This window comes from Salvelinus alpinus, chromosome 20 (assembly GCF_045679555.1).
Source record: "Salvelinus alpinus chromosome 20, SLU_Salpinus.1, whole genome shotgun sequence".
NCBI lineage: Eukaryota > Metazoa > Chordata > Actinopteri > Salmoniformes > Salmonidae > Salvelinus > Salvelinus alpinus.
In genome coordinates this window covers 43215607-43328439 of record NC_092105.1, presented here as the reverse complement: position 1 = coordinate 43328439, position 112833 = coordinate 43215607, and the positions used below count along the sequence as shown (strand labels likewise).

At 43.1% G+C, this 112833-nt stretch overlaps 1 protein-coding gene across 2 annotated transcripts; it reads left to right on the top strand.

The window, feature by feature from the left end:
- Window positions 1–12215: 12215 nt before the first annotated feature.
- On the top strand, window positions 12216–107438 carry LOC139546922 (myosin light chain kinase, smooth muscle-like). Of its 2 annotated transcripts, XM_071355879.1 has the most exons (33): window positions 12216–12398; window positions 27459–27592; window positions 29464–29617; window positions 41321–41528; window positions 42937–42982; window positions 54877–55042; window positions 55338–55503; window positions 55739–55760; window positions 55919–56490; window positions 57975–58178; window positions 59262–59396; window positions 63343–63495; window positions 73405–73551; window positions 74679–74876; window positions 75143–75389; window positions 79742–79822; window positions 80190–81022; window positions 83075–83191; window positions 83861–83929; window positions 93451–93498; window positions 94163–94290; window positions 95220–95376; window positions 96782–97087; window positions 97459–97485; window positions 97672–97756; window positions 98043–98246; window positions 100125–100342; window positions 100634–100757; window positions 102094–102246; window positions 102723–102846; window positions 104047–104137; window positions 104758–104886; window positions 105041–107438. In XM_071355879.1, the coding sequence occupies exons 3-33, from the start codon at window positions 29468–29470 to the stop codon at window positions 105271–105273; spliced, it is 5541 nt and encodes a 1846-aa protein (XP_071211980.1). In that variant the 5' UTR covers window positions 12216–12398; window positions 27459–27592; window positions 29464–29467; the 3' UTR covers window positions 105274–107438. The 2 variants fall into 2 exon arrangements, with proteins under 2 accessions (XP_071211980.1, XP_071211981.1); XM_071355880.1 differs by lacking the exons at window positions 12216–12398; window positions 27459–27592; window positions 29464–29617; ... (1 more) ...; window positions 42937–42982; window positions 54877–55042 and having other exon boundaries at window positions 55374–55503; window positions 55739–55764.
- Window positions 107439–112833: the final 5395 nt, after the last annotated feature.

Here is a 112833-nt window from a genome sequence, read left to right as displayed (position 1 = left end):
AGATCGTCACAATAAAGATAGGCTACTGCTCTGCAATGTGTGCTTGAAGCCTACACAATTCAATGTGATAACTCCATTTCTATATGTAGTGCGATAAACAACTAATGTTAGTCCATTGGCCTACCAGCTACCTCTCCCACCCCATGATTTGACAAAGCACGTCCCGTTATTCAAAGGCACTCTCCCGTTGTCCCCTTGATGCCCCCTATCGTAACATCTCATCATAGGCCTAATTAAGAGTCAATTATATATGGAAACACTTTTCCAAATCTCATTCTATTCATACTACCCCGTTTCTTGAGAGCAGTTTCGGATCAATTTTAATTAAACATGTGTGTAGCCTTCCCTCAACATGAAAGATAATGTTCGCTGTTATTTCATTAGGCTTATTAAAATCACAAAGACATTGAATTCAATGCGGCACTGTGGTCACGCTGTTGTCTGGCTGGTAGATAGAAAGCTAAATACTCCCCTCTAGTGATAGCCTAGTTTTTCAGTAGACCACCAACAAATGTAAGACAATAGTAGCGCAACGCTCCACGTCACAACGACTTAACGCTATGTTATGTGGCTACCTACCCAGAAGGTATTCATTACCAAAAGCGCAGAGAAGTAAAATGTGTTTTCTTTCTTGGGATAGAGCTAAAGGAGATCAGTAAATTGATACTTCTTCTTATGTTGGAATACCTGTGCTTGCTGGCAGAAAACAACTATTGAATGGCCATCTTAAAGTAGGTCTAAAATTAGTCGTGGAGCTTTCTTTTTCCATCAAGGCAGTCTTGAAGAACGAAAGGAGCAACTTCTTTGATTTAAATAAGACTTTATTTACTTGGCACTTCAATAGAAATATTTCAAATAGCGTGACAAATAAACGCCAACGCGTTTCTGCTTAGTAGACCTTTGAGTGGCACGTTAACCAATCTAAAAAATATGTAACATAATAATTCAATTAAATAACAGAATACAGAGATGATATAGGGGTGCGAACATAAAGTAAATAATAATAATAATAATAAGCAGTTAGAGCGTTGGGCCAGTAACCAAAAGGTCCTCAAGCCCATTAGGTGAAAAATCTGTCGATGTGCCCTTGAACAAGGCACATAAACCTAATTGCTCCTGTAAGTTGCTCTGGATAAGAGTGTCTGCTAAATGAATAAAATGTTTAAACTGAAAAAGTTATATAGCTAATAGACTATTATTAATCTGAGATTTAAAAAAAAAAACGTTGACAATTATTTCGCTCTCACAGCCATGCAATCTCCATAGACAAACATTGACTGTAGAATGGCCTTGTTGAAGAGCTCAGTGACTTTCAACGTGGTACTGTCATAGGACGCCACCTTTCCAACAAGTCAGTTCGTCAAAATTCTGCCCTGTTAGAGCTGCCCCGGTCAACTATAAGTGCTGTTATTGTGAAGTGGAAACGTCTAGAAGCAACAACGGCTCAGCCGTAAAGTGGTAGGCCACACAAGCTCACAGAACGGGACTGCCGAGTGCTGAAGCGCATTTGTGCGTTAAAATTGTCTGTCCTCAGTTGCATCACTCACTACCGAGTTCCAAACTGCCTCTGGAAGCAACGTCAGCACAATAACTGTTCGTCGGAAGCTTAATGAAATGGGTTTCCAGCAGCCACACACAAGCCTAAGAACACCTTGCGCAATGCCAAGCGTCAGCTGGAGTGGTGTAAAGCTCGCTGCTATTGGACTCTGGAGCAGTGGAAACGCGTTCTCTGGTGTGATTAATCACGCTTCACCATCTGGCAGTCCGACAGACAAATCTGGGTTTGGCGGATGCCAGGAGAACGCTACCTGTTCCAATGCATAGTGCCAACTGTAAAGTTTGATGGAGGAGGAATAATGGTCTTGGGATGTTTTTCATGGTTCGGGCTAGGCCCCTTAGTTCCAGTGAAGAGAAATCTTAATGCTATAGCATACAATTACATTCTAGACGATTCTGTGCTTCCAACTTTGTGGCAACAGTTTAGGGAAGGCCCTTTCCTGTTTCAGCATGACAATGCCCCCGTGCACAAAGTGAGGTCCATTCAGAAATGGTTTGTCGAGATCGGTGTGGAAGAAATTGATTGGCCTGCACAGAGCCCTGACCTCAACCCCATCAAACACTTTTGGGATGAATTGGAATGCTGACTGCGAGCCAGACCTAAATCGCCCAACATCAGTGCAGGACCTCACTAATGCTCTTGTGGCTGAATGGAAGCATGTTGGAAGTCTTTTGAGCTTCTAGTCATGAAATCTATGCAGCCTACTCAATCACTTTTTATAGCTACTGTTTACAGGCCTCCTGGGCCATATACAGCGTTCCTCTCTGAGTTTCCTGAATTCCTATCAGACCTTGTAGTCATAGCAGATCATATTCTAATTTTTGGTGATTTTAATATTCACATGGAGAAGTCCACAGACCCACTCCAAAAGTCTTTCGGAGCCATTATCGACTCAGTGGGTTTTGTCCAACATGTCTCTGGACCTACTCACTGCCACAGTCATACTCTGGACCTAGTTTTGTCCCATGGAATAAATGTTGTAGATCTTAATGTTTTTCCACATAATCCTGGACTATCGGACCACCATTTTATTACGTTTGCAATTGCAACAAATAATCTGCTCAGACCCCAACCAAGGAGCATCAAAAGTCGTGCTATAAATTCTCAGACAACACAAAAATTCCTAGATGCCCTTCCAGACTCCTTCTGCCTACCCAAGGACGTCAGAGGACAAAAATCAGTTAACCACCTAACTGAGGAACTCAATTTAACCTTGCGCAATACCCTAGATGCAGTTGCACCCCTAAAAACGAAAAACATTTGTCATAAGAAACTAGCTCCCTGGTATACAGAAAATACCCGAGCTTTGAAGCAAGCTTCCAGGAAATTGGAACGGAAATGGCGCCACACCAAACTGGAAGTCTTCCGACTAGCTTGGAAAGACAGTACCGTGCAGTACCGAAGAGCCCTCACTGCTGCTCGATCATCCTACTTTTCCAACTTAATCGAGGAAAATAAGAACAATCCAAAATTTCTTTTTGATACTGTTGCGAAACTAACTAAAAAGCAGCATTCCCCAAGAGAGGATGGCTTTCACTTCAGCAGTAATAAATTCATGAACTTCTTTGAGGAAAAGATCATGACCATTAGAAAGCAAATTACGGACTCCTCTTTGAATCTGCGTATTCCTCCAGGGCTTAGCTGTCCTGGATCTGCACAGCTCTGCGAGGGCCTGGGATCGGGAGAGACACTTAAGTGTTTTAGTACTATATCTCTTGACACAATGATGAAAATAATCATGGCCTCTAAACCTTCAAGCTGCATACTGGATCCTATTCCTACTAAACTGCTGAAGGAGCTGCTTCCTGTGCTTGGCCCTCCTATGTTGAACATAATAAACAGCTCTCTATCCACCGGATGTGTACCAAACTCACTAAAAGTGGCAGTGATAAAGCCTCTCTTGAAAAAGCCAAACCTTGACCCGGAAAATATAAAAAACTATCGGCCTATATCGAATCTTCCATTCCTCTCAAAGATTTTAGAAAAAGCTGTTGCGCAGCAACTCACTGCCTTTCTGAAGACAAATAATGTATACGAAATGCTTCAGTCTGGTTTTAGACCCCATCATAGCACTGAGACTGCACTTGTGAAGGTGGTAAATGACCTTTTAATGGCGTCAGACCGAGGCTCTGCATCTGTCCTCGTGCTACTAGACCTTAGTGCTGCCTTTGACACCATCGATCACCACATTCTTTTGGAGAGACTGGAAACCCAAATTGGTCTACACGGACAAGTTCTGGCCTGGTTTAGATCTTACCTGTCGGAAAGATATCAGTTTGTCTCTGTGAATGGTCTGTCCTCTGACAAATCAACTGTACATTTCGGTGTTCCTCAAGGTTCCGTTTTAGGACCACTATTGTTTTCACTATATATTTTACCTCTTGGGGATGTTATTCGAAAACATAATGTTAACTTTCACTGCTATGCGGATGACACACAGCTGTACATTTCAATGAAACATGGTGAAGCCCCAAAATTGCCCTCGCTAGAAGCCTGTGTTTCAGACATAAGGAAGTGGATGGCTGAAAACTTTCTACTTTTAAACTCGGACAAAACAGAGATGCTTGTTCTAGGTCCCAAGAAACAAAGAGATCTTCTGTTAAATCTGACAATTCATCTTGATGGTTGTAAAGTCGTCTCAAATAAAACTGTGAAGGACCTCGGCGTTACTCTTGACCCTGATCTCTCTTTTGACGAACATATCAAGACTGTTTCAAGGACAGCTTTTTTCCATCTACGTAACATTGCAAAAATCAGAAATTTTCTGTCCAAAAAAGATGCAGAAAAATTAATCCATGCATTTGTTACTTCTAGGTTAGACTACTGCAATGCTCTACTTTCCGGCTACCCGGATAAAGCACTAAATAAACTTCAGTTAGTGCTAAATACGGCTGCTAGAATCCTGACTAGAACCAAGAAATTTGATCATATTACTCCAGTGCTAGCTTCCCTACACTGGCTTCCTGTTAAGGCAAGGGCTGATTTCAAGGTTTTACTGTTAACCTATAAAGCGTTACATGGGCTTGCTCCTACCTATCTTTCCGAGTTGGTCCTGCCGTACATACCAATACGTACGCTACAGTCACAAGACGCAGGCCTCCTAATTGTCCCTAGAATTTCTAAGCAAACAGCGGGAGGCAGGGCTTTCTCCTATAGATCTCCATTTTTATGGAACAGTCTGCCTACCCATGTGAGAGACGCAGACTCGGTCTCAACCTTTAAGTCTTTACTGAAGACTTATCTCTTCAGTAGGTCATATGATTGAGTGTAGTCTGGCCCAGGAGTGTGAAGGTGAACGGAAAGGCTCTGGAGCAACGAACCGCCCTTGCTGTCTCTGCCAGGCCGGTTCCCCTCTCTCCACTGGGATTCTCTGCCTCTAACCCTGTTACAGGGGCTGAGTCACTGGCTTGCTGGTGCTCTTTCATGCCGTCCCTAGGAGGGGTGCGTCACTTGAGTGGGTTGAGTTACTGACGTGATCTTCCTGTCTGGGTTGGCGCCCCCCCTTGGTTTGTGCTGTGGTGGAGACCTTTGTGGGCTATACTCGGCCTTGTCTCAGGATTGTAAGTTGGTGGTTGAGGATTTCCCTCTAGTGGTGCGGGGGCTGTGCTTTGGCAAAGTGGGTGGGGTTATATCCTTCCTATTTGGCCCTGTCCGGGGGTTTCTTCGGATGGGGCCACAGTGTCTCCTGACCGCTCCTGTCTCAGCCTCCAGTATTTATGCTGCAGTAGTTTGTGTCGGGGGGCTAGGGTCAGTTGGTTACCTGGAGTACTTCTCCTGTCTTATCCAGTGTCCTGTGTGAATTTAAGTATGCTCTCTCTAATTCTCTCGTTCTCTCTTTCTCTCTGAGAACCTGAGCCCTAGGACCATACGTCAGGACTACCGGGCATGATGACACCTTGCTGTCCCCAGTCCGCCTGGCCTTGCTGCTATTCCAGTTTCAACTGTTCTGCCTGCGGTTACGGAACCCCTACCTGTCCCAGACCTGCTGTTTTCAACTCTTAATGATCGGCTATGAAAAGCCAACAGATTTATTCCTGATTATTATTTGACCATGCTTGTCATTTATGAACATTTTGAAAATCTTGGCTCTCTCTAATTTTCTCCTTCTCTCTTTCTTTCTCTCGGAGGACCTGAGCCCTAGGACCATACGTCGGGACTACCGGCCGTGGTGACTCCTTGCTGTCCCCAGTCCGCCTGGCCTTGCTGCTATTCCAGTTTCAACTGTTCTGCCTGCGGTTATGGAACCCCTACCTGTCCCAGACCTGCTGTTTTCAACTCTTAATGATCGGCTATGAAAAGCCAACTGAGATTTATTCCTGATTATTATTTGACCATGCTTGTCATTTATGGAAATTTTGAAAATCTTGGCTCTCTCTAATTTTCTCCTTCTCTCTTTCTTTCTCTCGGAGGACCTGGGCCCTAGGACCATGCGTCGGGACTGCCGCCCGTGGTGACTCCTTGCTGTCCCCAGTCCGCCTGGCCTTGCTGCTATTCCAGTTTCAGCTGTTCTGCCTGCGGTTATGGAACCGCCACCTGTCCCAGACCTGTTGTTTTTCAACTCTTGATGATCGGCTATGAAAAGCCAACTGAAAATTATTCATGATTATTATTTGACCATGCTTGTCACTTATGAACATTTTTGAACATCTTGGCATAGTTCTGTTATAATCTCCACCCGGCACAGCCAGAAGAGGACTGGCCACCCCTCATAGCCTGGTTCCTCTCTAGGTTTCTTCCTAGGTTTTGGCCTTTCTAGGGAGTTTTTCCTAGCCACCGTGCTTCTACACCTGCATTACTAGCTGTTTGGGGTTTTAGGCTGGGTGTCTGTACAGCACTTCGAGATATTAGCTGATGTACGAAGGGCTATATAAAATAAAATTGATTGATGTCCCCGCAGCAATGTTCCAACATCTAGTGGAAAGCCTTCCCAGAAGAGTGGAGGCTGTTATAGCTGCAAAGGGGGGACCAACTCCATATTAATGCCCATGATTTTGTAACGAGCATGTGTCCACATACTTTTGGTCAGGTAGTGTACCTCCCAGTTATCTGCAACATTAGGAAGCTGGCGATTGGGTATGAATGGAAAAGCTTGAATATGCCAGAGGATATCTTGAGCCACATCCTTTAAATAGGAGTTTGGTGAATAAATTGAATGGAATAAATTCCTTACTTCATGTTGCAGTTATCTTGGAAAGGTAAATATTAATGCATTGTAAATGCTAATTTTATGTCATTTCATTGTAGATCATTTCTATACATAGACTATATACTGTATCTCTCATATGACCAATAAAGTATGTGTCCCTTGAGGAAGAGGTCTTCTGACTCCAATGGGACTTCCTGGTTTATTTACCCTCTTATTCCATATCTTGCCAGACCCTTAAAGATGCCCTGAGTTACGCCTGCTACATACTGAACTGCGATCCCAACTGTAAGCCTCCAGATACATGTGTGTCCTTTGAAACCGTTTCTCTACACCTGCCTGCAGTTGGGAATGGGAACATCTCACAACTGCAGATTGACCGAGTTCTCTGATTACTGTATATATATATATATTTTTAAAAAAGAGAACGCGTGAGTGAAAGGCATTTATGACACCTCCATAGATAGGGTTGGAAGATGTATTCAAAGCAGTGTGTCAGTGTCAAGTCACATCACTGCTCAGAGTGAAATCGTTTTCTTGAATCATTTTGCATTCATTATAAATTCCTTACTTTCTCTGTATCCTGTTTTGTTCCTCACAGGAACAATGGTGGGGTGAAAGTGTCCGACTGCATCAACAATCGCAAATTGCATCTGGATCCAACTACATGATTCATCCATGCAAATCAGATCCCATTGTAGTGGAAATCAAAAAAAATCTATTTTAACTTAGACTCTAGACTAGTAATCCTCTTTTCTGCTTTACATTGACTGCTAAAAGAAAATGTGATCTTAGGCATCACAAAGAACATACGTATTACTTTCCAAAGAAGCCTTCAATGTGATGAGATAACAGCAATATTTTCAAATGGTGCAGACTTGTAGGCCTACAGCCAGTGTGTGTGTGTGTGTGTGTGTGTGTGTGTGTGTGTGTGTGTGTGTGTGTGTGTGTGTGTGTGTGTGTGTGTGTGTGTGTGTGCATATGTGTGTATGTACGTGTGTGTGTAGGTGTGTAGTTCTCCCCATAAGACCACCCCTAACACTGGGAATGTGTCGTCCCACAGATGGACCCGCTGGGCCACCAGGTGCCAGGAAGTGACAGCCTTCCTCAACCAACCAGGTCGGGCCCTGCCACCAAAAGACACACTTCTCTCTGGCTATTTTAAGCTTGCTCAGTTCTGAATGTGCGTGTGTGCTGTCTAATGCATTCACACTTTGTTTTCACCACATTGGCTTTTTATGATTATCTGAGTTCAGAAAAATCCGGTCTGATTTGCTTTGATATTGTGTTTGCCCTGTAGCTATATCTCCAATCACAATTAACTTGTGGTAATTGAAACCCTCCTTTGTGCATCTCGTCAGCAACAAAATGCTTCGTGGAGTTCAAAATGGTAATTTCTGAGACAGATTCCTTTGTTGGTTGTGTTCGTGATTGGAATATTCTGTGGCTGTTGGATGCTTTAACCATATGCTGTGCAATTGTCTCTGTCTGTGGGTCTGTGTTTGTGGGTAAACCATGAGGATCCTGGCAGAGGACCAGTGCTCTGTGACCTGTTAACAGGCCATAGTCTGATGGCCCCAGGCCGCCTGGCCCACAGATCAACTTAGACTGCAAAACATTCCGTGCTCAGGTGACTATGCAAACGGCAGGAGCTGGAACGAACCAAGTAATCAGAGGATGATTTGCAATATCATCTAATCTACCTGTATGTATCCTAGGCTCAGTAGACACAACCAGGAGGAAGTCCTAATATGGACACCGTAAGCCTAAATCAGGTATAAAGCGGGACGTAGCCTATGACTTGTCTTAGGAGAATGATCATGTCTATGTGGACATTACCCCCATGATTTAAATTGTTTGACCAAACTTTTCAAGAGATGAGCAGCTGTACTGCACATCAAAAACATCACAGAGCCATGAAAATCAAGAGACAGTAAAATACCTTAATAAATACATTGATTGCTTAATATGCACTGAGCATCTTCATTGCAAGTTCTATACAGTATATTACTGAACCCTGGTTATGGGGAAATGTGGCTAAGGCAGGCACTGCATGCACCCTAAAAGTTATTGTCCTTTGTAAAATAGATTTTGCATATCTGTAATACACAGGGAAAATAATCTGTAGGAAAAATGAATATTTCGAAAGAGATTGGCAAACTGACCACAGGATATTGTGGGAGAGTTGTTGCATGTATTGGGTGAACTATTCATATGAGACAGCTGGGGATAATTCAGTTGTACACTTTCTAACTTTAGCCAGTAGATGGTGCTATGCACCAGAAGGCCTGGGTTATATTGTAATACTGTATGGATTAACAATTGTTATGGATTTTGTAACATTTGAAACAGCCTCACTGTCCACAAACTTAAACAAATTGGACTTTGGCAATGGCAATAACTCCCCAAAAATATCCAAACACATATAAGTCTCAATAACTTACGCATTTCAGTTTACAAACCAAAAACCTCACCTCAAACAACGGAATGTCTTGCCACATGGCAGTACCACTCTCCAATTGGAAAAGTGCGTTGCCAAAACCAGGCCATAAAACATTCCTAGAAACCACACAGCGGGTTGACTGCTTTAATCAGTGGAGTGGGTTGGCCAATTACAGAGATACAGCCACAAACTGACAGGAAGAAAATAATTACTGCATTAACTACGGGAGATATGCAGATCAGGGGCGCCTGAGGTCATCTCCCTCTCATATTGACTTCTCTAAATGTCAAGGTCAACAAGGTTATACAGTAGCTATCTCTGGTCCAGGGTGTTAGCGCGGCTGCTAACTCTGAGCCCCTTAACAGCGTTAGCGGCCGTACTAACGCCCTGGACCAGAGTTATACACGTGTCATGGTAAGGTCAAGTGCATTCCATAAAATTTGCATTTATAGCATTTTATCCTAATGACATTTTCCATCCTTCCATCCAAATGGTGTAGTCGGTGTTAATAAGCCAGTGGAATACACTCGGAAGGTGGAGAAGTAAGAGAAGTGTGGAGTGTGAAAAACACCAGAACACTCCAATAAAGCATAGCAATGTTTTTCACTACATGACTTAAGATACACAACTAATGTGAATGGGGGGGGGGGGGATTATTTTTTGCTAACGCTCAGTGTTGAAAACCATTTTAAACGGCCTTCCCTAGAGCAGGGTTGATACTGTATGTGGAGGGAAGACCGGGGGGGGGGCTTCCTATACCTCTGTGTTTCAGACAGTCTAGGACTGTTTTGTCTGGAGTTTCGTTTGAGGCAGCACTCCCAGAGAATGTTTACTTTTACCTTTCCGGTGGGCTAGCTACTCTTGATCTGATTCCCATGATTCCCAAGTAGCCTACTGTAAGACCTGCCTCTTTCTGGAACGCGTAGGGGTGGGTGTCAACATTTTTACATGTAATATGAGATTGCCTAATAGAAGCTGAACACCTTTATTATAACAGTGTATATCATTGTTTTGTGAAGTGTGTTATAGTTCACCTATTAAGACGTTTATCATTTTGTAATACCTGAGACACAATAAGTACTCAGGAGAACTGCTTAGCCCGCCCAGAGAGGTACAAATCCTATTGCTCCTTTGCTTAACCAACACAGTTCATTAAAGGATAGGAAAGGACACTGAGTTACAGATAATACACTGATCTGCTGATGGACTGATAAACTGAAGTGCAGTAGTACGACATAGTACAATATCCACTAGAGAGCAATGATGTAACACTGATGCTGACCTCTCAATGCACAATTGGAAAATGAGTTATGATCTGTTCAAAAAGTTAAATGAGGTTTGGTAAGTATGCAGTTTGACTTCCAGTGTGTGTTATTTGATCAAGTTGTTGACAGAATACCATGCTAAATATCTCAAGTCTTCCTTTGCATGAACCTAAGAAACATATCTCATCGTTATCGTAATCGAATCACACGTTCCATTGACACTTTCTCTCAAGCGCTTGGTAGTTTGTTTCTAGCATATGGACCGTTTTTCCAACATCCAGTCCGCTGACTTCTTTTTGGTTTCTGTGTTTCCTATATAGCACTGCCATCACTGACAGTTGACAGGTTGTGAAATCAGCTGCAAGTCATGAAATGCATTTTACCGGGTGCTGTAACAGCCAGGAGACGTGGCAGGTATCCATTCAGCCTCTAACTTAAAACCCATACTGACTAAATGACCATTCCACATGTTACAACTGTCTGCCTCAACTCTTACCACTGCTCAGCTCCTAAAACATTTATTTTTCACGGTAATATTTCGTCAGTGGTGTAAAGTACTTAAGTAAAAATACTTGAAAGTACTACTTAAGTAGGTTTTTGGGGTGTCTGTACATTACTTTATTATTTATATTTTTGACAACTTTTACTTCACTACATTCCCGAAAAGAAAATAATGTACTTTTTACCCCATACATTTTCCTTGACACCCAAAAGTACTTGTTACATTTTGAATGGTTAGCAGGACAGGAAAATTGTCTAATTCACACACTTATCAAGAACATCCCAGGTCATCCCATATTGCCTCTGATCTTTTTTTAAATTTATTTAACCTTTATTTAACTAGGCAAGTCAGTTATGAACAAATTCTTATTTACAATGATGGCCTACCAAAAGGCAAAAGGCCTCCTGGGGGATGGGGGCTGGGATTTAAAAAAAATAATATATATATAAAAGACAAAACGCACATCATGACAAGAGAGACAACACAACACAACATAAAGAGAGACCTAAGACATACTTCGTTTGTAATTGATGTCTTGAGTGTTGGAGTGTGCCCCTGTCTATCAGTAAATAAAAAAATTATAAAATCCAAAGTATATTTAAAAGAAAATACTTTTAGACTTTTACTCAAGTAGTATTTTACTGGTTGACTTTCACTTTAACTTGGGTACTTTTTCCCCAATCGCACAAAACTACTTTAAATTGTGCTTTCAAAATCGGGAGTTAAAGCTAGTGGTTATTGGTGATAGTAGTCAACTATGGTGTCTGAACTTCTTGTGGCTTGAGTACAGTGAGAAATGCAGAGAATCAACACTAGCCTGCCTGTCCTTTTTGTTTTGAGTAATCACAACCTGTCCAGGTAATGATCCAAGTAAGCCTGATAAAATGGGCAATCGATGTTATCAATAGCTATCTATAAAGGATTAAAAGACGGTAACATTTCAGAATAATAGCTTTCTGATTGCTGGCTATGTGAACTAAGCACTGAAAAGCGTATTTAAGTTATCTATTTGAATGTACCAGCTGAAAATATTGTACTAATCATCAAATACGTGTAAGAAGTTGATGAACCATTGGTTCAAAACACCCTTGAGCTGAGAGCAATATACATCATGTAGTTCATACATAATTTACAGTTTACAAGTGCTGTGACCCAGACCAGACAGTACATTTTGGGGAGAGATTTGCACATTTCCAGACCTTCCCCTTTCCCATCTCACACGACCAATGAAACGTCTCGCAACGTATTTTAGAACTGACGCCAAAAAGTTTGATACTGGCAAACGAAAACCGCAAGATCTGAATAAAGTAGTCTCCACGGTCAGTCCGACGGGTGAGTGACTTACCTGTCTTTGAAAGCGCGATTCATTTTCTCGCTGAATTCTTTTAGGAAAAGGTTCTCTCTTCAGAGTGAAACGTTTGAGCAAAGGAGCAGCGCTTCATATTGGGGGGACACTACTTTGTAGCACTCTGCAACGTGCTGCTAAGGTAAATCCAACTGAAATATTGAAAATGTTTGTCACAGCCTAGGCTACCTGTGTTGCCTAGGCTTGTGTTTATAATAAAGGAACTAATTATGACAACTTGTATTATAGCCTAGTTCGTTTATTTCTTTAGGTTTCTCTTATTATTGCATGCGTTTCCATTTCTCAGCGCTTTTTAATTAAAAAAAAATGTATTTTTATTTAAATGTATGAAATTACTATTTACATTATTCTACTGAATTATTAGTAGCCTAATACTTTACCACAATATTTTTAAGCTAATGTTTTTTTGAGAGCCTTTCATTTATTGCCTTTGAGTTCTAAATTGCACGTAAACACTGCAGTAGATAAATAGATAATCATGCAGTAGATAAATAGATAATCATGTAGTGTATTTTAATTCAACGTGGTCGCAGGGCAATTCGTATTGTTCTGTATATACATGTGACGCTTCATTCAGGATGATATTTTACGTTACATTACATTATGAATGGAATCGCTGTTGTACAATATCATGCAAGTTATAGGATGTACAATAGCATACATCTTTGAAGATGTATTGTAATGACCGCGATAGATTATAAACACATTTACATTTTATTAATTTAGCAGATGCTCTTATCCAGAGCGGCTTACAGGCGGAATTAGTGTTAAGTCCTTTACTCAAGGACACATTGACAGTCGGTTCGGGGATTCGAACCAGAGACCTTTCGGTTACTGGGCCAACGCTCTTAACTGCTATTCTCACACGGATCACATGGCCTGTCCATGTGAACCCCTTATCCTTCGGCAGCAGGTGGTTTAGGTCAGTTGTTCCCAACCTGGGGCAATAGGACCCATGGGGGTACTTGGCCTATCCACAGGGGGTACTTGAGAAGACTCATGAGACCATAGGACTACTGGTAAAATGCATATGAAGGGGTACTTCCTGGGTACTCCGGGCAGTCAAAATTCAGTTGCTGGTACAGTAAATGAAATGGGTTAGGAACCACTGGTTTAGGTAAGCGTCGACGCTGGACAAGCCCCGTACAAACCTCCTGTAGTATGAGGTCAGGCCCAGGAAGCTCTGTCTGAGGGCTCAATCAAGTCAGCCCACTGCATCTCCAACACCGCCTTGTCTGCAGCCTCCTGGCGTGCCAGTGGGATACGGCGGAGATGCATCTTTATGGCCAGAGCATCGCCTTTGTCGATCTCATGCTGCACCTGGTGAGTCTGACACCTACTCACTCAGAGAAAAGCTTAGTTTGAACTCAAACAGCAACTGGAGCTGGAGGAATGTCACACACAGCCGTAGGGGCGGGGGCATAGCTATGATGTGCAGGTGACCGGGGGGCTGGGGGAAAGTCACACACTGATGTGGGGTGAGGGCAGCCATGGGTCTCTTTGACTGCCTGAGTAAGGGGGCCGTTGGACTGCATGAATGTGACATTTATATTTTATTTAACTAGGCAAGTCAGTTAAGCGCAGAATCTTATTTTCAATGACGGCCTAGGTTAACTGCCTTGTTCAGGGGCAGAACGACAGATTTTTACCTTGTCAGCTCGGGGATTCGATCTTGCAACCTTTCAGTTAGTACAAAGCTCTAACCACTAGGCTACCTGCCGCCTGTGTTGGTGACTGCAGGCACTCCCTGGAAGCTCAGTGTGCACCTGTCTAGATCTAGCTTCCTTCCCTTCCATCCCACACAGGATGATGCACTGTCCTGACCCCTACTGTCAAAGTAATTATCCCCTTCCTTTTCATGGGTGCCATCTCACCTGTAACTGTGCAGGGCTGCACAGTTGTGGCCTCAAACTGAGCCCAACCTGTTACAATTCCCAGGCTCACCATGGTTACTGTGGATCCAGTGTCCACCAGGGCAGAGCAGAGCACTCCCTCCACATTGACTGGGATGTGACAAAAGTCCCCAACACAGGTTCGGCCCACCATCCGCTTGCAGCTGTCTGCTTCTGGGGGAAGTGGAGCCTCGCTCCCCCGTCTGTGCTGTGGGGCTCCCCCTGGCGATGGTGGGGGTTGGGAAAGAGAGACAGGGGTCCGCCCCGTCTATGCGGACCCCGAGCCGCTTCTCTGGGCTCTGGGGAACTTTGGGCAATTCCTGAACAAATGGCCTGGCTGGCCACTCCCCCAGCAGACCATGGGGCCAGGGCGTGTGCTGTCTGTCGCGATACAGCACAAATTAGTTCAGTCATTTCAGTCACTCATGGAGGCTTTCCCAGCTCTGGGCTACTCTGCACCACAGCCCGCAAAGTGGGTGTATCTCCAAACGCCCCCACTGAAGACCCAGCCCACACAATCTCCCTCTCCAAAGCCATCTCCAAGGCTTTCTGTAATGACTCTGGATGAGCCAGCTGGGTCTGTGTGTGCAGCTCCGTAGGAGAGAGCGCCTGTATGAACTGGTCGTGTGCCAGCTTCCTCTGCACGGAGGAGGAGGGGGGGGGGGGCATGTGAGCGTATGCCCGCAAGTGAGGCTCTCAAAGTCATTAGCTACCACCCGTAGAGGCTCCCCAGGCTGCCTGCATCTATTACTCCGTTTGGAGCGCAGTAGCCCTCAGTGTTCTAACTAAGCCCTATAATCACGTCTCTCCTCCGGGCGAAGCAACAACGAACAGGACAGAGCATGGTTTGTGCAAGCAGGCTTTGTGCCCCGATGCCCTCACGACCACCTCAGCCAGATCCTTCGATGTCCATGTGGGTTCGTAGTGTCAACCCTGCAATGCACACACACTTACATACACCAACTGGTTGATGGACTGCTAAATGTTTTTTTTTTGTTCTCTTGCTTTGTTTGTTCTTTTCCATATTATTTCTATCTCTGGTAAGCTACCCAGAAAAGGGTTAAAATTGCCCATATTAATATTTGTAGCCTTAGAAATAAGGTTCATGAAATCATTAACTTGCTAACATCAGATAGCATTTAATATATTAGCCATTTCTGAGATTCACTTAGATAATTCCTTTGATGTTACAGCAGTAGCAATACAAGGATATAACATCTACAGAAGAGACAGGAATGCCTATAGGGGAGGTGTTGCTGTATATATTCAGTGCCATATCCCTGTAATGTTAAGAGATGATCTCATGGCAAGTGTTATTGAGGGGTGTTGTGGTTACAGGTTCACCTGGCTCATCTAAAGCCTATTATTTTAGGGTGTTGCTATAGGCCACCAAATGCTAACAGTCAGTATCTAAACTGAACAAAAATATAAACGCAACGTGCAACAATTTCAAAGATTTTACCGAGTTACAGTTCATAGAAGGAAATCAGTCAATTTAAATAAATTCATTAGGCCATAAGCTATGGATTTCACATGACTAGGCAGAGGCCCAGCCAATCGGAATGAGTTTTACCCCACAAAAGGGCTTTATTACAGACAGAAATACTCCTCAGCACTCCCCCGCCCCCTCCTCAGACAATCCCGCAGGTGAAGAAGCCGGATGTGGAGGTTCTAGGTTGGCGTGGTTATATTTGGCCTGCGTTTGTCAGGCCGGTTGGATGAACTGCCAAATTCTCTAAAACAACGTTGGAGGCAGCTTATCGTAGCGAAATTAACACTCAATTATGTGGCAACAATTCTGTTGGACATTCCTGCAGTCAGCATGCCAATTGCACACTGCCTCAGAACTTGAGACATCTGTGGCATTGTGTTGTGTGACAAGACTGCACATTTTAGAGTGGCCTTTTATTGTCCCCAGCACAAGGTGCACCTGTGTAATGATCATGCTGTTTAATCAGCTTCTTGATATTCTATGCCTGTCAGGTGGATGGATTATCTTGACAAAGGAGAAATGCTCACTAACAGGGTTGTAAACAAATTTGTACACAACATTTGAGAGAAATAAGTTGTGTGTATGAAACATTTCTGGGATCTTTTATTTCAGCTCATGAAACATGGGACTAACAATTTACATGTTGTGTTTATTTTTGTTCAGTGTATATAATGTTTGTGAAATGCTTGATAGTGTGTGTGTGATGAAAACAGAGAGGTCTATTTTCTAGCAACTAGCTGTCCTCTCAAGAGGAAGCTTCTAACTGTGACTAATGCCTGTAATATGACCCAGGTTATCACTCAGTCAACTAGAGGGCATACCAATAGTGTTTGATCTGTGACAACCACTTGTATTGATCATATCTTCACTAATGCTGCAGAGCTTTGCTCCAAAGCAATATCAGTTCCCATTGGCTGTAGTGACCATCACATTATGGCAATAACAAGGAAAGCCAAAGTGCCAAAGATCGGGCCTGAAGTAATTTATAAGAAATATATTTCTTAACCTTTTATTTAACTAGGCAAGTCAGTTAAGAACAAATTCTTATTTACAATGACGGCCAAACCCGGATGAATCTGGGCCAATTGTGCGCCGCCCTATGCGACTCCCAATCACGGCCGGATGCGATACAGCCTGGATTCAAACCAGGGACTGTAATGACACTTCTTGCACTGAGATGCAGTGCCTTAGACCGCTGTGCCACTTGGGAGCCTGAAAACAAAATGTTTTCTCAGGACTCTTTTGTTGAAGATGTGAAAAATGTATGTTGGTCTGATGTGTATGAGGCAGTGAATCCAGATGCAGCACTGGAAGTACTTGTAAAATGATTCATGCCATTTTTGACAAGCATGTTAAGAAATTAGTGGCGAGAACTGTTAGAGCCCTCTGAATTGAAAAATCGTATGATTCAAAGTAGAGGTCGACCGATTAATCGGCATGGCCGGTTAACTAGGGACGATTTTCAAGTTTTCACAACATTTTTGGATGCCGATTATGACCGATTACATTGCGTTCCACGAGGAAACTGCATGGCAGGCTGTGACCACCTGTTACACGAGTGCAGCAAGGAGCCAAGGTAAGTTGCTAGCTAGCATTAAACTTATCTTATAAAAAAACAATTAATCTTAACATAATCACTAGTTAACTACACATGGTTGATGATATTACTAGGTTAACTAGCTTGTCCTGCGTTGCATATAATTAATTTATTTTTGTCCTGCGTTGCCTGTTAATTTATTATCGAATCACAGCCTACTTCGCAAAAACGGGTGATGTTTTAACAAAAGCACATTCGCGAAAAAAGCACAATCGTTGCACGAATGTACCTAACCATAAACATCAATAGCTTTCTTTTAAAATCAATACACAAAGTATATATTTTTAAACCTGCATATTTAGTTAAAAGAAATGAATGTTAGCAGGCAATATTAACTAGGGAAATTGTGTCACTTCTCTTGCATTCATTGCACGCAGAGTCAGGGTATATGCAACAGTTTGGGCCGCCTGGCTCGTTGCGAACTAATTTGCCAGAATTGTACATAATTATGACATAAAATTGATGTGTTGTGGAATGTAACAGCAATATTTAGACTTAGGGTTGCCACCCGTTCGATAAATACGGAACGGTCCCGTATTTCACTTAGACTAAACGTTTTGTTTTCGAAATGATAGTTTCCGGATTTGACCATATTAATGACCTAAGGCTCGTATTTCTGTGTTTATTATAATTAAGTCTATGATTTGATAGAGCAGTCTGACAGAGCGGTGGTAGGCATCAGCAGGCTCGTAAGCATTCATTCAAACTTTATTGCGTTTGCCAGCAGCTCTTAGCAATGCTTGACTCACAGCGCTTTTTATGACTTCAAGCCTATCAACCCCTTGAGATTAGGCTGGCAATACTAAAGTGCCTATTAGAATATCCAATAGTCAAAGGTATATGAAATACAAATGGTATAGAGAGAAATAGTTGACGCGTCATAATTCCTATAACTACAACCTAAAACTTCTTAACTGGGAATATTGAACCACCAGCTTTCATGTGTTCTGAGCGAGGAACTTCAACGATAGATTTTTTACATGGCACATATTGCACTTTTACTTTCTTCTCCAACACTGTTTTTGAATTATTTAAACCAAATTGAGCATGTTTCATTATTTATTTGAGATTAAATAGATTTTATTTGTATTATATTAAGTTAAAATGTGTTCATTGTTCATTCAGTATTGTTGTAATTGTCATTATTACAAATATACATACATACATGCATACATACAGTTGAAGACGGACGTTTACGTACACCTTAGCCAAATACATTTAAACTCAGTTTTTCACAATTCCTGACATTTAATCCAAGTAAAGATTCCCTGTTTTAGGTCAGTAAGGATCACCACTTTATTTTAAGAATGTGAAATGTCAGAATAATAGTAGAGAGAATGATTATTTCAGATTTTATTTCTTTCATCACATTCTCAGTGGGTCAAAAGTTTACATACACTCAATTCGTATTTAGTAACATTGCCTTTAAATTGTTTAACTTGGGCCAGACGTTTTGGGTTGCCTTCCACAAGCTTCCCACAATAAGTTGGGTGAATCTTGGCCCATTCCTCCTGACAGAGCTGGTGTAACTGAGTCAGGTTTGTAGGCCTCCTTGCTCACACACGCTTTTTCAGTTCTGCCCACACATGTTCTATAGGCTTGAGGTCAGGGCTTTGTGATGGCCACTCTAATACCTTGACTTTGTTGTCCGTAAGCCATTTTGCCACAATTTTGGATGTATGCTTGGGGTCATTGTCCATTTGGAAGACGCATTTGTGACCAAGCTTTCACTTCCTGACTGATGTCTTGAGATGTTGCTTCAATATATCCACATAATTTTCCTTCCTCGTGATGCCATCTATTTTGTGACGTGCACCAGTCCCTCCTGCAGCAAAGTACCCCCACAACATGATGCTGCCACCCCCGTGCTTCACGGTTGGGATGGTGTTCTTCGGCTTGCAAGCATCCCCCTTTTTCCTCCAAACATGATTGTAAGATGATAGTTGGATCTGTATTGTGAGGATTTCAGTGCAGCCTTTTATGTTATTGATCATAAATTGTTATTGAAGACACTCAGTTGATATGGCTGTACATCACCTGCCATCACATGGTTGGACAGTTATTTATCCTATAGAACCCAGAGAGTGTTCTTTAATGGAAGCTTCTCTAACATCATATGTACAGTGCGGTGTCCCTCAGGGCAGTTGCCTTGGGCTGTTACTCTTCTCTATTTTTACAAATAATTTGCCACTGGTCTTACACAAAGCTAGAATGACTATGTATGCAGATCCTCACACACTCTACAAGTCAACACCCAAAGCCAGTGAGCTCACTGAAATTCTAAATAAGGAGTTACTCATCAGAATGGGTGATTTAATTAATAATAAACTGGTCTTAAATAAATCTAAAACAAAAGCATTGTATTTGGTTCAAAACATTCTCTTGACCTAAACCTCAACTGGAGTTGTGTATAAAGGTTGTGACCATTTGAAGTTGAAGTCAAAGATGTTGTGAAAATGGGGAGGGGTATGTCTGTTTATAAAAACATGTTATGTGTTTTTGACACACAAATCAACTGTACTAGTTGTTCAGTCTGGTCCTGTCTGGTAATACGGTCAAGTGCAGCAAAGAAAGACCTAGCAAAGCTGCAGCTGGCTCAAAGCAAAGCAGCACGCCTTTCCCTTTTCTGCACATACAGAGCTAACATCAACTACATGAATGCCAGTCTTTCCTGGTTGAGGGTTGACAAGAGATTAACTGCTTCTCTTCTAGTTTTTATGAGAAGTGTTACTGTACTGAAAATGTCAGATTGCTTGCATAGTCAAATAACATTCAGCTCAGATACCCATACATGCCACCAGGGGTCTCTTCACAGTCCCCAAGTCCAAAACAAATTCAGGGTAACAGTATTATACAGAGCCATGATCTCATGTAATTCCCTTTCATCTCCAATTTACTCAAGCAAACAGCAAAATTCCCTTTAAAAAAAAGTTTTTTATGGAATGGCGCACACTAACACACACCATTTTTTGATTGTTGTATTGTTTATATTATATATATATTTTAGTTGTATTGTTTGTATATTGTTGTATTTAAAATGTGTCCTTGTCTATCAGTGTTTTGTTAACGTAAACTCGTACATCGCCTTAGTCTGTACAATTGCCCTTATTTTAGCGCCCCATAAACGTAATACTTCCAGATCAACTGTAATGTCAAAACCATTGTAAAGCACAATGTCTCCCCTTTCCAACATTATCAATTACATGACCTAAACGCTGCCAGTTTCTGCATAATTCAAGCAGGCAATGAGTCTCGTCGGGTCTTTAAAAAAAATGGCTGGTGGGGAAGTGAAACTAATGCATGATAGTGAGAAGGAGAGATGTTGTGTGGGAAAATTGCTTTTTTTAACTCGATCTGTCCAACTTATCACCTTATCGCCTCTAAAATGTAAATAAAACACTATAAAGAGTTTATATAATGTGTCATTACATACCTATTTGAAGGTTTGTGTCGAATTTGAATCGGGTTTTTAGGGCGGTGCTAAAGTGATCTTAGAAGTAAACAGCGGCTTTGAGAATGATGAGCGCATGCAATGATGACGCAAAAAAATGACTAGGTATCCCCCCTTACCCCCGTCACTGTCCATTTCTTGTTTTTAAACGATGAGAGAAGTGCTACACCTGGTGGAGAGAGATTGTAAGACAGAAATAGTTGCTTTATGCGTGCTGTATGTTACGACATGACACGTCACGATGTAACGGAGGGTCCGTTTTTTTCAACTTTTCTCCAATACTATAGAGCCATTACCATGTCGATCAACGCATGAATAGAAACCTAGTTCACACCCCCGATTTTGAAGTCAACACAGTCGCTACAGTCCCATTAGTTTTCTTTGCAGCCTCGTTTGAATGTTGCGGTTGTGCACATTTGTACGGAATGGGGTGAGTTTACGTTACTTGTCGTGTTTTTTGCGGACCCCAGGAAGAATAGTTGCTAAATTGAAAATAGTTAATGGTGATCCGAATAAACCAAACCAAATCATGCACATGCACCTACATCACCGTATTTCTCCGCTGACTCTTCCTTCACTCTTGGACTACCATAAAGCATTTTCAGTCTCTCTACTAGGCTAATCCTCGTATCTAGCCACCGTGCTAATCCACGTATCAAACCACTGTAGTCAGCTAGCTAGCTAGCTTAATTTTTGTTTTTACTTCTGACACCAATGTAATGACCTCTAGATCACAAAGAAAAGAATGTCAACAACAGAGGATCCAGTTTTCAAATTGAGCGGTTTATTAACCAGAACTCACAGGTCGTAGTTTACACCAAATAAATCAGTAAACCACAACCATCCACAACTCTGTCAGGATGTAAAAAGAGACCGAACTATAGCAAGTTTAAACCTGAGGTGCCTTTTTGAGTTCCAAATGAAACTAAAAACACTGCAGTAGATGAACAGAAAAATAATGTGGTGTACTTTATTTAGCCTTTGGGTTAGGGGAACGTTCCCGCAAAACTGCTTACTTCCTCCAGGACTGCCTCGTAGAAGAAATGCCATGCGGCGCATAGACGCAAGATATTGAACTTCACTGTGTTCGCCTCATTAGTTGGCACTATATAAATCAACGTTTTTTTCTGTGATCGAATGAACATGATTTCAACCCCTTTTTCAATTGAACAAACCAAAATAAATATAACGTTGCAAGACTGAGTCTGTGATTTTGTTGTAGGCAGAGCCAGAGCGCAACGGAGTAGAATTTCATTGGCAGGGTAGCCCATGAGCAGTCTTTCAATCACCCGCAAGTGAATGCGCTTTTCAGATCTGTTCAGATCAGAGTGCAGAGCCGAACATGTCCACGTGTTGATTTTCTTTGCTATTTAGCGAGTTATTAGCCCAGTTATAGATAAGTATAGGTCAGCAATGGGGAGTTACTGCTTCCTACAAAAGCACACAACCGTGTAGGCTACATTTCACGGTGTATTTGAAAAGCCAGTCAGGTAAAATGCTTACAGTATGTCTTAAAGGGGCGTTGTTGTATTTTAAGAGGCGTGAATATGCAGATAAGCCAATAGGCAGAAGGGCAGCATAGATTGTCTAATTCTCTGTATGGCAATAATAGTAAATTGTATTTTGTAAAGTGGTTTCTTGCCTCATACAACACAATACAATGACATTTACAGTCAACTATTTGGCCCATGGTGTTGCAGACCAAGTAAAAAAATATAAATTTGTCAAGCCATTCATAATATAAAAAAGTTTTTAAAAGTTTAATGCAATGTAGGCCTGTATTGAACACCACACAGGCTACTGTAGGCTATATCATAGAAATCAAAAGCTATTTCCATGTGAAATGTTATGGGATTTGCTCCACTGGTTTTGTTGGTAGGCCTACATTATGATCAAATAGCCGCTTGGCTACTGTCTAAAACTATAAGGTTACAGCCTCAGTGTTCACTGTAAACACATGCCGGAAGTTGCACCAAAAATGTGTTCATGAGCTTATTCCATAATCAGTTGGACATGAGCAGTGCCGTAAGTAATGAAATGCAGGTAATTTGAACTGTAAGTCCAGTTAATAACACTGTAGTAGTAATCCTCTCTCACTAGCTGTGCTCTGGCAGTCGGCTACTTTGATGGCACCCAGAATCTAAAGACGGCCTTGAATAGGAGCAGAAGTCTTAAGTCAGCGCTTTCCCCTGTCCAGATATTGACTACAAGGGGACAAATGGAGCTGACTAGTGTTGCAGCAGAAGCTCATGTAATGTAGCTAGAGAAGGACACTTTTGAACTGTTCAACTGATGTTCTATGGTGGAATATGTCATAACTAGGGTTGCAAATTCCGGTACATTCGCAGTTTTTCCAGAAATCCCAGTTGGAAGATTCCGGAAATCAGGAGGGAATAAGCAAGAAATCCTGTATCGTCCAATTTTGGAAAGTTACTGGAATTTTGCAAACCTAGTAATAAGTTCATTATTATAGTTTGATATGACATGTCTCAACTACAGTCACATTTGACAAATGGAACTGTTATGGGGCATTGGTTAGGCCTATAGCTATACAAAACTGACAACAGCACCCCAGCATCATTGTGTGGTTAAGCGATTTACATTTAAGTCATTTCGCAGACGCTCTTATCTAGAATCAAACCCACAACCCTGGCGTTGCGAGCGCCATGCTCTATCAACTGAGCACCGCAATGCTGTACCAACTGAGCTGGTATCGGTGTGTCCCCCAAATGGCACCTTATTCCCTATATAGTGCCCTTCTTTTGACCAGTGCCCTATGGGCCCTGGTCAAAGGTAGTGCACTACATAGGGAATAGGGTGCCATTTGGGATGTACAGTGTGAGGAAGGTTACAGGGTTGTTACTAGCCTTGTCACAGTCCTGTCAGTGACTCTGAGCTTCCTGCTGCTATTGCCAAACAGTAGCATTGTCTCTGTACACCATGGACCCGTTATCTATCACTTATGTCTTCCCAGCTATCACGTGTGTCACGTTTTCCAAAAGCCCCAACAAGTGTGATTCTACTGTTGATAAGATTAGACAGTGTGTATACACATCATCCAGTTTCACCCAATCATTCTCCTTTCATTGTGTCCTTTGTACACTTAACAAAAATATAAACGCAACATGTGAAGTGTTGGTTCTATGTTTCATGAGCTGAAATAAAAGTTTCCAGAAATGTTCCAAATGCACAAAAGGTTATTTCTCTCAAATGTTGTGCGTCCCTGTTACTGAGCATTTCTCCTTTGCCAAAATAATCCATCCACCTGACAGGTGTGGTATATCAAGAAGCTGATTAAACAGCATGATCATTACACAAGTGCACCTTGTGCTGGTGACAAAAGGCCACTCAATGTGCAGTTTTGTCACACAACACAATGTCACAGATGTCTCAAGTTTTGAGGGAGCGTGCAATTGACATGCTGACTGCAGGAATGTCCACCAGAGCTGTTGCCAGGGAATTGAATGTTAATATCTCTACCATTAGCCGCCTCCAACGTCATCTTAGGGAATTTGGCAGTACGTCCAACCGGTCTCACAACCGCAGAGCAAATGTATGGCATCGTGTGGGTGAGTGGTTTGCCGAGGCAAACGGTGGTCACACCAGGTACTGACAGGTTTTCTGATCCACGCACCTACCTTTTTTTGAAGGTATCTGTGACCAACAGATGCATATCTGTATTCCCAGTCATGTGAAATCCATAGATTAGGGCCTAATGAATTTATTTCAATTGACTGATTTCCTTATAAACTGTAACTCAGTAAAATCTTTTAAAATGTTGCATTTATATTTTTGTTCAGTATATTTGACTGCAGGCCGCTGTTTATATCATCCTGGTGAGTCATGGGCTGTGTCAATTGTCCACTTATGGTAGTTGCTGAGTACAGTGTGTATTTATAGCAGAAATGTCCCATTCCCGACACACTTACGTGTTGCTTCTGATATTGTTACATTTGCTCTATGGGTCTGACCTTGAGTTCCCCCATGTTCTGTTGCGCAGTTGAATGTTCAATGTGATAAGCACTTCACTGCGTGGGCTGACATAAACACTGTGCAACACATAAAGTGATCCCCAGCCAATCTTGTCTATTAAAATAATATCTCTTTAACTGCTAGTTGGTTTCATTAACAGGTCCCAACATTTTTATTTACTGGTTATTTGACTGAGGTACAGTCATTTTTAGACGGCTATTTGTTGATAGTGGCCAAATACAGTAACTTTAACTGTGGGATTCCAGGTGTTTTATCAGTCCACAGGTTGTGTCTGAAATGGCACCTTATTTCCTAAGTGTACAAAACATTAGGAACACCTGCTCTTTCCATGACGTAGACTGACCAGGTGAAAGCTACGATCCCTTATTGATGTCACTTGTTAAATCCACTTCAATCAATGTAGATGAAGGGGAGGAGACGGGTTAAATAAGGATTTTTAACCCTTGAGACATGGATTGTGTATGTGTGCCATGCATAGGCAAGACAAAATACTGAAGTACCTTTGAACAGGGTATGGTAGTAGGTGCCAGGCGCACCGGTTTGTGTCAATAAGTGCTTTTTGAGGTTGGTTCAGTTTCGTTTAGATTATTTAAAAAGAATCACGCTTTTCGGTTTCAATATTTTTAACATTAATTCTGTAACGACACAGAATAAAACAAATTTGATTTGATTAATAAATGTACTATGATGGTACTGACTGTTTATTACTGCTTATCACTTAATAATCATTTATTTACATCACTTTACTTGAATAAAATATTTCAGTTGTGCCTTATACATTTGTTTTATAGGGTGACTTTGTTATTTAATTTCTATAGAAAATACTTCATTATTTCGTTTCTCATCTCTAGAGCTGCTGTCTGACAATCACTATTTCGGTAGTTCTTGAAAGTAAAAAGGCATCACTTAGATCATGTATTTTCAGGTAGAGATACCTCATGAAGGAACTGCTCTCTATCCCTCTTGATCGCGCATCTTCTGTCTCTTCTTTCCCTCCGTGTCTGCCCCACACAGACCGGACAAGTAGGCGTGCAATGGATTATGGTCATTGTAGTTAATTATGTTTTCTGCGCTAAACTATTAGGATATTAGCCTGTTGGAAGCTACAACTCCCTTACTATATCGCACAGTTCGGGCTTGATCTTATTTATCTCTAGAGAAACTGTGTATTCAACTCACAGAAAAAAAATGCACAAAATTTAAATTCAAATAACTGAACCGATGTCGATCTATTAGTTGTTTTAAAAACCGAAAAATAACCCACATTTCAGTTAATCACTGAGCACTACACCCTAATGGCCTCCGGTGAAGGTGAATGACCCCATGGCCATGTAAACATCTGAGGTGTTTGCTTATTGCTAACACCGGTGCAAAAGAGAGCCCCAAACGGTCAGAGAAAGAGTACATCTCTCCCAGCCAGGTGTTCCAGATATGCATCTCAGTGACTTAACCCTTAGATGTTAGGATCATTGGTATTGGAGTACTGTGGATAGAACCAATATTCCTGTGGGTTAGCACTAGCAGCGCCACCTTTTTAGTGGTGTTTCTTCTGTCAGCTATCGCAAGTATTTTCATTTGCCTTGCTAAACTATATTCCATGTTTATTTGTATTGATATTGGCTTTGAAAGGGTATGGAACCTTACATCGACCATGTCGAATGTGAGTTATGATTCATGTTTGTTTCGGGGCCATGCAAAACATTATTGGTCAAATAGACTGTGAAGCTCTGAATATACATTCTGCAATGTGTCAACTGATAAAGGATCAACATCCCTATCTTGTTGTTCTAAGAAATGATTAATGAAACACAGGCCTGGCTGTGGCTTTGCTGATAGTAACCCGTTATTTTTTAATATTTGGGAAGCAACATGGCATCCTGGTAATGGATTACAGAGGGTATGTCCCAAATGCCCCCATATTCCATATATAGTGCACTACTTCTGACCAGAGCCAATAGGGCGCAGGTCAAAAGTAGTGCACTATGTAGGGAGTAGGGTGCCATTTGGGATGTAGACAGAATATTAATGCATTCAGAAACACAACAGTTCTATAGTTACACACTGGTTGAATCAACGTTGTTTCCACGTCATTTCAATGATATTACGTTGAACCAACATGTAATAGACATTGAATTGTCTGTGCCCAACCTTTTTGTCCAAATGTGTGTGCATAGAATGTTTTGATGGTTTATACAGCAAATGGACTTCCACGCTTGTGGTTATTATAGGCCTTGCACATTCTGTCAATGAAGTGTTTTCTCAGACAGAGAGCATTTTATGTTAAAGCCCGTGGCTGCTGGGAAGTCAACACAAGCAACACCACTGTTTTCATGTTTAAGTCCTCACCAAGCACATGTTTAGATTCCACCTGAGGTTATGTTCTCTAATTTTGTCTCCATCAGTTTGTCCTCATTTTCCTTTTGATTGGGAACTGAACAGAAGCTAATGAATAAAACACACTCACTTTTAATCAAGACCATGTGTTCTTCCCTGATATACGTGTTTAATATGATGTCGTGTTAGTTGAACAAAGATGGGCTATAAAGTAACATAGTGTGGACCCTAAAGAACCACAATGGAAATCAGCCTTCTTTTGACTTCATTGTGTTTTAAATTCAATCAATAAACCAATCAGCAAATCAACCAATCAATCTCTTAGTCCATGTAAAGATGTGCAGCTCTGTTTGTCCTAACAGCTCTACTGTACCTTAATGTGTTCCTACCTTTTTATATACACATTTTCTCCATGAAAATAGGAGTTGGGACGCACACAAACCCAGCCCCAGGGCAGCCAACTAGCAAGCATCAGGCTTCCTGAACACTAAACAGAAGCAGGCCTTGATCCACCACTGCCCCTCCTACTGCGAAGCCAGCCCAACACGGGAATACAGTGAGTCGGTCGGCTTCTCTCTGATTGTTTCCCTTACATTTACATTTACATTTAAGTCATTTAGCAGACGCTCTTATCCAGAGCGACTTACAAATTGGATCCCTTCTCTCTTTCTGTTGCGCAAGCTTTCTTAATTGTCGAATGTTTTATTAACTGTTTTATAGTGTTGACTTGAAAGTGAGAATGCAACACGGCATATGGGGACGTCATCATGACATAAGCTAACGTGCAGGGCAAATATCATGCAGTGTCATCACATGGGTCACTGCTGAGCAAAGAATCTATTCGAATCCTTACGTTGCCGACATGGTATCGCAACATGATCTGATCAACTGTGAGACTTGACTTTGAAGACTTGAATGAGTTCCAGATACAAGTGAATAGGTTATAATGCATTAGTAAATGTTGCCGGTAGACTGCATTCACTTTGGGGCCCACCATGCTTCTTTTTGTTAGATCATTTCATATGTAATGTGACTAACAGTTGTGCTCTGAGCTCAAGCTAAATCCTTCATCTTCGTCCTTAATGGCTGTGAGGCTTTTGTTTCGGGGCAGAGCATGTCAATCTCATAGCCGAACTGTTCTGAATGTGTCATACTATTACTGGTCTCTGTGAGGTAATAACCCAATGGCTCCCTATTGTCTACAGTACACTATTTTTGCCCAGGGCCCCAACCAAAATCACTCTGCAGAGCCCCTCAGTGACCCTGAACTGGCACCTGTCTCACAACACCGAAAGAGCAAGAGGGCTTGACGACACGCCACATATTAAGCAGCTGTTTTGACGTTATTAATCCCATGTGATGTTGGGTGGCATTGTGTAGAGGTGGGAAATGAATTGTATTAAAATAAAGGCTAAACTCAAATGTGTTGTTTTTTACACATTACAGCCACTGCTGTTAAACCGCAGTGGCTTTTTTTTCCATTTTCACAATGGAACATTTAGTCATGAATTCTCAAATCCTTTCGCTTTTTCTACCCTTTTCTCCTCTCACATTCATTCTCAGGGGGCTCCAGCTGCGTCTCCGGCTGCAGCTTCATATGGCTTGCAGTCTGCAGTCTGAGGGCCCCGTGTTTATACCAGAATCAGACATCAAACCTCTCAAAACAGCCACGATTAAATCACTTCTACTTGTCCCTCCTTGGTGGTCCCAACTCCTCTACTGAGACAGTGCTGATTATAACACATCCCACAGATGGGATACACAATGACCAGGGCATATTTCCGACTGACCGTATGTTTGTATGTACAGTATGTGGGTGTTATGCTTATTTAGCTATTCTAATGTATTAGATTAGATGAGATTCACAGGGATGAGTGTTGGCCAGCTAGAGCGAGAGAGCGCACGTACTGTGATCCAGTGAACTTTGAGTAGTCAAATATTGTGGTTGTAGCCTACAGGGAGCGTTTTTGTTACTTATTTTGCTTTGTCGCTTATTTGACTGTTGATTATATGGTGGAGGCTGAAAAGGTGTCTGAGAATACCACTTCTGTGAACACTTCTGCAAAAAATAAACATGGGAGGTATTTCCCCCAAAACGTCAGGAAAGGGAAGTTGAAGTTATTTTCTAATATTTCCTTAACTACTTCTACAGCTAAGTTACGGCTTGCCAAAGCTAAGCAAGGGCGTCTAAGAATAACAAGCTCAAAACTGCTAAAGTAATGACTGTGAATCAATGGATGACACTTTTTTTTTTAAATCTATCGTTATTATGGTCGATACGGATTTGGCAAGAAACGAGATGGTTGATGGTGTATACAGAGACAGGAATCACTTCAAATAGGGAATAGGGTGCCATTTGGGACGCATCCTATAAAAATGAAGTGCATTATCAAAACAGTTTACAAAAAGTCATTATATCCTGTACAGAAATATGGGGGATGTGCAGCTTGTGACAACGCGGATCTCCAAGACCAGCCTGACACAAGGCCGAGGTTCCCCAAGTCAGGATCCTCCAGCCTTCACTCTCCCACCCCGCAATGCCCGGGTCAGTCCGGGAGGGACAGCGCGGCTGGATGGGAAGGTATGGATCTCTCTCTCTCCACTTCCCCCTCTCAAAATCCCTTTCTTTCCTCCTGACGCTGTACTGGTTATATCTGTTTCTTTTCTCAACCCGCCCCAGCATGTGTGAGTTCTGCATGTTGCATACTTTTCATTGTGTTAGGAGTGGAGGTGCTGAAGCGAACTTGTTGCTCTTGGGTCAAGGCCTGATGTTGAGCCCCACCTCCTGTTAGCAGACAGAGGCTGTGCCAAGACTCCTTACTGTGCTGTTCACTGAGCACTCCTTGGCATCCCTCTCTGGGCATCACCTGGGTTTAGGTGTTGATTTGGGTTTGGGCATCAGTCTCCGGTTATCAGCTGACTCAATGTGGCCATGGAAGAGCAAGCAGGCTTTGTACAAAAAAATTAGAGTCTGAGAATGCTTTTCCGAACATGTAACTGAGGTTGACAGACGGTACTGTCAGGTCATTACATTTACGTGATATTTTAGTCATTTAGACACTCTTGATTTATCCCAATGGTCCTTTTGGAGAAGACTGCTTGAATTTCCCATTTCCACATTTTCCATCTGATTCTTGCATGGTTCATAGTTATCCTATGAAAGGAAGAAATCTCTGCCCCAAAGTGTTTATAAAGTTTCCAAACCGATAAGTCGTAGGCTATACTTTTAAAAGGGTACTTTAAAAAATTGGGTGGAAGTTCCGTAGGTAGATTAAAGATCTATAATGGGTGAAATGCTAGCCAAGAAGAGAGAGATAATGTATGCCATTCAGCAGGCCTAAAGTTACTTAGTCGTGAGTGCCTACATGTTTGTATGGTTGGCCCCAGTGAGAATCGAACCCATACTCTACCTGCTGAGCCACACAGGACCACACAATGCATTTATAAAGAATACTTTATTATTTTCATGTCTATACCTCGAGAGTGTGGGTTTGTTGTCTATGTATTTGTTATCCCCATAAATGCATGATTTACACCGTCCACTGCACATCGCACTCAAGCTACACCAACTCTCCAGTGGCCTTGCTCCATGTTTGGAAACGCTCAATGTCCCCTTGTTATGTTTTGACACCCCTCCCAGAGGGTCGCCTCTTCTCTTCAGATGCCCCAGTCTCAGTTTTTGTCATGTCTCCCCACTGCTTTCCATGTTAAAGGGATAGTTCACCCAAATTACAAAATAACATGTTGGTTTCCTTACCATGTAATCAGGCTTTGGTTTTGTTTATCTGGCCACTGTCTCCAGATGCTAACGTTTTATAACATTTTGCATTTTGTGTGGACTATTGCTTTTACGACATGAAGGCAGTGTTATGGCAATGCATTGAGTGGGATCTCTCTTTTAGATTGAAAAGGATATGTGATTAACAAGACTGTATTGTTACAGAAAGCAGGCTCCTGTCAGTTTGTGTTCACCTCCACTCTACCCATCCAGCTGGTTTTCATTTGGCTTCTCTGTCTCTGATTTTGAGTCTGATGTGAAGCATTGAAGTAGTTTCTAGGACCCATGTTATGAATTTGAATTGCATCCGGTGAATGAAATGAAACAGTAAAGTCTTAAAGGAGAGATGTGATAATTCAGATGGAACTGTTATCAGGCATGTGCAGAGTAATATTGTCCATAACTATAATGCATATTGACCAATCAGCATCCAAGATCCAAACTAGGGCTGTCCCTAATAAAAAAGATATAATCGTAGTCGATCGAGAGTCGTCTGTTCTTTCGACCAATCGTTTGGTCAAAATGTTTAAACATGCAGTTTTACATATATAGACACACCCTTTGATTGAATAAAATCAACTTTATGTAAGCTACTGATCTTGTCTGATGCTTTAAGCACTGAAATAAAAAATGAAGACACACAAATTACTAAAGAGTGAGCCAGAGATCAATATAGTCTAACAAGAAGAAAAAAAACCTGTTCTGACTGTTTTTTTTTCGCTGCCCTCTGCTGCTGGCCTATGCAGATTATGCTATTAAGCTCCTGAAGTTGCCTGTAATAGGCTACACCAGCGGTCTGCAACCTTTTCCATTTGGAGTACCAAGTTCTCGTACCATTGCTACTGATCTGCGGGCCAGTTATGATTTTCATAAGCACATTTTCATGGAACAGTTTAATATAATTTCTAATAAAGTCTTCATATTTCAGAATCAATGTCAAATGATTAATCAAAATTATATCTAAATGTAAAATGAACTTCTAATAAAAACATAGCAGCCCGCAGGTAAGAAAATATCCGGATAAAAATAAATATCCCTTAAAATCACATTGGCTAGACATGGCCTGTCTGCAAAGAACTTGAAACATTGTATCAATTATTAACTTGCTAGCATAGCAACATTGTATAAAATATTCTGGGCCCTCAGTTTCCTGCGCCAGTGACCTCCTGACAGATCGACACAGCTGTAGGCTATAAGTAGTAATCAGGCTGTGTTGAGGAACTATTCTCATCCTCAATTGATGTAAAAACTTTTGTTTACTTGCTGTATGAGGTGAAGAAAAAATGACTTTGAGAAGCTAAAACAATCAGAAATAGTATTAGATCCCCAATGGGCACATTTATCAAATTTTATTTGTCACATGCACCGAATACAACAGGTGTGGACCTAACAGTGAAATGCTTACTTACAAGCCCTTAATCAACTGCAGTTTTAAGAAAATATCTTTAAAAAAGTAAGAGATGAAAGTAACAAATAATTAAAGAGCAGCAGTAAAATAACAATAGCGAGGCTTTATACAGGGGGTACCGGTGTCGAGGTAATATGTACATGTAGGTTGAGTTAAAGTGACTATGCATAGATAATAACAGAGTAGCAGCAGTGTAGAAGATGGGGGGACAATGCAAATAGTCTGGGTAGCCATTTGAAGGAATTGTTCAGGAGTCTTATGGCTTGGGGGTAGAAGCTGTTTAGAAGCCTCTTGGACCTAGACTTGGCGCTCCGGTACCGCTTGCAATGCGGGAGGCAGAGAGAACAGTATGACTAGGGTGGCTGGAGTCTTTGACAATTTTTAGTGACTTCCTTGGACACCGCCTGGTATAGAGGTTCTGGATGGCAGAAAGCTTGGCCTCAGTGATGTACTGGGCCATGATAGTTGGTGATGTGGACGCCAAGGCACTTGAAGTTCTCAACCTGCTCCACTGCAGCCCCATCAATGAGAATGGGGGCGTGCTCGGTCCTCCTTTTCCTGTAGTCCACAATCAGCTCCTTTGTCTTGATCACGTTGAGGTCTCTGACCACCTCCCTATAGGCTGTCTCATCGTTGTCGGTGATCAGGCCTACCGCTGTTGCGTCAACGGCAAACTTAATGATGGTGTTGGAGTTGTGCCTGGCCGTGCGGTCATGAGTGAACAGGGAGTACAGGAGGGGACTGAGCACGCACCCCTGAGGGGCCCACGTGTTGAGGATCAGCGTGGCAGATGTGTTGTTACCTACCCTTACCACCTGGGGCAGCCCGTCAGGAAGTCCAGGATCCAGTTGCAGAGGGAGGTGTTTAGTCCCAGGGTCCTTAGTTTAGTGATTAGAGCTTTGGGGGCACTATGGTGTTGAACGCTGAGCTGTAGTCAATGAACAGCATTCTCACAGGTGTTCCTTTTGTCCAGGTGTGAAAGGGCAGTGTGGAGTGCAATAGAGATTGCATGATCTGTTGGGGCGGTATGCAAATTGGAGTGGGTCTAGGGTTTCTGGGATGATGGTGTTGATGACCAGCCTTTTCAAAGCACTTCATGGCTGCAGACGTGAGTGCTACAGATCGGTAGTCATTTAGGCAGGTTACCTTAGTGTAACGCGCAGGCCTGGTAGCCTAGGCCTATTTCTATGGGTAATCAAGTTTGTGTCCTTACTCATGAGCGCTCCAAACAAGACAATGAATAACTTGACACCTCGTAAATGAAATGAAATAAACCAAAACGTTTTTCTCACAACTGTAGCCTAGGTTGTGCGCTCTGCATGAAGCTGTTTGAGAGAATTCCAAGAGTGTGCAAAGCTGTCTTCAAGGCAAAGGGTGGCTACTTTAAAGAATCTCAAATATAAAATATATTCAGATTTGTTTAACACTTTTTTTTCGTCACTACATTACTTCCATATGTGTTATTTTATAGTTTTGATCTCTTCACTATTATTCTACAATGTAGAAAATATTAAAAATAAAGAAAATTAGTAGGTGTGTCCAAACCTTTGGCTGGCACTGTACATAATATGTATCTCATACTCTCAGGCTACTGTATATTTGCCACTACTCGACAAAAAAAATCTTGGTCGACCAACATCCTATCGACCAAACAATCGACCTGTCGACTAAATGGGGTCAGCCCTAATCCAAACTATGTTTTAATTATTTATTTTTTTAAGGTTGTTCTGAAACCAGCTAGTGCTCTTAGCTAAGATGCAATGGGACTGTAAAAATCTCCCCTATCGTCAACTTTGTCCGGGTTCTCAAATTGACCATCTTTGTGTATGTGTAGCCGTCAATGAGCTTCCACATTCCGTAGATTTTGCCTCTCGAATGTCTCATGGTGCTCTGATTACTCTCACTGCCCGCAAACCCTTGTGGTCTGCTTCTAAAACACAGCGGGTAAGGCAGAGGAAATTGAAATGATAAATGCTGCTGCAGAACCTGCCACTGCTGTCTGGAGCCAGGGCTGGAGCCAGGGAAGCTGCAGGAGTATGAAGCTGAAAGCCTGGGACTGCTGAGTGAGTTGGAGAGGAGAACTGGACTGGCTTTATGTCCAGCCACTGTACCTCAGACGCTCTGTCAGAATCCATTTAGCTGTGGTCACAGATGCTTAACACCACAGAGCACCACACGTCCACCGAGTCCAGGTTAACAGTGGCCAAAATAGCTGCTTGCCTTGAGTTAGCCTTGCTTCTACAACAACACTAGGACCAGGCTGAAGGCCATAGCAGTGATGTCATGGTTTGAGTATTTGCTGAAAAAAAACATTGTTAAACCCACTGCAGGTTCTTGATTGTTAGATAAATATACTACCTTGTTTAGCTGTTATATACAGACTTGTTACATACATAGTTGATAACATGTGTGGACCACCACTGCTACCTGTAGTGCTCCACATGTCTAAATCACTCACACAGGAAACTTACCGCTCCTCTCTGCGTCACCCTAATCTCCGGGTTTATTTTCATTTGTCTAGAAATGTATTTAAGATCTTAACAGATTCCAGTTGTATTGGATGAAATGTGAATAGGGGGAAAATCATAAGGATTCTATTTATGGTTGCAAAATTCTGGTTACTTCCCCCCCAAATTCCCAGGTTTTCCAGAAATCCTGGTTGGAGGATTCCAGATTTCCTGCTTAGTTCTTTATCGCTTAGTTCTATATCGCTCCGATATTGGACGGTTATGATTAAATTTTTTGACTGTCTGTTTTGCCATTTATTCATGTTTTATTCAATGCGTTTCTATGGGCTATAGCAGTAAAGCAAATGGCTCAATTATACATTTATGACCATCTTAAAACAATTCCATAGTAGTATATATTGCGATTTAAGGGCTTAGGCCTACAGTGGTTAAGTCTGGAGCCGTTTCCTGAGAGCATAGAACCAACTGTTGCATTAGAAGGGGCTCCAGTTTGGGGGAACTATTCTTGTAGAACCCCATTATAGCACTCTGGTCTGAGATACTGTAGGTTCATACATAGAGATCCTAATATGTAATTCTATGGGTTCATTTTGGGTATAGTCACCCATTGTGATATTGAAACTACTTTAAGTACAGCTAACTTGAATATCGTTAATAAAGCTTTACTGTAAAACAGATAATGGAAATAATTTCCCCAGGCGGACTGCTCGTCTGGGTCACTTCTGTTCTGGCACATTAACAGTATGGATAAAACATGGTTATTTAAAGTTCCTAAACACAGACACCTGTGTCTGTTCCTCACTTGCATTCCTGTGCTGCACATTGGCCCAACAATAACAATACCTTCTAATTCTCTAGCTCTTTCCGTAACCTTTTACTGTTTTGGCGTTTTAACCTTCATACAGTAATATTTGTCTGATTCTAACACAATTTTGCATTTCCATTACCGCTAAATGTGAGACATTACTGTTGATATCAAACTAACAATAAATCCAACAATCAACTAATGTATTTTGAAGGATGTGTATTTTTGTTTTGAAGACAGTCTAGTCTCTCCTCCTTACACATCAGTTTGTAATCCTTTGTGAGTGATTGGTTGGTTGTGATGAGGGTGACATGCTTGTTAGGAGAGGAAGAGAGCCAGCAGTGCAGTGTCTGATTTAGTGCAGCCTGACTGTCCAGTGCTGAGCTGACCTGGGTTCAAATACTATTTGAAATCATTTCAAACGCTTGATCTGTGCTTGATTGAGATTGCATGGCTTAATGGACCAATAAAATAGTCCCAAAACTGTAAACTCCGCCCATCTGCAACTCCAGGCAGGCTAGAGCAAATGCTCAAAGTATCTGAAAGAATTCAAATAGTATTTGAATCCCGGTCAGGTGCTGAGACAGTAGATCTATGGAATGCGTCTTCATAGGGATTAAAATATCTTAGTCTTGTGACTTGCTTCCTGAGGAATAGTTTTTTTCAGAGCTGCTGGAACAGAACCCAGTCAGCTCCAGTTCTGCTTGGATGAGCTGAAACAATGCAGAATGTATCTCCAACTGTTACATTTTGGGGAGTTTTACAGTAGTACCTGAAAATGTGACGGTGCGAAAACATGTTTGTGTGCTGTGAGAGAATCTTGGCGAAGGAATTTTTTTTAATATTTTTTTTTTAAGGTTTGTGTGGGTACTGTATGTTCAACACCAACCCTAAGACGATAGGTTCTTTAGTATCGATGTGATGAAACACCTCCGACATCTGCCAGCCAAATGCTACAGGCACACACACACTTGAGGCGGCCTCCCACCACCTACGATTTACAGGCCTTCAAAACAAGGGTATCAAGTGCACAGATGTTTCCCGGCTCCCAGGAGGAGGTAATGTGTCAAGGAGTTTGTTACTTTGTTCTGTTGCTGTCCCAGGCAGCATCCATCACTACTGAAGGCAAGATTCATCACCTCTCCTTACGGCTGTGTCCCAAATGGCACCCCATTCCCTATATAGTGCACTACTGTTGACCAGGGCGTATAGGCAGTATAGTGTCGGGTGCCGTTCTTATGCTCGTCCAGATTGGAGACTTTTCAAATGTTCTGTGTCGCGTAGGGGAAACTTGATTTCTCTTGTCAGATTTGTGCATGTTCTACTCTAGTCGGTGTTTCAGCCCGATGCAGATGCCCATATAGTATCTGAACTGCTTCTGGAAGGAGTTAGGGTTGCAACGATTATTTGTCTCCGGTCTTGGCCCAGGGGAGCGACTGGCTCTGCTAGGTTTCATTGCAGAGGGATGTTTGTGCTGTCTCCTCTCTGTTGATGTTCAATGGACAAGAAAAACCAGAAGCTCTACCAGATCAGAGTTGGAGAACATTGATGTGTAAATCAGTGTCCTGTCTGGCTCAGTTGGTAGAGCATGGTGCTTGCAACGCCAGGGTTGTGGGTTTGATTCCTGCGGGGGGACCATTACGAAAATGTATGCACTCAATACTGTAAGTTACTCTGGTAAAGAGCGTCTTCTAAATGACTTAAATGTATGTCAAAGGCTGGTGCTTCAGGATTATTGTTGTGGCATAATTGCATCCTCTCCTGAAAATTATACAGGAAATACATTCGTAATGTTTTTCCTTTGACAGAATAGCAAGTGAACCAGCCTAGTGTCACCATTTGAGGTTATCTGGTCCTGCTGCCTGTCATTTACAGTACATGGCCTTTCCCTTCCCGGCAGGCGTGGTTTTTGTCATGCTCCAGAGCCATGTTTTCAATAAGAGGGGATGCTCCTGTGAAGACGAGGAATGTCCACCAGCATGGAGGCAGGCGTCTGACATGCCTCTCTCTCTCTCTCCCCCAGCCTCCTAGTCATTTATTGGCCTGCCAAGGGAAGAAGAATGCAATATTACATAATTACGAGCCAGTAGGAAAATATAGGGGGAACAGCATGCGAGGGAGGCTCCATGTTAACTCTGTGAAAGGTATGCTGCCAGAAACCTGATGGTGGTTGAAAGTGCTCGCCTATTGAAAGCAGATGTGGACCAGTGCTAGGCTATTCCTACACGGCTCCACCCTTTTTCACCGCTCAGCTCACTTCTCTAACCAGTGTTGGAGAAGAGGCCATCTTTCTTCTTCTGCTGGTTACATTCAAATGTTACATTGGTTAATGGTGTCCATTGGCTACATTTTGAAGGCCTTCTTCCTCGTCTCATCTATCCACTGGCCATTGTTAGGAACGGTAGTTAAACACTGGTGATTGTCTCTTGCATGTGTAATTCATAGCAGCTATTTGGCAGTGTGGCTTGACAGTGTCAGTGAAGCCAGGAAAAATAAAAGGTTGATGTGATGGAGACATCAGGTTGTTTCAATGTTGATACAATCAGTTAAATACTTCAGTATTTTCCTTCCAATGGAATGTTAGCTCAGGACTAAACATTAACTCCGTGTCCTTAAGTGATGTGGGATTCCTCACCATCATGTAGACAGTGGCTATTCACAGCACTGGGAGAGTCAACTTATTGATCACTCAACATCATCAAATGACCAGACAATGCTCGGTTGTGGTGTTATCAGTTTTTCTGTCTGGGAATAGTGTGCCAATTTGGGACGCAAACATACTGTATTCTGACCCCATCCAGTGGTAGAAATCACAACTTTGTGTGATGTATGCTACAATGCAGGTGGGAATACATGAATAGGTTCTGATGAATGTCTGTTGAGCAATAGCCAGTAGACAATTCTTCTCCTAGAGTCTCCGTCAGAGGCCAACGCCAGCAGTAATCCACTACAGGTGTCTTCCAGAATACGAAGTTGAAAAGTCATTCCGAGTACAAGGCATTTAGAGAACTACTGGGACAAATTAACCATAGGCCAATTTCTTGGGGAATGAAAAAGACCAGGGGTTCGTCCCAAATAGCACCCTATTCTCCATATACGGCACTACTTTTTGACCAAAGCCCTGGTCTGAAGTAGTGCACTAAATAGTGTATAGGGTGCAATTTGGGACGTTTTTGATTTGGAGCAGCGACTGGTCTGAAGACACGAGGGATCAAAATGTCCTTTCTGGTTTCTTCACATGGAAACGGTGGTAGTGGAAATCGCTGCTTACATGATTAAACGAACAAACTTTGCAGCTTCCCTTTAATCAGTTTCTCTCTTCATTACGAGGGGATTTCACTGTCAAGGCTGCTTTTATCCCGTAAGTATTAGCCTTGTTATAGCAAGTAGTACCCTTGTTGTGGTGATACATTGGGTACCAGTAGCATGACTCAACAAGAACTAGAGAGAATATTCCTTGCTTTGTTCCCTTTTTACTTGTCTTCTTCTTGCACTCTTGGGTATTTTGGTAGTCTTTAGAAGCTAGGTTTGTATGTTCTGGGTGGATCAGCAGTCAGGGCCCCTCTGCTACCAGTGCATTGGACCGTAGTCTTGTCACAACCTTTTGTTTTCAACCCGTTTTCTCTTGGTACTTGTGTCTGTTTTCTGGCATGTAGAAACTTGACTTGGTGTGTAAACAACCCAGTGTTTTTCCTATACTCAGCATGTCAACTTGCTCATTCAGGATGTTTGAGGCCCAGAGATGACCACAAGAAGCTTTAGGAATGAGAAGTCCGAAGTCTGCTCGAAATGTCTGTGGCACTGAGCCTCAAGCAGCTGAGTTTTCAAGGAAATGCCAGTGTCCGTTTGATTTAATAACGGCTTTTAATACTGCTGTTTTTGGGCAAGCCTTCGGAGAACTGGGTACAACAGAGGTAATATTTGATTGAAACTGAGAGAGGCCAGTTTGACAGGCTGGAATGTGAGTGGTCGATTAAAGAGCGAGGCTGGACCTGTGCTTTTTTTTAGCTCGCCTCAGAGTTTTGGGTGGCATACGGAGTCATTCTATTCTCTACGAGCAGTCGAGCCTTATTCATTTGTATGTTCAATCTGAAATCCGTTGCAGTGGTTAACAATTTCCATTTCTCGTTAGCTTTTCTGTTCATTCAAAACAAGTTGTCTTTGCGAGGGGCTTGTAATTGCAGAGTTTGGGTTTACCGTGGTTCTCCTCCGAGATACAATGTTTAAAGTCCCCAGGGTTCAAGACGAGGATTGTTGGCATGCCACCAGTGGAAACAGAGTGTGCCCATCCCCTGTCCTTATTAGCTGTGGCCTCTGCCTGCAGATTTGTGATGCTTCAAAGATTTCTGAGAAAACAAGCTGTAGTGAGATTAGGGAAGTCAACTAGAACTGAGATGAATCAGAGAAAGGTGGTTTAATAGATCTTCTGTACCTGTTTAATTTTTGCTAGTTAACTTCCTGTGCTGTTTCAGCACCAGTGTTGTACGCCACTCTTGACAAGTGGCGTGATGAGTGATGGCTACTGACCTGGGCCATGTCAGAAAAAGAGCATTGAGAGAATTGAAATGTCGGAAAGGACTAGGAACTTGAGTTATGCACTAAGAAAAAGGAATGAAGTTGAGGAAATTAGGTTTAGTTGGAAACCAGAACACAGAGATAATAAAACAATGTGTTTTTTTGTATTCCAGGAAGTAGGAACCGTTAAGGGTAATCAGTAGCTTTCCATTTCGCTTGCTAGTTACTGATATCAATGTTTATCATTTTGTGTTTTTGTAAATATCATAGTTTGCCGTGTCCATTTTGTTTCTACATCTAATTATTGATTTGTATCCGCTTTAATTAGGCTATGGGCCACAGATTGTCAGTTTCACACACCCAGTGAGTTCCTGTGCTCCGACTCCAATTGTATTGAGAAGATTATGTTAATGGAAAAGGGTGGAAGTGAACACACTATGCTTTTGTGCACACATAGAGATTGTCATGGAGCTGGTGTCAGTCCATGCCCTAATATTTTGACCTGCTCATTAAAAACCAGTCATTGCTTATGGAAACTGTTTATTGATTATGATAGAGTTATGTTCATGGGAATGTGATACATGCACTGTGGACAAAACATTAGGAACACCTTCCTAATATTGAGTTGCAGCCCTCCCTTTTGCCCTCAGAACAGCCTCAATTTGTCGTGGCATGGACTCTACAAGGTGTCAAATGTTCCACAGGGATGCTGGCCCATGTTGACTCCAGTGCTTCCCACTGTTGTCAAGTTGGCTGGATGTCCATTGGGTGGTGGGACATTATTGATGCACACGGGAGACTGTTGAGCGTGAAAAACTGGGCAGCTTTGCAGTTCTTGACACACTCAAATCGGTCTGCCTGGCACCTACTATCATACCCTCTTCAAAGGCACTTGAATCTTTTGTCTTGCTCATTCACCCTCTGAATGGCACACATACACAATCCATGTCTCAATTGTCTCAAACCTTCTAAATCCTTCTTTAACCAGTCTCCTCCCCTTCATCTACACTGAGTGGATTTAACAAGAGACATCAAAAAGGGATCATAGCTTTCACCTGGATTCACCTGGTCAGTCTATCACGGAAAGCGCGTATTGTACATACTGTCCTCACTGTAAATCCTCACTGTAAATAAACGCCTCTTCCTGGACATTGCAGCGCTACCAACTTCCTCACTGAGGAATCCACCGTGCCACTTCACAGGGATATTAGTGCTGATGTTAACCGTATCAACTGTTTTGTTTCAACCAGGACCATTAACCACTGATGCTCTGTGTTAAAATCCACTGAGGTACATCCATCTATCCCCAGGTGAGAGGATACCCTGAGCCCCAGGTCACGTGGTCCAGGAATGGGAAAGCGGTGATAGCTGGAGAGCGGTTCGTCATGGAACAGAGTAGCCGTGGAACCTTCAGCCTGGTGGTACACGGTGTCCAGGAGGAGGATGCAGGGCGTTACACATGTGAGGCTGTCAACGATGCTGGGAGCCGCCAGGTCACAGTGGAGATCACTATAGAAGGTACAGCCGCAGCTGTCCAATAAAACTGTGTCCCAAATGGCACTCATTCCCTATATAGTGCATTACTTTTGACCAGAGCCTGCCATAGACCTCTGTCCAAACGTTGTGTGCTATATAGGGAACAGGGTGCTATTTGGAAGGCAACCTAACACTCTCCATCAGCCAATCAGAAATAATAGAATGGTCTGTTGACAATTGGGCTCCCGAGTGGCACAGCGGTCTAAGGCACTGCATCTCGGTGCTAGAGGCGTCACTACAGACCCTGGTTCGATTCCAAGCTGTATCATAACCGACCGTGATTGGGAGTCCCATAGGGCGGCGCACAATTGGCCCAGCGTCATTAGGGTTTGGCCTGGGTAGGACGTCATTGTAAATAAGAACTTGTTCTTGATTGACTTGCCTATTTAAATAAAGGTTAAATACAAATAAATAATAATTGGGCGGGGTCCACAGCCTTTGTTTCTCCTTTGAAATGTAGCATAGACAGTAGACTGGGAAATGTGCACGGCCTCAATACCTCATGTGAAATTAAACCAAGACTGTGCCAAGTATTTTTAATGGCACCGCATTTATTTTACTTCATAAAATATAAGACGTCCTGTCATACGTATTGTACATAGGCTTTTGTGCTGTTCCCAAGTTATGTTTTTAACTCTATGTAATAGTAAGAATAAGGTTGAATACTAATTCTAATTCCCTGTTCAGAAGGAACTCATTAGAGTAACCGATGGCAAAGCCAGCAGAGGATTTGTCCCAAATGTCCCCCTATTCCCTATACTGTATAGTGCACTACTTTTGACCAGAGCCCTATAAGCCCTGGTCAAAAGTAGTGCACTAAATAAGGAATCTGGTGCCATTTGGGATGCTGCCATTATAATATCCACATGGAAGGCTTCAGGAACTTTTTCTTCCTGTTAGCATAAGTGTTATTGGCACACTTTGATTTCCAAATTCCTTTGTGTATACCATGCCAGCTGTGCCTTTTGCATTTCCAATGTTTACACTGTGGATACTTACGTTACATTGTGCATGAAAGAGGCGGGCTGGCACCTACTACTTTCCACGGAGAAGTATGTAAACATTCAGACGTCCTCCACGTTCGTTAAGCTTTACAAGATCATAAACAGCTATTTAGGCACCTCTGGCTCACTGAACACTAACAGATACATATGGAGCATGACCTCTGTAACAAGGGGCCATTGCACTGAGATCTGAAGCATTCTTCAACACTGCACAGTGCACATTCATTTACACTCGTGCTGCTGGACTTGAACCAGCAATCTATTCTCTGTCTCCCCAATGGCACCCTATTCCTTATATAGTGCACTACTTAGGGAATAGGATGCCATTTGGGATGCACATGGTGTTTCTTATTCCTTATCTGAGGCGTGTTTTCCATCTCTCATAGGGAACACAGGGAAGAAATCCAGCCTCCCCTCCTCCAGTAGAACAGGGTAAGGTATATGTGCCTGCGTCCCAAATGGCACCAAATTCCCTATATATAGTGCACTACTTTTGACCAGAGCCCTATGCACCCGTGTCAAACGTAATGCACTATATAGTGAATAGGTTGCCATTTGGGGAGTATCCTTTCTTTGCAAATGGTGGCATCATGGGGGTGTTTAAATCAACCTTACTGTCCTGTTTCATCGTTCTGGCCATTTTTTATTTTCAGAATATTGTTCATCAAAATGCTATCTTGGTGTTATAAATATGGCTGCGAATCCAACTTTTTCGGGATCTTTAGTCCGCTGCACTAAAAAGATCCGGAGCTTCCCGAAGCTTTTGCACGTGCGGATCACATTCTGCGCATGTGTAAATTCTCTATACGCAGAGAACCGTCTGCTCAGACGAACGGTAATGGTGCTTGTTTAATAAAGTTAGATCAAAGCGGAATCAATGTATGCAACAGTGGCGGTCTGTGTCATTTAAGATTAGGGAGGACATTTTTTTAATGAGATTGGCATTATTTCTATACAGCATATTGGATGACTGTCATTCATATTCCATTCACCCAGCTCAATGTAACATCGATAGGTTTGGGCTACTACATGATACTCAAATTTTCCCTATACCTATCGAGGTTGCTACAACCTAGCCTACAAATTAAAGTTAAACACACACAAATTAAACGGGTCAAAAGTTATGGAACACCTATTCAAGGGTTTTTCTTTATTTTTACTATTTTCTACATTGGAGAATAATAGTGAAGACAAACTATGAAATAACACATATGGAATCATGTAGTAACCAAAAAAGTGTTAAACAAATGAAAAATAAATGTTATTCTTCAAATAGCCACCCTGCTGCCTTCTGAGAATTCGTAGGCAATCGAATAAACCCCTACTTCCTTCTATTCTGCTAGCAAACGTGCATTCTTTGGAGAATAAAATAGATGACCTACAGTGAGGGAAAAAAGTATTTGATCCCCTGCTGATTTTGTACGTTTGCCCACTGACAAAGAAATGATCAGTCTATAATTTTAATGGTAGGTTTATTTGAACAGTGAGAGACAGAATATCAACAAAAAAATCCAGAAAACGCATGTCAAAAATTTTATGAATTGATTTGCATTTTAATGAGGGAAATAAGTATTTGACCCCTCTGCAAAACATGACTTAGTACTTGGTGGCAAAACCCTTGTTGGCAATCACAGAGGTCAGACGTTTCTTGTAGTTGGCCACCAGGTTTGCACACATCTCAGGAGGGATTTTGTCCCACTCCTCTTTGCAGATCTTCTTCAAGTCATTAAGGTTTTGAGGCTGACGTTTGGCAACTCGAACCTTCAGCTCCCTCCACAGATTTTCTATGGGATTAAGGTCTGGACACTGGCTAGGCCACTCCAGGACCTTAATGTGCTTCTTCTTGAGCCACTCCTTTGTTGCCTTGGCCATGTGTTTTGGGTCATTGTCATGCTGGAATACCCATCCACGACCCATTTTCAATACCCTGGCTGAGGGAAGGAGGTTTTCACCCAAGATTTGACGGTACATGGCCCCGTCCATCGTCCCTTTGATGCGGTGAAGTTGTCCTGTCCCTTTAGCAGAAAAACACCCCCAAAGCATAATGTTTCCACCTCCATGTTTGACGGTGGGGATGGTTTCTTGGGGTCATAGGCAGCATTCCTCCTCCTCCAAACACGGCAAGTTGGGTTGATGCCAAAGAACTCCATTTTGGTCTCATCTGACCACAACACGTTCACCCAGTTGTCCTCTGAATCATTCAGATGTTCATTGGCAAACTTCAGACGGGCATGTATATGTGCTTTCTTGAGCAGGGGGACCTTGCGGGCGCTGCAGGATTTCAGTCCTTCACGGCATAGTGTGTTACCAATTGTTTTCTTGATGACTATGGTCCCAGCTGCCTTGAGATCATTGACAAGATCCTCCTGTGTAGTTCTGGGCTGATTCCTCACCGTTCTCATGATCATTGCAACTTCACGAGGTGAGATCTTGCATGGAGCCCCAGGCTGAGGGAGATTGACAGGTCTTTTGTGTTTCTTCCATTTGCGAATAATCACAGAAACTGTTGTCACCTTCTCACCAAGCTGCTTGGCGATGGTCTTGTAGCCCATTCCAGCCTTGTGTAGGTCTACAATCTTGTCCCTGACATCCTTGGAGAGCTCTTTGGTCTTGGCCATGGTGGAGAGTTTGGAATCTGATTGATTGATTGCTTCTGTGGACAGGTATCTTTTATACAGGTAAGAAACTGAGATTAGGAGCACTCCCTTTAAGAGTGTGCTCCTAATCTCCGTTCGTTACCTGTATGAAAGACACCTGGGAGCCAGAAATCTTTTTGATTGAGAAGGGGTCAAATACTTATTTCCCTCATTAAAATGCAAATCAATTTATAACATTTTTGACATGCATTTTTCTGGATATTTTTGTTGTTATTCTGTCTCTCACTGTTCAAATAAACCTACCATTAAAATTATAGACTGATAATATCTTTGTCAGTGGGCAAACGTACAAAATCAGCAGGGGATCAAATACTTTTTTCCCTCACTGTACGCACAAGATTAAACTATCAATGGGACATTCAAAACTGTAATATCTTATGCTTCACGGAGTCATGGCTGAACAACGACACTATTAAATACAGCTGGCTGGTTATATGCTGTACCGGCAGGATAGAACAGTGGCGTCTGGTAAGACAAGGGGCGGCTGGCTATGTATTATTGTAAATAACAGCTGGTGCACGATATTTAAGGAAGTCTCGAGCTATTGCTCACCTGAGGTAGAGTATCTCATGATAAGCTGTAGACCACACCATCTACCTAGAGATTTGTATCTGTATTTTTCATAGCTTACATACCAACACAGAGGCTGGCATTAAGACAGCACTGAATGAGCTGTATTCCGCCATAAGCAAACAATAAAACGCTCACCTATAGGGAAAAGGGTAAGAGACCTGGCCATGTAGTGCCAGGACAACAACCTCTCCCTCAACGTGATCAAGACAAAGGAGATGATTGTGGACTACAGGAAAAAGATGACCCATTCTCATCGATGGGGCTGCAGTGGAGCAGATTTTGCGCTTCAAGTTCCTTGGTGTCCACATCACCAACAAGCTAACATGGTCCAAGCACACCAAGACAGTCGTGAAGACCTATTCCCCCTCAGGAGACTGAAAAGATTTGGCATGGGTCCTCAGATCCTCAAAAGGTTTTATAGCTGCACCATCGAGAGCATCTTGACTGGTTGCATCACTGCCTGGTATGGCAACTGCTCGGCCTCTGACCGCAAGGCACTACAGAAGGTAGTGCGAACAGCCCAGTACATCACTGGGGCCAAGCTCCCTGCCATCCAGGACCTATATACCATGCGGTGTCAGAGGAAGGCCCTAAAAATTGTCAAAGACTCCAGCCACCCTAGTCATAGACTGTACTCTCTGCTACCATACGGCAAGCGGTACCGGACCGCCAAGTCTAGGTACAAAAGGCTTCTAAACAGCTTCTACCCGCAAGCCATAAGACTCCTGAACACCTAATGAAATGGCTACCCGGACTATTTGCATTGCCCCCCCCCCCCCCCCCTCTTTTACACCACTGCTACTCTCTGTTGTTATCTATGCATAGACATTTTAATAACTCTACCTACATGTACATATTACCTCAACTAACTGTTGCCCCCGCACATTGATCCTGTACCAGTACCCCCCCCCCCCCCCGTATATAGTCTCGCTATTGTTGTTTTACTGCTGTTCTTCAATTACTTGTTACTTTTATTTCTTATTTTTACTGCATTGTTGGTTAGGGGCTCTTAAGTAAGCATTTCACTAAGGTCTACACCTGTTGTATTTGGCGCATGTGACTAATAAAATGTGTAAAAGTGTGAGTCTGCGTGTGTGAATGCATGTATGTTTGTGTCAGTGCGTATGTAGTGTTTGAATGTGAGGGATTTGTGTGGGTGTGTATATATCAAGTCTAGTGTGTGTGCATAGCGTCAAGTGCAAGATAGTCAGTCCAGATAGTTTGGGTACTATTAATTGACTATTTAGCAGTCTGGTTATTTAGCTTCTACCCCCAAGCCATAAGACTGCTGTCTCGGAGCCTGTTGGTCCAAGAGCCGATGCTCCGATATTGTTTTCTGGACTGTAGCAGAGTGAACAATCTATGGCTTGGGTGGTTGGAGTCTTTGTCAATTTTTCGGTCATTCCTTTGTCACTGCCTGATATAGAGGTACTGGATGGCAGGGAGCTCAGCCCCAGTGATGTCACTGGGTTGTCGGCACCACCCTTTGTAGTTATTTGCGGTGAAGGGCGGTGCAATTGCTATACGAAGTAGTGATGCAGCCTGTCAACATGGTGCAGCTTTTTGAGGATCTGAGGGCCCATGACAAATATTTTCTGCCTCCTGATGGGGAGAGGCACTGCCATGCCCTCTTCACAACTGTGCGGGTGTGTGTGGACCATGTTAAGTCGTTAGTGATGTGGATGCCAAGGATGATGGTGTTGGGGTCATGCGAGGCCACACAGTCGTGAGTGAACAGGAAGTACAGAAGGGAACTAAGCACACATCCCTGAGGGGCCCCCGTGTTGAGGGTCAGCGTCCCGGAGTTGTTGTTGCCTACCCTTACTGCCTGGGGCCGACCTGTCAGAAAGTCCAGGATCCAGTTGCAGAGAGAGTTGTTCAGTCCCAGGGTCCCTAGCTTGGAGGGGACTATGGTGTTGAATGCTGAGCTGTAGTCTATGAACAGCATTCTCACAGTTATTTCCCCTCTTGTCCAGGTGGGAGAGGGCAGTATGAAGTGCAATTGTGATTGCGTCATTTGTGGATCTGTTGAGGCTGTATGCAAATTTGCGTGGGTCTAGGTAAAATAGACAAGTAACAAATAATTAAAGAGCAGCACTAAAATAACAGTAGCGAGGCTATATACAGGGGATACTGGTGCAGGGGCACAGGTTCAGGTTAGTCATTACTGCACGGTAATGACTGCTCGGAACTAGAAGCACAAGCATTTTGCTACACTCGCATTAACACCTGCTAACCATGTGTATGTGACCAATAAAATTTGATTTGGTAATTGAGGTAATATGTACATGTATGTAGAGTTAAAGTGATTTTGCATAGATAAGACAGAGTAGCAGCAGTGTGAAAAAGGGTGGTGTGTCTTGGTGTGTTTGGACCGTGATAGTTTGTTGGTGATGTGGACACCAAGGAACTTGACGCTCTCAACCAGCTCCACTGCAGCCCCGTCGATGAGAACGAGCGTGCTCGGTGCTCATTTTCCTGTAGTCCACAATCATCTCCTTCGTCTTGATCACATTGAGGGAGAGGTTGTTGTCCTTGCACCAAACGGCCAGGTCTCTGACCTCCCCCCTATGGTCTGTCTCATCGTTGTTGTTGATCAGGCCTACCACTGTTGTGTCATCGGCAAACGTAATGATGGTGTTGGAGTCGTGCCTGGCCATGTAGTCATGAGTGAACAGGGAGTACAGGAGGGGACTGAGCACGCACCCCTGAGGGGCCCCTGTGTTGCGGATTAGCATGGCGGATGTGTTGTTGGCAGCCCGCCAGGAAGTCCAGGTTTCCAGTTGCAGAGGGAGGTGTTTAGTCCCAGGGTCCTTAGCTTAGTGATGAGCTTTGAGGGCACTATGGTGTTGAACGCTGAGCTGTAGTCAATGAATAGCATTCTCACATAGGTGTTCCTTTTGTCCAGGTGGGAAAGGGCAGTGTGGAGGGCAATAGAGATTGCATCATCTGTGGATCTGTTGGTGTGGTATGCAAATTGGAGTGGGTCTAGGGTTTCTGGGATAATGGTGTTGATGTGAGCTATGACCAGCCTTACAGACGTGAGTGCTACGGGTCGGTAGTCATTTAGGCAGGTTACTTTAGTCTTCTTGGGCACAGGGACTATGGTGGTCTGCTTGAAACGTGTTGGTATTACAGACTCAGACAGGGAGAGGTTGAAAATGTCAGTGAAGCCAGTTGGTCAGCGCATGCTTACATATCTTGGTAATCCATCTGGCCCTGCGGCCTTGTGAATGTTGACCTGTTTAAAGTTCTTACATCGGCTGTGACTTCACTTCAAGTTTATTTTATATAGCCCTTCGTACATCAGCTAATATCTCGAAGTGCTGTACAGAAACCCAGCCTAAAACCCCAAACAGCAAGCAATGCAGGTGTAGAAGCACGGTGGCTAGGAAAAACTCCCTAGAAAGGCCAAAACCTAGGAAGAAACCTAGAGAGGAACCAGGCTATGAGGGGTGGCCAGTCCTCTTCTGGCTGTGCCGGGTGGAGATTATAACAGAACTATGCCAAGATGTTCAAAATATTCATAAGTGACAAGCATGGTCAAATAATAATCATGAATAATTTTCAGTTGGCTTTTCATAGCCGATCATTAAGAGTTGAAAATAGCAGGTCTGGGACAGGTGGCGGTTCCATAACCGGAGGCAGAACAGTTGAAACTGGAATAGCAGCAAGGCCAGGTGGACTGGGGACAGCAAGGAGTCATCATGCCTGGTAGTCCTGACGTATGGTCCTAGGGCTCAGGTCCTCCGAGAGAGAGAAAGAAAGAGAGAATTAGAGAGAGCCAAGATTTTCAAAATGTTCATAAATGACAAGCATGGTCAAATAATAATCAGGAATAAATATCAGTTGGCTTTTCATAGCCGATCATTAAGAGTTGAAAACAGCAGGTCTGGGACAGGTAGGCGTTCCATAACCGCAGGCAGAACAGTTGAAACTGGAATAGCAGCAAGGCCAGGCGGACTGGGGACAGCAAGGAGTCATCATGCCCGGTTTGCCGTGACGTATGGTCCTAGGGCTCAGGTCCTCCGAGAGAGAGAAAGAAAGAGAGAACGAGAGAATTAGAGAGAGCATACTTAAATTCACACAGGACACTGGATAAGATAGGAGAAGTACTCCAGGTATAACCAACTGACCCTAGCCCCCCGACACATAAACTACTGCAGCATAAATACTGGAGGCTGAGACAGGAGGGGTCAGGAGACACTGTGGCCCCATCAGAAGAAACCCCCGGACAGGGCCAAACAGGAAGGATATAACCCCACCCACTTTGCCAAAGCACAGCCCCCACACCACTAGAGGGATATCTTCAACCACCAACTTACAATCCTGAGACAAGGCCGAGTATAGCCCACAAAGATCTCCACCACAGCACAAACCAAGGGGGGGCGCCAACCCAGACAGGAAGATCACGTCAGTAACTCAACCCACTCAAGTGACGCACCCCTCCCAGGGACGGCATGAAAGAGCACCAGTAAGCCAGTGACTCAGCCCCTGTAATAGGGTTAGAGGCAGAGAATCCCAGTGGAGAGAGGGGAACCGGCCAGGCAGAGACAGCAAGGGGGGTTCGTTGCTCCAGAGCCTTTCCGTTCACCTTCACACTCCTGGGCCAGACTACACTCAATCATATGACCTACTGAAGAGATGAGTCTTCAGTAAAGACTTAAAGGTTGAGACCGAGTCTGCGTCTCTCACATGGGTAGGCAGACAATTCCATAAAAATGGAGCTCTATAGGCGAAAGCCCTGCCTCCAGCTGTTTGCTTAGAAATTCTAGGGACAATTAGGAGGCCTGCGTCTTGTGACCGTAGCGTACGTGTAGGTATGTACGGCAGGACCAACTCGGAAAGATAGGTAGGAGCAAGCCCATGTAACGCTTTATAGGTTAACAGTAAAACCTTGAAATCAGCCCTTGCCTTAACAGGAAGCCAGTGTAGGGAAGCTAGCACTGGAGTAATATGATCAAATTTCTTGGTTCTAGTCAGGATTCTAGCAGCCGTATTTAGCACTAACTGAAGTTAGTATTTAGTGCTTTATCCGGGTAGCCGGAAAGTAGAGCATTGCAGTAGTCTAACCTAGAAGTAACAAATGCATGGATTAATTTTTCTGCATCATTTTTGGACAGAAGATTTCTGATTTTTGCAATGTTACGTAGATGGAAAAAAGCTGTCCTTGAAACAGTCTTGATATGTTCGTCAAAAGAGAGATCAGGGTCAAGAGTAACGCCGAGGTCCTTCACAGTTTTATTTGAGACGACTTTACAACCATCAAGATTAATTGTCAGATTTAACAGAAGATCTCTTTGTTTCTTGGGACCTAGAACAAGCATCTCTGTTTTGTCCGAGTTTAAAAGTAGAAAGTTTGCAGCCATCCACTTCCTTATGTCTGAAACACAGGCTTCTAGCGAGGGCAATTTTGGGGCTTCACCATGTTTCATTGAAATGTACAGCTGTGTGTCATCCGCATAGCAGTGAAAGTTAACATTATGTTTTCGAATAACATCCCCAAGAGGTAAAATATATAGTGAAAACAATAGTGGTCCTAAAACGGAACCTTGTGGAACACCGAAATGTACAGTTGATTTGTCAGAGGACAAACCATTCACAGAGACAAACTGATATCTTTCCGACAGGTAAGATCTAAACCAGGCCAGAACTTGTCCGTGTAGACCAATTTGGGTTTCCAGTCTCTCCAAAAGAATGTGGTGATCGATGGTGTCAAAGGCAGCACTAAGGTCTAGTAGCACGAGGACAGATGCAGAGCCTCGGTCTGACGCCATTAAAAAGTCATTTACCACCTTCACAAGTGCAGTCTCAGTGCTATGATGGGGTCTAAAACCAGACTGAAGCATTTCGTATACATTGTTTGTCTTCAGGAAGGCAGTGAGTTGCTGCGCAACAGCTTTTTCTAAAATTTTTGAGAGGAATGGAAGATTCGATATAGGCCGATTAGTTTTTTATATTTTCTGGGTCAAGGTTTGGCTTTTTCAAGAGAGGCTTTATTACTGCCACTTTTAGTGAGTTTGGTACACATCCGGTGGATAGAGAGCCGTTTATTATGTTCAACATAGGAGGGCCAAGCACAGGAAGCAGCTCTTTCAGTAGTTTAGTAGGAATAGGATCCAGTATGCAGCTTGAAGGTTTAGAGGCCATGATTATTTTCATCATTGTGTCGAGATATAGTACTAAAACACTTAAGTGTCTCTCCCGATCCCAGGCCCTGGCAGAGCTGTGCAGATCCAGGACAGCTAAGCCCTGGAGGAATATGCAGATTTAAAGAGGAGTCCGTAATTTGCTTTCTAATGATCATGATTTTTTCCTCAAAGAAGTTCATGAATGTATTACTGCTGAAGTGAAAGCCATCCTCTCTTGGGGAATGCTGCTTTTTAGTTAGCTTTGCAACAGTATCAAAAAGAAATTTTGGATTGTTCTTATTTTCCTCAATTAAGTTGGACGAGCGTGATCACACAGTCGTCCGGAACAGCTCATGCTCTCATGCATGTTTCCATGTTACTTGCCTCGAAGCGAGCATATAAGTAATTTAGCTCGCCTGGTAGGCTCGTGTCACTGAGCAGCTCTCGGCTTCCCTTTGTAGTCTATAGTATTTTGCAGGCCCTGCCAGAGGAGCCGGTGTTGTACGATTCAATCTTTTTTGACGCTTTACCTGTTTGATGGTTCATCGGAGGGCATAGCGGGATTTCTTATAAGCTTCCGGGTTAGTGTCCCGCTCCTTGAACGCGGCAGCTCTACCCTTTAGCTCAGTGCGAATGTTGCCTGTAATCCATGGCTTCAGGTTGGGGTATGTACGTACAGTCACTGTGGGCACGACATCCTCAATGCACTTATTGATAAAGCCAGTGACTGATGTGGTGTACTCCTCAATGCCATCGGAGGAATCCCGGAAGATATTCCAGTCTGTGCTAGCAAAACAGTTCTGTAGCTTAGCATCTGCTTCATCTGACCACTTTTTTATTGATCTAGTCACTGGTGCTTCCTGCTTTAATTTTTGCTTGTAAGCAGGAATCAGGAGGATATAATTATGGTCAGATTTACCAAACGGAGGGCGGGGGAGAGCTTTGTATGCATCTCTGTGTGTGGAGTAAAGATGGTCCAGAGTTTGTTTTTTTATTTTTTATTTTTTTCCTCTGGTTGCACATTTAACATGCTGATAGAAATTTGGTCAAACGGATTTAAGTTTCCCTGCATTGAAGTCCCCGGCCACTAGACCATCAGACTGTTAAACAGCCATCACTAACACAGAGAGGCTGCTGCCTACATACAGACTTGAAATCATTGGCCACTTTAATAAATGGATCACTAGTCACTTTAAATAATGCCACTTTAATAATGTTTGCATATCTTGCATTACTCATATCCTATCTATTTTATACCATCTATTGCATCTTGCCTATGCCTCCTGTCATTGCTCATCCATATATTTATATGTATATATTCTTAGTCTTTACTTTGTGTGCATTAGGTAGTTTGTGGAATTGTTAGATTACATATTGCAGCACTGTCGGAACTAGAAGCACAAGCATTTCGCTACACTCGCAATAACATCTGCTAACCATGGGTACTGTATGTGACCAATAAAATTTGATTTGATAATTATTCTGTCTCTTCCCAGCAAAATCTGCATAGCTGGGATGGTTGTATCCGTATAAATAAAGTATCACCATTTTCTTTAGACAATTTTGGTCTTTAAAGCAGGGCCAACAGACATGTTCCTTACTTTTTCCCCCTTCCACTTGCCGCCTCCATTTTTGCGGTAATGCTGAAATAGTTAGCATTTTGAGTAGAGCTGAAATGTCCATATATTTTCGTTTGCTGCATGTGTGACAATTTATGATGTCATTTACAAAGATTATAACCAAAGATATTGTTTTTTTAATCAATTAGTATATTTGAGTTTAACCATAATATTTGTTGTTTGTTCTATCTTTTCTGGTGGATTAAACTGAAATTGCAACCAACTTTCTATGGCTTGTTTTAAAAATAGCGATTATTTTCGAGATTTTTTCATTTTCAAATAACCTAAAGTGAGAGATTGTAAAGCCCATTCCTGAACATGGGGTGACACATTCTTGCTAGAGAACCAGTTCGGGTTTTAAGTATAGCTTTTGTATGACTGAAGCCTTTAGTGAGAAGTGTAATGCTTTAATATTTAATAATTTCTGCTCTCCGAATTCATGTTCATTATAGAAATAGGCCTGTTTAATGTTGTCTGGCTTGCTGTTCCAAAGAAAAGAAAATGTTTTGCTCATATGATTAAAAAATAAGTTAAACAGGCAGATGACTAAATAGTTAATCAGGGTGATTTTTCCACAAATAGAAAGGTATTTTCCTTTCCACTGTAGCAAGATCTGTTTTTGCTAACTTTCTATTAAAATGTATTGTAGTGAGATCATTTCTTTGAATACCGAGTATGTCCACTTGACCGTCAGACTATTTTATTGGTAAACTACACGGTAATGTAAAAGTTACATTTTTTGGTGATCCAATACATATTATAAACTGGGTGGTTCGAGCCCTGAATGCTGATTGGCTGACATCTGTGGTATATCAGACCTTATACCACGGGTATGACAAAACATTTATTTGTACTGCTCTAATTACGTTGGTCACCAGTTTATAATAGCAATAAGGCACCTCAGGGGTTTGTGGTATATGGCCAATATACCACACTCCCTCGTACCTTATTGCTTAAATGTAGTACACTTATCATAATTTGGTTGTAATGCAGAGAGGTTAGAAAAACTATCTAGATCATCTGAGGCTGTGGAGGGATCCAAGTTGTGGATTTAAAGTAAGGGGGAGGGGGGGTGTAACTCAATATTCGGAAGGTGTTCCTAAGGTTTGATAGACTCTGTCATTGCGCAGAAGCTTCGGGAAGCTCCGGATCTTTTGAGTGCTGCAGATGAAAAATCCCAGAAAAGTCGGATCCGCAGCCACTGCCTGTAAATATAGTCTGTCAGTCACTCATATTACTATATTAAGTCATTATTCAAATGGAATTTGTTTATTCAAGTGGTGTGATTAAGCAGACACATATTTGGATGCTGAGGTAGTGAGTGGTTGTGTTTTCTCTGACTCCAGCGGGCGGTTTGGAGTGTCAACCATGGAGAGCATGCCCAGTATCTGGGGGGAGAGCCCCCCTAAGTTTGTGACAAGGCCCTCACGCATCTTTGTCCGAATGGGACAGAGTGGCAAGTTCTCTGCCAAAATCACAGGACGCCCACAGCCCCTGGTTACCTGGCTTAAGGTGAGATGGAACAGAGAGAAGGTTTAGTAATCTCAGTAACTTTCCCAAAATTCCCAGGTTTTCCAGAATTTTCCAAATTCCAGTTTGAATATTGTTTTGAATTAGGAGGGAATAAGCATGACATTTGGGAAAGTTAACATCTACATTTTGCAACTCTGGTTAGAACAGAGATGGTGTATTGTCTTTCAAACATGTAGGATGGTGAGTCTTAATCTCTGACATCTCTCTCTCTCTCTCTCTCTCTCTCTCTCTCTCTCCCACTTTATCACTTTTTCTCTTTGATGGGTGTCCACAGGGAGATGAAGAGCTTCATACTTCTTCCCACTTCAACATGTTTGAGAAGTCGGGAATCCACTTCCTGGAGATCCGAGACGTATGTGTGGACGATGCAGGAATGTACACCTGCTCTGTGGCCAACAGTGCTGGGAAGGCCACGGCTACAGCAGAGCTGAATGTTCAGGGTAAGATACTGCAGCCATCAACACACAACCTGTGTCCCAAATAGCACCTTTCCCCTTTTGTAGTGCACTTCTTTTGACTAGGGTCCACTATATAGGGTGCCATTTGGGACACAGACATGAGTGCTATAACTTCACAGTAAATCATCAGCGTTGCCAGTTCTGAATATCAAGTTATATTTGGGACTTTTTTTGTTGTATTTGAGAGGAAATTCAGTGTGCATCCTTTCCTTTTTAGGTTCAGGCAGTGAGGCTGGCATGTGAGTATGTATCTCATACCATTCCCTGCATTGTAATATTACTGTGTGATTACATGAGCAATTATTTTCATGAGATGTATACATTTCCACCAAATAACTCCACAAGAATTTCTCTACAGTTAAATATTCAATCCTTTGACAATGTGTTACCTCTACAGCCTTGGTCCCTCTGCTCTGGTGGCCCCTGTCCCAAAGACAACTGACTCACCCGAAGTCAAGCACACAAGTAACGGCCTGCTCGCTGACCGGCGTTCACCTACCAAGACAGGAGACAGGACTGAGACCAGAGAGAGACTCACCACACTCACCAGGGAGACCAAAGACAGCACAGAGCTGACCAAAGCAACATGGAAGGCCACCATGGCGTCTCCCAAGCCCCCTGCAGACCTGCCGGATGAGGCCCCTAGAAAGCCTGGGATGGCAACCCCAAAGGCTGCCAGCTCCACCACTCTGCAACACCATCTAAGAGGCCAGGGGGCTGCTAGGACCAGCCCAGACCCACACAACATAGCCCCTGAGAGGGATACAAGGGATAGGGTGAAGACCCCCCCAGTGGGAGTCCTGAGCCCCCCACAGCCATCTCCAGAGCCCACTAGAGAGACTAGAAGGCAGGCCAGAGAGAGCAGGTCAGCGAGGGCAGCAGTGACTCCTGGAGCTCCACCAAAATTTGACTCTGTACCTCAGAGCCAGGACACTAAAGAGGGGACCAAAGTCGTATTCAAATGCCAAGGTGATTCAAAACGTCTTATGGTGTATTATATTGAACAAAAATATAAACACAACATGTAAAGTGTTGCTCCCATGTTTCATGACCTGAAATAAAAGGTCCCAGAAATGTTCCTTGTGCACAAACATCTTATTCCTCTAAAATGTGGTGCAGAAATATGTTTACATCCCTGTTAGTGAGCATTTAACCTTTGCCAAGATAATCCATCCACCTGACAGGTGTGGCATATAAAAAAGGTGATTATACAGCATGATCATTACACAGGTGCACCTTGTGCTTGGGACAAATAAAAGGCCACGCTAAAATGTGCAGTTTTGTCACTACACAATGCCACAGATGTCTCAAGTTTAGAGGGAGTGTGCAATTGGCATGCTGACTGTAGGAATGTCCACCAGAGCTGTTGCCAGAGAATTTAATGTTAATTTCTCTACCATGAGCCACCTCCAACTTTGTTTTTGAGAATTTGGCAGTACTGTACGTCCAACCGGCCTCACAACCATAGACCAAGTGTAACCACGCCAGCCCAGGACCTCCACATCCGGCTTCTTCACTTGCGGGATGGTCTGAGACCAGCCACCCGGACAGCTGATGAAACTGGGGTTTTGCACAACCGAAGAACTGTCAGAAACCGTCCCAGTGAAGCTCATCTGCATGCTCGTCGTCCTCATCAGGGTCTTGACCTTCAATGGTCACTGTCACACGGTTTCAACTGTACTGGGCAGGTGGCAGACGATTTTCTGATGTCAACGTTGTGAACAGAATGCCCTATGGTGGTGGTGGGGTTATGGTATGGGCAGGCATAAGCCACGAACAACGAAAACAATTGCATTTTATTGATGGCAATTTGAATGCACAGAGATACCGTGAAGTGATCCTGAGGCCCATTGTCATCCCATTCATCCGCCACCTCATGTTTCAGCATGATAATGCACGCCCCGTTGTTGCAAGGATCTGTACATAATTCCTGTAGGCTGAAAATGTCCCAGTTCTTCCATTGCCTGCATACTCACCAGACATGTCAACCGTTGAGCATGTTTGGGATGCTCTGGATCGACGTGTACGACAGCGTGTTCCAGTTCCGCCAATATCCAGCAACTTCACACAGCCATTGAACAGGAGTGGGAAAACATTCCAAAGCCACAATCAACAGCCTGATCAGCGCTATGTGAAGGAGATGTGTCGCTCTGCATGAGGCAAACGGTGGTCACACCAGATACTGACTGGTTTTCTGAACCATGCCCCTACCTTTTTTTGAAGGCATCTGTGACCAACAGATGCATATCTGTATTCCCAGTCATGTGAAATCCATAGATTAGGAATCAATTGATTTCAATTGACTGATTTCCTTATATGAACCGTAACTCTATAAAATACTGTATGTATTTGTCATGTTTAGATACACATTTTTGCCAATTCACTAACAGTTCTTAGCTACTTTATTATTGCATATTTAACCCATTAGATTGACTGTTAATGTGCTCTTCCAGTCTCAGGTTCTCCCGTGGCTGGCCTGAGCTGGGTTAAAGATGGCTTCCCTTTGAGACCCAGAGCAGGGCTGAGCTTCCAGCAGGATGGCAACACTCACATCCTCACTGTGGACAACGTCCAGAAAAGGGACAGTGGGACGTACGGATGCACCATGACTACTAGCACCGGGAAGGTGTCCTCGACTTGGGACCTCACGGTCAAGAGTAAGTACTTAGCTAGGGTCCCAAATGGCACCCGATTTTCCCCCCAGCATTTCCCAATCCTGGTTCTGGGGACCCCAAGAGGTGCACATTTTTATTTTTGCCCTTGCACCACACATCTGATTAAAATGATCAAAGCTTGATGAGCAGTTGATTATTTTAAATCAGCTGTGTAGTGCTAGGGAAGTAACTAAAATGTGCACCCCTTTGAGTCCCCAGGACCCGTAGGGCTCTGGTCAAAAGTGTTAGGACTTTTTACTATACACATTGTGGCAGGAAATAAAGGAAGAACGGGAGAGCAGCGTTGTTGGTTTTAATAGTGTGAACTAAGGCCCTTGTTGTGCAGAATATTTATCGCGTCATCCTTTTCATCTGACAGGTCTACGGTTGAAGGTACAATAGTTTAGACTTAATAGTCTCCGCAGTCTCCAGCTCTGCCTTTTGGGTAAATAAGCGTCTAGTTCATTTCCCCTGGCTGTCTTAATCAAAACACGATAATGATGAAGGCAGGCTAACTGAGGTGAGCACATTTGACTATTTAGTTTTTTGGGCTGAGTTCAACTAAAACGAGACACTGTTGCTATTGGACCTGTCCGAATAAGCTGTCTGCGGTCTTTAACCAAATAAAAGTTGGTTGTTTATTGAATGATAGTCAAAGTGAAACTGTTTTGATATCTGGTTGTCTAGTTGGTGTTTTTGTTTGGATATAATGTACTGGCACCAGTCTACAGTGATTTAATTTAGGGAGAGTCCAGAATTTGTTATCGCTTTTATTTTCAGTTTATTGTGCTTGAGATGAGCAGTCTTTTTGCTGGGAGTGTGTGTCCTCTAGACATGACTGCAACAATTCTTGTCTACCTACGCCCTCTACTGGAGAGAAGGAAAGATTGCATCTGGTCATACACATACACAGTCAGGGTAGGTATTGTTTGCGGCAGGTACTTTAGGCCAAACACTGGGGTAAAGTCTTATGGTGGAAATGGGCCGTTAGACTGACCAGTACCACGCATTTCAAATGTAAGGCTCCAATGTAATACATTTAGGATGTATTCTTAATACTCTGTCTGTGTACTCCATCCCCTGCAGACCCACGGCTGGAGGGCAAGCCCCCTGCGTTCAGCACTGTCCTGAAGGGATGTTCAGTGAGTGAGGGCCAGGACTTCCTTCTGCAGTGTTCAGTGGAGGGGGAGCCTCTACCTAACATCTTCTGGCTCCTAAACGGTGAGAGAGCCCATCCATTAAAACAATTTTACGTTTGACTTAGGAAATAGGTGCCTTGCTCAAGGGCACCACAGACAGATTTTTTTCACCTAATCGGCTCAGGGATTCAAACCAGCAATCTTTCGGTTACTGGCCCAACGCTCTTAAACCGCTAGGCTACCTGCCACCCTGCATCTCCCCCTGCAGTAACTAAGGATGCAAAATTCCAGTAACTTTCCCATAATTTCCAACTGGAATTTCTGGGAAACCTGGGAATTTGGCGAAAATGACCGTAAATGTGCAACCCTAGCAGTAACAGTCACCATTGTCTGGTAGTTAACGTGTATCCATTATACCCACTAGAGGGGGGTGATAATCCTGTTTTTCAATGCTTTGCACCTCATTGGACGGACTGACGAAAATCCCTTCCACTCCTATGAAAAGTGAAGGATGAAGGGAGAAGTGGTAGGAATAACAAAAAGTCCCTGTACTCAGAACCCTCTTGAATAGATCAGCTAGGTAGGGGGGTGTAATTTATTACATGCGTTCCCAAATGGCACCCTATTCCCTATATAGTGCACTATGGGCCCTGGTCAAAAGTAGTGCACTATAAAGGTAATAGGTTGCCCTTTGGGACACCGCCATATTAAGTCTGCTACTGCTTTCCCTCTCAGCATGAGGCCGGCCCATCACAGGACCACCATTTCACTGGTCTGGCTGCTCTGCTGCTGAAGGCTCATGTGTCTCTGTAATATGTCAGATCCCACACAGAGAATGTTTATCTTTTTCATCTTTAACTGCTCAACATATAGAACGTCGGGGGAACCCCCTTGAATGGGCCATTTTGAAGGTCATAACTCCAATGGATTAATGCTATACGGGAGCCTTGGGACGTCCATGTCTCATTGAAGTTAACATTTGAATTGGTTAGGGTTTAGCCTAGGGAGTATGGACGTCCTAAGGATACCGAATATCACTAACCAAAATGAAAGCTTGGCATGACAATTGATCTAGAAGAATTCCAACTGAACACAGTGAACACAATTTTTTTATTATTGTAGCTAGGTTATTTTTATCCTTTCATATTTAATGAAGATGGATCACAATTTGTTAAGTTTGGTTTTGTCTATCACCTGAGCCTAACTTGGCTCACAACATAAGGCTACAGTTCTAAACTCCGTAACTTTCATTTCTAGTCAAAAGTTCAGCTCCTGAACTTGTTTGTAAACTGAGGGTGGAGTGTCTTGGCCAATGTAATTGTTTTGTTTGAGTTGAATTATCCTCGTTAGAAAACATAGCTGAAAAGTTTTAAAGGTCCAATGCAGCCGTTTTTATCTAAATAGCTAATTATTTCTGGGTAACAATTAAGTACTTTACTGTACTTAATTGTAAAAAAGAAAAAGAAAAAAGAAACAAAATAGCTTCTTAGCAAAGAGCAATTTCTCAAGCAAGAAATTAGCTAGGACTGTCTGGGAGTGGGGAGGGGAAAATTGAAAACTAGCTGTTATTGGCAGAGAGGTTTGGCACTTTCTTTCTTATTGGTTTATTAACTAATTTACCATGTAGTGATGTCACCAGGCAGGCCAAAGCTCCAACTCAGCAAAACAAGATGTTACAGCTCTCGTTTGTGGTAGGAAGAGTGGACCAAGACGCAGCGTGGAAAGTGTTCATGATTTTTTTTTTTTTTTAAACACTCAAACAAAATAACCAAAGTCAAAAAACGAAAGCGAACAGTTCTGTCAGGCAAAAAAACACTAAACAGAAAACAAGATCCCACAAAACTCAAAAGGAAAATGACAACTATTATATGATCCCCAATCAGAGACAATGATAGACAGCTGCCTCTGATTGGGAACCATACTCAGCCAAAAACACAAAGAAATAGAAAACAGATTTTCCCACCCGAGTCACACCCTGACCTAACCAAACATAGAGAATAATAAGGATCTCTAAGGTCAGGGCGTGACACAAGATGACATTTCAGGCGGTCTTTTCAAACAGCTCTTTCAGTACACTAGAAAGGCATTATCATTATTTTCACAATTCCACCGTATTATTTCAACCTCATAGTGCTGAAATATAAAACATATTAAAATCACATTTTGTCTGCACTGGGCCTTTAAGAAGCATCTTTAAAATAGAGATTTAATCTTGAAACTCAAATAGAATTGACTTGTTGCCGATTTTAGAGAAGGATCTAACATAGTCTCTGTCCCAAATGGCACCCTATTCCCTTCATAGTATACTACTTTTTGACCAGACCCCTATGGGCCCTGGTCAAAAGTAGTGCACTATATAGAGAGTAGGGTGTCACTTGGGACCTAGCCATAGTTTCCACAAGGCCACTTCTCTTAGTGCTCCAGGTCTGAGCTGTACGGGAACTGTTGATGTTATACTCTGGTCTCTTGAAGACGGATGGACAGTTAATGGCATCACACTTATCTCAGGGAAGAGAAATAGTCCCCGCTCCCAGCAGGGATCCCAGCACCGACCGATTCAGAGCCCTCTGTTCTTTCCGCTGGAAAATACACCCACAGCCATTAAACAAATATGAGGCATAGGAACCATATAAAGGAAAAACAGGCATCGCTGCCTCCTGAAACCTCTTCTGAAATATTACACACAGCCAGACTTGGCAAGTGTTTGTGGTCCAAAAGCAGACATCTGAGACTCTCTCTTTCCAAGACTCTGACCTGTGCAGGCCGATTATGAAATGCCTACCACAAGGACAAAAAAAGTCTCCCCTGGATTTCAAAGTGAATGCCCTTCTTGGGATTGGGTGGTCCAGCACCGGGAGGGAGCAAGAGCCATTTATAATAGCGGTGGTGCATAAATATGGCGTATTGTACATTCCTCTCCGTTACTCTCTTTTTGTGTCGTCATTAGCACAGTATACATGATCTCAATTTGAGCTCCAAGACAATGGCAATTTGTAAAACTCCAAAATGTGATTGTGCCGATTTATTTACTGGTGCATTGAACCATGTTGTGCGCTGTCGTTGCAAAACTCTGTGGCTCGTGCTAAAACAATGACGTCATATCTGTATTCCGACATCTTTATACACCTTCGCCATTGTTGGTGGTAGAGCATCACAACTCATATATTATTTTACCCCTTTTTCTCCACAATTTTGTGGTATCCAATTGGTAGTTACAGTCCTGTCCCATCACTGCAACTCCCGTACGGACTCGGGAGAGGCGAAGGTCGAGAGCCGTGCGTCCTCCGAAACACAAGCCAGCCAAGCCTCACTGCTTCTTGACACGACGCCAGTTTAACCCGGAAGCCAGCCGCACCAATGTGTCAAAGGAAACGCCATACCGTGTCAGCATGCATTGCGCCCGGCCACAGGAGTCGCTAGTGCGCGATGGGACAGGAACATCCCTGCCGGCAAAACCCTCCCTTAACCCGGACGACGCTGGGCCAATTGTGTGCCTCCCAATTGGTCTCCCGGTCGCAGCCGGCTGCGACAGAGCCTGGACCCGAACCAGGTTCTCTAGTGGCACAACAAGCACTGCGATGCAGTGCCTTAGACCGCTGCGCCACTCGGGAGGCCCATCCAGGATCAATTTAACACAGAGCTAGCTAGCTGCCTGTCTGTGTAAACTCAGGCCTGCAGGGAAAGATCAATACGCATCTGATAAAGAAATATGTTGTGCCATTGTATCAATCAGTTCCAAGTTTTTTTTTTTACATTAGTGTAGTCTTTTTCTACCACCACACATTTATTTGTTTTATGAGCGATTCCACAGCAAACATTTTCTTTGTTTAATATGAATGAATGAATATTAGTCTCTTGCTCAATTTCTAATAATCTTTCTTCAATCATCTCTCTCCATGTAATACTGCTCTCCTTTACTTTTACACTCTTAGTGTAAGAAACTATTTTTTTTGCTGTGAGTTGATTGGGTTTAGGTGTTCCTCCTCGAGTGTGACGCATGTTCCTTCCCCCCCCCCCCCCCCCTCCAGACAAGCCAGTGCCGCATGCCCACTCTGCCTTTGAGAATGGCCTGACCCAACTCACAGTCCAGGGTGCACTGCCAGAGGACGAAGGCCAGTACGCGTGTGTCGCTGAGAACAGCCATGGGAGAGCAGTGTGCACTTCCAGAGTCATCGTCAAAGGTGGGCTTGGGAGCCTCTACAGAGGACGTATGTATCAAGCTTCTCAGAGTGGGTTCAGCCCCCCCCCCCCCCCCCCCGTCCATATACTGTTCATTAAGATCCAAAAGTTCTAACTGATCATAGATCATGACCCTTACTCTGAGACACTAGGTACATACAATACACATTACACTGAGAGTACAAAACATTAGGAACACCTTCCTAATATTGAGTTGCACCCCTTGTTACCCTGAGAACAGCCTCAATTCATCGGGGCATGGACTTTACAAGGTGTCAAAAGCGTTCCTTAGGAATGCTGGCCCATGTTGACTTCGATGCGTCCCACAGTTGTGTCAAGTTGACTGGATGTCCTTTGATTGGTGGACCATTCTTGATACACACGGGAAACTGTTGAGTATGAAAAGCAGCGTTGCAGTTCTTGACACACTCAAGAACTACCATATCCCGTTCAAAGACACTTAAAATCGTTTGTCTTGCTCATGCACCCTCTGAATGGCACATATACACAATCATGTCTCAAGGCTTAAAAATCCTTCTTTAACCTGTCTACTCCCCTTCATCTACAATGATTTGAAGTGGATTTAACAAGTGACATCAATAAGGGATCATAACTTTCACCTGGATTCACCTGGTCACTCTTTGTCATGGAAAGGGCAGGTGTTCCTAATGTTTTGTACACTCAGTGTACACCACAATGGCTTTGGAAATATTTTTTTTAGGACATGGAAAAAGTCTGCTTCACTAAAATGATGGTCATGTAGGGGAATGCCGACTGAATATTTCAAGTTATTAAAAGAAAATGTACATTTTTGAACATCTGAACACACATGCATGTCGAGCTGACAAATTCTTTAAACATGCTACATATAGAAACATATACTGTATATGTTTAAATATAAATCTATACAGTATCAGTCAAAAGTTTGGACACACCTACTCATTCAAGGGTTTATTTTTATTTTTACTTTTTTCTACATTGTAGAATAATAGTGAAAACTATGACATAACACATATGGAATCATGTAGTAACCAACAAAGTGTTAAACAAATCAAAATATATTTTATATTTGAGATTCTTCAAAGTCGCCACCGTTTGCCTTGATGACAGCTTTGCACACTCTTCGCATTCTCTCAACCAGCTTCATGAGGTAGTCATCTGGAATGCATTTCAATTAACCGGTGTGCCTTGTTAAAAGTACATTTGTGGCATTTCTTTCCTTTTTAGTGCGTTTGAGCCAATTAGTAGGGGTGGTATACAGAAGATAGCCCTATTTGGTAAAATTCCAAGTCCATATTATTGCAAGAACAGCTCAAATAAGCAAAGAGAAACGACAGTCCATCATTACTTTAATGCATGAAGGTCAGTCAATCCGGAAAATGTCAAGAACTTTGAAAGTTTATTCAAGTGCAGTCGCACAAATCATCAAGCGCTATGATGAATCTAGCTCGCATGAGGACCGCCACAGGAAAGGAATATCCAGAGTTACCTCTGCTGCAGAGGATAAGTTCATTAGAGTTACTAGCCTCAGAAATCAGCAATTAACTGCACCTCAGATTGCAGCCCAAATAAATGCTTCACAGATTTCAAGTAACAGACACACCTCAACTTAGAGGAGACTGCGTGAATCAGTCCTTCATGGTTGAACTGCTGAAAAGAAACCACTACTAAAGGACACCAATAAGAAGAATAGACTTGCTTGTGCCAAGAAACACGAGTAATGGACATTAGACTGGTGGAAATCTGTCCTTTGGTGATGAGTCCAAATTTGTTCCAACCGCCGTGTCTTTGTCAGATGCAGAGTAGGTTAATGGATGATATCTGCATGTGTAGTTCCCACCGTGTAGCATGGAGGAGGAGGTGTGATGGTGTAGGTGTGCTTTGCTGGTGACAATGTCGGTATTTTATTTAGAATTCAAGTCACACTTAACCAGCATGGCTACCACAGCATTCTGCAGCTATTCGCCATCCCATCTGGTTTGCGCTTAGTGGGACTATCAATTGTTTTTCAACAGGACAATGACACCAAACACACCTCCAGGATGTGTAAGGGCTATTTGACCAAGGAGAGTGATGGAGTGTTTCATCAGATGACCTGGCCTCCACAATCCCCCGACCTCAACCCAATTGAGATGGTTTGGGATGAGTTGGACTGCAGAGTGAAGGAAAGCAGCCAACAACTCCTCAGTATATGTGGGAACTCATTCAAGACAGTTTGAAAAACATTCCAGGTGAAGCTGGTTGAGAGAATGCCAAGAGTGTGCAAAGCTGTCAAGGCAAAGAATCTCAAATCTCAAATATATTTTGATTTGTTTAACCTTTTTTGGTTACTACATGATTCCATATGTGTTATTTCATATTTTGGATGTCTTCACTATTATTCTGCAATGTAGAAAATAGTAATAATAAAGAAAAACCCTTGAATGAGTAGGCGTGTCCAAACGTTTGACTGGTACTGTACATAAAATGTATCTCATACTATCAGGCTATTTTAAGTCTTAGCAATCTTTTGGCTGTATTGAGAATGTGCTCAATCCATGAGATAGGAAATATGCTTCTCTTCTCAGAAGAATGAGCATTTGACTGTTTACTAAAGCCCTGAAATGTCTATATTGAGAGTACTTTGAGCCCTTTGATAAGCAGCGCTGCTGCTCAAAGAGAATAGCTATTTTAGGGCTCTGATGTTGCATTTAAGGAAACATCTGCTCTCTCTGTTCCAGCATGCATCTTGTTTACATCCCAAACGGCACCACATTCCCTATATAGTGCACTACTTTTTATCCATGGCCCTGGTCCAAAAGTAGTGCACTGTATAGGGAATAGGGTGCCATTTGGGACATAAACCTTGTCTTTCAGCGCACACAGGGCTTCATGGCAGAGGTTCAGCTTTTTAAAATGAGAAATACCATCATTTTCCCACACATGCACCGTGAGTGCAGCATGAGAGAGAGAGAGAGAGAGGGAAATGCAGCTTGTTTGACTTGCTAGCACACCAACCATCTTGGTCATACATTAAGAACTAATGGTACTCATTCATTTTTAGTAGCAAAGAGTGCTAGAGCAGAGAGAGTATAACTTTAAGGACATCCACAATCAGTCTTTTTGGAACCTGTTTGGAAGCACTTTCTATTAAGTCCTTTATAATACACTTATGTTTAACAGTATGACACTGACTGTAAGATTCCATAGTGATCTCTATCTACAGGTTAACCTTCACTTCAATCTGATTAAGAGTCTCTTTCTAAGCCCTGATTTAAAGATGTAACGCTTCATGCAGATGGGCAAGCTGCAAGCCAAGTGGCCGTTGATTTGCATGGCAAGTTGGCATCACACTGAACCTGTGAGAACAAGTAGATGAGTGGATTGGTGCCAGTTTATATGATGCCAGTCTAAGAGGTAGGGTGAGTCTGCTATGTTCAACACAGCTAAGATATTGTAGAAGAACAGCCATGGCAGTGTTAGCTGTAAGTTAAGATCATCATACTGTACATGTACCTACAGTATATGACAGCGGAGGCTGCTGAGGGGAGGACGGCTCATAATAATGGCCGGAATGGAGTGAATGGAATGGTATGTGTTCTTGTGTTAGTTACCATTCCATACACTCCATCCCAGCCATTATTATGAGCCGTCCTCCCCTCAGCAGCCTCCAATGATATATGAATACTGTAAGGTGTAATGGTTTCTTTTTACTATTGAAATGCCTTTGGGAAATGCAAAATGTTTATATTGAGTATTGCATGCCTTAGGATTGGTAGAGGGGCTAGAGGATGTCCCACGCAGTTAGGCTCCCTGCATTATTATTAACTTTTGTTTAAAGTCGGGCCCTTGTGCCATGTGTAAACTGTTATGAGGGCTCCTCAGATTACTGTCGGTCCCAAATGGCACCATATTCCCACTGCTTTTGACCAGGGCTGACGAAAGCTCCCATAGGCTCAGGTCAAAAAGTAGTGTAGTATAAAGGGAATAGGGTGCCATTTGGGACGTAGCCTGAGGCAGCAGTGGAGCAGGGCTTTTTAAGCAGCAGCGCTGATGGAAACATGGTGTAGATGCCTTGGATCTCCCTCTGGCATGCTGGGTATGTATACAGACAGTGGGCTGTGTTTATGACAAGCCCTGTCTTGTAGGGTCCTGACGTCCACAAGGTTAGGGCCACTAGATTTATGAACCTGGGGGTGGGGGAGGGGGTTGACTCTACGTAGAACCAAACGCCATACATGGTGCGTATGAATCAAGGAGCGAGGGCCAAAAAGGTCCCCTTGCTCGCTCGCTCGCTCGCTCTCTCTCTCTCAGGAAGCCCTCCGCAATAGAGAAGTCCCTCGTGAAAATGTGCCTATTTGCTCAGAACAGCTTGTCCTCTTGCTCCCTCTGTCCCCTTTATGTTGATATATGATTTCTTTCTATATAACTGTGCTGTGATAATACATGTTTTTATCATTAGATTCAACTTAGCTTTTTACCCCATTATGACTAAAGTATAATGATGAGTCAAGTAATTTGATTTTGAACTCTCATGACTCTTAAAGACCTTGGCAAGAACATCGCCCTTATCCCTCATGTCCTATGGTCATTTTTAATGAGATTATCCAAGTGTTTGCTTTTTCAGGACATGTACCTCACAAGTTTGCCAATAACATCACATCATCAGTCATTTGAAATGTCCAGATCGTTGCTGTGATGTGGTGTTTAGAGCACGGGTCTAAAGGGTGATTGAGCTGTAATTGGAGTACTGTAACGCGTCCGATCAAAAGTAGTGCACTGTATAGGGATTAGGGTGCCTTTTGGGACGCACACCTGGTAACGTTCAGGACATATCTCGTATTCATAGGCCGCATCCCAAATGGCACCCTATTCCTTATTTAGTGTATTACTTTTGACCAGGGCTCTGTTCACAAAGAGTGCACTAAATAGGGAAGATGGTGCCATTTGGGACGCAGAAATGGCATTGCGTTGTGCTCTGGAAACTTCTCCAGATGACAAGTCTGTAGTTATGGATGAAATGCTACTCTGACTTCTGAGGATGACAAAATGTAATCAGAGTAGGAGGAATTCTATCGTAATAATTATTCAATCTGACTCCATAATCGTGTATGAAATGCATAAGGACCTGTGCGTCTCTGACGGGTCTAGCTAGATGGCTAATCGTTGCATCACCAGACTATAATGTGTCTATCTTGTACCGTAATGGAATTAGCAATGTATGGATACTTATGAGCTGTTTCTAGCGATCAAAGTTCTCACATTAATTGAGTGAAGTTTAGAGCAGGGATGTCAAGGTGGAACCCAAGTATACGATGTGTAGTATAATTACAGTAGTAGTCCAAAATTTGGACACCTACTCATTCCAGTTTTTTTAATATTTTTTTTACTAGTTTTTACATTGTAGAATAATAGTGAAGGCATCAAAACTATGAATTAACACATGGAATCATGTAGTAACCAAAAAATTGTTAAACAAATCCACATATATTTTAGATTCTTCAAAGTAGCCACCCTTTGCCTTGATGACGGCAGGGTAGCCTAGTGGTTAGAGCGTTGGGCTAGTAACCGAAAGGTTGCAAGTTCAAATCCCCGAGCTGACAAGGTCGTTCTGCCCCCCTGAATTTGTTCTTAACTGACTTGCCTAGTTAAATAAAGGTACAATTAAAAAATGACAGCTTTGCACACTTGTGGCATTCTCTCAACCAGCATCATGAGGATCACCTGGAATTCATTTCAATTAACAGGTGTGCCAGGTCATTTGTGGAATTTCTTTCCTTCTTAATACGTTTGATCCAATCAGTTTTCTTGTGACAAGGTAGGGGTGGTATATAGAAGATAGGTAAAATACCAAGTCCATATTATGGCAAGAACAGCTCAAATAAGCAAAGAGAAAAGACGTGACATTTTCCGGATTGACTGACCTTCAAGAACTTTGAAAGTTTCTTCAAGTGCAGTCACAGAAACCATCAAGCGCTATGATGAAACTGGCTCTCATAAGGACCGCCACAGGAAAGGAAGACCCAGAGTTACCTCTGCTGCAGAGGATTAGTTCATTAGAGTTACTAGCCTCAGAAGTCAGCAATTAACTGCACCTCAGATTGCAGCCCAAATAAATGCTTCACAGAGTTCAAGTAACGGACACATCTTAACATCAACTATTCAGAGGAGACTGCGAGAATCAGGCCAATGGGCATTAAACCTGTGGAAATCTGTCCTTTGGTCTGATGAGTCCAAATGTGAGATTTTGGGTTCTAATCCCTGTGTCTTTGTGAGACGCAGAGTAGGTGAACGGATGATCTCCGCATGTGTGGTTCCCACCGTGAAGCATGGAGGAGGAGGTGTGATGGTGTAAGGGTGTGTAAGGGATATTTGACCAAGGAGAGTGATGGAGTGCTGCATTAGATGACCTGGCATCCACAATCATCCGACCTCAACCCAAGTGAGATGGTTTGGGATGAATTGGACCGCAGAGTGAAGAAAAAGCAGCCAACAAGTGCTTAGCATATGTGGGAAGTCATTCAAGACTGTTGGAAAAGCAGTCTTCATGAAGCATGTTGAGAGAATGCCAATAGTGTGTAAAGCTGTCAAGGCAAAGGGTGGCTACTTTGAAGAATCTCAAATTTACTATATATTTAGATTTTTTGTAACACTTTTGTTTTTGGTTACTACATGATTCCATATGTGTTATTTCATAGTTTTGATGTCTTCACTGTTATTCTACAATGTAGAAAATAGTCAAAATAAAGAAAAACCCATGAATGAGTAGGTGCTGCCAAACTTCTGACTGGTACTGTATATTTATCATTAGTCCAGAACAACAAAACAAAGAATATTACTCTGAATTACAAGGACTACAGTATGAAGCCAATTTAAAAGTGATAAAGATGCATGACAAGTATGCAATAAGAATATAATTATCAAATGTGTACGTGCCATAAGTCTTCAAAGTAACAATGTAGAAAATTGTTTGTCTAACACAGCATACACACCACACTATGGCATAGGCCTACAAAGCATAGCCAGGAGATTTGCAATACAAGTTCTCAATGAATTTAGCAACCCATCAAACCTATATCCTACCTAGGGCGAAATCGATTTCAATTGCCTCCATCGATTAATTAGCATCACTGCTGGCCAGGAAACAATATAACGAAAGGCATAAAACTTCACAATCATTCTCTAAACCTAATCGACACACTCAATCTAAATGATAGGGGCACACATCTGTGCCGCTCCATCTTTGGACTGACCACCGTCCGGCGACCAGTTTAGTTCAGCAATTCTGTAGAGATAAATCCTTAACAGGTATAGTACATTGAGTCTTAGTCAAATTTGCAGCACTTTAGAGCTACTGAAAGGATCCAAACATGACAATTTAATTCATACAGTTAGATTCATTAGTCAACTCCAGTTTAATCAGTCGTCATGCCTCCGAGGAGTGTGCCAGTGTGGACCTCCGTGGCAATGTCCGGCCCCAGAGAAAGCCACTGACGAAGATTGTGCTTCACTCCTGTGATGCGTAAAAATATGGCCATCCATCCGGACAGTGCCATAAATCGTGATCAAATCATCCCGCTGTGCCTTGGCGCCGACGTGTCTTCATCACCTCCATCATCGGTCAACCTCTAATTTTTCAACTACAAGTCCATATGAGGATCAGCTGTACACTTGTAACGTTCTGCTCCAGAGCCTCTGAAAGTTTTCAGACTATACGCTTGGCTTTCAATGTCATTGAGAACACAGTTTTCCACATTCTTTGGCATGGTTTCTTCAGTACTGTAGGTTTCAGATATCCTGGCTGCAGTAGATTGCCAGACAGCTGAGTTATTGATGTAGGAGAGCTCTTGCTCTTGGCCCGGAGGTTTATCTTTATCTGAACGAGCGGAGACTCCCAAGCTATGCACAGGGCTCCCAAATCAAATCAAAATCAAATGTTATTGGTCACATACACATGGTTAGCAGATGTTATTGTGAGTGTAGCGAAATGCTTATGCTTCTAGATCCGACAGTGCAGCAATATCTAACAGGCAATATCTAACAATTCCACAACAAAACCTAATCTCTTACAAACTCCACAACCTAATACACCCAATCTAGTAAAGGAATGGGATGAGAATATATAAGTATAAAATATATGGATGAGCAGTGACAGAATGGCTAAGATGCAATAGATAGTACAGAATAGATAGTGAAGGATACAGTATATACATATGAGATGAGTAATGCGAGATATGTAAACATTCTTAAAGTATTACCCGATAGGGTTTAGGTCAGAAGTATTGCACTATATACAGGAAATAGTGTGCCATTTGGGAAGTACTATAAGAAATCTACTCCAGCCTTAATATACAGTGCATTCGGAAAGTATTCAGACCCTTTGACTTTTTCCACATTTTATGTTACAGCCTTATTCTAAAATGGATGAAATATTTTTTTCCCCCTCATCAAATCTACACACAATGCCTCAAAATGACAAAGAAAAAACAGGTTTCTATACATTTTTGCTAATTTCCTAAAATACAAAAACGACATAAGTATTCAGACCCTTTACGCAGTACTTTGTTGAAGCTCCTTTTGGCAGTGATTACAGCCTGGAGTCTTCTTGGATATGACGCTACAAGCTTGGCACAGCTGTCAGGTTGGATGGGGAGCGTCCGGGCTCTGGCTGGGCCACTCAAGGACATTCGGAGACGTGTCCCAAAGCCACTCCTGCGTTGTCTTGGCTGTGTGCTTAGTGTCATTGTCCTGTTGGAAGGTGAACCTTCGCCTCAGTCTGCGCTCCTGAGCACTCTGGAGCAGGTATTTATCAAGGATCTCTCTGTACTTTGCTCAGTTCATCTTTCCCTTGATCCTGACTAGTCTCCTAGTCCCTGCCGCTGAAAAACATCACCCACAGCATGATGTTGCCACCACCATGCTTCACCGTAGGGATGGTGCCATGTTTCCTCCAGATGGTATTCAGGCCATGGAGTTAAATCTTGGTTTCATCAGACCAGAGAATCTTGTTTCTCATGGTCTAAGAGTCCTTTAGGTGCCTTTAGTCAAACTCAAAGTGGGTTGTCATGTCTTTTACTGGGGAGTGGCTTCCGTCTGGCCACTCTACCATAAAGGCCTGATTGGTGGAGTGCTGGAGAGATGGTTGTCCTTCTGGAAGGTTCTCCCAAACCAAGGCTCTTCTCCCCCGATTGCTCTGTTTGCCCGGGCTGCCAGCTTTAGGAAGAGTCTTGGTGGTTCCAAACTACTTCCATTTAAGAATAATGGATGCCACGGTGTTCTTGGAGACCTTCAATGCTGCAGAAATGTTTTGGTACACTTCCCCAGATCTGTGCCTCAACACAATCCTTTCTCGGAGCTCTACGGACAATTCCTTCGACCTCATGGCTTGGTGTTTGCTCTAACATGCACTGTCAACTGTGGGATCTTATATAGACAGGTGTGTGCCTTTCCAAATCATGTCCAATCAATTGAAATTACCACAGGTTGACTCCAATCAAGTTGTAGAAACATCTCAAGGCTGATCAATGGAAATAGAATGCACCTGAGCTCAATTTCGAGTCTCATGGCAAAGCGTCTGAATACTTATGTAAATAAGGTCTGTTTTTATTTTTAATACATTTGCAAAAAATTCTCTAAACCTGTTTTTGCTTGTCATTCTGGGGTGCTGTGTGTAAATTGAAGAAAACATTTTATTTTATCCATTTTAGAATAAGGCTGTAATGTTACAAAATGTGGAAAAAGTGAAGGGGTCTGAATACATTCCGAATGCTCTGTATAGTATTCCAAGACTCCATCTAGAATAACTATTGATTTACATGACAGTCAATTGGGGGAATGCTGAATCTCAAGTTAGTTGTCTTGGCTTAGTGTGCTGCTTAGTAAATTACTCATGTACTTAAAGTAACCCTGCTAATGTTGTTGTTAAATTTCAGCTAAGAAAAATTTCAAGAGGACGGACCCTCCAAATGCAGTTGACACCAAGAAGCCATCGAAGCCGTCTGCCCCTGTATTCCTACGAGGTCTGAAGGATCTGAACGTCATGGACGGTAGCAAAGTCATCATGACCGTGGAGGTGATGGGTAAGAGAAGGCCTCGTCTCTCCTCCTACTAGGTCATATTCTTTAGGTAGCAAATGAAAGAAAACAGACTACCTAGACTAGTCCAATAAAAACGGCTTGTTTTTATATTCCGTTGAAAAGCATTTCGTGACAGTGTGCCACAATGAATACATACAACCCTGGTCGGTGTCTTGTGATGGCCCTTATTCCTATTAATCAGGCTGGAAAACTCATATCTTTGGTATTGTTTTCAGTGTTTTTAGCAACTCTGTTTGCTTTAGACACTGGTATTTCCTGCTCAGCCCCCCAGAGATAAGTTGTTTGGTTTTTGGTTGTTTTATGCATTTGCATTTCCTTCCAACATGTGACCTGAGGGGACGGGTAGCCTCTTGGAGTATTATCATTTATTATTATATCATCTTCCTCATCCCACTTCCTGTTTGTCTGAGAGGTTGTTCGCATGAGGCAGGAGTCACTAGTAGTATGGCGTATGATTTACGTTATTATTCTAGGCCTTTCATCATTTAATGTAAATAGTGATGGAGTGGGATGGTCTCTCACTATTTTCTTATGGTGATTTATGATAACAGTAATCCAAATGCAATTTATTCAATTAGATCATGCATCATACTTATGTGGAAAATGCATAATATTATGCAAGATAATTCTAAGTCACAGCATGTGTTATGTAACACAACCTGTCATAACAACATGTTACTATAGGGCACCATTCTAATGATTTAAATTACAAAATTGCATATTGGTTTCCTTACTCGGTAAGCAGTCTGACAGAAATCCATGTTTTGGTTTTGTTTACCTGGCCACTTTCTTCAAATGCTAACCTTTTAGCATGTTTGTCCAACAATCAACTTATTATCCCAGCAATTAGTATGTTTTGTGTTTCGTGTCCAAATTATCTTAAAGTAGCTTTATTGAGCTAAACGATACATTTTAGATACTTTAATATGATTGGGGCATGAAACAAGAAAAATGTTCATTTCTGGAATAATGACTTGCATTGGTCTTTGGACAGTAATGCAAAAAAGTAATTTGGAGACAGTGACCAGGTAGACAAAGCCAAACACAAGGTTGTCCAAACACAACCTTGTCCAAACACAAGGTTTTAATGTAAAATGTTGTGGTCGTAGGGAATCCTCATCCAGAGATTGTGTGGCTCCACAATGGAAAGGAGATCCAGGAGTCGGAGGACTTCCACTTTGAGCGGAAAGGGAGCCAATACAGTCTGTTCATCCAGGAAGTCTTCCCTGAGGACACTGGGAAGTACACCTGTGAGGTGTGGAACGAAGTGGGAGAGGTTCGCACCGAGGCCTCGCTCACTGTACAAGGTAGGCTAGTAGCCTAGATAACTCCACCTAAGCTAGCTCAGTATGTCTGGTTAAATATCTCTAGTAGGATGTAGTTTATGCCTAGGGTAAATTCCCCCAAATTCCCAGGTTTTCCAGATATCCCGATTTTGTAATATTCCTGGAATCAGAGAATCCGGAATAAGTTGGAAATCAGAGAATCTTCCAAGCAGGATTTGATGGAAAAAAAGTTACAGGAAAATCACAACCCTATTCATGCCATAATGTTGTCTCTGTCTGTGTTCCAGAGCCCCAGGACGGGGTGCAGCCCTGGTTCATCACTAAGCCCAAGTCCACCACTGCCTCCTTGGGGCAGAATGTCCTGCTGTCCTGTGCCATCGCTGGGGACCCCTTCCCCCAGTGGAGCTGGATGAAGCAGGGCCAGGTGGTGACCACTGGGCTGGACTATGAGATTCTGCAGAAAGAGGACGTGGTGTCGCTGCTCATCAGGCGAGTCCGGTCCCACCACGCCGGGGACTACGAGATCAGTCTGAGGTAGGCTTCTGTAGTGCCATTTGAGACGTGCTGGACTCCTTATACAGTAGATGACTCACTTCTGTAGTATCGGGAGAAGGGGCTGTCATTTACAGTATAACATACTATAAGGTAGTGTTTTTTAAGCTGGGAGGTCGAGAGAAGGTTTTGGGAAACTGAATGGGGAAAAATATTTAGTTTCCAAACATATTTTAATAAGCTACATATACTATTGGTATTTTATATTTAGACCTTTGCCTATTCAATCTGGTTAGCAACATAGGCCTACAATATTGGACCAAATTCTTCTTAAAAAACATCTCTGGGATTCAGAACCAAAAAGTTGCGCGTCTTAACTGTTCATCGTGACCAAAGACCAGTCATCTGCATTGGCACGCAAAGCTGGGCACACATATCCAGATTAGTGACCAGAAAGCACTTGTGTAAGTTACTGGCTGTATGTATATATATAGCTGTAACATCACACTGCCTTCAATACCTGTGGCTGAAGATGTAACATTCTGGCTAATTTAGTACGATATTTGTGACGAAGGCAAAAGCTACAGACAGACCATGCTATTCATCCGATCAAATCAAATTGTATTAGTCACATGCGCCAAATACAACAGGTGTAGACCTTACAGTGAAAAGCTTATAACAAGTAATTAAAGAGCAGCAGTAAAATAACAATAGCGAGACTATATACAGTGGGGTACTGGTACAGAGGCAATGTGCGGGGGGCACCGGTTAGTTGAGGTAATATCTACATGTAGGTGGAGTTTATTAAAGTGGCTATGCATAGATGACAACCACAGAGAGTAGCAGCAGTGTAAAAGGGGGGGTGGGGGTGGCAAATGCCAATAGTCTGGGTAGCCATTGGATGAGGTGTTCAGGAGTATTATGGCTTGGGGGTAGAAGCTGGTTAGAACCCTTTTGGACCTAGACTTGGCGTTCCGGTTCCGCTTGCCGTTCGGTAGCAGAGAGAACAGTCTGTAACTTGGGTGGCTGGTGACTTTGACAGTTTTTTAGGGCCTTCCTCCGATACCGCCTGGTATAGAGGTCCTGGATGGCGGGGAGCTTGGCCCCAGTGATGTACTGGGCTGTTCGCACTACCCTCTGTAGTGGTCAGAGGCCGAGCAGTTGCCATACCAGGTAGTGATGCAACCAGTCAAGATGCTCTCAATGGTGCAGCTGTAGAACCTTTTGAGGATCTGAGGACCCATGCCAAATCTTTTCAGTCTCCTGAGGGGGAATAGGCTTTGTTGTGCCCTCTTCATGACTGGCTTGGTGTGCTTGGACCATGTTAGTTTGTTGGTGATGTGGACACCAAGAAACTTGAAGATCTCAACCTGCTCCACTACAGCCCTGTCGATGAGAATGGGGTCGTGCTCTGTCCTCTTTTTCCTGTAGTCCACAATCATCTCCTTTATCTTGATATTGTTGCGGGAGAGGTTGTTGTCCTGGCACCACACGGCCAGGTCTCTGACCTCCCTATAGGCTGTCTCGTTGTTGTCAGTGATGTGTCATCAGGAAACTTAATGATGGCGTTGGAGTCGTGCCTGGCCGTGCAGTCATGAGTGTACAGGGAGTACAGGAGGGGACTGAGCAGGCACCCCTGAGGGGCCCCTGTGTTGCGGATTAGCATGACGGATGTGTTGTTGGCAGCCCGCCAGGAAGTCCAGGATCCAGTTGCAGAGGGAGGTGTTTAGTCCCAGGGTCCTTAGCTTAGTGATGAGCTTTGAGGGCACTATGGTGTTGAACGCTGAGCTGTAGTCAATGAATAGCATTCTCACATAGGTGTTCCTTTTGTCCAGGTGTGAAAGGGCAGTGGGGAGTGCAATAGAGATCGCATCATCTGTGAATCTGTTTGGGCGGCATGGAAATTGGAGTGGGTATAGGGTTTCTGGGATAATGGTGTTGATGTGAGCCATGACCAGCCTTTCAAAGCACTTCATGGCTATAGGCGTGAGTGCTATGGGTCGGTAGTCATTTAGGCAGGTTACCTTAGTGTTCTTGGGCACAGGCACTATGATGGTCTGCTTAAAACATGTTGGTATCACAGACTCGGACAGGGAGAGGTTGAAAATGTCAGTGAAAACACTTGCCAGTTGGTCAGTGCATGCTCGCAGTACACGTCCTGGTAATCCGTTTGGTCTTGTGAATGTTGACCTGTTTAAAGGTCTTACTCACATTGGCTGCGAAGAGTGTGATCACACAGTCTTCCAGAACAGCTGGTGCTCTCATGCATGTTTCAGTGTTATTTGTTATTATGCTCCCGTCACTGGGCAGCTCTCGGCTGTGCTTCCCTTTATAGTCTGTAATGGTTTGCAAGCCCTGCCACATCCGACGAGCGTCAGAGCCGGTGTAGTACGATTCTATCTTAATCCTGTATTGACGGTTCGTCGGAGGGCATAGCGGGATTTCTTATAAGCTTTCGGGTTAGAATCCCGCTCCTTGAAAGCGCCAGCTCTAGCCTTTAGGTCAGTGAGGATGTTGCCTGTAATCCATGGCTTCTGTTTGGGGTATATACGTACGGTCACTGTGGGGACGATGTCATCGATGCACTTATTGATGAACCCAATGACTGATGTGGTTTACTCCTCAATGCCATCGGAGGAATCCCGGAACATATTCCAGTCTGTGCTAGCAAAACAGTCCTGTAGCTTAGAATCTGCTTCATCTGACCACTTTTTTTTATTGATCTAGTCACTGGTGCTTCCTGCTTTAATTTTTGCTTGTAAGCAGGAATCAGGAGGATAGAATTATGGTCAGATTTGCCAAATGGAGGGCGAGTGAGAGATGTGTATGCATCTCTGTGTGTGGAGTAAAGGTGGTCTAGAATTTTTTTTTCTCTGGTTGCACATGTGACATGCTGGTAAAAATTTGGTAAAACTGATTTGTTAGCCTGCATTAAAGTCCCTGGCCACTAGGAGCGCCGCTTCTGGGTGAGCATTTTCTTCTTTGCTTATGGCCTTATGGAGTTGGTTGAGAGCGGTCTTGGTGCCAGCTTCGCTCTGTGGTGGTAAATAGACGGCTACGAATAATATAGATGAGAACTCTCTTGGTAGATGGTGTGGTCTACAGCTTATCATACCTCAGGCGAGCAATACCTAGAGACTTCTTTAATATTAGACATTGTGCACCAGCTGTTATTGACAAATAGACACACACCCCATTTTCTTATGGCGAAATACAGCTCATTCAATGCTGTCTTAGTGCCAGCCTCTGACTGTGGTGGTATGTAAACAGCTACATAAAATACAGATAAACTCTCTAGGTAGGTGGTGTACAGTTTAACATGAGATACTCACCTCAGGCGAGCCATAGCTCGAGACTTCCTTAGATATTGTGCACCAGCTGTTGTTCACAAAAATACATAGCCTGCCGCCCCTTGTCTTACTTGACGCCGCTGTTCTATCCTGCCGATGCAGCATATAACCAGCCAGCTGTATGTTGATAGTGTCGTCGTTCAGCCACGTCTACGTGAAGCATAAGATATTACAGTTTTGAATGTCCCGTTGATAGGTAATCTATTTTATTGTCCAAAGATTGCACTTTTGCTAGCAGAATGGAAGGAAGTGTTTTTTTTTCAGATAGGCTACGAATTCTCAGAAGGCAGCCCGCCCTCCAGCCAATTATTCTACGACTCTTCACACAAATCACGGGAATCTGGCCCTGTTCCCAAGAAAGCAGTATATCGCTTGCTTCGGCCTCGTCATAATCGTTTAAGGATAAAAAGGATTCTGCCAGTCCGTGGTGAATAATCGCAGTCCTGATATCCAGAAGTTAAATTTCGGTCATAAGAGACGATAGCGGCAACATTTATGTACAAAATAATTTTAAAAACAAGTTATAAGCGAACAAAATAACACAATTGGTTGGGGGCACGTAAAACGTCTGCTGCCTTCTCCTGCACCCTCCGCTGCATACAGATGGGCTGTATGATCACATCTGCTAGCTCTGGACTCCAGAGAAGTGACATGATATCCCTAGTTGATATTGGCTACTAACATGAATGACTTTCAGCTCAAAATGTTAAGTGTAAAATGTAGTTTATTTTATCTTGTGTCTTGAAAATGTGTGCTGGTCAAACAGTTTGAGAACCACTGCTATAAGGTGCTACTACCACATGTCTGCCTCTGCCAAAGTTGAATTTTAAATCAATGTTTTGATTGGTTATTACAATACATGGATTAGTGTGAGGGTTACGAATGTTGAAAAATTTTGTTTTTTAAGGCAATCCAAGACCGGCATCACTGAGACACATCACTGAGCCTCTTCTTGATTTGGTCTTAAAAACAAGGGCCAGTAGTTAAAACCTTCCCCCTCCCTAGTTTTCCATTCACCTTCTCATCCTCTCTCTTTTCTTCTAGGAACAAAGTGGGAGAATGCAGTTGTGTTGCCACTCTGTTGGTCAGTGAGGGTGCAGTGGTGTCCAGTGGAGAGCACCAAACGTATGTAGCTAGCTATCCTACTGCTTCACTGTCGCCTCCCCTCAGCCTGGACTATTTTTGCCTTCCCTGCTCCCCACTAACTCCCCCCTCCCCAGACCCTGGTTTTGAATCAGCTTAATCCCTGAATATAACCAAATACATTGTTTACAGTACCTTTTCCAGCTGTGCCATTGTTCAAAGTCAGGGGCTTGGCGGATGGTTGGGGGATGGGGCCCCGTTCAGAGTGCATGCCCTTATAAGGCTACTGAAGTCATCTCTGATGTAACATCAAGTTGAGTTGTGGTCCCCCCCCCAATTAACCAGTGGATGTCGGGGCTTTTAAACGACCACTGTTTTTTTCCTCCTCTGTCTCTCTGTGCTACTGCAGGCTTGAGCCTTGTCAGCGTGTGGGAGGAGTGGACGGGACAGTGCGAGGCAGAGGAGCACCGAGCAGCAGCCCTACCAGCAGCTCCATTCAGCAGCAGCAGGAGCCAGTGGAGTCAGAGGAGCCCAGCGCAGCCCGGGGACTCCTGAAGAGGCGCGTGGAGACCAAGGAGCACCGCGAGGACCAGATCCGCCTGCAGGAGGCCGAGCAGCGCGACTTCCGCACGGTGCTGGGCAGGAAAGTCACCACCAAGAGCGTCTCCGAGGAGGACCTGAAGGAGATCACGGCGGAACAGATGGACTTCAGGAGCCAGCTCCAACCCAGAGGGGTCAAGCCGAAGACCCTGTCTGAAGATGAGAGGAAGGTCAACGCTCCCGCGCAGGTGGACTTCAGAGCCGTCCTGGGGAAGAAGGGGGGAGCCGCGAAACCAGGCGCCGCTCCTGCCGAGAAAGGAGAGCCTGCAGATTTTAGATCGGTTCTGGCCAACAAGAAGAAGCAGACAAGCTTGGCGAACAACGGGGAGAGCCCTGCTCCAGCAGCAGCTCTGGCACCGGCAGCAGCAACACCCAAAGCTCCTGCTTCTTCCCCTGACAAGAAAGAGAAGGAGAAGGAGAAGAACGCTGTCAACTGTGTGGATGGTGGGATTATTGATAAGAAGAATAACAACATTGGAAAGGAGCCAGCGTTCAGTCAGAAGCTGAGTGATGTGAGAGTGGTGGACGGGGCTCGACTGCGGCTACAGTGCCAGGTGACCTGTGACCCCCCTGCTACTACTACCTGGACACTAGACGGGAAGGTCATCAAGCCCTCCAAGTTTATCAAGCTGTCCAACGAAGGTAAATGTGTGGCCTACTACTAAACCGACCATGTCTGCCTCCCAAATGGTACCCTATTCCCTTTTTATAGTCCAGAGCCCAAAAGTAGTGCCCTACATAGGGCAGGGGTATTCAGCTCTTACCCTACGAGGTCCGGAGCACGATGGTTTTCTGTTCTACCTGATGGTTAATTGCACCTATGTAAATCAGTCCCTGATTAGAGGGGAACAATGAAAAATCACTGTGGAACTAACTGGCTTCAAGGTCCAGAGTTGAGTTTTAGGGACATGAGGACTAGGCTACCATTTGGGACGCATTCCATTTCATTAATGCATTATTCATGTCTGTGGAGGCTTGGCTTCTAATATTAGAAAGTGGTGTGCATATGACAGACAGAAAGACAGTGATATGACTGAGTTTTCCCTCCTTCACCGAAGTATTACAGGCATTTGATATGGGATATGACGGGAACATATCCCTTTACATAGGGAAGTCGATCAAATCAAATTGTATTTGTCACACGCACCGAATACAAGTGTAGACCTTACCGTGAAATGCTTACTTACAAGCCCTTAACCAACAATGCAGTTTTTAGAAAAATACAATTTAAGAAAAATATTTACTAAATAAACTAAAGTAAAAAATAAGAGTAGCAATAAAATAATAACTAGGCTATATATAGGGGGTACCGGTACCGAGTCAATGTGCGGGGGTACAGGTTAGTCAAGGTAATTGAGGTAATGTGTACGTGTAGGTAGGGGTAAAGGGACTATGCCTAGATAATAAACAGCGAGTAGCAGCAGCGTTAAAAAAGGGGGGGGGGGGGGTCAATGCAAATAGTCCCGGTTGCCATTTGATTAGCTGTTCAGGAGTCTTATGGCTTGGGGGTAGAAGCTGTTAAGAAGCCTTTTGGACCTAGACTTGGCGCTCCGGTACCGCTTACCGTGCGGTAGTAGAGAGAACAGTCTATGACTAGGGTGGCTGGATCCTTTGACACTGCCTGGTATGTACTGGGCCGTACGCACTACCCGCGCCTTGTGGTCGGAGGCCGAGCAGTTGCCATGCCAGGCGGTGATGCAACCAGTCAGAATGCTCTCGATGGAGCAGCTGTAGAACTTTTTGTCATCGATGTCATCATAGCGCCGATATATTTTGTACTGGTTCCATGTAAAAACCCCTCTCATATACAACGTGGTATAAAGTGAGTAATAGAGTAATAATAGCTAATTCCCTTTTTCTGGGCTCTTGGGGGTCCCTCACACACACACACACACACACACACACATCATGTTCGTCCCAAATGGCACCCTGTTCCCTAAATAGTGCACTACTTTTGACCAAGGCCCATAGGAAATAGGGTGTCATTTTGGATGCAGACATCCATCATTTCAGCTCTTATTTCAGGCAGCTTGATGAGCTGTGGAGATTTCTCACATTGCCTGAGACTCTGGCCTTCCTGCTCCACTGTGTATGTCCAGTTACTGTGCAACTGTATGGGGATGAGTTAGTCCATAGTTTGTCCTTGTGGCAGCAGAGGGTAAGAGTTGCTCTGGTCCCATAACAACAACGAGTTGCCTCTCTGTTAGTGAGAGCGCAGCCAAATGACGCCCTGGACCAGAGCTAGGGGTAGGGGAAATTTTAACAAGATGATCAACAGGCAGTAGCAAGGTAACATAAAAATGTGGCACACTGCTCAACCCCCAGCTGTTATTTAATGTCAGAGAAACAGCCCCAAATCCCAACTGTCACACAGCCCTGTCTAGTAATGATACAATGGAATTATTACTTGGTGACCCTCCAGGTCATGTTTATTCTCACTTTAGTGTCACCGAAGGTCATGCTGAAGAATGCATAGCTTCAGGCTCTGAGAGGGAAGTTTACATTTCTCATTTACTTCATTTACGTCCCGCCATAACACATGAAGTATGTTAGTATGTTCTCATGGAGCCATAGGGTAGTAATGGAGGCCTCTCTGGCTATGGTTGTCTGTGTGTGTATTGGTGGCCACTGTGTGTGTCTATTGGGGCCACTGTAGCTAAGGTCCCTTGTGTGTGTATCTTTGTTTTCCCGCAGGAGGCCAGTGCTCCCTGACCATCGACAAGGCCCTGCCCGAGGACCAGGGCCAGTACAAGTGCCGGGCAGAGAACTCTGCCGGTAAAGCTGAGTGTTCCTGCATGGTGCTGGTGGATGGTGAGTTGTTTCAGGCTGACGTGTCCCTCTGACTGCTCCCCACTCCCATGGGTCCCCCTCAGCCTCACGGCCGCCCCGGCCTCAGCCCAGACACTTCCTGCAATTACAGCGGACAGATTAGCCTAGCTGGAGTCCCTGTTCCAGATTCCCACTGCACGTCCTCCTCCCCCAGCCCCCCCAGCACTCATTAACAGGCCTGGATCAAAACAATATCCAGGCACGCACAGTTCAATCCTAGTTTTAGATTCCCAAGCAAGTACAAATGAGTTTAACTTTCTCATACTTCTACTGTTGACGTTAATGCTAAAGTATGAGATACTGAAACATTATTTAGCAAGTATGATTCAGTCCACCTTAAATAGTCCAGAGCAGGGTTGCACAATTCTGGGAGCTTGTAATACATTCCCTGGTTTCCCTTATTCCCTCCTGATTCCGGGAAGCCTCCAACCAGGATTTTGGGAAAGCAAGCGAATTTATTGAAAGTTCCCAGAGAATCATTCCATTTTTAACATGAATGGTCCATTTGTATTAAGTACTTTAAGAGACAATGGTTAGCTGCTGTTACTGATACATTAAGTAGGAATTCAGATAGTTTATCAGATAAGAAAGAAATGGAAATAAGTAGAATATTTTTGGGGCCATGTTTATTTCCCCCCCCCTCTTCCGTAGATCCTACAGACACAAACTCGACTGCAGCTGACAAGAAGATCAAGAAGCCATCCACCCCTACCTCAGAGAGTGAGTTTCCAAAATATGTGCTTCCTTATTTCCCAAAAAGGAGCGGTGTGGGATCTCTCTGTCTTTCCCACTGCTGCAGCCTGCCTCCCTCTCTCAGCGGGTTGGGGCTCTTTATAGCATGTGAACAAAAATCTAATATTGTTCTGACCCCAAACTCACTCATTAAATCTGGCCAATCTCTTCTCTCTGTGTAGAGAACGAACATGAACACTGTGATCAGTAAATCTGTATCTATCTTTTATCCAAAGTGGTGTCTGTACTTTAAGTTAGATTTATGGTAAAGGTGTTGGGGAAGATTATGGAGAAGATGTTATTTTCTTATTGGTGGTCTTAATCTTTTCAAGCTGGAGGAGTAGGTAGGAGTTCTATAGAGTTATGTGCTATACTGCACATTCTTTTCCATATGATTTAATGACGTAAGCATTAGCCTGTAAAGAATCCAGCAGTCGACTCCCCCCTTGCCCTGAGTCAAGCACGCAGATCTACCTTTACATAAAAGGCTTTGAATCAGGCACACTCAGGGCTGGGCATGAAGAATGTCCATGTATCCCTCCTGCCTCTAGCCTGGATGGTTCCTTCCAGGGGTCAGAGGCCACTATTACACCCCTCTCCTCTGTGATGTTTGACAGCGCTAATTGAGTGCTGTTTGTCTTTAAGCCCAGGACACTTACTCAAACTTGAAACATGCCCAAGGAGAAAGGGAGAGGGAAAGAGAGGGGAGGGAGAGAGGGACCTTTTGCATGGCTGCACCGTTCACTCAACCTCCTCTCCCAAACTTCCATGTAAGGCTTTCGTCTGCCTGCTCCTTAGCCCTCTTTTGACTCACATGCTCTGGCCTCTTTTTCCTATACTCGGAGGTTCTGCAGAAAATCTGCCAGCTTCGGGGATATGCTTTTGTCCTGCTGGAATGTGGACTGATCCAAACAAGCTCTAAAACTAAGAGCTGTGTGGTGAGCGTTTTAATAAAACGCATGAGGCAGAGACCGGACATGAGAGCCCCTGATGATTAGTCCATGCTATTCTCTTTTTATAATGATGGATTCCCAAGTAGGAGAGATTCGAAACAAGTAAATATGTGTTTAAAGTTCACAGCATTGGCTAGGGTTGGAGGTAATTCTGTTTAAGAATGATTCACTCACAATGTTCCCATGGGGTATTGGAATCATGTCATGTGAAGCTTTAGAGTACATGAACTCTGTGATATTTGGGGTCAGTGCTTATGGATCTCAAAGAGATTTAGTTATTTTACAATGGTACTAGACAGCAAGCCTGGCTGCAGATATGATAAATGGTGCTGGAGGAAATAGCATCCGTTTTACGGGCTCTTGATCATTTGTGCTATTGTGTGTGTTTTTTTGCTCTGATCTTAAATGTTTGGCCTATGATTTTAATGCAGGAAAACTGAAATCCGTCCCACCTAATATTTACCAACATGTCACCCGTGCAACTAGAGGCGAAAAAACTCTAGACCACCTTTACTCCACACACAGAGATGCATACCAAGCTCTCCCCCGCCCTCCATTTGGTAAATCTGACCATAATTCTATACTCCTGATTTTTGCTTGCATGCAAAAACTTAAACAGGAAGTACCAGTGACGCTCAATACGGAAGTGGTCCGATTAAGCGGATGCTAAGCTACAGGACTGTTTCGCTAGCACAGACTGGAATATGTTCTGCGATTCTTCCGATGGCATTGAGGAATTTACCACATCAGCCACCAGCTTCATTAATAGATGCATCGACGACCATCGTCCCCACAGTGGCCATGCGTACGTACATATCCCAACCGAAAGCCATGATTACAGGCAACATCTGTACTGAGCTAAAGGGTAGAGCTGCCACTTTCAAGGAGCAGAACACTAATCTGGACGCTTATAAGAAATCCCGCAAAGCCCTCCAACAAACCATCAAACAGGCAAAGCATCAATACAGGACTAAGAGCGAATCCTACTACACCGGCTCTGACACTCGTCGGATGTGGCAGGACATGCAAACTATCATGGATTACAAAGGAAAACCCAGCTGTGAGCTCCCCAGTGACGGGAGCCTACAAGATGAGCTAAATGCCTTCTGTGCTAGCTTTGAGGCTAGCAACACTGAACCATGCATGAGCGAACCAGCTGCGCCGGTCGTCTGTGTGATCACGCTCTCCGTAGGTGACGTGCGTAAGACCTTTTTAAACAGGTTAACATTCACAAGACCGCAGGGCCAGACAGATTACCAGGACGTGTACTCAGAGCATGCACTGACTAGCTGGCAAGTGTCTTCACTGACATTTTCAATCTCTGCCTGACCCAGTCTGTAATACCTACATGTTTAAAGCAGACCACCATAGTCCCTGTGCCCAAGAATGCCAAAGTAACTTGTGTAAGTGACTATTTCCCCGAAGCGCTCACATCTGTGCCCCTGAAATGCTTTGAAAGGCTGGTCATGGCTCACATAAACACCATCACCCTGGACGCACTCCAATTTGCATACCGCCCCAACAGATCCACAGATGGCACAATCTCTATTCCACTCCACGCTGCCCACCTGGTCAAAAGGACCACCTTTGTGTGAATGCTGTTCATTCACTACAGCTCAACGTTCAACACCATAGGGCTCTCCACAATCTTCAAAAAGTTAAGGACCCTGGGAAAAAACACTTCCCTCTGAAACTAGATCCTGGACTTCCTAACGGGCCGGCCCCAGGTGGTGAGGGTAGGCAACAACACATCCGCCAATCAGACCCTCAACACGGAGGCCCCTCGGGTGCATGCTTTGTCCCCTCCTGTACTCCCTGTTCACCCACAACTGCATGGCCGTGCACAACACCAATACCGTCATTAAGTTTGCCGACGACATGGCGGTGGTAGGCCTGATGATCACCAATGACGATGAGACAGACTATAGGGAGGAGGTCAGAGGTCCTGTCACCACACTGCCAGATAACAACCTCTCCCTCAATGTCAGCAGGTCAAAGTAGCTGATCGTGGACTACAGGAAACGGAAGGCCGAGCACGCCCCCATTCACATCAACGGGACTGTAGTGGAGCGAATCAAGTGCTTCAAGTTCCTCTGTGTCCACATAACTAAGGACCTATCATGGTCCAAACACTCCAACACAGTTCCCCCTCAGGAGGATAAAAATACTTGTCATGGGCCCTCAGATCCTCAAAAAAATAGCTGCACCATTGAGAACATCTTGACTGGCTGCATCACCGCTTGGTATGGCAACTCCTTGGCATCTGATCGCAAAGCGCTACAGAGGCTAGTGCGTATGGCCCAGTACATCACAAGGGCCGAGGTCCCTGCCATCTAAGACCTGTATACCAGGCGGTGTCAGAAGAAGGCTCTAAATATTGCCAAAGACTCCAGACACCCAAGTCATAGACTGTTCTCTCTGCTACCATACGATAATCGGTACCGGAGAACCAAGTCTGGGACCAAAAGGCTCCTGAACAGCTTCTACCCCGAAGCTATACGTTGGCTTCCCTGACTATTTGCATTGAGACCCTTTTATTTGCACTGACTCTCAAGGACCAGCTCAATGCACACTCACTAGACTCTACCCACACACTCACACATCCTACACCGACACTCCAACATATATACACACACAAAAAACACACACATGCATATTGACGGCACACACACTCACACAGACAGACTTTCACACTCTTCACATACGCTGCTGCTACTCTGTTTTTTTTTATCTATCCTGATTGCCTAGTCACTTTAACCCCTACCTATATGTTCATATTAACCCAATTACCTCGTACCCCAGCACATTGTCTTTCCTTTTTTTCCTTTTAAATGTTTAGCAAATTGTTCTTACACAACAATGCAGAATGAAAAAAGTAAGGGCTCGCAAGTAAGCATTTCATGGTAAAGTCTACACCTGTCGTATTCAGAGCATGTGACAAATACAATTTTATTTGAGTGTGTATATATATATAACAGTGAAATGCTGATTCATCACTGGGCCCAGCAAATATAATGACTGTCATTTATTGAATCCTTAAGTGCGTTTGAGTAAGCTATTGATGGTGTCAGCCTTGTTATGGTTTTTCCAAAGCCGTTGCTCTTGCTTGTGTGGTGTATCTAACTCCAGTCACTCCATTCAGAGCGTGGTGAGCCATGGGAAATGCGCCAGTAGTGCAGTGCTATGAAAACAAGCAACTTTTTCATGCCCACTGGAAAACTCAAACATCTGCACGATTATTTACCTTACGCTTTGGGGCACAGTCCAGCACTGCAGGGTCCTGCGGACCTCAGAATGCACTCTACTATTTGGTGGCTCAGCATCTCCTCTCCTCTCATCTTTTCTCCTCTCCCCTATACTCCTCCTCTCTCCACACAAACGGAGCATGCTGGCCACAGAGAGAACACAGAGTGGAATGCCAATGTGGTTGCCTGCTCCAACACCTCGTACATCAAACTGCTTCTCGTCTGCGCCTCTACTCCTCTCGTCAGCCTGTAACGATGCTTGACAAGTGAGACATAACGTTCTCCCTCTATTATGAAATAGATAGTGCTCATCGGGGAATTGAATGGTTTTTTGAGCTGCTGTTTCTCTAGATGCTGAGCATTTACAACCTGATTGTGACACAGGCCAGGCCGTGCAATACAATGGCTCCACGTTGTCTGACCGCCTGTGTGAAGGAACCAGATCATGGGTGCACGGCCCCCTGGGGAAGGGTTAAGGCCTGACTTGTTTTGACAGCTTCAACATCTCTCAAAAGACTGGGTAACATGGAGCACTTGCTCTGCTGCTCACTGTTCTTGACTCTATATGGACCAGGAACCATCAGCCTTCAAGGCTTGATATCCTGGGTGCTGGCATATTAATTAGTAGTAAGGTTACAGATATTGTCTTTGACCCATGCTAAGGATGCTGTAATATAGTTTAAGATATAGTGCCTTTACATTGACACTGATTGTTTATGCAGAACAGTGTTTTTCAAAGGATGGGTCAGGACCCACTGATGGGTAGAGGGCTCCAGGTACAGATCTAGGATCAGCTTCCCATCACCCAATCCTAACCATTAGTGGGGGAAATGCTAAACTGATCCCAGATCAGCATCTAGGGTCAAGACTGCGTTGTGAGTGACTAAAAACATAGGTATTAGTGGCATTGATTAATGATTTGTCACAAAGGACAGTTATAATGTAGAACATTTGGAGAGCTTCTGGTGCAGATGATTGTGTGTGACATTGAGCAATGTATCATGGTGCCGGTGTGATCCTTTTCCTACCAGAGTCTATTCTTTCCTCTTAAATGTAAAGGCAACATTTAGATTTCCACCTAAATAGACATTCCCAAAAGTAACTTCTATTCGTGTGTAATTACATGACTCTGACATGCCAAAACTTGGTATATTTGGAAAGACATCTGGGAGATTGAGGAAATGATCAGAAGATAGATGGTAGTTACATAGTTCAGAATACACAAGATCAAGCTCACACAAAATAACTTTTTTATTATTATTTTGAAAGTAATCTTTCATTGACGAGCTATAAGTGAATTATTGATGTCCAGAGTTGGAAACACATCAGATGGCTTCCACAACATGTGAACAATATCAGGAAAAAAATGGGATTGATAGACCTAACAACTAGAAATGGTGTCAGGTATAGTCACGGGACATTTCCAAGTGTCCCTAATCCTCTCCAAAGTGACACATGTCTGTAAATTAGATCATTCCAGTGCTATTACATATTTGCAATCCCCTTTTAATTTTTTTTCAGTATAAAAACACGAGTTCTACCATGTCAACTTCACTCATGTTATGGGGTATCCAGGGTACATTAGTGTCTTTTCAACCTCTCCAAAGTGTCCGAATGTGGTAATTGCACTGTTTTTGTACACTGAATGTGCCTAAAAGTAATTGTTCACTATAAAAACTAAATTTCTACAACACCAACCTCTCAAACATTGTGGTGGTGTCGGGAGACATACAATATCCAATTGTTTTTTTCAACCTCTCCAAAGTGCCTGAACGTTTAGCCTAGGCATATCCAATGTATTGGTCCCACATACAAATTAACTGTTTACAAAAACAATATAAAAGCAACAGATATACATAAAAAAATATGTATATAAAATGTCTTATCAAACACTGCTTGGTTACACACGTATCCTTCACTAAAAAAGGTGCACAAATATAAATAAGCTGAACTATTTCAAAATGGCATTCGTGTTCGTTTTACTTTCCAGGTGTAGATGATTAGATTTCACCATAGCTTGTGCATGTCGTGACAGTCTTTGAAGCGGTCCTTCTCTGCCAGGAAACAAAAAGCGAACTGTCATTTCCCCCTTTTTTCCCCCCACCCTGTGTTTTGTGCAATGCTTTCATTTCTTCCTTTTGGCATGTGTGTTGGACCGTGGTGCTCGCCTTCAGTAGGGGGTCTTGTGATGGTTGTGAGGCCCCTAATTCGGCCATTTCCAACACCAGCTGCTCTCTGAAGGCCAACTGGGAGAGAGGGGTTTGACCTTTTGCTTTGGCCATCTGCTTGTGGACAATGAAAGCATTTACTGTAGCAATGTCCACAAAGTGGTAAAAAAAAAAGTATTATACCACTTCCTGGTCTTGAGGAGGACCTGGTAGTAGCCTATCAGAGCATCAGATATGTCAACACCCCCCCTGCTGGCATTGTAGTCCTTCACAGAATCAGGAATGGGGGCTTTCGTCCTTTTTCACCCTCCTTGAGACATGGTCGTTATTGAATGACTTATGCTGTGTGGTGAGCATGGTTACTTCCCTATTGTCCTTCCATTTCACAAAAAGCAGCTTGTTAGTCCTGATCCAACGTATGGTCCCCCTCTCCGCTCTCTTTGTCATTTTGTTTACCTTGATCTTGGGGAAACCGATTCTGTTAGGACGAATGGAGCCACAAGCCTCTATTTTCTTTTTCAAGATGTCTATGAAAAGTGGATGTAGAACCGAGCAGACGCTCGTTGGCGCGCGCAAGCAGTGTGGGTGCAATAATTTAATAACATGGATTTCTAAATTTATTTTGCGACGCTCGCGCACACGGATGTGTCCGGTCTGGTCAGCATACATACATGCTGACCAGACCGGACATGTCGCATGCGCTAGCGTCGCAAAATAAATTTAGAAACCCATGTTATTCAATTATTGCACCCACACTGCTTGCCGCCAACGAGCGTCTGCGACACCAAGGGCTGAAATAGATGTCATTCCTATTTCTGACGCAGATCGCGCTGCAAGTCCTGCCTCTCCCATCTCCTCATTGGTTTATAGAAGCAGGTACCCACGTGCCATCTCCTCATTGGTTTATAGAAGCAGGTACCCACGTGCCATCTCCTCATTGGTTATACCCACGTGGGTGATAGAAAGACGAAAACTGTTTTGCCGGTAGTCGTGGTAATACAATGAAAGTTTAGATGCGATCACCATATAATTTAAACGATGAAAAAGCCTGGAAGGAGGAGAGATGACTAGAAACGATTCGGTTGGCCGTTTTATATGTGGATTAATTGTCGGAGTAGAGATCCTTGTCCATTTCAGGTAAAATAATAACTCAATGTTTATATCCCAGGACAAATTAGCTAGCAACAGCAAGATAGCTAAATAGGACAAATTAACGTTAGCTAGCAAGTGCAAGCTAACTAGCTAAAATACCATACATGTTTAATGCTTTTCGACCTGTCCCCAAATTAATTTCATTGGTTCAGAGTTTGTTTTGATATTTTAACTTGTGTGTGGTGATCGCGTTTGGTGTAGGGGGAAAAATAAATTTATGCACGATAGCGCTCCGTGGCACACGCGCGCAGCCGGTTTGGGCAAGGTGTAACCGGAATGTATATAGCAGCCATCTTGAAATGAGGTCATCGGCTCGGCCTAGGGGCTACCGTTCTCATACCAGACTGAATTGAATAATAACATCTAATAAGATCCCCAAATATGGGGACTTTACATTTAAGAGGGTAAACAGCCGTTCCCTTTCTCTAGTGCTCCATGATTTGTTGCACGTTTCAATGGTCAGTCCTCCACTAGGTCTCTTGTCACATGGCTGTCTGTTTTTCAAGGATACACCAAAGAGTTGTTTTGGACTTGAACCGTAGATGGATGGCTAAACTAACTAGCTGATACACTGCCTCGAAGCTCAACTGCATAGTTACAACATATAAACAATGATTCGTTTTCTTGATCCGAGTGCTCGAAGGCTGGGCGCAGTAGTTTAGTTAAATCCAATCTGAACTGAGGCATGTGAACAGGACAACAGGACCAATGACCTAATTGTTATGGAAACTTAACAAACACACGCTTAAAAGGATAAAACCTTTTTCTGCACTAAAACTTTGCAAAGCCAATCGGTGTGCTCATAACCATTTTAGTCTGTTGTTGTTAAAGCCGGGTCTGTTTTGTTGGTCTTCTCTATTTGACGTGAGCTAAAATATATTGTTTTGTATCGCAATGGTAGATGCTTTGTTTGTGCAATTACAACTTGTATCAACTTCAAATCGTTTTGGTACGATGAGCAAAACAAGTTTTGTATTGGAAAAAGGACGTTTTTCTTTCCAGAGAGGAGGACCTGTCATGCAGAAAAAAGTATGACTTTGAGAGCTTGGAGCTTAAACTGTTATTGGTTAATATTGATATTGTTGCTCCTCACTCTCTGCATTAGTTAGTTTTACTGGCACATTGTTTCTTGACAGCAATCAAATGTCAAATAAATAGTGCCAAAAGCTATTTCCTGGATACTTTGACTATTTTTAGTATTACCAAAAAAGGCAAATACCAAAGGACATGAGCACAGAGGCAGCCCTTCGTTCTCCCAAGACATCCACAAGAGAAGAGCTCCCTCCCCCAATTTCACTTATCAGACACAGTTTATTCTCCTTTCCCGTATACTATCCTGGGAATAACTAGTGGTAACATTTAAATGAAGCACATAATGCATTATAATACACTTGTAATGTGTTATGATGACACTGACTATTATAATAAGCGTCCATAATATCTCATAAGCGGTTATAAAACTCAATGTTTTATAGATCATTTATTATAATGACGTGTAAGACTAAAGGCAAATGAATTAACCAATTAAACAATGATTCTGAATCTACAAATGTGGTAGTATGTGCTCCGTTAGAGGCTTGCTCACAAGCTGGACTGTTTCTAGCTTGTGATCTCTACTTTAATCGATCAGTCTGACTGTCAAAAGTAACAACTCTTAACAGGGATGCAGAGAAATCGCTACAGGCACAATTTGAGAAAGGATGTTAGGAAAAAGAGCGGCAATGTACAGTATGCTCTTTCTAATGCGTACTGCTGCTGTAGCTCACAATAATGGAATAATTAAGTGCAATGACCGTTCATTTATGTGAATCCTACACACTCACTACAATTAGATTCCGTCTGGTTTGAGATCAATGTTTTATCATGTAAGTTTCACACATGAAGAGTCACACACGGGATTCATTTGTACCAAATCTTCAAATTTGTTCCATTATCAAATGCGTTGACACAACTGCCTTCCTAATTGTAATCGTTGATCTTCTCTTTTCCAGGTGAGGCAAGGATAAAGAAACCGAATACAAAGATGCCTCCCAAACAGGGTAAGAAAGACTTCTCTGCCATGCAAAAATGTAACTTAGGGGCGTCTCAGTGTATGAGTGCTGGTCCAGGATCAGCTCCCCCCTGTCCATGTTATTCACTGTGATCAAAAATTCTTATCTGATCCTTAATCGTCACTCCTACTTAGTCGCTTGATCAATAGGGCCCTGTACTAACTCTCTCTGGGCTACTGAAGAGCCCACAACCAAAATGTCAACAAGCGGTATAGATGATTCCCCAGACTCTGTACTCTAGCTCTCTCGTCCAACAACAGTGATACATGAAGTAGATAGCATAGAGGACCTGGCTCGTGTGCCAAACACTGGCCATACCTTGCTGCTCTAACTAAGACTGAGAGTACTGCTCCCTGCTCTGGCAGAAGTCTGAGGGTGCCTGTAATAGCAATCGGAGATCCCCCTCACCATGCTGTAGTGTAAACCAACCTGCCTTCTAATAATGAGAGCCAGGGGAGCGAGTCACCCAATCCGAGCAGCTGTTGCAGTTGTGCTTTGTTCGCTGCCGGGGAGCATTAAGGCGTTAGCAAGGGAATGACGTGGGGCAAGGGCGGAAAGTCAGAAGCCTGCCAAACGCAGAGGTTTGTTCTGATGATGGAGATGTTCCTGGCTGAAGTGACTGTTGGTTTGTGTGTTTGTGTGTGTCGTCCAGCTATGCCCCCTCAGATTGTCCAGTTCCCAGACGACATGAAGATTCTGGCAGGGGAGAAGGTGGAAATTCTCTGTAAGTTTGGAGGAGCTCCACCAGTCAACTGCACCTGGCTCAAGTTCCGCAAACCAGTAAGGACCAGTCTGTACCAAATAATTGACAACCTTGATAAAGATTAGCAAAAATGACTGGTGTCGAAATGAGAATGCATAAGCAGAAAAAAGCCCATACCTACTGTGGTGGATCTATGATGTTATGGTGCTATTTGGCTTCTACTGGTCCTGGGGTGCTTGTTAAGGTCAATGGCATCATGAACTTTACCAAGTACCAGGGACATTTTAGCCAAAAGCCTGGTTGCCTCTGCCAGGAAGCTGAAACTTGGCTGTAAGTGGATCTTCCAGTAAGACAATAATCCCAAGCACACATCAAAATCCACAAAGTAATGGTTAATTGGCCACAAAATCAACATTTTGTGATGGCCATCTCAGTCTCCGGACTTTGAAAACCTGTGGTTTGAATTCAAGAGGGCGTTCCGTAAGCGCAGACAAAGGATATCATGGCTCTGGAAGGATTAAATTTTTTTTGTCCCAATGTGTTTACTAACTAATAAAACATTTTAGAAAAGGGCTCTGTGCCGTTACCCTCGTAAGGTGAGGAGGTATTGAAAGGTCTTGACCCCTACCTTTTGGGGGGGGGGGAAATATTACTTGTTAAACAAAATCTTGTTCTCTGAGCAATTGTATAGGTATAATATAATTTCCCCTTTTTTCTTGAATAGAATATAGCTCAGTATTTGAATTATTTATTTTACACAGTCATTTTTTGCTCATCTTTATCAAGGGTGTCAATAATTTTGGACCCCACTGACTATAATACTATACCCATGTCTATGACCAACTCTAACCATGATCTGAAATGATCCACTATCTCCACCATCTCCATCAAATATATCATATTTCATTACACTGTACTAATTCAAGGATGTAGCTCTCATCATTGTAGCCTTGAACACCGTTTCAACTAACACTCTGTGAAACCACTGCCTTTGTCTTGTATGCAGATTCAAGAGGTCAAAGGTGATTTAACCATTGAAACCACTGATGCTACCAGTAAACTGACCATCGCAGACAGCCAGCAGGACCACTGTGGCTGCTACACCATCGAGCTGCGAAACAGCTACGGCTTGAGACAGGCAGCTCTCAACCTTACCATTGTCGGTACGTTCCATTTTTCACACATCAGGCAGCGACGCCATTTTTGGCTCCGTTGATGAGATTCAGGAGACAATTACGAGTGGCGGAAGTCTTTCCTTGTATCAAATGAGATATATGGTATAATCCACTGTTTAAAACCACTGCTGCTACTGATACCGATCATTGTATTGTCTCTCGTAAAAATAGCGGTCCTGTAGCTTTGGGGAATGTTGTTGGGGAAGGGAAGGTATGCAGGCCGGGCCAGCTCCGACTCTCTGTATCCTAATACTAACAGGCCGTTGCAGGGATCTCCAGTGGCCTTTTAAGGCTGTGCTTTCTCTCCAGCTGTTGCTTCAGTCTGAGGCCCTTTGCCACTGCTGTTATAGTGGAGTGTATCCAGTCCAACTCAGGGAATACGCCACAGCCAGGGAAAGAGGATTTCTAGAGCTGCTCCATATAAACGCAACCGCTTATGTGCCCGGAGAACTGTTAATAGCATACGAGGAGGCACAAAGCGCTTGTTAGACGCTGGTAAAAATAGCCTACTACTTAGACGCTTGTTAATGTATATGATCGTCGCGTTAGGTTTATGGTTCTTGGACTGTATGTATGGAGTATAGAGGTTTTTGAATTGTTTCATGTAATTTGTGGCCCCTTTTGCGGTGACATTGAATCATCCCGCATGGCAGAGCTGTTGATGTCACGCTGTGCTCTTTTGGGGCGGTTTCGTTTGGTATTTTACAAGGGACCACTGGGGATTAAGTGGGGGTATGCTTTTAACAGCTTGGGTAACATGGCATCCCTCTAAACAAAGCAGGGAGAATAAGTGTACTGTACCTAGCAGACAGTCTGGGTCATGTCGTCTGACACCAGCAGTACATAAAACTGATCCAGACTCCATGTGGAGCCTCGCTGTCACGGCTCTCACTGATCATCTGCGCTCCCGAACAGTTTCCCGTACTGTGCCTTTAATGGAGAAGCTGCCATTACTGTATATGGTGAAACTACTGTTGACGAATGGAGTTGGTTCAAAAGGTAGCCACTATAGCCTGACAGGAAGCTGCTTCATTCCCAACACAGCTTTTTGTGTGCACGGTCATTACTGATGTTGGTGAATGGAAGGACTGGGTTGACCTATGTTCACAAATCGAGTGACTCATCACACCTTTTCAAAGGCATCAAACTATAGGTTTATGAACCCAAATGGCACCCTATTCCCTATATAGTGCACTACTTTTGACCAGGGCCCAAAGGGTCAAAAGTTAGTGCACTATATAGGGAACAGGGTGCCATTTGGGACTCAGCCTGGAGCATTTATCACCACAGTGTGAACATGGTTTTGTGTGGCTTGTTGAAAGGTCTAGTATTGCGTCTGTGCATGTCCGCCATTTGGTGCGTTGATCTACTGTGTGACCTCTGTGTGTTCTAGACAAACCTGATCCCCCTGCCCGAGTTCCAGCCGCCTCAGACATCCGCCGCTCCACCCTCACGCTGTCATGGTACGGCCCCACCTACGACGGGGGCAGCGCCGTCCAGTCCTACAACCTAGAGATATGGAACTCAGTGGATAAGGAGTGGAAGAACCTGGTCTCCTGCAACAGCACCTCCTATAATGTCCAGAACCTGCTGGGTCAGCGCCAGTACAAGTTCAGGGTGCGAGCGGTCAATATCTACGGCATCGGGGAGCCCAGTGCCGAGTCTGAGGCTGTCACAATGTTAGAGGAGGATGTAGAGGGTGAGCTCCCCCTAGTGGCGTCTATGGTGTTCTGACACTCACTGAGAATCACACTCATTGGTAACACTATTAGAATCACACTCATTGGTAATACTATTAGAATCACACTCATTGGTAACACTATTAGAATCACACTCATTGGTAACACTATTAGAATCACACTCATTGGTAACACTATTAGAATCACACTCATTGGTAACACTATTAGAATCACACTCATTGGTAACACTATTAGAATCACACTCATTGGTAACTAACAAGCCATTTTCATTGTGTCAGACATTGATTTGTATTAATGATTATTAATTCATAATAATAATGATTGATTCATACTAATGACTAACAACCTTTCTGATCATTTATTCTAACAGAAAAGGAGGATGTTGAGGATGATGAAGGTATGTTTAATCCAATCCAATATTCCAAGTTCATATGTAATTGATTCCTTTAAAAAAAATATTTTGGTAACACCTTTTATGATACCTGAAATGTTTTATAATATCCTTAAAATGCCCTTATAGTGTGTTATGACAGTGACTATAAGCATCCATAATGACTCATAAGTGTCATGTTCTGATGTTCAGAGAAAGAGCCAGACTACAGAGATGTGACCGTTAGAACAGATGTGAAAGTCAAGGATCTGTATGATGTGGAGGAGAGGCTCGGAACGTGAGTACCCACCTATCAACAACGACTATGTCCCAAAAGGCACCATATTCCCTATATAGTACACTACTTCTGACCAGGGCCTATAGGTCTCTGGTTGAAAATTTGGGCACTATATAGGGCACTATATGCCAATTTGGGATGTAGACAACATGTTGGTCAGCAAAGCATTGGTCCACATTGACACATGTATCTACATGTGCAGTAGGCATACTGCGCACGCCTCTCATCCATGATATCCTCTGTATCAGACTCCAAAAAATGGTCCTTTTCCTTTTCTGTGCTTTAGGGGGAAATTCGGACAGGTATTCAAACTTTTGGAGAAGGGAACGAAAAAGCATTGGGCTGGAAAGTTCATCAAGGCCTACTCTGCAAAAGAGAAAGATAATGTGAGACAAGAGATTGCTATAATGAACTCCCTCCATCACCCCAAACTTGTCCAGTGCATTGATGCCTTCGAAGGCAAGTCGGACATCGTCATGGTTTTGGAAATGTGAGTATATTTAACCCATACTTTACATAAAGTTGATATTCATTTAGGTTACCCGGGATGTATCCTAAATGGCACCCGATTCCCTATATAGTTTACTAGAAACGGAAACAGAAGGTTATTTAGTAGGTATACAACTGGAATGAATACAGGTCCATTTGCAGTTTTGATCTTGAAGATTTTCACTTGGCACTTGTGTGTAACAAATTACACTACATGGCCAAAAGTATGTGGCCACCTGCTCGTCGGACATCTCATTCCAAGATCATGGGCGTTATTATGGAGTTGTTACCCCTTTTGCTGCTATAACAGCCTCCACTTTTCTGGGAAGGCTTTCCACTAGATGTTGGAACATTGCTGCGGAGACTTGCTTCCATTTAGCCACGAGCATTAGTGAGGTCGGGCACTGATGTTGGTCGATTAGTCCTGGCTTGCAGTCGGCATTCCAAAAGGTGATCGATGGGGTTGAGGACAGGGATCTGTGCAGGCCAGTCAAGTTCTTCCACACCGATCTCGAAAAATCCATTACTTTTTGGACCTCGCTTTGTGCATGGGGACATTGTCATTCTGAAATAGGAAAGGGCCTTCCCCAAACTGTTGCCACAAGGTTGGAAGCACAGAATTGTTTAGAATGTCATTCATTATATGATGTAGCGTTAAGATTTCCCATCACACTGGAACTAAGGTGCCTAACCTGAAGCATGAAAAACAGCCCAAGACCATTATTCCTCCTCCAACAAACTTTACAGTTGGCACTATGCATTGGAGAAGGTAGCTTTCTCCTGGCATTGGCTAAACCCAGATTCGTCCATTGGACTGTCAGATGGTGAAGCATGATTCACCACTCCACAGAACGCGTTTCTACTGCACCAGAGTCCAATGGCGGTGAGCTTTACACCACTGCAGCCGACGCTTGGCATTGCGCATGGTGATCTTAGGCTTGTGTGTGGCTGCTCGACCATGGAAACCCATTTCATGAAGCTCCCGACAAACAGTTCTATTGCTGATGTTGCTTCCAGAAGCAGTTTGGAACTCGGTAGTGAGTGTTGCAACCGAGGACTAGACGATTTATACGGGCTACGTGCTTCAGCACTTGCGGTTGAGCCGTTGTTGCTCCTAGACGTTTCCACTTCACAATAACAGCACTTACAGTTGACCAGAGCAGCTCTAGCAGGGCAGAAATTTGATAAAACTGACTTGTTGGAAAGGTGACATCCCACGGAGCTCTTCAGTAAGGCCATTCTACTGCCAATGTTTCTCTATGGAGATTGCATGGCTGTGTGCTGGATTTTATAAACCTATCAGCAACGGGTGTGGCTGAAATAGCTAAATCCACTAGTTTGAAGGGGTGTCCACATACTTCTGGTGATGTAGTGTATCTGAGTATGAAAATTGATATGATAACGTTTATTTTGGAAAATGTCAATGGAAATTGATTTGCATTTAAACATCTCCATTATTCGTGGCTAATGATTCTTTTTGACCAGACAGACACTTCACACAGACAGAAATGTTGGCTTTTTTATGTGGTGATGCTTGGAAAAGTTCACTTGCCAAGTATTTGAGATGTAAACACATTAGACTGGACCATTTCCCCTCTTGTTTTTATAGCATTATCAAATGGTACACTGACAGAAGAACACTGGACTCACTTGACTCTCACTTAAAACCGCAATTGTCCGTAGTACTAATTTTAGATGATATGTCTTGTAAGCTGTCAAAGCAAAAAAAATAAAGAAAAACGATATTTGAGGTACTCTAAAATGACAAGTGTTTGATATCCAGTGAAGGATTTCCATATTTGGCTGTAATGTGTTTCGCAGGATCTCAACCATCATTCTCTCTCTCTCTCTCTTTCTCTCTCTCTTTCTCTCTCTGCAGAATCTCTGGCGGGGAGCTGTTTGAGCGTATCATCGATGAAGACTTTGAGCTGACAGAAAGAGAGGTCATTAGGTACATGCTGCAGATTGTGGACGGGGTTCATTACATCCACAAGCAGGGCATCGTCCATCTGGACCTCAAGCCTGAGAATATCATGTGTGTCAACAAGACCGGGAGCACCATCAAACTCATTGACTTCGGCCTTGCTCGCAGACTAGGTAACCAGGCCTCATGTGCACAGGACATTTTCAGATATAGGGTTGTGAAATTCCGATAACTTTCCCCAAATTCCCAGGTTTCCCAGAAATCCTGGTGGGAGGATTCCTGGATATCCTGCTTATTCCCTCCTGATTCCAGAAATCTTCCATCTGGGAAAGTTACTGGAATTTTGCATCCCTATTGAGAATCATAGCAACATCTATCTGTTCATTAACTTCCTATTCTAATGCATGCTAAATAAACACCATCATTTCATCATTTTGAAACCGTCTTCCCCTGTGTGCTCCTAGAAAGCTCTGGAACATTGAAAGTTCTGTTTGGAACCCCTGAGTTTGTGGCCCCTGAAGTGATCAACTATGAAGCAATCAGTTACCCAACAGACATGTGGAGTATAGGGGTCATCTGCTACATCCTGTGAGTGTCAAACCAGTTATAATGACCCTTATAACCACTTATAACCATTCTTACTTGTAATGAGTAAGCTTATATGTTAGTACTTTATTTGGCTAATCCCAAATAGATAGTTTGTAAATGTTCAACTAACTGTCAACAACATTTATACAAACTATCCGCTAACCCTAAACCTAACCCTTATCCTAACCTAATGTTAACCCTAAACCTAACCCTTATCCTAACCTAATGTTAACCCTAAACCTAACCCTTATCCAAACCTAATGTTAAACCTAAACCTAACCCTTATCCTAACCTAATGTTAACCTTTAACCTAACCCTTATCCTAACCTAATGTTAACCCTAAACCTAACCCTTATCTTAACCTAATGTTAACCCTAAACCTAACTCTTATCCTAACCTAGCGTTAACCCTAAACCTAACCCTTATCCTAACCTAATGTTAACCCTTACCCTTATCCTAACATTAACCCTAAACCTAACCCTTATCCTAACCTAATGTTAACCTTTAACCTAACCCTAACTGTAACCTAGCAAGCTGTTGCATTAATATAGTTTGTTGATCATTTGAGCATCTGTAGATAATCTATAGGGCACTATTCAAATAAAGTATATTTGCTACCGTGTGTCCCCTAATCTCAAAGCTGCCTTATTGGATTTCTCTGGGTTTCCATGCTCACAGCAACAGATACTTTCCACAGGCAGGCGGGCAGGCAGTGTATGGGCCTCTCCAACCTCTATGCCTGTAAATGGATATAGAGACCGAGCAGAGCAATACTCTGCAGTGCCCCAAACCTCTGTGAGGTCTCCTCGGTCCACAAAGATTTATTACACACTGCTTACATAGCAGTGTTAGAAGTAAGGCTGTCTGATCTCTATTGCCTCAGATTTCAGTGTGGCATCCCAAACAGCTGCCTATTCCCTATGTAGGGCACTACTCTTGACCAAAGCCTTAAGGGAATAAGGTGCCAATAGTGTGCCATTTGGGACGCATGCTAGGTTTCATCCATCCTGTTACAGAGTCCTGACTCAAAGTGTACATGGTGGATAAAAAGCTTTAGTGGTGTACCGATATAAGACCTATGTCTAGCACGGAAAACATCTGGGTGTGCCCAATAAGACAGGCTTTGTTGAAAGTGATGAACACTTACCAAGTCTCACCAGTGAGCGCTGTTTAGGGGCTCGGCAGGGTGTGGCGTATTCTCCATGCAGAGCAGAAGTGGTTTTTGGTATGTCAAGCGTTCATTATACTTATCTCTCTCTCTCTCTTTTCTTTCTGTTTCTCTTGCTCTCGCTCCACCTCTCTCCAACCCCCCCCCACCCCCCTCTCCATCCCTCAGGGTGAGTGGCCTGTCCCCATTCATGGGGGATAACGACAACGAGACCCTTTCCAATGTGACCTCGGCCACCTGGGACTTTGAAGACGACGCCTTCGATGAGATCTCAGACCACGCCAAAGACTTCATTACCAACTTGCTGAAGAAAGATATGAAGTAAGCAACATGAGGCTCTCTGAAATAAGGCTTGATTAAAGAGCCAGGTATGTCCCAAATGGCACAATATTCCCTACATAGTGCACTACTTTACCATACTTTATCATAAAGTAGTGTGCGGAATAGGGTGGCATTTGGGTCAAAGCCCCAGTTCTGACATGATTTGAGTGTAAATGGCTTTGATCAGCCTGCCAGATGTCTCTGTTTAGATTGTTCAGGTGTCATATCTGTTATTTAGTCTCCTTTTGCCAACGGTTGCCTTGGACTCTGTATGCATCCCAAATGGCACCCTATTCCCCAAGTAGTGCACTACTTTTGACTAGGGCTCTGGTCAAAAGTAGTGCACTATATATGGAATATGATGCCATTTGGGACGTAGCCCCATATCTCGGTCCAAATCTCTATCTGATGTTTTGTAATACAGTGCGAATAAAGTCTTTGCGCCTCTCAATGTACATGTGTCTCTGTGATCGTAGGGCTAGACTGACATGTGATCAGTGCTATGTGCACCCGTGGCTAAAACAAGACACTGGCAAAATGGAGGCCAAGAAGCTGTCCAAGGAGAGGATGAAGAAGTACATCTTGAGAAGGAAATGGCAGGTAGGTAAACAGCAGAACAGATCATGTACTGTGTCCCAAGTGGCACCCTATGAGCCTTGATCAAAAGTAGTGCACTATAGAATAGGGTGACATTTGGGGATGCAGACCATGTCTCCTGTTACAGATCAACATATGGCCATCCGTCTTAATCACAAGACAAGCGGTGTCCTAACATATTCATCCACCCAAACATGTTTGAGATTGAGAAACTGTGCTAGATCTAGCGCACTATGAGGTTTTGCTAAAGTTCCACTGTAAGAGACGCTACGAAAATCACTGTACTGTTGACTGGTAGCGTACTCTGAGCTTCTAAGTCCCTGCAGTTTAAACTCCTTCTTTGAGTGCTCACACATGAGCAAACCTCTCATTGTGTTAAACAGTCACCACGGAGGTCCATTATGTATTGCATGAGGTTGAAAAGTACAAACAGCGAGTATTACTTTGGAAAACTAGAACACAAAACAGTAGAGACGGTGAGAGATGTGGAGAGATGTCCGTTTGACCTGTGCTTTGTTTATAGTAGCAATGTTTTAGGATCATAGATTGCGTCCCGAATGGCAGCCAATGCCATATATAGCTCTGGTCAAAAGTAGTGCACTATAAATGGAATAGGGTGTCATTTGGGACACATTTATTCAGACCTGCTTTCCCCACGGTCAGCATGACATACACCAGTGGACAGTAGATCTGATCGGGTTCTACACATGGACTGAGATGGTGAATCACATCAGATTGTGGAGAGGCCAACTTAACGAGTTTCTCCTGACGCAGACCAACACTCCTATCAGTGCCCTCTGACCTCTTCCTTCTCACACCAGTCTGTCCTCCAACACTTTCAAGTTCTGTTTCAGTCTCTCCATCCTTCATCCCTCTTATCATTCTCCATCTGTCTGCTGAACTCCCTCTGCATCTTTAGTCTTTGAGATTATGATGTCCCTCTGTAAATCAGTCAGGACTATCTTCATCAGGCTTCCCTCTGGGTCAACTCTGGCCTCTCCCTTATCTCCTTAATAGCCTGCCTGTGGGACACAGCCCTACTCTGTACTTCATGGCCAACTAACAGGCCATTTCTTATTGTTACAAACAAGGCCATTCATTCATGAGCGTCCTCTTAACATTTCTTGATGATGTCTATTCCTATACCCAGGACTGTTTGTATTGCGACAGAATGTAACGAGTGTATCGTTGATTTCATGGCAGAAAACCGGACATGCAGTGCGGGCCATCGGAAGACTGTCATCAATGGCGATGTTGGCGGGCGTCAGTGCCAAGAAAGGCTCCCCTACTGAAGGTGGCATGGCTTCTTCTTCTTTTTTTACCTCCTCCTGAATGTTCCAAACCTTTCTGTTGTACCACCGAGCAGGGGATGGTATTCAGCTATGGGTGTTTTGTTTTATTAATGCCTCCCTGTGAACATTTGCCCTCTTTTCTTTGAAGCACTTTAGTTGGTACAGTTACTGGTGCTACCAGTGGAGCTGCTGCTCCTATTCAAACTCAAAGCAGTATATGTAACTTTTTTGGGCAACCTGACCAAATTCACATAGAAATGTGTAGTTATAGATCTATCAGTCTACTTGAAAGCAAGTCTAAGAAGCGGTAGATCTGTTCTATGTGTGCTAGTTCTATGCTTCCCCTTAAGTTTTGTGTCTTTTACTTTCGGTTTACTACACAAACTGCTGAAACAACAATATTTTTGGTTATGGAAAATATATTTCACAGCGGTTTAGATGGTACAATGATTCTCTACATTATACTTGCTTATTTTGTCACCATCAACTGAAATTAGGTGAACTATTAGTTTTAGCAACCAGGAAATGGCAGAGCGGATTTTTGCATAGTGCAACTTTAAGTTCAACTTGAGGCAAAATCAATGTGTAATTTTGTTTCCCCCCATTGTCCCATGTTTGATAGAGGACAACCAGTTCCTTGAATGCCTGGAGTATGAGGAGAAAACCCAGGTCAAGCCCACCTTCAGCTCAGTCATCAAGGATGTGGAGGTGGTGGAGGGGAGCGCAGCCAGATTTGACTGCAAGATCGAGGGTAACGTCTCACAACCTTCTCATTCACATGCATCACAATCTCCTAATTTACATATACAGGCCCGGGCCCGGGTCAAAAGTAGTGCACTATACAGGGAATAGGAGGTGCCATTTGAGACACACATACAGTATAAAGATTGTTTGTGTTTTCCCAGGCTACCCTGATCCGGAGGTGGTGTGGTACAAAGACGAACAGCCGATCAAGGAGACCCGCCACTTCCAGATTGATTACGACGAGGAGGGCAACTGCAGCCTAGTGATCTCGGAAGTGAACGGCGACGACGATGCCAAATACACTGTCAAGGCTGTCAACAGCCTGGGCGAGGCCACGTGCACAGCCGAACTCCTGGTGGAGGTGATGGAGGAAGAGGAGGAGGAGGAGGAATGAGCGGTACGACCGGTACAAGACTAACAGATGATATCCCCTGTGTTTAGCCTTTAATCTCTTCAATGGGTCGTTCCACCAATTAGGTGCTTTTCGAGTAGTGTAGCTTATTTCCTTGTGACGGGGAATGGAAGCATGTTGTGTGCAACAGGAAGGGGCAATTGAATGCAAGCTTCAAATAAATGTTTTTCCTGTTAAAACATTTCCAGCCTGTCTATCTACGGGGTAACAGGGTGGACATGTTCTTCTTGACCCGCTCAGTTTTCCACCACGAAACACCAGAAAATGTCCAAAAAGAGTAGAACCTGCTCACCTGCTTTTACACTGTGATTTGACTATTAGATGTTCAATGTTCCTTTTCAAAAACATATTTGAAAAGGAAGAGGATGCACAGATGGACAAAATGCAGAATTTTGGCACTTTAGCAAGTCTTTATTCATATTAGCCCTTTACACTGGCCTATATGGATAAGGCTAAGTTGAAATGTTTCTTACAGAAGGAATATGAAAAGCATATGCATAACCATGTTAGCGATTGAAAGGGAACAGTTTTGAGATGATGGCGAAATTAGTAGGCCAAAGATGACACAACAGTTCATCTGACGCAAGACTGAATCCAAACATTATACTGTTGGTTTTATGTGCGTTTTACATTTTAATGTGCTTTTTTTGTCACATTTGTTGATAACGAAATCTGAAAATACTCTGGATACATTCAGTAACATGATAAGAATATCCCTGGCAAATGTGGGCTAGGTGCAACGCAAGACATCGAAATGACAAGGGTTTGAGTGGGAGGACTGACTGGTGTCTTCAAGTGGCCACACACCTCTCCAAAGTGTACACTGTTCCTAAGAAATTGTAATGCACTTTTATGACCAAAAGGTTTTTTTTTATTATTTTTTTTAGATCTCCTAGCTGTGCCTTTTGAGGAACTCGAGAAACATACTTGTAGTTGTTCTGTTAGGAACACAACCCTGCATCCAACATGACTAGCTAAGTTATAACACACGATATTACAGGGTTAGGCTTTCACAATGCAATTCAGGGAAGCCGATCCTCATTTTGCTGAGCATTGAAAGGAGTCGTGAGTGCATCCAGGTGTGTGCGCCGCGGCGAGTTTCTCACAATAAACAAACGGGCTCATTCTGCTCTGAACAACCACGGGTGTGACTCCATGGCGTCTTGTAGCTGTACGTCGAACATAGTGATCATGAACGTTGACACTGTTATATGACATGAGTCTTATGATATGGAAATGTGAACTGCACATTTGGACTCGTGGCTTGCTTGTACCGACGTCAAGGCGGTTGCCCACTTAGCGAGAGGGATGGGGGCAACTTTTTGTTGGGCGAGGTGCTCAAGTTCGGAAAGGCTGTCAAGTCAAAACCCACACAGCGCTGCGAGTGTGAAGGGCTACGAATCAGATTGATTTCACTTTCCACGTGGTCTATTTTAAAGGGCACTTTGTTTAATATGACAGGCTTTTAAAAATAAAATATTTGTGTACAATTTCTACTTTAAATATCGAAGGGATGCAAAAGGCACTCATTTCGTGGAACGACCCTAAAAGCTGCGTCGCTAAGACACTCGCCTTCTCTGACACACTCAGAAATGGGGTTGAAAATGGGCTCGATGACCTTTTGCTATGTTTGTGCACTTTCTTTTCTACTTACTTTTCAGTTATAGCAGATTTCAGATGTTAATATTTATAACATTACCTTGACATTAACCACATTCCAGCTGTTTGTGCTTTATCCATTTATTTAAAGGTATTTGATTTCCTTCAAGTTATCTACATTTTTCTTCCTCAACCAAACAAGCCCAAAGTGACTGGTGTGTTTGTTATTAGCATTATTTGCAATTACCCTGGGCTCTTCTAAGAATGTTTTTAAATTGTATTTTTATTTAAGCACAGAGTCATGTTATCATATTTGAGCATCAGTTTAGAGATCTTCCTTGCAAGCACGTGTCCACGATATTACAAATTTGCAATACTAAACAGACCAGTGAATTCTCACATCTATATTTGTTTTGTATTAGATGTATGTAGATTTATGTTTCTAAAATTTTTATAAATGTATCATTTTGACAAACTGCAGATTACATGTAATGAGAACACTACAAGCGTAGTTACTCACAGTTACTAAATAAATGTTTATCACAAAATCATGCTGGTTGTATTGTGATTGGGATGAGGTTCCTATGGTGTTAGAAACTTGGGGAAATAATGTATTGATTGATTAAAATAAAAATACATAAAAAATATAAAAAATTACGGGACTGGATTGCACAATGATGTCAGACTTATTTCCGTTGTGGTCGCTAGATGCTTTTTTCCCCAGAGGAGATCAAGTTTATGAATTTCCTGGCTGGGCTGTGGGACAGTGGATGTGCATTGATAAATAACAATTAACTGTTAATAGGCATTACCTGTGGATTATCGTGAATAAATAACGGCAATCAATCAATCAGCATACAGGATCCAAACCGTTTTATAATTCAAGTTTAAACATGAAACGTGCGCTTTGATTCAAGAAATATAAATCGTGTGGGGTGAATACAATGTCGTTCTCTCATTCTAAAAGTCCATTCCAGTGCAAGGTCGCTAATCTACATTGCTTTGGAATTCTGTCTCATCAAAAATCTTTACAGAACCTTTCCCCCTTCCTTCTCTAGACACAGTGGATAGGACCAGACATTTATTCTGACCTGCTTTCCCCACGGTCAGCATGACATACACCAGTAGATCTGATCGGGTTCTACACATGGACTGAGATGGTGAATCACATCAGATTGTGGAGAGGCCAACTTAACGAGTTTCTCCTGACCCAGCCCAACACTCCTATCAGTGCCCTCTGACCCCTTCCTTCTCACACCAGTCTCTCCTCCAACACTTTCAAGTTCTGTTTCAGTCTCTCCATCCTTCATCCCTCTTATCATTCTCCATCTGTCTGCTGAACTCCCTCTGCATCTTTAGTCTTTGAGATTATGATGTCCCTCTGTAAATCAGTCAGGACTATATTCATCAGGCTTCCCTCTGCGTCAACTCTGGCCTTTCCCTTATCTCCTTAATAGCCTGCCTGTGTCTCTCCTCTATCTCCATCTTCTCTGTACATCTCTTTAGTTCTGTCTCCCTCCCCAGCTCTTTTATTTTCTTTCTTATTTCAACTGTCTCTAAATCAGTTATTATTTCATGAAGTATCGTGATATCTCCCTTGAGCTTCTGAACTACGGCATCTTTCTTCAGATAGTTCTGCAGCTCCTTCTCAAGCTTCTGTGTCATCTCCCTTTCCTCACCCCTCTCTCTTCTGTATTATTCCCTCCATCTCTCCGACCTTGGCCTTTGCCTCCTGGTAGGTCTGACTGTTGTAGAAACACTCTCTGTTTCATGCCACTATCTCCTCTACCTGCTCCAGCAGATCTGAGACCTGAGTGACATGGGCCCTATCCTTAATGTTGAGGACATGGTACCTGCTCCCACGTTTCTCCACAAGCTGCTGGAGGTCCTGACCCCCTGCTTGGCGAAACTGCTCAGTGCTCTGCTCTTTCAGGCCGTCAGCATGGATGAATAGAATCAGTGTGTCCCCAACAACCCTCTGCAAACATCTCCTCCATTCTCTCCAGCAGCCCTTGGGGGGCTCCACTGGTACTGTATTACCAGGAGGAAGGCGGGGGTCCCGGGGCACACAGACAGCAAAGTCCCACATTCTGTCTCATCTTGATGATGGCGTCGGAGGAGATGGCTGCCGTTTTTATGGGCTCCTAACCAATTGTGCTATTGTGTTTTTTTCACGTTATTTGTAACTTATTTTGTACATAATGTTTCTGCCACCGTCTCTTATGACAGAAAATAGCTTCTGGGTATCAGGACACCGATTACTCACCTCGTACTGGACGAAGAGTTTTTCATTAAGGAGTCGGACGCAAAGGATTTACTTCAGACACCTGACAAGGCCCAAATAGCTGTCATTCGCATGAAGAAGAGACGGAGATATCGGGGACGTAGGTCGGGGTGCCTTGTAAGGATCTGACGGCGAGTGAGTAGTCTGGCTCTACCATCAGTCCTATTAGCCAACGTGCAATCATTGGATAATAAAATGGATGTGCACCGACCAAAACTATGCTACCAACGGGACACTAAAAACTGTAATATCTTATGTTTCACCGAGTCGTGGCTGAACGACGACATGGATAACATACAGCTGGCTGGGTTTTTGGTGCATCTATAGGGGTGGCGGTCTGTGTCTATTTGTAAATAACAGCTGGTGCACGAAATCTAATATTAAGGAAGTTTCGAGGTTTTGCTCGCCTGAGGTAGAGTATTTCATGATAAGCTGTAGACCACAATATTTACCAAGAGAGTTTTATTTTATATTTTTCGTAGCTGTCTATTTACCATTACAAACTGATGCTGGCACTAAGATGGCCTTATACGAGCTGTATAAGGCCATAACCAAACAAGAAAATGCTCACCCAGAGGCGGCACTCCTAGTGGCCGGGGACTTTATTGTAGGAAAACCTGTGTGTTTGAGGCTGACTTACAACTAGGAAAAATGCACAGCACTGACCAACACACAGCACAGACCAACACAGAGCTGCTCAACACACTCACTCTCTGTAGGTTGGACCACTTTTTAAAAACATTGTAAACCCAGGGTAAGAAACACTGTTAATAACTCCACCCCTATAAAAAGAATATTAACTCACTGAGTGGAGGATTCCACTCCATGCTGTTTCTCCTTCTCAGTGGGAGTGTGGGGTCTCTTCTCCCACTGTTACACAACACAAACCACTTAACACCCAGAACTGTTTGGGGTGTTGTAAGTCAGTCAAAATCACAGATCAGTATCAGGAAACAAAACATCATAGTTCCATCTCACCAAGTAGTTTTTCCTTTACTGGCATCCCATCCAGTAGTTATTTGATTTGTTTCTCCTGGTCTTGTAGTTGCTTGTTACTCTCCTGTAACTCCTTTCTAGATTCACTCAATGTCTTTCTCATCTCCTCTTGTTGCCTCTCTTTTCCCTCCAGTTGTTTTTCCATTTTTCCCACCTATGGAAAATACAATATTATGGATGATTATTTGATTATTAATAATATTAATTTGATGACCAAAATGTATGTTCTCTCCATTAGTTTTGTTCTCCACCTTGATATCTAATTAATTACCAATTTTGCGTTATTGATTTCTGATTGGATGATTGATTTGCCAAACAGATTTATTCAATCATCCATTCATCAATACAAAAAGCCTACCTGGTTAAATAAAGGTGATTTAAAAAAATATTTTGTATTGTAAAAAATATATACAAAAACCTTACAGAATTTGTTTTACTCATCCAGCCTCTCTGATGTCAACTGTCATCAGATTATCAACCATTATAAAATCAACAATAAAAGAACATTATCGATATTATTCAGTTTGACAGGTTAATTAATGACAATCAATACATCAGTTAATAGTTCATTATTAAATTATTTATTGATTATCGTGCATGAATTAGTCTGGCAAACTGATATACATCATGTTCCCAGAACCAATCAATCTTCTCCCCTCCAGACCCACTTACCAAGCTCACCAGCCGATTCCTCCCTCTTCAGCTTGACCCCCTGGGTCTCACGTAGTAAATACTCTTGAGGCTGAACTAATGGTGGAACCCAGAGGTGTGTTATGTGTGGTAGACTACATCACTTGAATACAAGACGAGCAAGATACAGTGCATTAGACTACTCCAATAACTCAACCCTCTCTCATGTAGGGACTGTGGGCACCAGTGGGATCCGGTTAGCTTCATTAGGTTAATTAACAGCAAGTTTTTATTGGCCCATTTCTGGTAATGAATTTAATTAGGGGAAATGATGGGGTACTACGGTAGATATACTGTACAGTATTGTGGGAGGAGGCAGGGCTATGTAAACCCTTGTGGATGTCAATAAACAAAACAGAGAAATAAGTAATTACTCACCCAAATACCATTTTCCTAATTGTCCATTATTCAGGATGGAAATACATGAATAATGATAATGTAAAACAAAATGTATTCATTATTACCTTCAAATCAACATCTGTCATATTATCCAATTGAATGTCATAGTGTTTAGGTGTTTATAAACAGTATACTGTACTAGTGTTGTTATAGAGCACCATCGTGGACCGATAAATCCACCGTAGCCACCTCCTGCTGTTCTCCATGGATGAACTGACATACAGTGTGTAGAATCCATGATCTGACTCCCTGATGTCTTTCAGCCTCTAACACACATTGCCTCTCCAGCTCCTGGATGATCAGACTCCTCTCTGTCAACTGGCCATTCTTATACAGGTAAATACACTCTGCCCTCTTAAACCGCCCGATCGTCATGAGAACTGCACTGGTCTCAGGTGAGAGGTGACAGGACAAGGGGGACATCTTCACCGACATCAGCGTCCGTGTCATCTTCAGTGGTGATGAATTTAAACAAATCTGTTCAAGAGAAAACATTTCTGGTTTATTGACGTTTCCATATTCACAAATATTCACCTAAACACAGCTCACACAGCCTTTTGCACACATTGTATATAGATTCTCTTTTTTTTCTACCATGTTATTGACTTGTTTATTGTTTACTCCATGTGTAACTCTGTGTTGTCTGTTCACACTGCTATGCTTTATCTTGGCCAGGTCGCAGTTGCAAATGAGAACTTGTTCTCAACTAGCCTACCTGGTTAAATAAAGGTGAAATAAAAAAGAAATAAAAAAATTAATAGCTACAATAGACATATAATGACAAGGATAATGTCAACTCTAAAATACGACACCTACAATCCAAGGCAGACATATTTATTTGAAGAATAAGAAGTACAACATGAATGCAGTGGAAATCTATGATGCAGAAGGAATTTAAAGGAGCTTGGGGGAAGGAGTCACAGTGGAGCAGTAGAGCTGTTTCGCGCAGACACAAACACAGCTTCAACTCATTTCGAACAGTTGACATCCAAAGACACTGTTACACATAAAGAGACATTAAACCTCAAACTCCTTTGACTTTACATAATTGGGTTGGTATTGTTGTCAAAAAATGTGTAAGAAAAGCTAATAATGAATTCTAAATAATGACGGACTCTGGACTCTGGACCAGGGACGTCACTAGACATTCAGAACATCCGGGGCTCAGCACGACTGAAATCTTTCTTCCATGCGCTGTGCTCTCCAGACACCAAATAATCAACACTTCTTAATATTAATTCAATGGATTGTGGTCAGTAAACCCATGGAATATTGGTAAACATGGCTAAACATGGTATCTACAGTATTAACAAATACAGCAAAACTATATTGTCATTTTCCATGAAGACAAATGTTTGGAAAAATAAATAATCATTTTGTTACAATGTTTTCATAAACCATGTCCAATATTTAATTGGCAATAAAAAAAAAGCCTCATGTTGATTGATGTTGGTCACATTACTGCTAACTAATGTGAGCTAGTCAAGGTGCATGGACCGTGCAGTTCCAAAATAATCCAAATGGTGGGAGCCTAAACCACAAATTAATGGGGGGTTATAATATGTACAAAAGCA

Bases quoted from the DNA above. Each gene is read 5' to 3' on its own strand.
- LOC139546922 (XM_071355879.1), top strand. From the start codon at position 29,468: ATGGGGGATGTGCAGCTTGTGACAACGCGGATCTCCAAGACCAGCCTG. The intron at 29,618-41,320 runs GTATGGATCTCT...ATCTATCCCCAG, and splicing joins CAGCGCGGCTGGATGGGAAG to GTGAGAGGATACCCTGAGCC. The intron at 58,179-59,261 runs GTAAGTACTTAG...CATCCCCTGCAG, and splicing joins TTGGGACCTCACGGTCAAGA to ACCCACGGCTGGAGGGCAAG.